This window comes from Aedes aegypti, chromosome 3 (genome assembly GCF_002204515.2).
Source record: "Aedes aegypti strain LVP_AGWG chromosome 3, AaegL5.0 Primary Assembly, whole genome shotgun sequence".
Classification (NCBI taxonomy): Eukaryota; Metazoa; Arthropoda; class Insecta; order Diptera; family Culicidae; genus Aedes; species Aedes aegypti.
Genome location: NC_035109.1, coordinates 29,276,323 through 29,394,893, shown reverse-complemented (window position 1 = coordinate 29,394,893; position 118,571 = coordinate 29,276,323). Strand labels below are relative to the sequence as shown.

Sequence of the window (118,571 nt, the reverse complement as noted above, 5' to 3'; positions counted from 1 at the left end):
AACGCGTGCATTGGTCCATATAGGTTTTGATCAAACAATAAACAATTCAGCTACGATTCACTCAATCAAAATAATTTTTTTCTGGAATGGAGAAACACGAAATATGTTTGAAAAGGGCCTATTTTACTTTTTTTATTTGACAATTTTATATAAAAATGAGTATATCTCGAAATTGATGCAATTTTTCTGTACTTTCAAATAATCACATAAAAAATATTGTTTTCCTCTATTTCGATTTTTTTTTTCAAAATGTGTAATTTTTAAAAAAATCATAACTTTTTTGTCCATAATTCTTCCATTTTGAAACATTGTGCAATAAATCACAGTCCCCTAAAACATATCCAAAAATAAAAAAAAATCAAAACTGCGTTTCTGGAGAAAATCGATTTTAAAATTTTGTTTTTGAAATAAAAAATAATCTGTAACTTTTTATTTACCGTGCATGTTTTTCTCCATATAGTCCTAAGCAATACCTACAACTTTGTAGAAGATCTCAAATCGATCGGACAAACCGTTTTCGAGTTACAGTTTTCTAAAGATTTGCTATGCATTTTCCGAAACGCCCTTCTCAAAAATAAGGCGAGGTTCAAAATGGCGGTCTGAAGGTGCAAAATGGCATTTTTGGTCATAAAGAATCTGTATGCAAATTTTCAGGCGATTCAAAAAATACAAAAAATAAATTAAAAAAAAATTCGTCGTGTTCGGTGGAATTGCTCTGGTAGAGTATCGAACAATGCTCATTTTTCAGTTAACGATCGCTTGATTAGAAATCATACCCATCAGGAAGATTATAAGCATGCTCATTCACAAACTAATTTTAATCCGTCGGGTAGCCGTTCGAATCTTTCAATTTCGAATGTATCAACCTACGGTAAATCCTTTGCCGATATCGTAGCAGGAAATTTGAACTCCTCCCCTATTCGTACTATGAGTACCCACTCTACTTGTTTCAAATCAAATGGAAAAAACCCTACCGCCACAGGTAACTCTTACTCAGCTTCTTCGTCTACCGAAAATTCTAATGGGAAATCATCAAATGGACCCACTTCAAGTGATATGTCTGCCTCTGATTTTAATTTTCTAACTGAACAATTGAATCTAATGATTGATGCAATGTTGAAAGCCACCACTATGACTGAAGCAGTCCAAGTTGGTGTAAAATTTACTAATCAAATTATTATTGGATTACGTTTTTCTTATGAATCCAAATAATAATTTAAATATTTTAAAATGCTCGTTCTTTGAATGGTAAAGAGGACGATCTGCTTAATTTTCTCACAGCTAATAACGTGCATATAGCAGTTATTACTGAAACTTATTTAAAACCTGGATCCAAACCAAAACAAGATCCTAACTTTTTTGTTTATCGTAATGATCGACTTGATGGGGCATGTGGGGGAGTTGCAATCATCATTCATGCAAAAAAGTTTGGATGTTTTTTCTTCATACTTGCAATAATAGAAGATTTCTCCTAATGCTTCCAAAACTCAACTAATATATTCCCACATAAACCAAAAGCTCTTTATTTGAAACCTTCAAGTAGACATATGTTGTCGCGATTATCTGTTTTTATCATGTACTGAAATAAAATTATAATTCAGTGCACTGACTGATAGTACTAATTTATATGAAGATATTTGATATTATTAGTTCATTTGTTTGTGTGATTCAGCAGTTAATAATGAAGAATTGTAACTTGCTCTTGATGATAATACTTTCCTGACCAGAATTATCATATATTTAAGCAGTGGCGATTCCCTAACCTCAAATCTACCTGTTCTACGTATAGAAATGTTTGAATTTTCACAACGAATGCGTATCTACTTAGTAGAGAATGGTTTAAATAGTCGATTTCAATCATTTATTTTTTGAATAAAATAGTAAATTTGTTAAAATATCAATTTTTAGTAACGTAGAACAGGTAGAAAGTGAGGTTACTAGTCGCCCCTGTATTTAAGCACCCTTTTCGTAGCTATTCTGTCCAATTATCCATATACTGCTTACAATCCTGAAATAATTCTTATGGTGCATGCTCATGCATAATCATAATCATGCAACAGATAAGAATACGAGAAAGAGAGAAAATAGGGACAGTGATTAGTAATGAGTTGATTATAGAGCGCTGCATATGACGAGCCTAACCTCACTTATTTGACAGCTGCTGGTCCTGTTGTTTACGTTTCGGACTTAGTATTTTTTCATCTTCGCATTTCTATCACCAGCATGCTGATGGTGACGATTTTCCACGGTAGGAAGATAGAATAATACGATCCGTGGGTATCTGCAGTGGATTTGACCGCTCCTCGCAGCAAACTTTCACGAAATTAAGAATGATTCGAAAAAAGTACTAAGTCCAAACTGTAAACAACAGGACCAGTACCTGTCAAAATTGATGCGTGACGTCACAGTGCAATGGAGTATGGACCACCTACACTGAACGAAATCTCCCGCCATAAATTGAATGATTTGTCATTCACGTGGCTTAAAATCTCTCTGTTCTTCATTTTGAATGATAATGGGACAATATGATTCACCCGGTGATTACTGAACGAAAATCATCTTATTTTGTGACGGTCTTCATCATATATCCATATGACAGCAAGTACTTACTTTACTTTTGCTGGCTCTACGTCCTTCAAGACATGACTTGCGCCACAATTTTACGCCAACTAACTCGGTCCATGGCTGCTAACCTCCAATTCCTCGACCGCCCCACACTTCCAAGATCCTGCTCCACTTGGTCAAACCACCTAGCTCGTTGCGCTCCCCTTCGTCTTGTACCGGCCGGATTTGAGGTGAACACCATTTTTGCGGGATTGTTGTCTGGCATTCTCACAACGTGTCCCGCCCATCGTACCCTTCCAGCTTTGGCGTCCTTCTGGATACTGGGTTCACCGTAGAGTTGCGCAAGCTCGTGGTTCATTCTTCTCCTCCATACGCCGTTCACACATACTCCGCCGAAGATCGTCCTAAGCACACGTCGTTCAAAAACTCCTAGCGCTTGCAGGTCCTCTTTGAGCATTGTCCACGTCTCATGCCCGTAGAGGACTACCGGTCTTATTAGCGTCTTGTACATGGTTCACTTAGTACGGAAGTGAAGTTTACCAGACCGCAAGGTCTTGTGGAGTCCATAGTAAGCACGACTTCCGGCAATGATACGTCTTCGAATTTCTCTGCTGCAGTTGTTATCCGACGTTATCAATGATCCGAGGTAGACAAATTCGTCCACCACCTCGAACTCATCCCCGTCGATCGTCACGCGTCTGCCTATGCGAGCTCTATTGCGCTCGGTTCCTCCAGCCAGCAGATATTTCGTCTTCGACGTATTTACCTTCAATCCAACCCGATCTGCTTCACGTTTCAGCCTGGTATACTGTTCAGCAACCACCTGGAACGTTCTTCCGACAATGTCCACGTCGTCAGCGAAACAAATGAACTGGCTGGATTTATTGAAGATCGTGCCCCGCATGTTGAAGCCCGCCCGTTTCATAACACCTTCTAGCGCAATATTGAACAGGAGGCAGGAAAGACCATCGCCTTGTCGAAGTCCTTTGCGTGTTTCAAACGGGTCCGATAAAGCACCCGATATCTTCACACAGCACTATACACTATCCATCGTTGCTTTGATCAGTCTAGTCAGTTTCCCGGGAAAACCGTTCTCGTCCATAATCTTCCATAGCTCTTCGCGGTCGATGGTATCATAGGCCGCTTTGAAATCGATGAATAGGTGGTGCGTAGGGTCTTGATATTCGCGACACTTTTGGAGGATCTGCCGCAACATAAAGATTTGGTCTGTCGTCCGTCCACAAATCCGGCTTGATAACTTCCAACAAATCTGCTTGCCAGTGGCGATAGACGGCGGAAGATGATCTGGGAAAGCACTTTATAGGCTGCATTAAGAATGGTGATCGCTCGATAGTTCTCACATTCTAACTTGTCACCCTTTTTGTATATTGGGTTTATTATTCCCTCCTTCCTCTCCTCTGGTAGCTGTTCTGTATCCCAGATCCTGGGATATCAATCGGTGCAGACAAGTGGCCAACCTGTACGGGCCCATTTTAATAAGTTCCGATCCAATACCATCCTTTCCAGCTGCTTTGTTGTTCTTGAGCTGTTTGATAGCATCCTTAACTTCACCTATTGTGGGAGTTGGCACGTCTTCCTCATCCGCCGTACTGATGAAGCCATTCCATTGCTGTCTTGATCTTCCTCCTCTGCGCCGTTTAGGTGTTCATCGTAGTGCTACTTCCACCTTTCAATCACCTCACGTTCGTCCGTCAAGATACCTCCATCCTTATCCCGGCACAAAGCCTTTGCGGGATGCATTTAGTTTTTTGTAGAACTTACGTGTTTCTTGAGAACGATACAGATGCTCCATCTCTTCGCACTCCAACTCTTCCAGGCGGCGCTTTTTATCCCGGAATAGATGGGTTTGCTGTCTTCGCTTCTGTTTGTATCGTTCCACGTTTTGACGGGTGCCTTGCTGCAGCATCATCGCCCGCGCTGCATTCTTCTCGTCCAAAACCGTCTGACACTCCTCGTCGAACCAACCGTTCCGTCGATTTGCTTCCACGAACCCAATGGCACCTTTTGCTGCGTTGTTTATGGCTGCTTTGAGACTACTCCAGCAGTCCTCAAGAGGGGCTTCGATGAGCTCTCCCTCTTCCGGCAACGCTGCTTCAAGGCTTTGCGCGTAATCAGTTGCGACTTCGGGTAGCTTGAGTCGTTCCAGATTGTACCGTGGCGGGCGTCGGTACCGAATGTTGTTCACAACGGAGAGTCGTTGGCGCACTTTAACCGTCACTAGGTAGTGGTCCTAATCGATGTTTGCGCCGCGATAAGTTCTGACGTCTATAATGTCCGAGAAGTGTCTTCCATCAACCAAAACGTGGTCGATTTGCGATTCAGTTTGTTGGGGTGTTCTCCAGGTGTACCGATACGGGAGGCTGTGCTGGAAGTAGGTACTACGTATGGCCATGTTTTTGGAGGCGGCGAAATCAATCAGCCTAAGGCCGTTTTCGTTCGTAAGCTGGTGAGCACTGAACTTCCCTATAATCGGTCTAAATTCCTCCTCCTGGCCAACCTGAGCGTTGAGATCTCCGATAACGATTTTGACATCATGGCTTGGGCAGCCGTCGTATTCACGTTCCAGCTACGCGTAGAAAGCGTCCTTATCGTCATCGTCACTTGCTAGGTGAGGGCTGTGCACGTTGATTATGCTGATATTGAAGAAACGGCCTTTGATCCTCAACTTGCACATTCTGTTGTCGATTGGCCACCACCCAATCACGCGCCTTTGCATTTCGCCCATCACGATAAAAGCTGTGCCCAGCTCATGTCTGTTGCCGCAGCTCTGGTAGATGGTATAGCTATCCCTATACGTATGCGATGGTACATGGTACACCCTTTCCAGCAAACCTCCTGCAGTGCTACGATGTCGAACTTGCGGACCCTCAATAATTCGGAAAGAATGCGGGTACTTCCCAAGAAATTGAGAGACTTACAGTTCCATGGTCCGAGTTTCCAATCGTTAGTCCGTTTTCGATGCCTGGGTCTATGCCGATTGTTCCGGTCCGAATTTACATTGTATGCTTCCTGTACTGATGATTTTTACGGCTGGCTTGTAAGGCCTGCACCAACCCCCTGTCTCGCCGGAGGATCATCGTGCACAGCACTGTTTAGAGTCCCACGTTGGCACTAGGACGATGATCAGCCGCTCCTGACATGGAGAACAGACGTTGTTTTGAGCCGCCCCTAACATGGAGAACAGACGCTCTGATAAGCTACACCCTCAGAAGAGAGGAGCCCCCCTTCCCTGTCAGCATACGACCAAGGTCCCACCAGGGTTGGTTACCCGATCTTCCCTACGGTTACTCGTACCCCAGGCGGCACCACGGGGAGGCAGGGATAGGAGTTACTGGACAAGAGGCTAAGGACCACGAATGGGATCTATTTTATACCTGCAGGTACGCGAAGTACCAATGGTACGCATTGTCCAGTCATTTACCACCCAAGATGATTCAGCCTATATTAAATAAAAATTAATTAATTTTTATTTATATGCCCCAGTTTTATATACACAAGGTCTAAAAATTTGCCACCAAAACAACTCAACGTTAATTTATTTTGACCCACGGTACCCGACGGTTGTATTCTATAAGGATTTCATACAGTTCCTTTTAGAAATCGCTAAGATAGATCCCACCAGCAATTCATCCAGGAATTTGTTGATTCTGGTTGAAAATTATTTCTTATTCTTATTACGACTAGATTTTACCAAATCTTTCAACATAAGGATAGTGTTCAATAATTGACGATTTATTCTTTAAAACTTTAAGGAAATAAAAACCGCGAGCATTTCTAGAGGGAAAAAGTAATTTTTGATGACACTTCAGTAAAAATGCCTGATGAACTCCTGCAAGGATCTCAGAAAAAAATCCTAAGCTCTTGAGGAAATCTTGGAGGACTCCTTAGTGCAGGAATTGTTCCAGGAAGTCCATTAAGAATTCTTCCAAGATTTCTTCAATGAATAAATCTAAAGATTCTTGAATAAGATCCTTCTTATTTTTTTAGAGGAGTTACTTCGAAAGTTCATTCAAGGTTTCACACTAGCAATTTATCAAAGATAACAACATGCTGGATTTTTTTAATGAATTCCTTGAAAAACCCTGAAGAAATTTACAAATGAAAGATTGCAGGAATTATTGAAACATTACTGTATTATTGCTAGTGTGAAACCTTGAATGAACTTTCGAAGTAACTCCTCTAAAAATAAGAAGGAACTTCTTCAAGAATCTCTAGTTTAATTCATTGAAGAATTCTTGGAAGATTTCTTAATGGACTTCCTGGAAAAATTCCTGGACGATTTTAAGAAGCAGTTCGAAAAAAAAATGATAATTTCTTATAGAGATTCCTATGAAAATGGATAGAAAGATATCTGACAATTTTTTCCTAGGTTTCCTGGAAAAAATACCTCATCGAATTTATTCTAAAAGTCTGGAATAATCTTTTGTGGATTTTCTCGGAAGAACTTCTATAGGAATTTTCGGAAAATCACCTACATTATAAATTGGAGAAATCTGTGAAATAATAACTGGAAGAAATTTTGGGAATCCCTGTGAAAAATTTTAAAGTAATCCCTAAAAACAGATATTTCTGAAGGGAGCCCCAGAAGATTTGCTAAAAGTATTTAAGATGAAAGAGCTATAGAAACAGCTACAAGAATTCCTGAAGAGCCTGTGGAATAGTCGCATTAGAATCTCTGAAGGTTTCTTTGGAACCATTTTTCACCAGCATTCATTTACAATTAAAAGAAAAAAATAAGTGACTTTAGATACAACCTCAGTGAAAAAAATTCAAATAGCAACCAAATCTCTAAAAAGAGACCTGTTATCAGCCCAATATGCGAACTTAAAAAAATGTAACTGAAAGGGAATAAACACCATAGTTTTCAAAGGGATTTTCTTTCACAAAATCGCACAACGCCAACACCGGGTTTGGCATGAAGTTAATGATTTTTATTTATTTGTAAAATAAAATATATACGAAATATATATTAGAATTACTTTTTTTTCTTGCTCCGCTTTCGCGATCCCGCAAAATCTCCGCACTCCGTCGTAATACACTGCGTCGACATTTTTTGTGTCTTTCCCGCGCGCTATTGTTTTGTGTTTTGCCATTGTTGGTTTCTTCGACACTTTTTTTATGCATTATTTTTCGCTTTTCTTTTTCATCTGGAGGGGAGTGCCTTACAAAAACTAAGAAAACCTAAACTGTTTCGCTTTAGTTGTGTTATTACTTCTTTTTTCCAAAATCTCTCGCTTCTATTCCGTCTTTCTGTTTTGTGTGTGTCAGTTGTGGGGAATCATTAGACTTCAAAGAAGGATGCACTTCGATTTAATTGTTGTAGGCTTTACTCCTAAGGAAAAAAGGAAACATTTAAGCCACTCGTGCAAAAATGTTAGCTCTCTTACTCAGAGTCACTAATTGTATTTTTTTTTTATTAAATATAAATCTCTTCCTATTAACTCGTCCTCCCGCAGTTCTCTTACTAGTTTTAATGCTTAGCGCCCTTCGGACTCCTCTCTCAAATTGGGGAGGGGAAAATTGCCGAAGGAAGCCATTGTGGAAAGAATTTAACTCCATATTATAATTGTGAGGCAGACAACTTCTTTTCTTCCAGTTGAAATCGTGTATAATCATCAATAGAACTAGAACAAAGTGTAAATGAACAAACGTAAAAGGGGTGGTGGAAAATGCGAATGGACTCTTACGAAACGATAGAGCGTTGGAAAATGCAAATGGAAAACGTTCTGTCGAATCACATGGAACAAAACTAACAAAAATAAGAATGTGGAAAAAAAACAAGAATTTTGAGTTTTATAATCCTACGATGCACCGGGATTTTTTTCTTTACCTACCACTCCTTGAATACTTCAGACCTAACCTCCTAACCCATAGCTGCTGGAGAAAGGATTATTTCCAAATGCATATCAGAAAATTTGTCCATCTGACCCATATTTAACCTTTTTCCAACCTCAATAACGCCTATTCCACTTCAGATCACATTTTAGTTCGCCTTGATCGAATATGGGTTGTTCTGGTAACTCTGGCGATGGCATTTACCTTGTTCCAGAGTTGCCAGAATTTCTTAATATTTGTCCGAGGAAACTAAAATGCAACACAAATGTGAAATACATTCAGGGAAAACTTTTAAGTTTAGAAGGTCTATTCTGACGAAAAAGATCCTCTACTAAGCCGAGCAAACAGACGCAATTGCATGAGGGGGTTTTCTACAACTGCAGTGGTGGTGTGAGTGAAATGATTATCCATCACAAAAAAGAGGATTGTATGATTGTGTGGGGGATTGAATCGAAACGCACTTACCAGGTGATTGAAAATGCAAGATGCATGTTAAACTCCACGGGGAAAATTCGTGGAACAACAATAGGTTCTCATTGGTTTACCAAAAAAAAAAACCTTCACTGTTAATTGTTTTGTGTTTTCTATCGTTTTCTTTTTGTGAATGGGGTATATATTTGTTTTGTTCATTATTCTTGTTTGTAGTTTTGTAAAAAAGCTGTATAAATTTTTAATGTTCATAATTGTTTGTTTTTTTTTGTTGTATAATAGTATTTTAGCGTTTCCTGCCATTCTTACTAACGATCCATCAGTGTTTTTTACTTCTTTTATCATTTTGTCTTTCTGAGGATAATCAATTCTTCTTACGTCAAGAAAGGTCTGCTTTCTCTTCTGTTTTTTCTTCTTCTCAAACAAACTATCTTCTTTTGTTAGTTGCTATTATAAGATATATGCAAATGTAGGAAATATTTTTTTTTTTCAATACAATTGTTTTCCCACCTAATCTAACCGGTACTGTTTCTCTACTCCCATCCCATCGCTACTTGTATGTTGTTTGTTGCTTTTTTCCTTCCTTACCTTTTAATAATAGGTTCCAACCAACGTATATTAATGTGTGTGTGTGTCATTATAATGTGTTTCCTCAAGTCTCATACAAAAAAACGAAAACGAAAAAAAAAGGAAGCTTGTATGGATGAATACGTTACGTGTGTTTGCATGTATGTGTGTATGTGTGAATGTGTGTCGTCTAAAGGAAGGTTATACGTGTGGTTGTGGTGGCGGTGGCAAACAAAAATACACGATTGTACGCAGGGGGTTTACAGAAACTTGCACTTTCGCTTTTTGGTTGGCTCTGGGGGTTCCAGCGCGGCCAGGATCGCCTCGTCGAACACGTTCTTGAGCCCTTTCTGTGAATGGATGAAGAGAAAAAAAGAAATTGAGTAAGTGACCAAGATCACGAGTAACGTCATGAATTATTATATGATTTGTTTCGTCACACATGCTTCTTGTTGGCATTTAGAGCATTCAGAGAAAATAGGTTTTTGACCACTGAACTTTATGAGGCTAACGAAAGCATATACCAAAAAGTTTGGGGGGACGCCATTTGGCATAAAGCCGTTTGGCATTACAGTCGTTTGGCATAATCATTGAAAACTGAGTTGCTATGTTTTTGGCATTACCATTGCTAACATTCTTTCACACGGGAAAAAATTCTGTGGTAAAAATTACTACAGTGGGATTCCGTTTTTGGCATGCTCCATTTTTGGCACCCCCCGATTTTGGCAACAAAAAGGATCCGTTTTTGGCAACATTTTTGAATGCCATAAAAAATTATAATTTTTTGTAAATATTATCGTGTCTGTTGCTTTATTTATCTGAATGGCTGGTAAAATACGCTCTGATTACATTCTAGAGCTCTATTTTCGTCGATATCATTAACCACTAAGAGCTCCCGTACGTGCTAATTTACTTCAGAATGGTCATTGGTAATGCATTCGCAGCGTTTCATGAGGCCATTAATCTCCACCAGCATCTCAACTAGAGATTAATATCTTAGGCATTCATACTGAGTGACCAGCCCACTTAAGTCTGCCAGTTGGTGATACACTAAAAAACACTTCTCTTCCGATTTGGAACAGCTTGTTTGAACAAAACACAAGCACATAAGGGCAACAAAAAGTCTATGACTCACACTTTAAATTTTGTCTCACCTTTTTAGCTCACTGTTCTTATTATTATGGAGTTACAAACATTACGTATGAAGAACAAACCGCAGAAATAGTTGAAAATACAGGAAAATGTCGTGCTCATAATTTTTGAGGAATTTCATTAAATAAATTGCGTTATTCTAGTGAATTGCTGAAGTGTCAACATAAAATCCATAAAAAAGTATATATTTTACTATATTGTATATTATTTTTTAAGAATTCCAATGTTCCATTCAATACCGACACCAAAACGAATGCAAACACAGTCCAAACTAAACTTTATTCTCAAAAATATCATTGAAGCGTGCGATAAAAACGATTGAGAGTATTTTGATTGTGGTTTTAATGTGTATATTAATCTTTCTGCGAGCTTCTTTCCCTACTTGTTGGAGATTCTTTAAGACGTTACCCAAGTAACCACTAGCCCGCTAATTCGCCTTTTTAGTCTTAATGGGCTATTATACGCAAAGCTGGTAGCGAGTCACTTTTTAGTGACTTGGTCACTTTTTTTAAGCCGTTCACTTCAAAGTCTCTTTTTTTGAAGCCATTTCAACTAAAGTCACTTTTTTCGTCAAAAAGTCACTTTTTTCAACTATTTTGAGCTAAATTTTCGAGAGAAAATTATGAATCGACCTTTTTTCAATTTAGGTTAAGTTTTAAGTTAGGTCATCATCAGAACAACTTCATGTCAGTATCAAAATATTTTTACATGATTTTCTTGTGAAAAAAGTTAATATTTAATAGAGTTCCACGTAATTTGTAACAGTATAATAGTAAGTTATTATTAGTATGATGTAAGTTCATTGTTGTGAAACTAAAGGTTTCAATGTTTAGTATTTCTTTTGAATATCTCCTCTGCATTCTCATTTAGTAGGAATGATTATATCTGGTGGTGGATAATTAGATGTTTATCTTCGAACTATTATCGGCAACCAAATTCCAAACGCCAAATACACAGTATTTTTCTATCAAAACACACCAATGAAAACATTCAGATGATTCTTCGTTCTGTTAGCTACCCGCTGACGAGATTTCCGAGACGGATCAAACAATTTCGCCAGAGATGTCATCAATTCAAATGAACACACCTCAAAATGCGACTGATTTGGAGCTGCCGAACAGATTCGCCTGCAGCTCTTATGGAAAAGTTGCCGAAGTGAATGAGGCTGCCGACAATATAAACACTGACAAGAGTTGTTCGCAGCGTTGTGAAAACGTTTCCAGAAAGATTTTATCAAGTCTGTCGGTGTTAGAGGATTGAGCAGCAGGCCGAATAGACCTGGGCTAGAGTATACTTCCTTTTTTCTTATGCATGTAGTTAAGCATTTATTCAGTAATGTATATTATCAATTGTTTATAGGAATAAATTTTGAAAAAATCTCATTCGAAGCTTTTCGAGAATGTTTTCAAAACATATTTATGAGTTAAGAAGAATTGTAATACAGAAATGCTTCAGAGAATTTTTCGTATTCATAGAATCGCTTATGAAATCATAAAACCATGCAAGATTCAAAGAAATGTGGGGAGTCAGATCCTCTGCTCATTTTTGATTCACTTTCTCAGGAATAAAATAAACCACTTACACACTCAGTGACAAGAATATTCGCAGTCTTCAAGTATTTTTGTTGCATAGTTTATGACAATTCGACCCAATGCCAAGTGAATAATGAAATTATCCAAGTAATTATGATTGAAATATTAGAAGCTAAATGCTAATAACTAATTTAACAGCATAACCCAGAAGAACATCCTATTAAGCCTCTCGTCTATATGCTAAATGTACCTTCGGCCAAATGTATCTCCCAACAAACTTACTGATGGAAAATTTCAATTTCACTTAGGCTTCAGTCAACCATTTGTTCTTTCTTGGTTTCAAGTAGTATTTCAATCATATTCATGGTCAATGGTCACATATTACATTTTCCGTATTCTTGAAGTGGTTACATAATGACATTATTTGGTAGAAGCGTTAACCCTTTCTTTCCCACATGTTTGTTCGACAATTTAGCAGTCAAAATGGCGTTTCTAAAAGAAGTGCTCAAACAGAAGCTGTTGCAAATAGGCTAAATTATTCAAAATCATTATAGAATGTTTTGAATGGAAATCAAAAGTTAGTTGATTGTTTTTCAATAGTTGGACCATTGTGTCACTTATTTCGATGTTAGATAAGAAAAATGAGCGTATAAGTTCATTCCAATCATTATTGATCTAATCGTACTAATTCGATATATTCAATTTTCTTCAAAAATATTTGGATCACCTGTGCTACCATGGGAAAGAGAGGGTTAAAGTAGAACCTAATAAAGCTAATTAGAAAGAATCCTTCTGTGAATAATACATTACATCGAACTTCATCTATACGTTTATATTTTTTCTCGTATCCGTGAACAGCAGACGTGAACTCGTCAACAAGCAATGATACATCGTGAACTAGATCATGTTTATGTGAACGCGTTGCCTAGTTCATGGTGTATTTTTGACAGTTCACGTTTTCCTGAACTTTTTTTTTGAGCGTGTTGACAAAATCTTAAATTCTTATCGACTTGAAGTTATGGAAAAGCCTTGAGACCTATACAATTTGCAATGAATTCAATTTTAGGATTTTTAGCATAATTTTTAGGATGTCATTCCAAGTAAAATCCAAGTAAAAGTAAAATTCCAAATTTGGTACTAAACTAGACCTACTACCTGCAGTAGATCATATTGGATATTCCCTTCGTCATTGTAAAACAGTGTAATAATAGTAATGTAATAATAGTCACTTTTTCGAGTATTGAAAGTCACTATTTGGTCACTTATTTCTCAAATCTGGTCACTAAAATAACTTTTTTGGGCATCACTTTTTGCTACTAGCCCTGATTATACGGCTAATATAGAGCATGTTAACTTTGTAATAGCACTATATTAGCACGGAGGGCGAATTAAAGTGCTATCTGGTTACTTGGGTAGATTAGTTAAGAGATGTGTTTTATACAAGATTTTTAATCAAGGATACGGGTCTCAATATAATTAAATTGTTCCTTGCGAGCTGGGACTATGAATTTCCTAACTGAACCCTGGAGAAACCTTAGGGAGGACTTCTCAGAAATTTTAACGGATTCTTGAGAATGTCTGCAGATTCCTAGCGAACACTGAGGGTTTCTTGCGGGATCCTGAGAATATATAATTGGTTATTGAGGATTAAGTCCGAAATTTTGTGATTCCTCATAAGCTCTTAAGTTTTCTATGGCATCCTGGTAATTCCTAGCTGGATAATGTGGATTTGTAGTGGTATTTTGAATATTTCTGGCAAAATCTTGTAGATTTTGGAAAGGTTTCCAGAGAAATTTGAGGAGTGCTAGTGGTAGCCTAAGAATAATGAATTTTTGAAAATTGTCATTGAAGACTTGAGAATTTTCGGAAATATCGCAGCAATATTCCTAACAAAATGCTTCAGAGCCCTAGCGTTTTCTTGTAGATTACTTTTTTTGATTAGTTGTTTATGTTTACCCATTTGATTGCAGTCAATCATTAATTATGGAATGCTTTACATTATCAGAAACATAAATTAAAGGAGGGTATTCTAAACTTACCGAATATTGTAAAATTTTACGCTAAAGCCTTAAAGTTAAACTGATTTTCAATATTCATTAAATGAAAAAAAAACTCATGCCGTTTTGCAATACCCAGCGCATTTGTTTTGTAAATACGTCTTTGAATGAAAACAGTATTAATTTTTTTTCATATTTTTACACAGTTTTAGGAAAATGCTCAGTTCTTATATAAAGGTCACTTTTGCGATTATTGATTTTACATGGTCAACTCATACAAATAGTATACATAAAGCTTCTGAAAATCCTTAAAGACATTGAGGCGTAAAAAGTAAGTATGTAGAACGTTTGTCACAATTAACATCACGGCGCTATAGATTCATAGCTTCGAAGTGAACCGTTCTGAAGTCTTGATGCCATATGGTTCCACAAGGATGATGTAATAACATTCTAATGATGTTTTCAAAAGCAATAGTTGAAAAATAAAATTTAAAATAAGGGTTCCAATTTTGGCACGGTTCCGTTTTTGGCAACTGAAAATTTCGACTTTGTTGCCAAAAACGGAATCCCACTGTATTTTAGCTGACAATGCCCATTCTTGAAACTACCATGGAATTTCAGACCAATTTACTACGTTTACGGTACATCCCACCACACTACTGGTACATTTGACATAAATAATTTACAACAATCTGATTCATTTTACAGACATGGTAAAATCAAGCGCATTTCTGGTAATTGTAATTGTAATTGCTCAATCCACACCCTGGCAGACAATTGTCCGCCAATCTAGACACGGGCTGGGTGAGGACCTACCAAGCCTCCCCCGTTAACATGTCCTATACCGTTTAGCACACCGGGTTCTTCCACAAGCAGGCGCCGGAATTAAAGCGGTCCCACGAGTTTCAGATACATTAAATAGATATAGTCTCTCTGGCACTAAACCGAATAGCGCCCTCCACCTCATCACCAGCACTGCCCATCCCGCACGCCAAACAAAATGCCGGAAGTGGCGTGCCGTGTAGCACATCAGATGTTCTACAGAGCACACCACCTCCGACACCATGCTCAACGTACAGCAAAGACAGCGCTAATAAAAGCGGAAGGCGCACCACTCGGTTCAGTGCCAGAGGGACTATAAGTATAACGAAGAAGAAATGAAAAGATAGTAGAGTTGGTTCGGTTGTTTGATTGCTGAAACGAAAAAAACAGAAACAAAGTGTTAACATTAAAACGGGGTTTTATAATTGATAAATGTATCGATAGTTTCTCATCTGTTACGTTTCCTTATCGTAGCGCTGTCGATTTTTTCCATCTCCAGGGTGTTCATCTCCGCTCGAGCAATGAGGACCATGATGAAATGAGAATATAAAAATGTGAGCATTAGTGTTGATCTACTAATAGATTAATTTAAACTGCTTTTCATGTGCTTTCAAGTCCCTAAGTAACTTGTGAACTCCTACTCAATTATGTTTTGTTGGCCTACACGTTTTATTTAGACACAATTTTTATTTAGAAAACTATTTGGATCCGAGATTTTAGGTGCAGATTGAGTATGTTTAATAAAACAAGCATCCTGTTTTCCTGTTGATGATTCTGTTATTTATACCAGCTGTATACAAGAATTTATTAATGTAATATATGGATATTGAATAAGTTTCAACGCGCGATTATAATACTTCAGTTTTCGTGCTGTTGTATTGGTGTATGTAGTGGGAAACCAATCAGTTTGGTGATTCTAACGGTAACAAATAGCACGACGAAAGGAAAGTTGATAATCTATCATCATTATGATTTCAGTCCTAATTTCATAATCCGTTTAATAAATTCCGCGTATGCTTCGGCAATTTTAACAATTTATACATATGTATTCGAAGAAAACAGACTACGAGCATTTATTACCTTGCAACACATTCCTAAGTGATCAGATATTTATCATTTTCTACAGCCTAATTTAATAATACCTACATTGGGTTGTAACAAAAAATTGATCTTGGGATGTTGATTTGCCTCCTAATCATAGTTTCGACAATAGTCACATGCTTACTATCCCTTATGGCAGTGTTGTTGATTCTATTGTCTATCGCTCATCAGTTTCGCGCTACCCGGCAGGGACTTGGTCCTGTGTACCCAATACTCTGCTGTGTCTTAACTTCACGCAATACATTCTGTAGATGTGTGATACAGTTTGCGGAATATTATGATTTATTACTTCATTCAGATGGAAAATTCTGTTATGGTACCATATTCACATATCAGATAACTCCCACCTGGAACGATGTAATACATCGGAGACATGTAGATTCAGATGTATGTATACGATCTATGCCTAGTTCGGCTCTGATCGACAGGCAATCAGTGTATTCAGTTTTTCAACTAGCTTGAAGCGATGAACGTATCAAGACAAGCTCTCCACTATATCTGCTAGCAATCACCGGTCGTCGATAGACATTTCGGTTCTTTTCTGCTAAAGAAAGATCCAATTGTATGCCAAAGACTATGGCTCATGCTTTTCGATACAGCTGGAAAAACAAGAACTACACCCAGCACCAAATAGTACGTAACTATGAGGCGGACCGGAAGGTTTGATGAGCAATCCCCACCATGGTAAAATCAAGCGCATTTCTGGTCTGCTGAAAATTGCCGGTGCGAGCTCTTAGGTTAACCCCCTAAAATGGTAGTTTTTACCGCACAATTTTTTTTTCGTGTATGTGATTTTCCCTGCTTTTGGTCATAGGCTGTTCTTTCTCATTACGTTTTTAACCTAGTGGTTTGCATTGTAACTACCAACATTTTCATCAACGATTTTCCCTTCTTTTGATCACCAGATCTTCTTTTAAGTAGCACTATCTAATCTTTCGGTCGTCGCGCGAATTTTCATGCTCACTTGCGCCGCCTGGTGGCAAAATATCCTATTTCTTGGCTCAAATAATGATAGCCCTTGAGCTACTGAACTACTTTGCCGAAGACGCTATCTTTCTAAGTGGTCAGGCTCCTGAGATATCTGCAAACAAAAGTTTTTCGCTCACTAGCACCGCCTAGTGGCAAAATTTTGAATCAACTAGCTCGATTAATGATAGTCCTTAACTTACTAAACAACTTTGCCAAAGACGCCATCCTTCTAAATGGTCGCGATCCTGAAATATCTGCAAAACAAAAGTAAAATTTCCATTCCCACAAGTGCCGCCTAGCGGTCAAATTCCGTATTGAATAAGGTACCTTCAGATAGCGCTTCACCTACAGAACAACTTAACTAAAGACTCCAAGTTTCTAAATTATCTGGATTTTGAGATATACCGATTTTAAACTGTGGTTTACTCAAACCGTATTGTTATCGTACTATTATGCGACTTTCATGTACATTTGTTGTTTTACCGCATTATTAAGGGCTGTACTGTAAACAAAAACTGTCGAGTGTTGTTCTTAAGAAGATTCTTGAGGAATACATTTTGGTTTGGCGTCGATAGATATCTTTGTTGCAAAATGATAGCATATAAATCACAACTGTTGTACAAAGTACAACAGCGCGACAGCCCGAAGGTTAAATTTCTTTTCTTTTGTGCTAAATGACTTTATGCCAAACGGGGTAGCCCCAAAAAGTTCAGTTGTGCAAATTACGGTGGTAGCCATAAGTCCAACTTTTGGAGTTGCCCTTCACTCAAACAAATTGTTGAGGCTCATACTAAGAAAATAAATCCGTCATCGCTTGATTAACAATCATACAAAACAACTGGTAAATTTGAATCATGCTATTCAACAAGGCAATCTACTCCCTACGACAATGTAATGTATATTCATTCAATGGTAAAAAGAACAAACAGTTGTTACTGAAACCCCACTTCAAGAGATATCCTAACTTTTTTGTATATTTTGATGGTCGCCTGGATGGAGCATGTGGTGGAGTTGCTATCATCATTCATTGGCGTATTATTCAAGTAGTATTCAGTATAAGTAGTATAGTACCTATTCAAGAACCTTGAAAGGCGTGTAAAAATATCTATGATTTGCTCCAGACTCCACATTGAAATTTTCAAACCTTTCTATACCAAGATTTTGATCGACTATTTCTTTACGAAAAAAGCGATTTTATAAAATGTGTTCAAAAAACAATGTTGTAAATGGGCTATTCGGCTATATGATTTTTCGAAATCAGTTTAATTTTTTATTTAGTTGTTTAAGTAAATTAACTGTTTATCAATAGTTTTACTATTGAAATAATTAGTTGACTGTTAGATTGATCTAATGGGTATGAAATCATATTCCAGTAGGGGAAAGTGGGGCAGTTTGACCACCTTAAGGAAAAGTCAATAAACCCCTAACTGTTGTTGCATAGTATTCTTCTGATTCGGTTTGTCTCGAGTTCGTCGAAGATCAATGGAGCCATGGAGCTACCATGGTAAAGAAAAAGTTAAGAAAGTCCTCAGTCTCTAGGAACTTGTCAAATGATTTTCCATGATTTTTTGTTCAAAACTTCAACAAGTATCCAGTAATTACTCCACAGATAGCTCTTGCGGCTTTTAAAAATATCTCAGAAAGAAATATTCCGAAAGAATCGGGAATTTGTTAAAATATTATATTTTCAGGGCTGGTAGAGGTCAGACAGAAAAATAATAATGACTTGGGCTTCGTAGCCGTGCGGTTAGTGTTACCAAGGCATTTAGTCGCATCGTGCTAAGGAGTGTGGGTTCGATTCCCGCCTTAGACCGAAAAACTTTTCAAAAGAAATGTTTTCCGACTCGTCACTGGGCATTGCATAGGACAAATAGAGCCCACTGAAAGCATTAACGTGTCGGTTGCATATATCAAAAGTGTGACCAAAAAGTGACTTCAAAACTTCAAGTTACGAGATGAACATTAGCGTGATATATGTTACTATTTTATATTTCAAAAGCGAAATATATCAAATAGGTGCATGAACTCAGGAAAACAAACTTATGATAGATTTTTTAACGAAATTCCTGATCATGAGGAACTTATTGGCAAAAATTCATTAAAGACTTTAAAGAAGAAATACAAACTAAACGAATTACTTGAAACATTCTGAACAAATCTGTGGAATAAATCGAAAAAAAAGTTAGTTGTAGACAAAGTCAAGGTTCCTTGAAGGTAGGTTCACCATTCTAAGCATTCAGTGGATGCGAGGTGAAGGGCAGCTGCAGGGAAGGTGGGAGTGACAGTTGGCGAGTATGTTTGCATGTATCGTTTCTTTGGGATTGTTTAACACAGAAAACAAATCCTAGGTACCGGTGAAGTGAAAATTTTCTTCTACATTCCTGAGTGGAATTTGTGTTTCCCTTTGTGTTTGAAATGATGTAATCAGCGATTTTGAACTTGGAATCTTGAATACAAGCCTGTTTGAAGAACTTAATCCAATAATTAGTGATTTAAATCAACCCAATCATTCGGGCAAAATATGTGAGAAGCTATGTTTCACTATGGACACCCTCCATTCAAAATCAGTTTTCCAATTCCCGGATTTTTCCCGGGTGTCCAAGAAATTAAAAAACAGATAGCAAAAAAATCCTGCGTATTGATATTTTTGTTTTTCTTTTTTTTTATACGATGTGGACAACTATGGAGGACATGATCTAATTTATTTATGAATTGATTTTAATGCAATTCAAAAAAAAACGGTTTACATTTCAAAAGTGTTATGGACAAAAAGATTTAAAATATTTCTGCACATCTTCGTCGATCCTCTCTTCCGCTAATAACTTTGCTTAAATAAATCTGCAATATTTCTTATTAATGAAGAGGATAGGGAGCCGGATCCTATTCTTGGCACTTTTGATTCACTTCGGCAGTGGGCAGGGCTGGTAGCAAAAAGTGGTACAGAAAAAAGTTATTTTAGTGACCATATTGGAGAAATAAGTGACTGAAAAGTGACTTTCGATTCTCGAAAAAGTGACTAAAAGTTACTTGAAAATTAAACCACAATTAGTTTCATTTCATTTCTATTATACTGTTTTACGGTCAATCTACAATATGATAGGGAATGTTAAATATGATTTATTGCTGGTAGTAGGTATAATTGAGTATCATATTTGGCAACTTTTATTGTACATTCAAAATTTCAATATATTGCCTACAATTTTTTCCGAATATAAAAATTAACATTTTCGTAAACAATCCTTTTTTAGCAGATTTTCAACCTTTTTAAAATGTTATGTCTTTTATATCACCCAGGTGTTTTATTTTGTAAACTTTTAAAAGAATTTTATGCAGTTATGATATCAAAATTTTTGCCATTTCACATTACAATCCAAACTCCCAAAATAAATGACATCTCAAAAACCACTAAAATTGAATTCTTTGTAAACTGTGCAGATCCCTTTTTTTTCGCATGACTTCAAGATGATATAAATTCTTATCATTCACTTCTTCTTTCCGGCGTTACGTCCCCACTGGGACAGAGCCTGCATCTCAGATTAGTGTTCTAATGAGCACTTCCACAGTTATTAACTGAGAGCTTACTATGCCAATGACCATTTTTGCATGTGTATATCGTGTGGCAGGTACGAAGATACTCTATGCCCTGGGAAGTCGAGAAAATTTCCAACCCGAAAAGATCCTCGACCGGTGGGATTCGAACCCACGACCCTCAGCTTGGTCTTGCTGAATAGCTGCGCGTTTACTGATACGGCTATCTGGGCCCCTTATCATTCAGATTCATTCTAAATTATACGCGTATAGATGAAGTTTCGTCAAATGTAATATTCACAGAAGAATACTTTTTTTTATTAGATTCTACTTTAACGCTTCTACCTAATAAGGTCAATATTTTGTGTTTGTCAATATTTTGTGACCTATACTAGATCAAGATTACGGAAAATGTAATACTTGGGCATTAATCAATATTTAAAATTAAAATTGATGGTAGAAGATCGAATATGATTGAGATACTGCTTAAAACCAATGTATCAAAGACGCGCCCTCCGAACACCGACTAAGAGAGAACACATGGTTGACATAAGCCTGAGTGACATTGAAATTTTACATCATTAAGTTTAATGGGAGGTACGTTTGGCCGAATGGACATTTAGCATTAACACGATAAGCTTAATAGGCTGTTCTTCTGAGTTATGCTGTTGAAGTAGTTATAAGGACTAAGCTTCTAATATTTCAATCAAAATTACTTGGACACTTTTCATGATTCTCTTGACATTGAGGGTCATAGTCGGTCGAATTGTAATAAACTACGCAATAAAAAATACTTTGATACCGCGTATATTATTGTCAAATATAAGATCTGTGGCTTTCGAAAAATCTTCTGCCGAAGTGAATCAAAACAGCCAAGAAGAGAATCTGACACCCCTTATTTCTTTGAAGAAAGCAAGCATTTCATGAACGATACAATGAAAACGATAAATTCTTTGAATCATTTCAGTATTAACATTCTTATTAATTAACCCATGAAAATAAGTTTTGGTATCATTCTCAAACTTTGAAAAAAGTTCTTTAAAAATGTATGTTTAGAAACAATTGGTAAAATACATTCTTAAATAGATGCTTAAATACATGCAAAGTAAGTACACTATTTTTTTTACGCGGTGCCGCATAAATAATCCGCGTTATTTCTACAACCGACGAAAAAAAAACTTAAAACATATTATTTTTTCTTGTAAAACAATGTTCTGTTATGATTCGTATGGTCATGAAACATCGAAAAACACGAGGTCTTTTTCAAGTCTTCTTTTAAACAACGTGTTTTTTACGCGGTACGTAAACGACGTCGAACGACGTAAAAAAAAAACTCGATGCATACTCTAGCTAAGATCTATCCGCCCATTTTAAAAGTTTTGATTTGCAAATAAAGTCTGTCCTAAGAAGCATAAGTTTTTAGCTTAGCTTAGCTTAGCTTAGACTGACTACACATATCAATGGTTGCTATTCCGTGATTGACCGACGTCAGTGAAAATGCACAAAGAATCAACTAGAAGTTCAGCTGGGATTGGCCATAATCTTCTTCAGTGTGCATAATTCAGTGCCTCTATTTATACAAGGTCAATAACGGCGCCGGCCACGTCCTTGCAGTCAGGTGGGATTGAGGGAAGGAATGTTAGTGTGTAACCTTTGCTATTTGGAGACCGTGTTTGCCTCTGCATCTCCACAAAGGTTACTGGGAGGGATGTTTGTTAATGGGGAGGATCGTTGGGTCAAAGGATTCACTTTGATAAGCGATTAGACCATGATAAACAATGATTTGTGAGATATATACATGCTTATACGTAAATATAAATGTTCATATAATTTCTATGTAGAGGAAAATTATGCCGACACTTGAGGTGACGAACCATTCAAAGTTTGTTGAACAAATACCTAAATGTAACATTCCTACAGCTGTCAGTACGAAAGCATGCGTTATTATATTTTACTCATTTGAAAAGAAACAAAAGACTCAATTGGTTGGGACATCATAGAACACTCTTATTCTTATGCCGACACTTACAGTGGCGAACCATCCAAAGTTTGTTGAATAAAGTGAACCTTTCGCAAGTCTACACTTGTAGTGTCGAACCATTCAAAGTTTTTTTAATTACAAAAATAAAGGTATATGTTAAACATAAATAAATCATGAATCAGAGTTTGTGTCGACACTCACAGTGACGAACCATCCATAGTTTGTTGAAACATCATATTTACATCCCACCATTGTAACGATTAAATGTGCAGTCATACATATTTTATAGATTAGAAATAGTAGCATGAAACGAGCTCACCAATTGATCCGTTATCCTTGACTGAGCAGCCACAATTCACTTTCAGCTTCACTCGTTTGCGCGGCTAGCACTCAGAAAAAAAAAAATAGGCGCGCGACCCGAAAAAAAAACACGGACGACAGCTCGGACTTTCTTGACGCACTGCCCAGGAGCAAGCGTCAAGGTCGTCGAAAGATCAAAAAGAACGAACCGATCGCGGCACTTTTTAACTTACTCCAACTGAACTCCCCGATCACGCCACTTTTTAACTTACTCCAACCGAACTCCCCGATCACGCCACTTTTTCACTTACTAGACCGACGCGCGACATGTTTGATCCTGCCCTCGTCGCTAGCTCCGGCAAAAGCAAGCGTCAAGGTCGAAAGATCAAACAGAACTAACCGATCGCGGCACTTTTTCACTTACTCCAACCGAACTCCCCGATCACGCCACTTTTTCACTTACGAGACCGACGCGCGACATGTTTGATCCTGCCCTCATCGCTAGCTCCGGCAAAAGCAAGCGTCAAGGTCGAAAGATCAAACAGAACTCCTGTCCTAAGAAGCATAAGTTTTTACTCTCAAACAGAACTTTTAATTATTATTATTTATTCTGCGTTTTAGTGTTAAATACCTATATTGAAGAGTTTGTAAAATTTTAAAGACTCAATGTGCTTTATACCAGGATGGTCTGGTCAATAAAACGAATTCCGAAGACAAAGAGAATAATTACGATGCATATTTTGAAACGTAGTGTTCGACAATAGAAGATAAACATCTAATTATCCACTATAAGGTATAAACAATTCTATTAAAAGAGAATGCACGAGATATTCGAAAAGAATGCTTAACATGTAAACCTATAGTTTTATAACAATGAACTTACACTATGCTAATAATAACTTAAATACTATTACAAACTACGTGGAACTCTATGAAAAATAAACTTTTTTACAAGCTTTTTCTTACAAGAAACCCATGAACCAATATTTTAATACTGACATGAAGTTGTTTTAGTGATGACCTAACTTAAAACCATTCTTATTTTTTCCGAAAATTTAGCAATTCAAAATAATTGAAAAAAGTGACTTTTTGACGAAAAAAGTGACTTTAGTTGAAAAGGCTTCAAAAAAGAGACTTTAAAAAAAGTGACCAAGTCACTAAAAAGTGACTCGCTACCAGCCTTGCAGTGGAGTTTTTTGAAAGCTACTGAGCTCATATTTGGCCACAATAAGTGTCGTATTGAAGTGCTTCTTATTGCAAAGTTTCAGACATTTCGGCCGAGAAAAACCCCCAATGCCAAAGTGAATCATGGAAGTGCCCAAGTAGCTCTGCACCCTATAGTGATTCTTCATCCTACGACAACAGAATCAGTTTTCTGCAATAACGCAAAAGAAACAACGATGAAGCGAAATCGATGAATGCAGATAGGCCCTTATGAAAAAACAATGCTGATTTTCTGAAATATCTAAAACACCGTTACCCCCTTGAATTCATAGGAAGCTCAGAGAAATTATGGAATAATATAAATGCCTGCTTTGTGCATCTAAACTTCCACAAAAGGGCAAAGTTCAATAGCCAATCTATTACCTTCTAAGAATGCCTTAAGAATTATGCGTTAGACATGGCTTATGCCTGATTTATGGAGAAATGATTGATCTGTGATGAATCTCATGTTGGATCCAAGAAAAGATCTTTTAACAGAAACAATATTTCCAAATACATGTTATTGTTCTCCTATGAAGCTGACTAAAACTTATCACATGAATCCAAGATTGCATCTTCCAAGTAATCTTTGAAAGATTTAATCAACATATTAATAATCTAGTCAAATACCGTCAGAGCACCAATACCCGCTCATGTACCAGTAGCCCGCTCACGAGTTAAATAAGTAATGTTGCTTGAGTAAATACAAAACAAAATGCTCACAGTATGCTTCAACTAGTCGATTTGAAATAGCTAGTGGCTAAAGTTTACAAATTTACGTTGTTTAAACCCATCTTTTTTCAGTGTGATCGGGGTACTGGAACATGAGCGGATACTGGTGCACTGATGGTACTTTACAAAAATCTTACCAAGAATACCTAAACTGTCCATAAACGCATAATTGTTCCATCTAAATAGGAAATCCAGCCAACGTGGGACTGATATGCATTTATGAGCAGTAAAGGACCTCTTTATTTAAGTATTCATCAAAGAACTAGCCATGACATTTGTTTTGGATTATTGAAAGAATTCGCTGTCAATCTGCAGAAATCTATACAAAATCTCGTCAGAGGCCTTATAAGAACCGTCTAGACCAGTGGTTCCCAACCTTTTTGGAGCTGTGGCCCTTTCAAGTTCTACAAATATCCCATGGACCCCTGCAAACAAAAATTGTAGAAATCTTTTTTTGTTTAATAAATAAAAAAGATTTGATTGGTTTTTAGTACCTATAAGGTGACTTAAATGCAGATCAGAAAAAGGATCAGATTCAATTAACTACAATTACAAAAACATATTCTTTCTCGTTTTTCCCAGCATATCTAAATAGATCTCACAAAGGATTTATCTATGATCAATGACATTGAAAAAAAACTGTCAATGAACCAGTGATAAAGGTGGTGAACATGTCTGCTGAACCAGAAAAAATACTCGCGAGTATAAAAGTGCTGTAATCTCTCGATGACAAATCTTTTCATGTACGTATTCGGAGCTATTCGAAGTCAATTGGGCTTTTGGTAGAAAAGGCCTCTGAGTTTTCTAGACTTCAAGGGACTTTTATTACAAACTTGTAGTTTACCGTCGATTTGATGGATGTACACTTGATTTGTCTGTCAAAACCATAATAAATCTCACCTTGTGAAGTTGCACGCGAGTAAATGTTCACGAACATTTTAATATTTGTTCTGGTATGCTCTCCCGTGCAGGCGGGTGCAAACCTACTCTCATCAAGTTTGTTCGCGTCGTGTTTGTTTTGCGTTGGTTTACACGCGTAAGATGCTTCGTGATTTCCACCTTGGCAAGGAACCTAATTAGCGGTTTAGGGAAATCCTTCGAAAAATTTTATATTTATCAATAGATATCCTTGACAGGGTCTCACACAGATCACGTCTGCGTTCCATATAATATCTTCTATGGTCTTCTGTATGGATCTACCCGTGAAGATATTTTTGACAGGCAATTTTTGGAAGATATTGTAAGGAATAAAGCAAGCATCAACTTTGGCGGCTTCTGTGAGTATTTCAAGACACTTTCTAATGGGTTTTATAGCCCATTGTATACCGTGGAATGAATTTCACCTGTAACTATCAGAAAAGCTAGTCAGATAACCTTCAAGAATCGTCCCAAGAAGTACTGCTGCAGGAATATGTTAAAATCTCACAAGGTATCTGAAATCCAGTTAACTGTATGCGAGTTGCGCCAAGGATTTGGGTACAATAAGTAAAAATCCACCGAGGAAAATCAAAGATATGTCAGTAATTTTCTGCGCATTCCTCAAGAAAATATCTTAGTGTAAATTTTCAATAAAACAATTTTAAATCATATAAATTCGTTTGTTCTTTTCCTAAATTTACAATGAATTAATATGATTTTTCTCAGGAAACTGCTTTTTAAAAAATATGTATCAGCATTTATGCTGTTTGAATGAACATTTGCTGTGTGGTTTGTGATTGAAATTTTGAGTAAAAAGAGCTCCTGTGAGAAAAACATTGAACGGATAATATTAAAAAAATATATTTTTATCCAAATGTCAGAGGGACATTAACTTCTAAGAATTTAAAACAAAATTAGCCAAGGACCTTTTCTAGAATCTACTGAAAATCTTATTAGCAATCTACTAATAACCATTTCAGTGATCTCTCAGAAAGAATTTTTAAAAACTGGTCGAATATCGGATCGATTTTCGTTAGGATTCTCGCAAAGATTTCATATGCCATGATTTCAAATGGAAATCGAACAAGCATCTCGCCAAGAACATTGTCAGAAATCCTTAAGTACCCCTTTAAAAAATTTTCAAAGATCCTAATCGTTAAGTATCTCTCTATCACCTCACCAAAAAATAATCATAATGCGAAGTACGAAATACAGACGGTGGTGCACCCCTTGTTAAAAATTCTAGTTTTACCCCATAGTACTTAAAATTTAAATAAACCGGTAGTCTAATGTTTTGTTTTCCCAGGGTGTTCACCAAATTCCCGGGTATTTCCCGTATTTTTCCCGGTCATTTGTAATTCCCGGGTTTTTCCCGGTTTTCCCGGATGGATGGACACCCTGCTAATTACACAGCGTAACAAATATGACCTTTTTTCGTGTCTCAAGGATCAAATTATGTGTCTCTAGTAGATTTGGGGCTGTTGAATCTGATGCCTTTCTCAGAAATGTTCCAGCACGTCACAATTTTTAGCTACAGGCCGCCAAAGTTGCATAAAACATTGGTTTTATTGATGTTGATGTTACATAAAAATTAAACAATGATTTATCATTTTTTTTGGGATCTAATCCACCAAGCATGCAAAATAGGACTTAAACTTTCATTTCAGAAATAATTTGGTTGAAATTGCACGATTAAATTTAAATTAAATCGATTTTTTCAACATGCTTACAGTCTCCATACAAAATTCTTCGTTTCTCTTATATGGCAAAATACACATCTTTTGTAAACTATCAAAAAATAACTTTTGAGCATCGGAAGTATTTTGAACTTTGTTTATAAGTATTGTTATACACATGAAGTTTGAGTTCTGAGGCAAATTAAGCAAATAAATTGCTATACAAGTTGGTAAACTTGCATGCAAGTTGGCTGAAATAGTCGAATTTAGCATTTTCAACAGCTAATATCTCAAAAACTAGACGTGCTATGATATTTCTGAAAATGGCAATGGATTCAGCATTCTTTAATTGAGTTTATAGCGGTATTTTGGTGCTTGAGACAAAACCGTGTTCCGCAGTGTTATTGGATTAAGTTCTTCGAATAGCATCCTCTAACCAAAACAAACCCGCCAAATGTCACATGGTATTTCAATGTGGCGGATGCAACATTCTGACAGATTGAACTACCCTCCTTTTAGAATCCTTGGACATAACTGTGGCGAAAATCCTGAACGATTATTCTGAAAAAAAAAAATCCCGACAGAATTCAAAATTTTAAAACTAACAAAAATATAGAAACTCAAGCTAAATTTGTGGCAGAATTTTTGAAAAATTACACCTTTTCTTCCAAATAAACAACTCCAGAACACAATTGGGTCCTAAAATTTGTAATGAAATCTTGTTTTTATTTAATAACACGAAAAAGCATGTTACTGTTATTACTTTAGCAATTTTTCCCGCTCAAATAATGGCTATATCATGTTTAAACTTTAATTTAAAAATTTGGTCCATAAATGAACCTTGACACTTTTGATCATGTTTGACGTTCGCTTAGTCGACAAAAACACCACAGGGGTTTTAGTTCGACCACTGGGGTTGTTCCTATTTGACATTTCGTAAGGGACACGGAAAACAAAATACACCCAAAATTTGAGTTTAAGCCAAAGGATGTGACAAAATCTAATAAAAATGTTTTTGGGCTTAAATAAACGGAAAACATTAGAAAATTGAGTAAACATGTGTTTTTGGCCTAAACTTAAGCGTTTGGCACTAAAATTGGGACAGGGCTTTAGGACCCAATTGATTATTGACAAACTCGAGACAAACGAAAATGATGTGCATAAGGAATTAAAAAAATAGTCCATGAGTTCTTAAAATATCTGTATTTCAACTGACCGTTCAATAAATTAAAATTTGATAGAATCATATCACTCAGTGTCGGCATGAACCTTAAAGTTTTATCTGTTATACAATCCTGAACATGACTAATTTTGCATACATAGATTATGAAGCAAACAGTTAATGATTCAAATCGCATATTTGTTGCTTAAATGCATGACAGGTGGATTTGACGTTAGGGAATAGCCACTGATATAACTATTGATGAATAATTATAATAATAGTTGACCAACGTCGTGTAAGAAAACAGTGTCAAGGAGTAATCAATGTAAACATTGTTTGTTGTTTGTATTTCTAATACAGGTCGGACTCGATTATCCGGGATTCGATTATCCAGAACTTTAGACTCGATTATCCGGAATTTATTTTTTAATGTTCTTGTTTTTCGATTTTTATGCATAAATCTGAGATAATTTGGTATTGCAATATACTATATGAATTGTTATGCAGTTTTGAACGTATTTAACAGAAGGGGGGTTTGAAGAAGTGTTTTTTTTGTGTATGCTGGTCAATTTTATTTTTCTTGTAGAGACCCCTACTGTTCCTAGAAATAATTTTTGGCTACGCCACCGCATCATATAAGTAGAACAATAATAAAAGGGAATATTTAAGTTCTTTTATCGAAGATTTAAATTTTTGTCTTAGTGATTCGATTATCCGGAGGATTTGTTTATCCGGAGTGTAAAAAAACGATACTCCGGATAATCGAGTCCGACCTTTACTATGTTTGTTTGTTGGAATTTCTAATACAATTTCTGAAATGATTTATAGCAAATTAGTACTCGTTCCTGGACGAGTTTCTGACAAACTTTTTTGGTTATTTTTCCTTAACTTCTGGAGGAGATTTGATGATGTTATTTCAGAAGGCAGGGATAACTGCAGAAAGTTCACTTCTAATTTATTCAGCAAGTATTTCGTTCAAAAAATCATCCAAAATCCCTAGGACGGAATCCCTAGAAAAATTAGCATACACTAAAAACATTCTAAAAGATTGAACAACGTGTTTCACATGCCCTTTCGGCAATCCGAATTCATATGTAAAACCCGTTAATTTACAAATTTTTCCATATTTGTCTTATGAAATTATTAGTGATTTAGAGGTTATCTGATACCAGGCACCTATTCCGGGCGCATGCTTTCCCAAAACGAACATGTCCATAAACATGTCGGCAGTCAACTGAAATTCGATATTTTATGCGATATCGGTAAGGATATTCGAGTCCAAGCTAAAATTTTCTTTGGGATTTCAACCAGAAATTTCTCTAAGGAACCCTTCGGAAATTACACGGGAAACTCATCCGAGAATTTGTTCAAGAGTTCCTCCAGAAATTCATTGAGAAAACTCCCAATGAAATCCTTAAACAATGTATCCAGGAATTCTTTCAGGGATGTCTTCAGGGAATTGTCAGGGCAAATTCTCAGAAATTATTGAAGGAAATTCTGCAAAAAAAAAAAACGAGAAGTATTTCTAACCGAAATGGTTAAGTAATCTGTAGGAATTTCTTATGAACTCCTGTGCGATTCTTGAGGAAGACGGGAGATTTTTTAGATAAACCGCTAACATAAGTATTGGAAAAATAATAAATTGATTTCCTGGGTACTGTTTTGCAGGATCTTGGAATGAATCTGAAGCAATTCCTTGAAAAACATAATTTCTGAAGGTGTGATACCCTCAATGAACTTTTCAATAACTTATGGAGATTTCACTTGAGAAATTACTACAGAAATGTTGCACTGCAGGCGTTATCCTTGGATTAAATATCTATAGAAATTGGTGAATACACTTTATGAGAAATCCTGGTTCAACTCTGAAGTAGGTAAATATTTGTGGACTTCCTTGTTAGACCTTCTATAGGAATCTTCAGAAGATTTTCTAGAGTAACAACTGAAGTTAGGAAATCTCAGGAGGAAATCTTGGGATCGGCTTTGGAAAAATTTTAGGAGTAATCCCCGTGATAACTACTGGAGGTATTAGCGTTGGAGTGCTCAGGGATTTCCAGGAGTGACCAAGTCTCTAAAAAGAGACCTGCTACCAGCCCTGACACGGTGAAAATAAAGTTGTTTCGTTTCTAAAAGTGAAACTTTTTGATTTTGTTGTTGTCGTCAACAAAAGTACTGTAGAAATTTATTATGAACTGCTACAAGAATCTCTGAAAGAACTTCTGGACTCTTGGGAAAGTCTTGGAGGGTTTTTCTATGCATATTTCTTAGACAATTATTAAAAACATTATCAATCGAACTCCTGGATAAGATCTAGCAGGATTTACTGGATTCATTCCATGAAAAACATCAGACGGAATCCCAGAAGGATGATTGCATGAACTACTACATTTTTTGCTGGAAAACCTAAAATGAAATTTTGAAGAATCCTTGGAGATTTTACTTGAGAAAACACTCAAGAGATTCTGGATGAATTTCATGAGAAATCCCAGGTCGATTATCTTCAAGTAATCCTAGAAGATCGTATGATAGATTCCTTGGAGCAACCGTGGATCTAACCGTGGAAGAATTCTTGAAGGAATCCATATGAAAACAGTCTAGAAAATAATTGGGAAAATCAACGTATGGTTAACTGAAAAAAAAAACCTAAAATGCATTTTTGAAAAAAAAAAAAACTTTGCATTTCGTTATATAAGATTGAAAGCTTTGGAAGATCTGCTGGTGTTACTACCCAACAAACATTTTAGTGGAATAAAAATTTATCTACAGACTTTCAAACGTATTTCAGCTGAATAAACTGTGATTCAGCTAAAGGTGTACCTTAAAATAAAACTTCAGTCATTGGTGACTAAAGCAATCGGAGAAAAAAATAGTAGAAAAATCTCACAGGGACATTTTTTTAGAGTAACCCATGTGGAATTACTGGAGGAAGTAGCGTTGGATTTTCTAGAACAAATTCTGAAGAAAGGAATTCCTTCATCTCTTGAAAAACCTTTGATGGAATTTCTGGAAGAATTGGGGGAATCGTTGGGGTCATGCACAAATTACGTCACGCTTCATGGGGGAGAGGGGACCCGACCAACCAGTCTTCATAATTCTTTATAGATCTTTGACCAACGATGGCGATCGCTAACGGTTCAAAACGAATCTATATCGATTGCTATCGAAAATCACTGACTGGTTGACCGGGGATCAGGCATAGCGTGACTTGTCTTACAACATTTTTGAAGGTTTCATACAAAAGCGTGACATAATTTTTGAAACATCTTGAGAAAAGTCCTTAAACATATTATAGAAGAAATTACTAAACGAAATTTCAGAATAATAGCCTAAGTGTCTCTGAAGAAGAAGGGGCCTTCCTTAGCCCAGTGGACCGCGGCTACAAAGCAAAGCCATGCTGGAGGTGGGCTTTGCCCTGGGCATAGAGTATCATCGTACCTGATATCTCCTAAAGTATTTCAAATACCATTACTAATGTTCTTACGTAAAAGAATATGAAAAAATCACAATGACGCCAAACACCACAAAAATTTGATGACAGAACATCCCACACCTTCGCCAGTATAATACACACTAACCTGCGTCAGCGCCGAGCACTCGACGTACTTGACCGCCTTCAGTTCCTTGGCCAGCTTCTCGCCCTGCTCCAGCGTGATCGGTTTCTGTTTGTTCTTGGCCAGCTTCTCCAGCGTGCTCTGCTCGTCGCGCAGATCGATCTGCGTCCCGACGAGCAGGAACGGCGTCTTCTGACAGTGGTGCGTTATCTCCGGTACCCACTGAAACATGATGGAATTGGAATTATAAGTTATATAAGTTTTGTTGGGAGAAACGATTCAACAGAGGACATACCTTTTCTTTGACGTTCTCAAACGAACTGGGACTGACGACGGAGAAGCACACCAGGAACACGTCTGTCTGCGGATAGGACAGTGGCCTCAACCGATCGTAATCCTCCTGACCTGGAAGAGAATTTAGAACAGGGTTCTGTTAGAAAGGATGCATACTCAGAGCTTAACTCATTTCTTCAAGATTAACATCATCGAGCATAGGAGGTATCGAGTTATAGATTCTTCTATGTGTCTATTCAGTTTTCCAAATACCGGATTTTATCAGGATGCTTTAAAAAAACCGTATGACTTCAAGGGATAACTAGACTTAGTCCTTACCAGCCCTGCATTTGACATACTTAAGCAATTTGACATAGGGTAGGTGTACCAGCTATGGACATAGTGGTTCCCTATTTCACCATACGTGTTTACTTAAGTGTCTTCACATTTTGAAAGGTTTTGTGCGTTGTAGTAGTGAGATATGTCTTAAATCTTGATGTCAAACCATTCAAAAAGATTTAAAATGTAAGAGTTATCAAAATTTGACATATGTCCAAATAGGGAACCACTATGGCCTTAACTGGTACAGTTTCCCTAATGATCATTTAGTACAACATGAAGAACAGAATATTTGAAAATAAGGAGCATAACTATGATCGACTTAATTTGACTCTATGTCAAATGGGCTCATCAAGGTTAGGATTAGTAATACGACACATGTTTGTACTTAATTAACATAGGTTCAAAAATTATCCAAAACTATTTCCCTCTTTCGATTTTGATTATTCGACAACGGTAGGTATTGATTGTTTGCATTGCAGTCCACTTCTTCGCAGTCGTCCGCATATTGAATATTGGCGGCGGGGCGAAGTGACGGATTGTGTTTGGGCGTGGGCGCGCGTGATGTGAATCCATTCATGAATGAAGTGGGGTTCGCCTTATTGACGACGACGACTCGCCGCCGCTGTCCAGTCCAAAGCAAGCACGCAGCTCGTATTTACAGTGGTGGACAATACATTGGTAACTTTTTCGATTTTTCATACAAAATGGTCAACTTTAAAGAGTAAGATCAGATTTATTTATAGAAAGATTTAAATTAAATTTGCACAGGTTAAAAAAAAGGATAGAGGAATAACATCATGGTAGTTCAGCAAAGTTGTAGATTTAGACGATACGAACATTTTTGCTAAAGACGGTTTTTGTGTAGGGCTTCTATGTTTGCAGATAAATCTTTTATATTTTTTTCAAAAAAATCATAAAACACTCAAATCGTTTGTGATTGGAAACACAGTCAACTCTCCATAACTCGATATTGAAGGGACCATCGAGTTATAGAACACAAAGCAGTGCAATTGCGACCCAAAGGGTCATCGAATCGAGGTAGCCATGAAAACCAACTTTAAGTATGGTTCTCTAACTCGATATTGAGATACGAAGTATCACTCAAAAATATATGTTGAAATTCATGTTATGTCTGATGTGTTGCGAAAATTTCATTCAAATCGGCGTATAAATAACTGAGACCTAGCTTACCAAAACCGATCACTGTATATGAAAAAGTTACAAAAATATTGTCCAACACTGTAGCAGTTATCTCCCATTTAGGTGAAACGTCAATCCGGTTTCTGTTGTTTTCTCCGCGGCACACGCGCGCGTGCACAAACACAGAAACGCACACAGATGTGCGTGAATGTGCGCGGCGCGTGAGTCCGGATAAGGCGCAGCAGCAGGCCAGTGCACATCGCAGTAGACAATCTAAGCAGGCGTGCGACCAGCAAAAAACAAAAAAGATGAAGTTCTGCTCTGTTTGAGCAGAGATGATATTATCAATCACGATCACATGCTCGTCAATAATCGTTCTTCAGGATGAGGATGAGGACCAGATGATCGTTTTCGATTGATGACGATGATTTTTAAAGGTCTGAACTCGAATCGAATCGAATTTGTACTTCATGAACAATGATTCTCCAAATCGTTCGTTATTGAATACATAATTGAATTGACTTTTTGTTATCTTGTACAACTCGATTGGTTGGTTTCATTTCAGAAATTTCACGCGAAAACGATTGCAAGCAACTTCCCGTATCTCGACATTGAATGGATTATCGAGATAAGGAGATATCGAAATATAGAACACGAAATCAGGTACCATCGAGCTAGCCACGAAAATAGTTGTTTTTTCAGGTTCTGATCGTAATAGGCTGCTCTTTATCACGCCATATGACAGAGCCATTTGGCATAACCATAATGGACATAATGTCGTATGGCATAATGACCTTTTGAAATAACTGGGGTTCCGTCATAGCAATGATTCTTTTTTTCAAATAGGCTTTTATTCATGTTATGCCAAATGGCCACTATAGAAATGAACATTATGCCAAATATGACCTCATTTTTGAAACGCTCAGTACTCTCGTTGAATGATTATCTAAATTTTTGATCGAAACGTAACATAATTTTTAAAAATGAAAAAGGAATTCCTTCAATGATACCTGCAAAATTAATTTCTTGAAAGATTTCTTAAGAAATTTCTTTGAAATAATAGTCACCTCTCCACATTTCGATATCGAAGGGACCATCAAGATAGGGAGAGATCGAGACAAAGAACACATTTTTGATGAATACTAGATTAAAAAACACTCCATTTTCTAAGAAAATAATAAACAATTAGACGTCATTATGCGTGATTAATTTGCTTTGAACCTCAAAAATTTAGCGTTAGCGTTAGTGTTAGCGTAGTTACGGTATACTTCGTAGATTGGATACTAGCAACATTCTTGTTTCTTTTTAATAATCTCATCCTGACTACTTTCAAGAACAAGGCAGGGGAGTATACCTTGTTCAAATCATAAACAAGAATACTAAAAGCATGAATATCGTTATTCCCGGCCACGCCCATCTTTACCGTAACTTGGGATAGGGGAAGGAAATGTTGATGCAGCACTTACTTAATGAGAGGCCACCGACTCAGCGACACCCTCATAAGTGCTACGGAGTTGGAGGTTGGGGAAGGTATATTGTCAGGATTCGCCTAGAAAGCTGGCGATAGACCATAAATATTTGTTGTTTAAGCGTTTTCAAATTAATCTTGCCGGCAATCAAAAGAGAAAACAATAGCTTATTTATAGTATAAATAGTATTTCGCGAAATGCTTGTCGATTGTACAGTAATATTTTTGCTCAATAACCAGTAAAAAGCAAAACCGATCCCTCCAGGGTCATCGGATTGTATAAAATAACGATACGCGTGCTTGGGCCCTCCGAAACACTGCCCAGCAAAACTCGCGGAACAAAAAACAACTCCCGGCGTCCCGAAAACAAAGCGTGTTGCTTCTTGCTTTGAACCTCAAAAATTTGAGTGCAGTAACCATTGATATTGATATGGGGCTCATATAGCCGTAGCGGTAAACACGCAGCTATTCAGCAAGACCAAGCTGAGGGTCGTGGGTTCGAATCCCACCGGTCGAGGATCTTTTCGGGTTGGAAATTTTCTCGACTTCCCAGGGCATAGAGTATCTTCGATACACGATATACGCATGCAAAAATGGTCATTGGCATAGTAAGCTCTCAGTTAATAACTGTGGAAGTGCTCATAACGACACTAAGCTAAGAAGCAGGCTCTGTTCCAGTGGGGACGTTAATGCCAGAAAGAAGAAGAACCTTTGATATTGATCATACCGACATAAAGAGAGAAAATTGGGAACGAAAAATCAAGAGTTAAGAGGATAAGGAGGATATGTTTTGTTCCACAATGTTTCCTTCAAATTAAAACGTGCTCGGTACTTCATCCTGGAATTCAATTGATGATACACCAGATGCTTATCCAGCTTATCATTTGGAATTTATCCATGGATTTCAGTACAAAGTTTTTCCCGATATTGCTTTCACTCATTATATTCAGAAAATATGATCCAAGAAATTCTGTTAAGAACTTTGGTTCAGCAGTTATTCTAAGAATGTCTTCCATAAATTTCGTACTTGTTTCTACATGAGTGTTGGAGTTCTGGGTTTCTGCAATACAGATATCGTGATATTCTTAGCACCCAGTAAACCTTCTTCTTCTTTCTGGCGTTACGTCCCCACTGGGACAGAGCCTGCTTCTCAGCTTAGTGTTCTTATGAGCACTTCCACAGTTATTAACTGAGAGCTTACGATGCCAATGACCATTTTTGCATGTGTATATCGTGTGGCAGGTACGAAGATACTCTATGCCCTGGGAAGTCGAGAAAATTTCCTTTACGAAAAAATCCTCGACCAGTGGGATTCGAACCCACGACCCTCAGCATGGTCACACTGAATAGCTGCGTGTTTACCGCTACGGCTATCTGGGCCCCTACACCCAGTAAACCTTGTAGCGGTGAATCACACACCGCATACCGATACCGATAAGTATTAATCTCAACCCGGGAGCATCATGACAGCTGCAGTACAACGTCAATGTACCGAAAAATTTTGGTCCGTGGTACTGTCAAACTCAATGAAATCATGGAGTGTGCTCAAAATAGGGCGTAAACTAGAATTATGCTTGATGGTGTAGTGTAATGAAACGGTCTACTAATGATTGACGACAAATAAACAAATAAATAAATAAATAAATAAACAAAGTTTTACAATTTTTGTTTGGCATTTGTAACGTCATTATAAACGAGTGATCACCAAATAGCGATTCTATTAAGGGGCTGTCCATTAATTATGTAAGGGTTTATGGGGGGAGGGGGTTTGGGATTTCTTACGCGCCATACAATTTATTTTTAATTTTCATACAAAAAATCTTACCATGGGGGGAGGGGGGGTTGAAAAACCCTGAAAATTGTCTTACGTAATTAATGGATCGCCCCTAAAGGATTTGTACGGTCATCGGGAAGGTTTTGTATGGCCCACGAGCGAGTTTTGGATAGTGGTGTGATGTGGTCCGCATGCTGTAACATGATTATAGTAACCGTTCCTTTGTTTACGAAATTATTTTTATGACCACTTGGCAATTCAAAGTAAGACAAATTTGTTAGAGATCGTTCAAATATTACGTAACACAACAAGGGGAAGTATGGGATATTTTGTAGTGTTTTGGTCCATACAATAAATTGAAATTTTCCATACTAAACCTGTTACTTCAGGGAGGAGGGGGTTTAAATTGGCAAATTTCTTCGTTACGTCATATATGAATCATCCCTTGGATATTTACGATAATCATTAATTTATGGGAAATTGACTGTAGTTATTAGCTTGAAATTAATCTAAGATCATATCAACTCGCAGAACATTTTCTTTTGCGGATTTGAACACTTTTTTCCGGTGGTAGGTGATTTGGCATAAAGTCGTTTGGCATAAAGCCGTTTGGCATAAGGTCGTTTGGCATAATGGTCATTTGGCATAAATTCGTTTGGCATAATGGTCGTTGGGCATAATAGTCGTTTGGCATAATGAGTTTGAAACCAAGAATTTCTTAAGATGATATTCGTTTTTACATTTATTTTGAATCTTTGTGATGATATCAGACTTGTTTTGGAGTCAATTGATACAAAATGACACTTTATTCAACAATCCTTTGTTCTTGCATAAACTAAAGCATATTAGGAAAGTTATTGCCAATAGTATTTTATTATTTATTTTGAAATTACCTTTCTTTCAGAAATTATTTTTTTCTTTTGAGCTTCGCTATTTGAATATTTTTTTTGCGCTGTAGATTTTGCTATATTTATCACAAATTTACCCTTCTTTCAAACATACTATTTTTTTTCTAAATATGTAATCATAATTATAGGTATAAAGACTGTTAATTTAAAATTTAAATAAATTTCAACTTCTTTTATACATAGGCTGTTCTTTAGAGCTATATTTTTGAGATTTTTTTTGTTTTTGGGCTGTGGTACTTTTTCCTGAATGTCGTTTCCCCGAACGCCAGTTCTCTGAATGCCAGTTCCCTGCATATCCCGTTTCCCGATTATCTCACTTCTCCGAAAAGGTTTTGGCACTCATAATTGTCGTAACTTTACACATTTCAGGGTAGTGAACGAAATGGCCATCTAATATGCACCCTTCTTTATTTAATTGGCGGTTCTTTCGAGTTTTACGGCCCTCAGCATTTTTGAAAACATGTTGAATGACAGAATAACTCCTTCTTTTGATTGCTTTCGTTCTTTCTCGTTCATTATACAGCCACTGAGGTCGGGGAACCGACAATCGGAGAAACAAAATTCAGGGAAAAGTATTATATAATTAAATTTCACTAGAGTTTGTGTCCTTTGACAGATTCGCGTATTTCGACCTCAACTCAAGGCCTACGTATATCTGTCAAAGGATACAAAATCTAGTGGAAATAAATGGTATAGTACAAAATTTGGTATTCCATTAAACAACTCGAAGATTTATTATAATAGCACAATCACTTCGATGATTCTGAACGCAATTTTTTATGTCTTTTCGTTTTATTAAGCCGCAATAAATTTTGCCGTCCAAACTTCTAATGGTTTTATCATAAATTTTGCCTTCTTTTAAAAATAGGCTGTTCTTTAAATTTAAACTGCTTTAAATTTTATTATTTAGTAAAACAAAATGTTAACCATTTTTCTGTTTTATCAATTTTTGCAATTTGCACTGCTAATTACTATAGAACCTGCCAATGTTCAACATATTTTTCCTATCGAGGTATGCTGGAAAAAAGTATTTCTATTACAAATTTTTCCCTCTTTCGACAATAGAGGTGTTTTTGACGTACAATTCCAAAACTAAAATTTATAGTGAATCGTCCTAAAGTTTTGCCACACATATTTTCTTTTAAAATGTGTTGATCATTTAAGTTATGTTGTGGGAAGATTTTTTTTGCGTAAGAGCTTTAAACATTTCAAATGAAAAATAATCTGCTCCTGTATAAAGGCTATTTTGGCATTATGTTGCAATATAAGATCTTTGGATTAGAGCTTTTAATATTTTGCAAACATTTTTTTCCATCTATTATCGAGTAATTTTCATCAAGTGTTACGTGCAATCTGGGACAGAGCTCGATCTGCAGCGAAATATTCTATGAGCGTTCCCTTTATTAATAATTGCGAACTTTCTTTGCCAATTTACTGTTTTCAAATATGTATATCGCAACAAGCTCCAAGATGCTCTATGTTCTGGGATGTGAAGAAAATTATTATTCCGAAAAAAAATCTTCCACCAGACCGGTCACGAGTTTATTTAGTTATGCTCTTCAGTCACAACAATTTTTGGCTTTGGAAATCTATGAACGAACACCACACTTGTTAAGAACCTACCAAAAATGTTTGCTATGGGCTCGGTGGGATTGATCTCAGTAAAGGCTTCAAAAATGCCGATATTCATTTTAAGTAAATCATTATGCCAAACGGCCATTATGCCAAATAACCATTATGCCAAACGGCCACTATGCCAAACGACTATTATGCCAAATGACTTTATGCCAAACGGCTTTATGCCAAACGACCTTATGCCAAACGACTTTATGCCAAACGGGGTACAATCTTTTTTTCCTCATACTCACCACCAGATGTCTAAGTTTGAATCAGATAAGCTTATTGGATGAAGTTTCCCGCTTTTAAGAACGCTAATATCACCAAAAATTAGACCACTTTTACAAAAAGGGATCTAGTTATCTGAAGCTTGACTTGGGTCGCTTGATATGGACTTATCCTCCGGTGCACTAAATTTACTCAGTCCAAGAATTTTGACACTTGACCGAAACACGTGGGAAGCATCTAGAAGCGTGACCCGCTAAAGTGTCAAAATTCTTTAACCGACCGGACCAAAGCCAAACGTCAATATGTTGGATCCCTACCAGAAAGTAAGCTAACTTTTGGCGGCCATTAGCGCTTTTTAAAAGCTGGATAATTCATCCAATGGTATTCTTTTCTTGTCCATTTTTTTTCGATCTAAATATGTTTACATAAAATGACATCCACGCCAACACGAATGTTCACCGGGTGAACAATGCGTGGATGAATGTGCAATGAAATCGTTTATTTTTCTGTATACATAGCCCGCAGTAAAGGTTTTCTTCACGCTGAAAGTTGCAGCGTGACGTCATCGTATATTAGTTCATAGGCTTGTTTGATTGAAACTTAGACCTCTGGTGGTGAGTATGAGAAAAAGTGTTCTAATCCGCATAGAAAAAAACTGCTAATAAACAAATTATCACTTTCCGAATTGATTCGATCTCAAATAAAAAGATAAGGACACCGTTTTCAGCCATTTAGCTGCACGGAATGTAACTTAACACTAGACAATGGATAAGGATGCTCCAATGGCACAGCCGAGAAACATTCCTGACGAGAAGTTTCAATGGCTGAAGCGGGAATCGAATCCACACCCCATGACACGATGCGCTTAAATGCCTAACGACACTAACCGCACGGCCACGAGGCCCACAATATTTCATTTTATTTTATGTTACGGCCAGCGCTTTCTTTGGAGGGCATAAAAGCGATCCACAAATCAGTCAGGCTGTATTGTAAATAATTTCTTATGGATTACTTTTCTGCTAAACAAAGCACTAACAGGTCATTTAATCTTTTCACCGAACGAATTGGTACGCTCACAAGTTCATTTGGTGCTCCATTGGCAGACGAAAATATCAGACTCGCCCTTATTTCATTTCATTCCATTCGTTGTTTTGCACCCGTCAACAACGAAACAAAATTCCGATCTGCCATAGTGAAAAATTGTACCGGCAGCAGTGGATGGCCCCATTGTTTACGTTGAAAGTAGGTACGTGAAAATTGCGTTATCTGTCACTTCGCGGGGGGGTTGATTAATCTAAACAACTGACCGCGGTGAGCGCACCGCGTGGTCAATCCTGTTGACAACCCGTGTGATTAGCGTACCTACACTCCCGTGCGAAAGTTTGGGTCACCCCCTAAAAACACACACATAAGTGTTTTTCTTCCATATCTCTGTGATTTCAAGTCTAATTAAAATTTTTACATAGAGTTGTGACTTTTTTCAAAAAATACACTGAAAAAACATGGATAATTTTCTCAGCATTGGATAGCCAAAATGCTTTTCAAATTTAATAACCATAATCCCAAAATATTCAGAGTACTTGTAAAATTTTGGCGGAAAAATCTGAAAACAACGCAAGATCAATCAAACAGTTATTCGGGCCAGCATTAAGATGTGTCTCTTGGTAGATTTTATAGGGTTCAAAGATAGATTAAAACTCTCTCAAGAGTTCCTTTAGAGATAATTCCTGGTTCCTTATATGGATCTGACCGGCTGTTATAGATCAACAAAAAAATATTTTAATCACTGTTTTAAGGATTCAACACCAAGTATTCATTATAAAATCCCTTTGGTCGGAAATTTTGTCAGCATTTTTTAGATTTTGTCTGGTACTGTTTCAAGGAGCTTTTTTTAAGATTCAAGAAAGATCCTAGGAAAGATCTTCAGAGAATTTGACTAGAAATTCCTCCAATGAAATGTCTCTCTGGGGACCATTCATGAAATTCCGCATTCCATTCAAAAAATTCTAGCATTCCGCCAAATATTCTATCATTATTAGAACAAAAAACGATTTTTTATTAAAAATACTTGACCCTCAAATACACTGGCATTTTGTGTATTTTTTCGTAGCTCGGAAATGAAAACCATTTTATTTTTGGCTTGACCCTGGCTCATAACACGCAAATAAAGAATGTTTTTTATGACTTTTGAAACTATTCTGTTTTTTTTTTTAATGTTTGAAAAATTGTATTTTCCATAACAGTATTTTTCATAAATACCTGGGGTTCATTTGACGTGTTATGCAAAAAAGTCGTTGTATATTTTTCTACAATCAGCCTATCACAGAAGAAGAGTCTGGTGGTGTTAAAATTATATGAAATCTGTTTTTCTGTTAGTTACACGGAATTTTGTTTTCCAGTAAAAAACTTAGAAAAAAAAATAATTTCAAAAGTACTGTATAATTTTGAGTTTTTATTGCTAAAAATAAGTATCCAGAAGAGGCTTCAAAAACCAAAATTCATAAATTTGCGAATAAAAATAAATCATTGCCCAAAACGTGTTTAGAACGATTTTAGACAACAAAAAATTGTATTTAGATCAAAAATAAAAATTTGGGTATTAGAAGGTTAATTATCATGTCACTTAAGCAAAACCGAGAAAAAGTTTGTTCGGAAAAGTTTTTTCTACAATCATTTGCTACAGCTTCGTTGAACATACCAACTTACGAATAGTTAAAATAAAGAAATTGTCGTATATCACTCTTGTGATCACCGTAACATTTTTTTGATCCATACACTTTGTAGTACTGAAAGTTCTGAACATATTCTCAGTAGCAACTATGGCTTTAAAATCAATAAATCGAGACGAAAACCTCATGTCCGCCTAAATTAGCTTCCTAGACCAGTGTGCATTGTCTCCTGGCATTACAACACAATTTACTCCAGGAGTTCTAATGAAATCCTTGGAAAAAATATAGAACCTCTTGTGACGTTCATCAGAAGTGTTGGAAGTATTCTTTAAAAAAATCTCAGAATAACACTAGTATAAAATCGTTTCATCGAATATTGCAGGATAAAAATTAAAAATCACTACAATAATAACTTCGTAGATGCTAAAACGTTTGGAGTGTTGAATAAAATAGGAGCAATACTCGGGGAAGCGATTCCATATTTAAAGCGGGTAATGTGTAAGTGCTAAAGAAATTTTTGAAGAAAAAAAAACTCCATAAATCACTGGTGAAAAAAATCTTTTAGTGCTAAGTTAAGTTAAGTAGCACCTGGATAGTAGGACACTTTCAAATAATAATTTGCAATTGCAAATTTGATTATTATTTTAGGATTTTTTACAAACTTCTGGAGAAATCCCATGAACGTTTCTAAAACATTTATTGGGTATTAACACTTATAGAAAACTATAGCATACCAAGACTTATTGACTAGTTGAAAGAAATTCAAAAGTTTTCGTTAAACTTTTTCATTACAATATTTTTGCATATAATATCTTGAAGCATAAAGATCACGTCGATGTGTTCAAACCGCTGTTGCAAGTTGTTTGACGTTGCAAAGATTGTATTTGCGTTAAACATTATAAAATGTATATACTGGATGAAGCTGATAGCGGTTAGACAGCAAAATAATAGTGACTAAAACTATCTAAAAAGTTACCAAATAGTGACTTCATATCTACAAACATTAGTGCAAAATAAAAATTTAGAAAAAAAAAACATGGTGCTTATAATAAGGAATATGAACAAGCCTACACATTATGTAACATTAAGATTGAAATTACCTTTGAATTATTAACATTGAAATATGTCAGATATTTGCTTTAAACAATTTCAGCAAATTATAATAGATTTGAAAAATTATCAAATCTCGCATTCTAGTCAGTAGAGAAAAGCTCCTGGAAATTAAAAAAAAATCAACTCTGAAGAAAATAAATAACACAAAATTCTTTGTCATTAAATGCGAAATTAATTGCTACAATTTAATTAAGTTTTTTTAAATGTCAGACTTGCGAAACGAATTTGTAGAAAAAATACTTTATGCATTTCTGGGGAAATTTCAGGAAGAGTTCGAGAGAAACTTTACAATGATAAAGGAAGATTGTTTAGCGAAATCCTAACAAAAATTGTAGATAACCTCCTGGGCGTTCTTGTGGAATTTTTTGCGGAATCGAGAATTGAAAATGTAGAAGAGGAATAGATCTCTGTTAGATTTTTGTAAAATTTAGCCCAATAATATTACTACAATAATCTAGATATTAAATAATACTTGGAGTACTCAAAACAATAGTATCACTAGAGATTAACAATTACAACTAATTTAAACTGATTTCGAAACAATTAGCCCATTCGTCCATGTGTATTCAAGCAAACTCTTGAAATAGAACTAGTCGTTCGAAATAGCAGATATAAAAGGTTTTAGGCTTAATCCGCCAATGAATGTCTGTTAATAAATGTCTGAACTAGTTTCTGACAAATATGATAACTATTTTTTTATTGTAATTTCAGAGAAGTTTTATGCTTCACTCTTGAAAGACTTTTGCTGAGATCCCTTCATGCTATTCTCTTCTATATTCTATATAAATAAAAATGGAATGGTGTTTGTATGCTCGAGAACGGGTCAACGAATTTGCACAATTCTTTCAGTGCTTCATTCATCTAGGGTTACGACGTGAACGTGCGAAGAAAAACTTTAGAAATGTCTCCCGAATAGTCGGAAAAACGGAATAAAACTTATCTGTCATTTTGAATGGGAGAGTGCATTCCACTCTCTAACAGCCTACTTGATGGCAAGGGAAGTTTGCCGGGAACACTAGTATTTATATAAATTCTTGAAAAAGTTAGCAAGGAATCTCTTCCTACCTAGACATTTTGATATGACGATAAAAAAAAGTTTGTATTAAAATAAAATATTACTTTACTGCTATTGAAGTATATGAAGCTGATCCTGATTGGCGTTGATTTATCATCAGGACACGAAAATAGTGACTTTAGTGATTATTTATATGAAAAAAGTGACTTTAGTGACTTTTTGTTGCGAATAGTGACTTTTTAGTGACCAGGTCGAAAAAAGTGACCAAGTCGCTAAAAAGTGACTCGCTAACAGGCCTGTCAGAAGAGCTATACGAATAGTATCGGTATAGTTCTCGCGTAACAATTATAAAGGGCCAATGATCAAATTGTAAACAAATCGAGTTTTGATACCATTCGATAGCATCTCCCAACACTCACAGACTATGCAAACATTGTCAACATAATCATAAAACTTACCGTTATAAACTCGGTTTTCAAAATGGCCAATAACCGCTTTTTTTTCCAAATTATTCATTGGCCCCCGCTCGAAAAGGCCAATGATTGGTTCTCGCTCCATCTAGAGGGCCTACAATCGGAAAATTTAGCAAACTGTCATTCGCCTTAGCATGGTGAGAGACCAATGAATGGGCCAAGCATTTAAACTTATCATTTTTTTTCCACATTTTTGTCAGTTTTCTGAATAAAATCGATTATTAGCGTGTAGTAATAGTAAATCGTCACTCAACTAGTAAGAAATCACATTGATTGATTTGAATACTGAAAAATAGGAATTGAAAATGTGATGAATAATATTCAAATCGAATTTTCTCAAAGTCAACGATCTGAGGATTGGCCCTTTTGAATTGTTACGCGAGAGTTCTTCGAGAATAGCTAGGAATACAAATTTCCCTAGGATAACTAAAGGAGCTCTTGCTTCCCTTTCTTCTATAGGAACAAAAGAGATAATTTTCTTGGTTTTCTGGGTAAGACATTGGATAAGTTGCTTGAAGTATTTTGATCCATAGCTGTTCCATTGCGCGTCTAGTTTTAGATATACTAGTTGCAAGATTACCAGCTAGTATGGTGATTTATTAACTTAATTTATCACAGAATTCAAAATGTATGTGATTGTTAAAGAATACTTACCAACAAAGTTCATAATACTTTCGTTGCACAAAAGTTATTTTTTAGTGCTTTAGAAATTTATTGTATCTTGCTTACGATTAAGTGTCTTAAAAATAGGAACTTTAGAGACCTATTGCCTAAAAAACAGACCAAAAAGGGACCTCTAAGAATAAGTCCAATTTTGTTTTTGAACTTCTCATGACATTACGATGTATTACTGGATGTATTTTTTCACTATTTTCTCCCGGAATTTGTTCAATTATTTGGCTAAAGTTTGCTTCAGGAGTTCATATAGGGATTTTTAAGAATTTCCTAAGGAATCCCTCCAGGAGTTTCGTTTTATAATTGAATAATTCAACCTGGAATTTTTCTAAAGATAAACACAGATTTTGTATTTGCATCTAGATTGTAGGTATGACAGAAAGGAGGGAAGGAGGTTTTTGGCCTAACAGTCTACAATGGTAGCCAAAACGGGGTTTGGCATCTGATCTGACGGTTTCGGTTATAACCTTGAAAAAGGTTAAATATATAACCGAAACCGTCGGATCAGAAGGCAAAACGTCCCCAAGATCCTGTTCAGAACATCTTCAATAATGTAACCTGTATTTTCTCCAGGGATTTTCTTGGATTTGCTACCAAATTATTGTTTAGGGTTTCTTCAACATTTTACTCAGAAATTCATCTCAGGAACTACCTTTTTGATGCTAGTTGCTTCAAACACTTCAAATTCCGAACACTCTTCTTTATATGAACAACGTTTCACTTGAAAGCTTAAAAAAAAAATAGAATCCGCAACTAGCTTGGACGTCTCTCTAATGGCTGGGTAAACCTAATCAATGGTTTGAATGTTCCTTGATTTTCATGAGCTGTCCAAAATTCGAATCCAAGTGCCTGGAATACTGAACAGAAGAGAGTTGACGTCCAAACTAAGTCCAAGTTGCGAGAGCGATTAAAAAATTGGATAAAAAACTGTAAGCTTTGATTTAATTTGATTTGATGGATTAGTTATACTTCACTGCACACTTAAATTATTTTACGGATTCCTGTGAAATCTCAACAGCTGAACAGTTCAGTGAAATAAATTAACGGAGTACGGTAAATTTTTACAGTATTCGGTATAAAATCACCGTAATCCGTTGAATTCCAACGAAATACAGTGTTTTATTTCACCGAACTGTTCAGCTGTTGAGATTACAGTGAAATTCTACGTAGTGTGTTTAGTGTGTGGGGTGTCCCGTAATATGAATTTAAACGGTACTTCAGAGATTCCTCGTGAGATTCCTTCAGAAATTGTTCCAGAAAATCTTTGAGAAATTCCCCAAGGAAGTCTTCAAAGATTTTTTTCAGGAAGGTTTTCAGAAATATGTCAAGGATTTTTTTCTATAGCTATTTTAGAATTGTTTAATAAATCCGGGACCAATTTCAGAATGAACTCATAAAGTAACATCTGATAAAACTCCATTAAGTTTCAAAGTAACTTGTACAAGATTTCTTGAAAGAACTTCTGAACTCTTGATGAAATCTTGGAGGGTTTCGATGATAAACTGAATGAATATGGAAAATATCCAGCATGAATTTTATTCCTTGAAAATAATCGTTATAATGTTCCTGAAGCGATTTGCGTAAGAATGATTAGAGGAATTACTGGATAATTACTGTAGTATTAGCGGTGTTGAACCTTGAATGAACTTATGAAGCCATTGGGAAAAAGAAATTATTTTGAAGAACTGCAGAAGTAGTTCTTGGATGAAAAGTTGGATGAACAACTTGCGAAATGTGTGGAGGAATTTCATGAGGAATCCCACGTCGCATTGATTGAGAAATTCCAGACAGAGTACGAATCACATTTCCTTGAAAAACCCCTGAAGAATTTGTTGGAGCAATTCTTGGGTGTAAAAATGAATGAATTCTTGAATGAATCTATATAAGTATGCCTGGAAGCATAATTGGAGAATTTAATGTAAGAATTCATGTAGATCTTCCTGGAAAAATCCCGAAATGAATTAAAAAAACTGTGGAATTATTTTATGTGAACATTCTCAAAAGAACTCTTGTAGGAGTCTTCAGAAGATTTCCTATAATAACAACTGGAGCAAATTCTGAAGAAATTCCTCTAAGCAACTTTTGATACGACACTGGAAGAATTTCTGGAAAGTTTGGTGGTAGAATCACCAGAAGAATTTCTGCACGGATCTCTGAAAGTATTCCAGAAGAAATCTCTGTAGAAATGACTAGAATAATTCAGAAAGCTTTTCCCTCCAGGAATCAAAGGAGAAATTCCAGAAGAACCTGTAAAGTAATCGCGTGATAGTCTCTGAAGGTTTCTCTGAAGCAAATCGAAATTGCAGCAATAATAATAGAATGTATCATCTGGAAGAAAGATATATTAAAGAAAAATCAAATATCATTAATTAACAAGATTAACAGTATTTGGAAAAATCCAAGTTAGGTCCTGGAGGTATTTTAGAGAAACTTTCACAGAAACTCCTTGTGAAACTTCATACATGGAGAAAATTGTGGAACTAGTTTCCTACGTATATCATTAACGTGTTATTCTTAGCATCCACTAAACTTTGTTGGATGCACCACGTGGCCTATCCTGTTGACCAACAGCAGTGGCACCATGAATCGGAGGAAATCCCGTGTGATAAACATATCAAATCGAAAGCAAGCTCAGAGAATAAAGAAAAGTCCACTTACCGGCAGTATCGAACAGTCCCAGCGTGTATGGCTCTCCGCCGATCATGACCGTGACGGCATAGTTGTCGAAGACGGTCGGCACGTACTCCGAGGGAAATTTGTTGGTCGTGTAGGAGATGAGCAGGCAGGTCTTACCGACGGCACCGTCGCCCACCACGACGCACTTTATCGTTTGCATTTTTTCTTCTGGTCACACTGCTGCTGCTGATGATGATGAGGATGATTGAGGATGGCTTCCGCTTCCAGGCTGGCGGCGACACTCCCGACGTTCCTCAGGGGTCTTCTGTTCTGTGCCCTAGGATAGGAAGATTGCTTGTGACAAATTGCCGATAGTTTCTCTTCGATTGGACGGCGGAAGGATGACGAGAAGCGTCTGGAGTCCAGAACGAGAACAACAACTTGTGGATGACGGTGATGAGTCATCGGTTTGGCGGGCGGTCGCCCCGTGTTGCACTTTCTGCGAATGCTTAGAGAGAATTCGATATGGCGAGGAGGTGTGGAGTGAGGAGTGATAGGAAGATGGGAGAGGGGCGCGATTTGCATTTTATTATGCTGCACCCAGACACAGTCGGTGTGTGCGCTGATAAAACGTTTCAGGGTTCACTCCGAGCCGTAGGAGAAAGATTTGGAAGTAGGCATACCGTTTTGATTCATATTACGGACAGCTTCAAATTCCGGACACTCTCGTTTGTATGGGAAACATTTCACACGAAATGTTTCAATTTTCGCCGTCCAAAAGTTCTCATTTTTGAGGCTCGTTTTATTAGGTTTTTTCCATAAATATCATTGCAAATTTATAATGCTCAACTACCTTAGACGTCTCTTAAGTGGTTGAATGCTTTCAATTGATGATTTGACTGTTCCATTAATGATTGTCATGAGCTGTCCGTAATTTGAATCAAAGCGTCCGGAATATGAAGCAAAAGTGAGGGAACGTCCGGAATAAGAATCATGAAAAGGCCACACGTTTTGATTAATTTAAAATTATTCAAGTTGTGGACGCGTATTCTTTACCCACCATCCGAAAGTTAAGGGCTTCCGACGCTCGATAACGCTAAGAAATCATACAGAATGATTTATTTTGTATGGTCCAAGCTGGGTTATACTTCACTGAGGCCTTAAGTGTCCGTAATATGAATCAAAACGGTATACACCCCTAAGATGATGTGTCTTACAGTTCATTAAGTAGGCATGATTCTAAAATGAAGTGGACAATGTCCTCTCCCGAGAAGAAAATTTCTTCTGAATACCAAGCTGAGGTATTTCATAGGGCTGTGCAAAAATCGATATTATCGATAATATCGATATTATCGGCTTGATTTTATCGATACGATATCCGATATCTCTCGACACGATATTTTCCGATATCGATAAAACTATTCTCTGTCCGATAATCAGGACAACATTCATTGATTATGTTTAAACTAGTCAAATGGAATTTCAGATATCCGCTGAACATAACATACCATAACTTCAAAACTCAAATAATTGATTCCACAATGCAACAGTTGGTGTCAAATGAGCTCGAAATAGTCGATATTGTTTAAAAATTCCATCATTTAAAAATATCGGATATCGGTTCGATACCGATAATGTCAAATCCGATATATCGCCGATACCGATATTGAAACATTGAAATATCGCCGATACCGATAAATCGTCATTGTGCACAGCCCACCAGATAATTTTCAATACTTACTTTACTATCTAAATTATGTATGAATAAGAGCCCTGCATAAGAAATAAAATACCTGAAATAAAATCTCATGCATATTTTAGAAACACCAAACTGATAATAAATCTTCGAGCTGTTTAGTAGAATACCTATAAGTAGATGAAAAAACCGAATTTAGTACTATACCATTTAATTCCACTAGAGTTTGTATCCTTTGACAGATACGCGTATTTCGACCTCAACTGTAAGGCCGTCTTCAGTGTCGTGTACTAGAGTCGAGTCTAGTACACGACACTGAAGACGGCCTTACAGTTGAGGTCGAAATACGCGTAGGGGTACCGGGGGCACCCGGGGCAGAATGGACACCCACTGTATCTTCACATATGTGAATAATTTTACACTTTAGATGCAAACAATATTTCAGTTGCCTGTCGAAAGAGTAAGTTGTCCACTAAAATTTCAGAAAAAATGTTTTATACATTGATTTTGAACCAAAAAATGGAGCATGATTTTATTGGGTTTACAAATTATAACATTCACACCTCACCAAATAAGGTTTCAGAGGCAAATGACAGCAAGTTGACCGAAAATGTAGCTCTTGACTGAATCTTCAATTATTTATGTTAAATTCAAATATATAGTAGATTTTTTTCTGCTGCTTTGAGACACATAAAAACTTATATGAAAATTTCCTGTACTGTTGGGGCAATATGGACACCGAGTGACAAAGTAGAGCTGACACTTTAAAGAAAAAGAAATGTTACTTCATACACAAAACTATCCAAAAACAATTAAGCTACAATGCAATGATAATGATTCGGAACCACAAATCGGTTGAAAATCGTCAGTTCTGTATTAAAACTAATCTGGAGGCAATATTTAAAGCATCACTACGAAAAATGTCGTAAATTGGTTTTAATCATGTTTTCAGTGGCACATCGCTATGGTTTCCTGAATGTGTACTTCATTTTTCGAGGTTTGGGAATGATCGTGGGACAATTTTCCTATGAACGTTAAGGTGTCCATACTGCCCCATGGGGGTGTCCACTTTGCCCCGCTAGCTTGATGGTGACTACCAAATATGAGCTTTTTTTAAACCCATTTTTGCAAACAAAATATTTTTTTCAAAATTTTGCAACAATGTTTAACAAATGCTTGAGAAAGCTAAAAAGCATACTGCACATTGAAAACTGTATAATATTCGTGTATTTACAGTCAAAATAGGAAAATTCCTTAGGGTGTCCATACTGCCCCGTGTTCCCCTATCTGTCAAAGGATACAAACTCTAGTGGAATTAAATGGTATAGTACTAAATTCGGTTTTTTCATCTACCAAACTGATGATTGAATCAGGTATTGCATAAGGTATTCTTAATTGTTCCAACAAATATTTTCCCATAATAATACCTGTACTACTGAACAATATCTAATTATCGGTTGGGTGACGAAACGTCGAAAAATATTGCAGATATTGAAAAAAACGTAATATTTTGAAAGAATGATTCTTTTCCGAAAGATCTACTTGAACTAAATTGAATTGGAACTCTCATTTAAACAAGGTCATAACTATGATCCTATGAGACTGCAACCTTTTTTTATGCCAAACGTCCATTATGCCAAATGACTATTATGCCAAACGACCGTTATGCCAAATTATGTTATGCCAAACGACTTTATGCCAAATGGCGTCCCCCCAGCACATATTGAGCTCTCGCCGAGCGGTGTCACCAACACGTGCGCAAATTTGCTGGTTGAAAATACTGCCGTTTGATTTTGCTGGGAACAGCTGATCTTTGTTTATATTTTCAACCAGCAATCTTCAAGTAGTGTTGGTGACATGTAACGTGTATGTACACGAACGCAGAAACCACTATAATCAAGGTTGATGGGGTAAACTACTTTTTCTTCGCCGACAATACTGGATTTTTGAGTTCGCATCGGGAACCGTAAAAAGTAGTCGAAAAATTACAACAAGCTCACAATGCTATTCTTGAATACCAAAGAAAATGGAAGATCAAAATTCTGGACAAACTTTTCAAAAGGGCACAACGACATTGGTAAACATTGGCTTTGCAAGACGCTGTTGAGCCCAATTTAAATCGATCACGCTCACCAATACCACTATCAGGAAGAGCTAACACCAATCTTCATGATAGTGGTGTTAGTTTGCGTGGGCGGGCTAAAAAGGGCTCAACAGCAACGTTTCTAAAAAAAGGCTCAAGACCTCTTGGGCCCTTTTCAAATGTTTGTCCAGAATTAATCCCACCAAGTGCCAAGCGATTTATTTTACACGTCGGCGTAGCCAAAGGTTCCTCCCTCAAAGCCACGTTTCATGTCGAGCGCTAGATATTCCATGGTCTTAGAGTGTGACATACCTACACACTTAGAATAGAACACAGAATTCGGTAAAATAAACCACAGATTCTGAACTGTGAAATATGCTTTTACGGATTTATCTGTGAAACACAAATGTTTTCAATCGAACTGTCAAAAATTCACCGAACATGCTGTAAATGCGGAAAAATTACAGAATTCTGTGGAACTTGAACATAATTTTCGGTGAAGATAGAAATTGTTTCTGCTTTCACCAAAAATCTGTGAAACCGTTTGTCTGTAAGATTAACAACCGCTGCTTGAGTCAAAATTGATGCTTTTTTAAGCGAAGAAAGCTAAATAAAGTTAAAATCAGAGTGTATTTTCAAAATTGAATAGGGGAAAAGCACCAATTTTCGACCCAGCACTAATTTTCGACCCATTCATACGATTTTGGCCTACTTTGTATGAAAATCCGAAAATTGGCACAGAATTCTTGTAGGTCGAAAATTAGTGCTTTTCCCCTAGTATGGACTTCCAAAGAAAGTAAATGTGATTGATGTTTTTGTGAGGGTCTTAGGGTTCTCTGTCTGAATAAAAATGAGGAGTGTAAAAATTCAATCTTATTGTTTTAATTTGCAACACCATTAAATTTGCGGTGTTTGGCACCGGGGTGTCTAGCTTCGGTTGCGTTATTCATTATAGTTAGAGTGATGTAGGCGCTGCTTCGTGATGATTGGGATAATATCATATTACGAAAAATTCAAAAATCCGAATAGAAACATTTTAACATTTCACAAAACTTCTGTAAGAATACACCGAATCAATCGGTGAAATGCCAATTGAATAACAAAGAAATAACCGTAAATCTGTGGAATTTCACCGAAAAGCCCAGTGAAACCTCCTGAAACAACTAACAATTCCACAGAATATCTGTACAAAATCACCGGACTATTCGGTGCTTTTGACAGATGAACTTTTTCAAGATTTACAGATCGTTCGGTGAAGTAAAAAATCACCGAACGGTTCACCGAAAAATCTGCTGTTGAGAATTCGGTGAAATTTCACAGAAATCTGTGATAAATTCTAAGTTTGTAGGATTGACTCTAGACAAGAAGCTTAATTTGGCCTACATGTCAAAAATTGCATAAAAAAGACTGACAAACTCACAAATCAGAGCTAGTACATCGTCACTCTCGTCTACAGACTGCCGCCAAGCTTCTTCCATACATACGGGGTGGCAGGAGTCGAAATACTGGATGATTGGCTCTCAAGGCTGCTATCCAAATTCAACCTGAGTTGTGAGCTTTCTATTGACCCGTTTCTTCAAGAACTGGCTCCATAATTTGCTGTGATATTACTGTTAAGTTCTCTTGTTTGCTTTTTTCCATGTCGCGTTCCTTGAGTTACAGTAATTTCGAAGGTTTTTGCGTGAGAAAATTTTTCCTTCAATGTTAAGCTCCAATAAGAAAATCTACCTAAACAAATTGTAATATGCGTAATAAACAGTTGAAAGGGAATTCCATATCTCAGTCATGAATGTTAGGTTACCATTTGTGTAATATACTAATTGCTAGCTTTCAAAATCCCCCACTGCCGAAGTGAATTAAAAGTGCCAAGAATGGGATCCAGGGACCTTCCTTAGCCGAGTGGTTAGAGTCCGCGGCTACATAGCAAAGCCATGCTGAAGTTGTCTGGGTTCGATTCCCGGACGGTCCAGGATCTTTTCGTAAAGGAAATTTCCTTGACTTCCCTGGGCATAGAGTATCATCGTATCGGCTACACGAAATACGAATGCGAAAATGGCAACTTTGGCAAAGGAAGCTCCCAGTTAATAACAGTGGAAGTGCTCATAGGAACACTAAGCTGAGAAGCAGGCTCTGTACCAGTGAGGACGTTAATGCCAAGAAGAAGATCTTACAATATGTCTACCAAGATCTCAAAATAATATCCGCATGAGATGTTTGCATCAACTGTCCAATCGATTCAAATGAAACGAAATAGGTATCAGCTCCCATTAAAAAAGTGGAGAAATCGCGTTGGGAAGAATGTGGAGGGCAGCGTCTTCTAGGAGACCTTTAGACAGAATTTAAGGGAGAAAAAAAGGGTTGGCAAATGTTGGGTTTGGCGTACAATTGGAGCTTCGCGTATCTGATTAAATATAATAGACCCAAACGAGCAACTTCAAAGAGCATCGGGTAACCATACCCGATGGAATCTTTGGTCGTATGTTTCTCCAACTCAAGAACGTCTATACTCTGTATTACGAAATGCTCACAACAGCGTCTGTCTGGGGTCGCTTATCATCGTCCGAGTGCCAGTAAAGGACACTAAGCTTAACTATGCACTTTGGTCCTCCAAATAAAAAGGTACAAATTTTACCTGAAAAAAGCAAGATATCATCGCAGTTAACTACAAACTTCCGAATCAACCGTGAAATTTCCAGAAGAAGCTAAGGATGGTCGAATAATTTATTCAACAATTGCTAAGACGTCTTCAGAAATTTCGCTAAAATTACTCAAACAACTGTTTGTGATTTAAAAAAAAATTCTACATTTTAGTACCATAAATTCTCAACGAATCATGCTTAAAAATATCGGCAAGAATGAGATCAAAACATTTCGAAGGAATCAATCAAACAATATCAATTTCCAGCCATTTCATGGAATTTTAACCAAAACCGGAATTTGCTGAAGGAGAGCCGTAAGGTTCGCACAACATATTGCCCTGAGATTCCTCCAGAAATGCAATGAGCGATTATTCCATTGATAATTTCAAAGATACTTCAGGAGTCTCTTGATATACACTAATGAATTTGCCAAGAATTTATCAATGGATACTTCCAGACATTCAAACGACAATTCAGCCATGAACTTCTACAGCTCTTGGGAACAGACAATACCAATTTTTGTAGATATATCAACAATATTTCGATAAGGTACCGCGGGGCAAGTGGGTAAATGGGGTAAGTGAAAACAATTGATATATTTTACTGAATATGTGAATCAACGCTTTAAACTCATGCGTAAACATTCGAGGCAATTGAGAACATTACGATAGGTAAGAGATATCTGAGATTTTTCAGCCATTATTGCATAATAGAGCGAAAAATTGTTAACCTGTCAACTGTTACTCCGTAACAAATTGGCGGCGTACAATCTTATTTTAATATTTTCAGTGGAAAAAAGTTGCGGAAAATAATTTCCTGTACCACTTTTTAGTTGTCCTCTGTGACAGTTTCAAACTGCAATAAAAAAAAGTCTTAGAATTAATTCGACGTAGGCCTAAAAATAACTAAATTAAACACCGTCAATTTTCTTATCAGGTGGGGCAAGTGAAAAATTTATCATTAGAGATAGAATTTGTGTTTTCTCTTTAAGTAGCCATAAGTAAACATGGTTCGCAATTATCATAGAAAAAACATAACGTGCTGATAATTCAAGAAACACTATATTCAAGCGTTAAAAGCTATTAGAAATCATGGAACTTCTCTAAAATATGTTGCCAAACATTACAATATTAATATGTCTACTTCGGGCAGCCAATTAAAAGGAAGATTTTGGTTGAAAAGTTGCAATATTAGAGAACACACGGAAATCTCGTGGAATGTCTATGTAAAGCTAGTTCAAAACATAAAAATGCGGTATAGGTCTATCCACATAAAAAAGATTCTAAATACGTTATTGAAGGATTCCGTTTGATTCCTCCCGAAGAGTTATCCGACGTCATATCCGACTTTCTCAAAAAAAAAGGAGCGGTGGAAATTCTACAGAGCAGAAATGCAATTGCTCTCCTATAATGTAAGAACTAACATTGGAAATGTTTCAGTTATAATGTTGTCGAATCATTTCAACTAACATAACTGAACAGAAGAAAATTCAAGTGAAAAGAATGACATTTTCTTTGTTTACATGTTACTTATGTTATTGTTCATTGGGAAGCCTTAAAAAAAGTTGAAGCTAATAGAAATCGTGAATAAAACTGTTTGTTTTTGAATTTATTGTTCAAAACGGTAAACTTTTCAAAAACTTTTTCTGTATTTTTTCCTTTAATTTTTCATAAACATCAATTTCAGCAAGCTGCTTATATTTGGTTGGAGTCAAACTAAAATATATACACGACCTCATTTGTTTCAATTTAAAGTCTCTAGAATTTGAAGAATCTCAACTATGCGAATTCCACTACCCACTTGCCCCACGGTACCTTATCTTGATAGGGTAAATGTCGTCGTTCGTTTGATTTTTACGATAAACATTGGTTACACTACTATGGGCTATACTTTATTATACTGCCTCTCTTTGCACAACAATCCCATGTTGGAAAACAACAAACTGAGAAAAAGACGATTGAAATGTGGAAACAATTTCGCTAATTTTGGGTCTCTATCTGGTCTGAAATGTGTTATATTTCTACATTTCATTTTCATTTTGCAGCGTTTGGTGGGGCAATGAGAGCGCAAGTCAGTCCAAAGCCGGGGTAAGGGATAGGTAATGGCCGTAATAGTCTATGCGGACCACTTGAACACCATCGGAAAGGATAAGAAGGGTTGGGGTAGGGTATAGGGAATGGAGAAGACTTGACACAGTAATGCGATTAATGCTGCAAAATGTAAATGTGCTGAAAGCAATTTAATTTGAGTTTTGAAGTTTGATTTGACTTATTAAAATTCCAAATAGATCGGCCATTGTACAAGTAAGAAAGAATATCCTGATCGCTTTCTAGAAATTTTATAAACAACAAAATAATAACAATATGAGAGTGATGCTAAGGGCTGCTGATGGCACAATGCGACGCTTTAGGAGATTTTGATACTGAATGAACATTACTATACAGAGCGCAATTTAATCGATGGTGATAACTTTACAAACTTTATCTGTTTTTACACTGATTGACGATGCTGATTTATATAAAAATATTTAAAAAATATTTAAAAAATATTTGATATTAGTTCATTTGTTTGTGTGATCTAGGTGTTAATAATGGCAAAATTTTACATACCCTTGATGAAATACTTCCCTGACCAGAAATATTATATTTTGAGCGCCCTTTTCGAAGCTATTCTATCCAGGTATCCATGTACTGCTTTCAATCCTGAAATTATTCTTATTGTGCATGCTCATGCATTATATTAGTGATGCTCATAATCATGCAACAGATAAGAAGGAGAGAAAAAGAGAATATAGGAACAGTGATTAGTAATGAGTTAATTATGTAGTTTTGTTAGAATTATAAACAATTAAACAGCAGTAATGAAAATAAAAAATAACTTTTTTTTTTTTTTTTTGTCGGTAGCGATAGGGGTAGTACTGGCACTCTTAATCTGCCCTAAGCTCCTTCCCAGCATTTGCTTTTATAAGCCTCTATTGCGTTCATCACACAGACGTTCCTAAGCAATGTTGCTCAAATGGTCACTGTGTACGCTAGCAGCAATCAGCCCTTCCCGTAGTTTTGCAGTCTAGTAGTTCAGACTACTATCAAACTATGATAAGGCCTGAAATGCTACTAGAGTGGTTAAAGTGAAGAACGAAATAGTTTTATTAAAAGGTCCTCATTCCCCATTTCATTTCATCACTCACTATCGTCACTTTTATTTTCGACACTATCACGTATATCACCGATTATCACTCATCAACTTTCGTAATACACTTCAGATATACTTTCTATTATATCACTTTTCACATCACACCATTTTCATATAAATCTGTTAGCATTACCATCTGTTAGCATTACTTAGTAATTTAAAGATATTCAATTTAAATGTATCATTATTTTTGTTGCTGTAGAGTCATTACTATTCAAACTACGATTTAGCACTATGATCAAGAAAGTTACATTAAAAAAAATCACTTCGATCCATTCTTCTGCACTCGCTGTCATTACATTAAACTTTTATCATGCACGTTTGAAGAACTAGGCAATTAAGTTTATATTCAGAAAAATGATTGCACAATGTATTATGGCCATTATTAAATTAGTAGAGTTCACATCATTATTATTATATTTTTAACAAAACTATCAGAATCACTTCCACCTTAATTTTCAAATTTTCGTCACTATAGATTTAATTATAAAATCACTATTAGCACCTTCACAATCACTAAATTTAATAACGACGAGTGTAACGCACAGTTTCACCAAACACCCATTCTTATGTTGCATTATAAAACGATTGATCACACGTTGGCTTCGAAACTTAACCACCATTGCTGATTAGTACAAAGGATGCTACAGCTCGTGTAAACGAATTGAAACATCAAACAACCAGCACTGGTTTATAAGTAACTAATGAGCCCTGGCGGTCCCTCCGTTCGAAGAGGACCTGATAATATGCCGAAACATATTAACAGATCCTCCGCCTGAATGCAGCCGTTTCATGATAAATCATGAACCGTTGGAGGTGTGCCAAAGTATTGGGAAGGTGATATGTTTCACAGACGGGTATTATTATGGTGCACCTTCTACTTTGGCACCGTCAAACCCTGTGATCGTGGCCAGGGTAATGAAAATAAAAAATAACTTATAACATTACTTTGCAGCATAGCTGAGCCTTTCGGAACGTAAGACCGATGTATAAAAATAATTTGTTTCGAAATTGTCCGCGTGGTCTTCTAGTGCCCCTATTAGATCAGAATCAGTCATAGACATACATATCGAATGCTCGCCATGACCCTATGACCAACATTTGTATATGTATAGACTTAGCTGATGTGGCTTTTCTAATAGGTAGTTCTTTCACTCATTGATTGTCTTCAAAACCTTGTCAAGTATAGAAAATTGATTTTATTTCATTTATTACTACATTAAAGCTACATTGTACTTATTAAGTATTAGGTATTATTTTATGTTTTTATCACTATTGATATTATCAAGGCCAGAATTCCCAGTGAGTGAAGAATTTTATAGTACTAGAACACCATAGAAGATCGCTTAACATTACCTAATCATGGAACGGCTTTTTGCTCTATTATTTTAGGTAGATGCTGTTGATCTCCCTTTGCTCCTATCCGCAACCCGGTGCACGCGCCTTGTTGGTTTTCGAAAACCTCGTAGAAGATTACAAACCGTCAATGGCATTCCCAATTACTACCCCACATTGCACATTCAAAGGTCTGATTGTGCTCCTAACCCACCCTCAGTCTGTAATCTTCTCGCCAGTTTGAAATTATATTTTCCCGAAGTGAAAGTAATTTTGATGAGTGATAGCGTAGCAGCCCAACTGCATAGTACAGTAGTTTAACCAGAATCTTTAGGTCAGAAGATAAAATCTAAATTTTGTAATAAAAAGGTTGCCATTGCTTTGAAATTTACCCAACATCTAATCAAAACTACTAACAACAGCGATCAATTATCAAAATTCATCGCTCCCTGGAAAATATAATCCCAAGCCCAGGGTGAAATGTGTTATATTTCTACATATCACTATTTGTTGAGTACACGAACAAACCTAATAAATTTCTTTTGAATTCAAGTTGAAAATTTGCCTAAAAATGTACAAAAGTCGTAGCGAGACTGTTATGCGAATATATACAACATAATATACCAATATATTTGCATACTAGTCCCATTATGTTCGTCGGCTCATTCGACAGCCACTAAAATACGCATTGTTATTAAAGCACTGGTTGTTTCATTTGCTATTTATGTTCTTTGGCCGTAAAAATTCATTTGTTATAGTACAGTCAACTCTTCGTAACTCGATGTTAAGGCGAATAAAAAATCAGGGCAACTTTGGTTCGAGCGACCATTGAGGTATCCATGAAAACCCACATTTACTACATATTCTATAATTCGATATCGAGATACAGAATATCGGGTTACGGATAGTTCACTGTATGACCATGGATGAATCACCAGATAAAAACAATCATCGGATTGAATGATTTCTCAAAACACATGTCATGATGTAGAATGCGTTTATAGTCATGAGTCCCAGTCATGAGAGACCCAGAAGATATTGCGGAACTGGAATCCGATGGAAATGATTCGAGATGTCCCAGAACAACTGATTCAGGACGAAACTTGCTAATCTGTAAAATTATGAATAGAACATCGACTCATGGAAGTTTCACTGTACAATTAATTTCCCTTTACTTCGCTACACATCAGTGAATATCTAGTAGTACCGGGAGACCGAATGTAGTTCTAGAACCCATTCTGAGTCGACCACTATGTCGTTTTACGGATTTTGATGGGACTATTATGCGAATATTTTCTAGATGGGACAACACAAGTGGGGTTTGTTTTTGTACAAGTTAGGAACAAAGACTTTTTTAGCAGTTTTTATCGAGCTTCTGACGATGTTGAGTTGATTTATGCAAAAAGCGCAAATCGGTCATAAGTCGACATGGGACTGTTATGCGAATATGGGCAGTATAGGTCAATTACATTTGAATTACTGAAAGAACAGAGTGACTACTAATTGTGACTAGGAGACCCATAATAATGTGATTTTCCATAAGAATCGCGATATATCTCAAATTTTTGAATTACCACTTTAGAGATGAAGCTCGTTCGCGGTTCAACACAAGTTGCAAGGTTCGCAAAGCTTACACCGAACATCGGTGTTGCTCATGGGAAGACTGCTTGGAAGACATCTTTGGGAAATTTCGCTTAAAACTGGAGCAATTCTTGAAGGATTTTTTTGGTTGAAACCTGAACGGTTATTTTGAAGGATGTTTTATAAAATACCTGCAGAAATGCTAGTTGAAACCATGAAGATGTTGTAAACGAGAATCTTAGTGTAAGTTTTAAGCAAACGATGGTATCCTTGGATACATTCCTGGAGTACTTATGATTAGCTTGAAAAAAAAAAAAAAAAATATTTGAAGCAAAATTTGGGTAAATTCATGATTTTTAAAGGTTTTCTTTAATCAAGAATTTCAAAATCAATTCCGACTCAAAACACGGAGTTTAGGCAATTTTTCTAGAACACCCAATCAACGCTGTATATGAATCATTGCTTTCCAGGCCTATTTTGCCAGCTAATATATCCACTTCCGTGGCAAATCACTGGAAGTCCTCTCGGTAATTTTCAGTAAACTAATATATTTCTGATAAAGAATTAAGAACAGAAGAGCTGTAAGCTCATTTATTGACATTTTTGCTATCCAACTTCAAGGTTCCATCGCTTTAGTCATAATGCTGCGAAAGCTGCTCATCGTTTATTTCAACAGCTGATTTCACATTAGCACATTACATTTAGATCGATGTTCACCTTAATTTTGAGGGCCCCTAAATCGTCCTAAAAACCTTAGTCACGCCACTGCATTCTCAAATCGGTTGCAGAGACCTCTACATCCTCTCATAGGTATCACAAAAAGGTTGGGTGTTTTAGTGGGCAGTGTAAAGGCCATAGGATACGATTGGTAGATGTTCAGGCAAGGATAAAGATGTTTTTGCCAATTGAGTGCAGTATTTGCTTAGTTTCATTTTATATTCAAGAGGTATTTCAGAAATAAACTTCTAAACTAACATATGATGCACGTTTACTAAATTCTAAAGTAGGTAATTCTCGATGAACTATTGTGAAAATTGAGAATTTCGTAGACAAATAGCTGAGATTCTTAAAAAAACAGCTGAAGATATTAAAATGTCCGGACAATATTATGCAGGAATTTTTTTGAAAGTTATTGGATTCCTGGATAAATCGAAGCAATTATTGGAATGATTACTGTAGTATTAGCTAGTGTGGAGCATTATTTGAATTTTTGAAAACGTACAGAAATTTTACTTGAGAATTCCCTTGAAAATTTTTTTGGAAGAACTGCAGCAATGTTTCGCAATTTGTAACAAACTTGATAAATAGCAGCAGCTCATTTCCCATTGGGGGTATATGTTTTACTTTACTGGCAAAATAAACATCCTATAGCAATAGTGTCCCCCAGGTTTGGAGCTTGTTTAGATGGGTTTTATCATGCACTGTTATCCCGCCGATACAAAGCTGTAGCAGTAGACGATAAACAGACTCTCATGTTGTCTAGTGGATCATGATTGTTACAGAGAGCGATAAGTAAGAGATACTCTCAATTTTCTCAGAATTCAACCCCTGGTTTGGAAAAAACCCTGAGATAGTTTCTGGGAAAATCTCCATGGTAATCCTAGTGGAAATAACAGAAACTAAAAACTTTAAATTGCTCAAGAATTTCATGCAAAAAATTATGAAGAAATTCATCGCTTCCCTTCAAACGCCGGTGGAAGATTTTGTGGTAAAATCGGTGAAGGAATCACTAGAGTAATTTTTGGAGAAGTCCCTGAAAGTATGTATAAGTAACTATAGAAATCTAGAAGAATTTCTGAAGCTTTTCTCGAGTAATCTGAGAAGTAATTCCTGAAGAACCCATGAAATGTCAGCAATGAGGAGAAAGTGACTTTTGAAACCATTTCGATTAAAAAAAAAAATGTAGAAACCTTTTGTTGAAAATAGTGACTTTGTGTGTGAATTGCATTAAAATTAACATACATTGATTGATCGAGTGTCTCCTTAAATCTTCAAGCTCGATAAGTCCCTCTTTAGATTTGATATATTCCATTCGATCTATCAATTTTGTTCATAAAGGACTGTAAATCATGTAAATCCTGCAGGATTTAAATGGATCCATTCCATTTAACGCATCACCCCGCTCTCCTCTACCGCAGGTTCTGTCGCTGACGCTGTTATCTTCCCGCTCCTTAACTACATACAAACGAACGAATCGCACTCAGCCTGCTGCTTAGGTAAACTGGTTATCAGCACTGCGTCATCTTTAAAAGAGCCAGGCCAGGAGACATCCACCATCATATCGGTCTCGGTGGCCAGATAACGGTGAATCTTGCACCGCGTTATTTTCTTAGCTTTCGCCATTACTTTTGGCATAACGTGATCGAATTATCGATGAAAAAAGTAAGCCATGAAGAGTTTTAATCGAATCAATAAAAGTCGTCCGCCGCAGTCCCACTCAGTAGGCAATGACCTTTTCTGCGGGTGATTTTAGATTGCCGCTCTCCGTCCTGGCCTACTGTTGTTTTTGTTGTTGCATGAATGCATCAAAAAATTGCATACTCTCGGGGGCAGCCAGAGCCGAAGGGAAGGGAAGGGAACCGAAATTCTATCCCTTCCTCGGCCAGGCAACGGGAACTTCTTCCAACGATTGATGGCTTACATAACAACAATGACGGTGATGTTTAAAGTTCCGATTCCGATTAATATTCTCGGGATGAACACGGCGAAAAAGCGAAGAAACGGAAAAACATCGTCTGTCCCGCAAAGAGAAATTTGGGTCCTGCCACGGAAGCAGCTGCTCGGATTCTTCCCTAATGGACAATCCAAATTCCGGTTCCCAACCGGAAAACCGGTCCCAACTTTACCCCATCTCCCGGAGTAACCCCCAGAATCAACCCCTCCCTCCCGGTTCCCGAGTTCCGTCCCGGGGCAGAAAATAAACCATTCATAGAAATTCATCAAATTCCACAAACGCCATTTTGCTTGGCGCCATCTCGCTCACTCCTGCACGATTCGCGGCACACTTGTCACGACACGGGCCGCCAATCTTTCGAGTGCCAGCTCGCTCACTCCCTCACGACTGATGCACTTAATCCACAATCGTCGTCGTTTTCGTCGCCGACTGCGATTTGGTCATCGCCTACTTCTCGCCGTCGTCGTCGTCGCAAGGAATTCGATTCCCGTTCCAGAACCGGATCTGATTCCCAAGGAATAAGCACTTCACTTACGGCACTCGATGGGACACTAATTCCCGTTTCCGTCACTCACTTTTGAAGGTGTTAAATTTGCGGATTTTCCTCACGTACGAATTTCCACAGACACAAAATGTAACACACAAATTTCTTTGGGCAGGGCAAAAGCACATACAAAAAAAACGGCGAGTCGCGCGACGAAACAACGATCCGAACGAAACTCGCTTTCCTCGACTACTGAATGACTGAAGATGACGGATGACTGGCTGCAGAAAATCAAACGAATGGGACAGAGAATCAGACAGAGAGAGAGAGAGCGACAAAACTGATGATGATGATGGGACGGTTTACCTGATTCTGTTTTTGATTTTGATCTTAAACAGAAGACAGATTGTTTTTGATTTCGAGATAGAAATTGGGTCCTATAATCAAACTAATTTCTCAAATTTGAACATTGTGTCATATTTGTCACGTTGTTAACATATTCGCATGCAGTTCGCATTTTCACAGAACGAACTTATTTGAAATTGATGTCGTTAAGCTCTTATGAATATGAACTCCAGACAAGAGAGTCCGCTACATCGATGATGAATCATCGATGGCCTTTCCAAACGTGAGCGAGAACGAGAAAGAGCGATAAACAGAGTGAGATGCCGACAGTTGAAACCGAACGTGAAATGACAGCGAATGTGACACATTCTCATCAATTGACAGATGTTGAGCGCCTGAACGTTCGAGGGGCTTTCTTGTTTTTCGCGGAAGCTGGCACACGGAAAACGAGGCTTGAATTGAAAGTTGTTTCCAAGCGATTAACGCGAAGTACACAGCAAAAAAAGTTGTTGAATATTACATCGAAACCGCTGCAACCAAGTCATTCCCTCGGTTGTGTAAAATTACACAGTCCGACGTACACACGGGCTATTGGTGTAATAAATGCGACCGATGTAATTGTTCCGATGTAATAGATTCAACGTACACAATACGATGTAATCGATGCGACGTAATATGAAAACTATGTAATCTAAGCGATTCAAGCGAAAAAAGCGATCACTAATTCTGCTCAATGGTTGATTAAATTGCTTTTTTTTTATCATTTTTTTTTTGCTTTTAGATAATGTTTATGATGTTAAATGGGCGTTTACCCACAAATTGAGCTATTTTTGAAGCTTTTAATTTTGGAAATGGTAAAAGCAATTTAATCAACCATTGAACAGATTTGATGATAAAATGTTAAAATATTTTCACATAGGGTAAATGATGGCTTCGGCACCCTGAGGGTATTTTCGGCAACACTAACTTATCGTCCTTGTTAGAATTTATCTACGGAACAAGGGTTACCTTCAATGTACTCAACATGTTCCTTGAACTATAATCTTCCATATAAATCACATTCTTGACGAAAATATTATATAACATGGGTTTTATTATTAAATGAAATAAATGCTTACGAAATCATCGTCATTCGTGAGCTGCCGAACAGAACAACACAAGAACAGCTTAGGAAAAACTCACCACTTCGAAAGGTCCAATTCTCCGCTCCAATGCCAATTTTTTCACAAAATCTACGCACCGATCACTTATGCACAATTAAACTTTTGATTGGTCTATAAAGCACTCGAAAATACTTAATTTTTATGCTTCAAATCACAAGTAAAATTTAATGAACTTTGTTTTCCTCGGCAATCAATTTTTATTACTGCACCAGGTTGCCAGAAAACCATATTCAATTGCGATGTAATTATTGTTCACGATTTAAATTCACAGAAAACACAACTAACACAACTAATTAATTTATTGGAATTATGCAACAAAGCATGCATGGGTAATAATTGAGTCTTTCAATGCCTTCCTTATTTGAAGATTGTAGCGCATAAACTTCAAAATACTGAGAAACATATAAAATATACGTCTTTTAATAGGTTAACTATTTTGGCAACACTCCTGTTGTTCTACAGGCAATCAGTGGATGATGTAATTGTGTCAAATCAAAAGTGAGTAGATTTGAAAAGGGTCTATTCTGATTTTCTCATACACTGAGAAGAATATGAACCTTAAAAATTACTGGCAAGGTTTGGATTTTGATCCGAATTAGCTGATCGAACCATATTCGGAGAGTGATATTCAAAAACAAAAAAAAATAAATCCTGGGACATCGCAATCGGATTTTTTTTAATACACCCCAACCTCTTTTTACGACCGTTATCGGGGGGTCGTAAAAAAAATCTGGGTAATAATTATGTTTTTGAAAAATGCAACGTCTATTAGGGAAATACTGATTCGGGATATTCGGCAAAGTTGAAGCCTGGGTTGAGAACTTTCCAAAATGGCCGTTCAAGTTTTCATATTTTGGTAATAGATGGCAACACTGCTCGATTGTTATCAAAAGAGCCAATTTTATGGGGGTGTGATATGCAAATACCAAAAAATTTCAAAGATGACGGTACCGAATGTTGACGAAAGTTGAAGGAAGTGTTGCGTACTATACAGTCGGCCGAATCACAAATGTTCATGTGGCTGGCAGCACTGTTCAAGAAGAATGAAGAAAAGATCAAAACCATAAAACTTGAGCGGAACAGAAAAATAGAATGCTTAGCAACATAGCAATACTCTTCAACTGTAATCCAGTTTTTCATGAAGGGTTCAACATTTTGTCGTAGCTGGCAACACTGCTTAAGTGAAATTGCATCACCGGCAGTACAAGTGTGCTTGCAGCTTTTGTTTTGCGGATATCTCAGGATCCTGACCACTTAGAACGATGGCGTCTTTGGCAAAGTTGTTCATTAGCTCAAGCGCTATCATTATTAAAGCTATGAGATTCAAAATTTTGCCACCAGGTGGCGCTAGTGAGCGTAGAATTTTTGTTTTGCGGATATCTCAGGATCCTGACCACTTAGAAAGACGGCGTCTTCGGCAAAGTTATTCAGTAGCTCAAGGACTATCATTATTCTGTCTAAGAAATTCGAGATTTGGCCACCAGGCGGCGCTAGTGAGCGTAGAATTTTTGTTTTGCGGATATCTAAGGATCCTGACCACTTAGAAAGATGGCGTCTTCGGCAAAGTTATTCAGTAGCTCAAGGACTATCATTATTCTGGCCAAGAGATTCGAGATTTGGCCACCAGGCGGCGCTAGTGAGCGTAGAATTTTTGTTTTGCGGATATCTCAGGATCCTGACCACTTAGAAAAATAACGCCTTCGGCGAAGTTGTTCAGAAGCTCAAGCGCTATCGTTATAAAAGCTATGCGATTCAAAATTTTGCCTCCTGGCGGCGCTAGTGAGAATGAAACTTTTGTTTTGCGGGATCCTGACTACATAGACATGGCGTCTTGGGCAAAGTTGAGCTTCTCAGCAAGTTTATCGAAGACGCCATCTTTCTAGGTAGTCAGGATCCTGATATATCCGCATAACAAAAGTTTCATGCTAACTTGTGCCACCTGGTGGCAAAATTTTGAATCTCATAGCTTTTATAATGATAGTCCTTGAGCTAATGAACAACTTTGCCGAAGGCGCCATCTTTCTGAGTGGCCAGGATCCTGATATATCCGCAAAACAAAAGTTTGATGCTTACTAGCGCCGCCTGGTGGCAAAATTTTGAATCTCATAGCTTTTATAATGATAGTCCTTGAGCTAATGAACAACTTTGCAGAAGGCGCCATATCCTAAGATAAACGCAAAAGAAATGTTTCATGCTCACTAGCATCACCTGGTGGTAGAATTCCGCAATTCAGTGATGGTGGTGCTAGCCCTTGAACTACTGAACAATTTTGCTGAACATCATGATCCTCTATTTTGAATACTTTGTAAGATATTGGTCATTTATAAAAACGGTCGTTAATCTGAATTTCGGTCGTTAAAAAGTGGTCGTAAAACGAACCGTCGGTAAAAAAAAACGGTCGTAAAATGAGGTTGGACTGTAAAAATATTCATTCTCTCGGTAATAACTTGGTGATGGAGCGTTCAAGAGCAGCAACCTTTACAGACCAAAACCATATCGAGCCATTCAGCTTGTCAGTGAATAGTTCAATTCACGGTGAAATTCTTGACATTAAAAAAATGAAAACAACTATGCAAGTACCATCGTTGGGGGTGAGATTTCGCCTAAAATGCGTAAATTCTCATTTATTTTTAAATAACTTTCGCAATTTGACTTGATATGTTCGGTTGAATATGAGAATACGTCGCAAATGCTGAACAAATAATTGAAATCTGATTATTTTCCTTTAAATAGGAATCATTTGAAAATTGGCCCAAACTCACCCCTTCGAGAAGGAGAGAGGCGAATGACCGCTTTGGCGGTTAAAGCCTCGTTAAACCAACCAACTAACTAACTTCGAGAAGGTGACATTGAGCCAAACAAACTACACTCAGGAAAACGAACTATCGATAAACATAGGAACCCCATATAAAAATTCGCCACAAGAAATTGGATTGAAATTCATAAATTTACGTCATGGAACCGAAATTTGAAAATAAAAATAGTTTTCGCGGCAACCTGGAATCGAACCAAGGACCTTGCTTAGTTTTGTAACAAAAACTACCCAAAAACATGATTTTTTTAAAGAAAAAATCGAATTTCTTTGGATTATTTAAGTTTTTTTTGCCGAATATTACATGTTTCATACAAAACTTATGTTTCTAAAGCATTTTGTTTGAATTACAAGTTGAATAGTGTATTTTTTTAACATGTGCAAATATATCATTGTTTCAAATTTATTTAAAAAATGTTGCCAAGTCCTTTTCAAAGGTTTAACAAATAGGGAAAACCAGTTTCAGTTTTAAGAATATTGTTTAACTGATAAAAATTGAAATGTTGAATAACTTGGTCAAAACAGTAAAATGCGGTGTGTGCAAAGTTTGAACACAATTAACTTACTTATTTGGCTTTACATCAATTATCTTGATAAAGCCTCGCCAACAATATTTCGCCAATTCCCTCGGTTCATGGCCGCTTCTCTCCATCCTCGGCTGTGACCCACGCTCTCCAGGTCCTGGTGTACCTGATCAATCCACCTAGCTCGCTGCGCCCCACGCCTTCTTGTTCCGACCGGATTCGTGGCGAACACCATCTTTACAGGGTTGTTGTCCGGCATTCTTGCAACATGCCCTGCCCAGCGTATCCTTCCAGCTTTAGCTACCTTCACGATACTGGGTTCGCCGTAGAGTTGAGCGAGCTCGTGGTTCATCCTTCGCCGCCACACGCCGTTCTCCTGCACGCCGCCGAAGATCGTCCTTAGCACTCGGCGTTCGAAAACCCCAAGAGCTTGCAAGTCCTCCTCGAGCATAGTCCACGCCTCATGCCCATAGAGGACTACCGGTCTTATGAGCGTTTTGTACATCGTGCATTTGGTGCGGGGGTGAATCTTTCTTGACCGCAGTTTCTTCTGGAGCCCATAGTAGGCACGACTTCCGCTGATGATGCGCCTTCGTATTTCCCGACTAACATTGTTGTCAGCCGTCAACAAGGATCCGAGGTAGACGAACTCGTCCACCACCTCGAAGGTATCCCCGTCTATCGTAACACTGCTTCCTAGGCGGGTCCTGTCGCGCTCAGTTCCGCCAACCAGCATGTACTTTGTTTTCGACGCATTCACCATTAGCCCGACTCTTGTTGCTTCGCGTTTCAGGCGGGTGAACAAATCTGCCACCGTTTCAAATTTTCTCCCAATAATATCCATGTCGTCCGCGAAGCAAACAAACTGTCCGGATCTCGTGAAAATCGTGCCTCGACTGTTAAGTCCGGCTCTCCGCATGACACCTTCAAGCGCAATATTGAACAACAGGCACGAAAGTCCATCGCCCTGTCGTAGTCCCCGCCGAGACTCGAACGAACTGGAGTGTTCGCCCGAGATCTTCACGCAGTTTGAACACAATTAAATAAGCTTCAAAACCATGCAAAAAGATTTGGAATCGGTTGAGTATGCATGAAGTTATGGTCAAACAAAGTTATTTTTTCAGTAAAATAAAAAAAAATGGCAGTAAACTACTTTTTATTGAAACAAGTTTTGATTTTACACAAATTTGATGTTCTACAAAGTTTTCAAAAACTTTATTTTTAAGATAATGGTGCTGAAATTACCGAAGTTATGGTGACTTCACTGAAGGCCATTTTTTATAACTTGAAAATTCACCTCCAAGACGCTTGCACCTCTAAATTTTAATATTTTTGGCTCAAACTTCGAGGTTTCTCTACTAATATGATTCGAATTCAGAAGAGTACACGAATTTTTGGTTTTGAGAACTTTTGAAAAATAAGCCGCACCCTTAATAGACTGTAGCGTATGTGCGAGTAGCAAATAGGAGCATGCATGTAACTCATTCAAACGCAACTCTGAAATTCAAGTAATCCGATAATCGCGTTCCGTGGATTTTTCTTGCACAATATTATGAATCAATTAACCATGACGTCACGCTGCAACTTTAAGGTTGGATTCGCACCTGCTGCAAGTTTATTACCATGACATGGCAATTTTTAAAGCCGAAATGCTGCCATAGTGAGATTGAATACAAAAATTATTCGATAAAATAAATGAAAATGAAATTAGGCAGTGTCCATTTATGACATAACGTTAAAATGTACAATTTTCGACCATTCCCCCTCCGCAACGGTCTTTGGATGAAAAAAAAATGTGTTTGAGCCGCAACGTTTGAGCCTACTCCCCCTCCCCCTAGAGCGTTACGTAATATGTGGCCGGCGCCTTAGTCTGCATTAATTTAGTGGCGTTGTGTATTGAATTTGAATCTCCGCTATTTTATTTCTAAATGCAATTCTTTTCTCAGTGTAGTCTGTATTTTTCTGCATTGGCCCTTTCAACGAGTAGAACATAATAAGTGACGTTTAATTTCAGGAATTGTCAACAAATACGAAATGTTACCAATACATAAACTAGTTTTTGCGCAGTTTTGGATTGCCGAAGTGAACATTTTTGTTGCCGACAATAGTAATTGCATTGCCGATAAAAGAACAAGTGCCTCGGGACTTTGGTGAGGAAAAATAGAAGATTAAGAGAACAAAATAGTGTTTTATGTATAACAATCAATAAACGAAGAGTGCTCAAGTGTAGTTCAGGTGTCTCCTGCCAATTGTTGTGCTCCATTGTTGCGTAAAATTGCCTTCTTAAAAGTTCAGCTGCTTAGGCTGCCGACAATACGTAAGTTCCCCTAAATAATGATAATAATAATAAGGTTCATTCACAAATTTTAAAACGCCAATAATGCACATTTTTGACTCCCATCGTAACGCTTTTTCCATGAATATTCTTCAAATGTTTTAAGCGCTGTATTATTTTGAGGACAACCACCCACCACTTTCAGCGTTGTAAAATTTGTGAATAAACACAATATAGAGTCATTTAAAACATTAATTACATTTTTATTCATAATCATATATTACATTTTTTTGCATTAAAGTAAAGATGAATCGAAGCCAAATCTGAAATTTTAAAGAGCACAAATATAAGAACCGAACTTTCATTGGAGCTGCAGCTGGAAACTTGATCGATTAGTCACTCCCTGGTGGTGACCAATCGATCAAGTTTTCAGCTTAGTAGGAAGTTTGGTTTTCCTGATTTGTGAAAATCTGAGGTTTGGCGTCGATTCATCTTCACCTTAGCATTTATCTAACTGATGAACCATAACCATCGTTGGGATGCTTCAGGTGATAAATCCGACGAACTGCAATGGAATTATTCACATATGCTCTGCAAAGCCCGTTCAAGTTTTCGTTGTTGATCTAGAAAAAAGAAAGAAAATGTTATTGAATAAGATTTGAGTTTTCCACATTAACGGAAGTATCATTCAAATATTATACTAATATCAGTTTTCAAGATCTTAATTCATTCTTTATTTTTGGGGAATTCTTAGATGCAAAGATTTCAAACAAACCCGATTTAGGAAATCTTTCTGCCATAGATTCACCTGAAATTTTCGAAATTCTACAAGCAGTCCCTCGTCTAGAAATGCAGGTATATGGCAAGTTATTTCTCTTCTAGTCATACCGTTGAAAGCCCAAGCCTCTCGAGGAGGGCTTCGGGAGTTCCACTACAGATGAATTGACTTGTTTTTCGGTTCCATACAGTTTGTATGCAATGAACAATTGATGAAAAAACTACATTTCTATTCTATTTATTTTATCAAAACTAGGTCTATTTTATCAAAACTAAGATTTTGTCATGCCCCTTTGCTTCTAAACCCGCTCATCGATAAGTGCTAGGAATAGTCTTTGACAAATTGCATCACCTCCTGAAAAATTGGATTTTTTTTTATACTTTTCATTAGATGCGAAGGTTTTTGAAATAAATAGTTTTATTGATAATCCAACATAAAAAAAAATAAAAAAAAGTCAAACATTCTCATAAATATTCAGCTTTCATCAGCAATTCAATGTTTTGGAATGATGCAAATGTTTGTCCAGAAAAACTCAGTCTTCTCAAATGGTTCATTAGAACTATGAAATATATAAAAATAATCTATAACGGAAATCTTCAGTCTTAATTAACGGTTTTCAAATTATATTCTACTCTATTCTAAGTGCTTGCACAGCCAATATTGAAAAGCATCCTGGAAATACCTAAATTTATCAGCAATATGATAAAAATATTAAAATGGCCAGGCCTACTGTGCAGACTTTGGGGTTGAAGAGAATTCTCGATTACTTTTTCAAATCGACGTAAGTAACTTTTATACGGTTTTGAGAAAATTAATTAGGAAAAATCACAATCTATCTTCTAAAACTGTTTTAAAATGAATCACCTTTTTAACATTTTTTTGCCGTGTACTTCGCTCAAATTTTGCATACACTCAGCTCACGTTCAAAAACTAGGTAGTTTCTATTATTTCCCACAAAAATAATTATAAGAAAATGATAAGCCGTTTCATTCAGTTACTTTCGACGTTTTTCTACCAGTGTAAAATCGGCTCAAGTAGTGTTTTGTTTTGATTCGTGGTTTTTGTCTCTCCATACAGCGGGGCGGCGAAAGTAGTGGTTAGGTTGCGAAAGTTGAAAATGTTACTTTCGTCGTTTTGTAAATCCGGAAATTGAACGTTCTAAAAGTGAAAAGTTGAGTTGGTACAGAGCGGTACGTGTAGAATTCCGCCTGCTTAACACGTAGGATCGATAAAGTAAGTTTGTATACTTTTTTGACTTGAGTCTGTATGAATAAGTTTTCGAGAATTGAAAAAATCATGACGATCAGGTTATTCACGAATGAATAATATGATAGGCGAAAAATTTTAAATTTAAGGAAGGAAGAAACGGGGACAACCGTACCAATCGTTTCGATTTAGGGTTATAGGTTAAATCGTTGGGAGTGGCGTTGCTAAGAAAATTTTCAGAAGCGTTATTTGGAAATCTATAGATTTACCAACATTTTTTTTAATATTTAAACAATAATCAGAAACTATATTAACATATGTATCATATATTACCACTATGAATCAACGGAATATTAACCCTCCATCTTCGATTTCACTTTGAATCACTTAAAGAGCTCCTTACTAAATATGTTCTAAAAACCCCCTTGAATTTCTACAAAAAGTACCATATGATAAGTTTTTCTTGTAAATCTTCGGTAAAAAGATTTTTTTTTATTTCTAGTAGAATTCTCTTTAATATTTCTACAATTTTCCATATTTGGCCTTCCTGGAATTCTTTCAAATGTTTTTTTTTTCTTCAAGTGTTGTCTTCGAGTTCTGTAATTCTTTCAAAACCCCTTCTAGAAGTTTTGCCAGGATCTTCTTTTTAATTCCTCCTTTAGGAAATCTCTGGAATTATTCGAGAATTCATTGCTTCATAAACTCCTTCATATATATTTGGCATACTTTTCAATTCAATTCTTGTAGTGATGTCTTCTGAAATCCCGTTTTGAAAGTTTTGTTATTGCTCTAGATTCTTTCTGGATAACTGTATGTGTTCCTTCTAGGAACTTTTGAGACAAGCTTTCTGGAATTATTCCATAAGATCTTTCAAGATTTCCTCTTAGATTTTTTCAAGGAGTAGGAGTGGAAGCGTTCTGAGACTGTTTTATAATTTTTCCAGGAGGAACTTCTGGATTTTTTCCGTTTCTATTTCGAATTTTTTTATAAAATTTCTCAAAGACTAATTTAAGAACGTTCCTCAAGATTTTAATCTATGTTTTTTTATAATCAATACAAACTTTATTTTTGAGGAACAAAGCTATACTTTTGTATCTAGTCTTTATATTATCATAAATAAATAAATACATTAATAAATCTGTAAACATTTAAAAAAATATAAGCTTGTTTAAGTAACTATTGACAACGTTTAAAGAATTTAGATGATACCAATATTTTTTTTTGTCTTCGTGATACAGTAAGAAACATCCAGACTTTTTTCATTATGTGTTAATCATTCTACGTTAATTTAATTTTTTTAAGAGTTTCCAAAATTTCCAAAATGAGACCAACTAGGAACATATGAAAATACACATAGAAACCAAACAGGAACCAAGAGATAAAAAAATCTCGGATAATCGGATCGAGCACAAATATTTTCAAGGGTTTTTTTTTTTAATTTCTCATGACATTGCGTTAAGTATTACAGCTTTTTTATCATGATGTTCTCAAGGAATTTATGGAAATTAACTCAGGTATTAGCCCACAGTTTCATTCATGTATTATTTCGCTGTTTTTCGCAGGAGTTCATTTAGTATTTATTTTACAGAGAAATTCCACCAAGTTTGAGTTACCTTTGAGAATTTTCATGGAAGAACTCTTGTAGGAATAATCTCAACTGGAGAGATCAGAGGACGAATAACTGGAAAAAAATTAGAGGAAATCCTGGAATAATCTTTAGGATAATGTTAGACACAATACTAGTGTGTGTGAATTTCTAAAGGAATATTGTAGAAATTCCCCTGAGCAACCTTTGAGAAAACGTAAATGGAATGGAATGGAACGACGAAATATGAATTAATGTGCAAAATATTTCTAGAGAGATCCTTGGAGGAGTTAATGAAAATATTCTAGAAGAAATCTCTAAAACAAACACTAGAAGAATTCCAGAAACTTTTCTTCGAGGAATCTGAGAAGAAATTCTTAAAGCACCTGTTGAAAAAGCTTGGCAAATAATTTTTTCATGTAGAGAGATGGATAGATATCCTTACTTGAGATTTTCATTTTTCTTTTTTGAGGGGTTTTCATAGGAAATAATCACTAGATGAACTCTCCAAAACAATTTCTAATCAGTTCTTCCGAAAATTTTGTCTACAAAACTGTATTTAAAAAAAAAATGTCACAAAAATACTTCAGGGCTTCCATCAGAAATTCCTTCATATATTATTTCAGAAATGTTTCAAGAAATCCCTTAGTCCTCCAGAATTTTATTCAGTGATTCTCATATCGGTTTTTCTAGGACATCCTCCAAGACTCCCGTTTAAAATATGTTGCTATATTCATCCAGAATCTTCTCCAGATGCCTTCAAGGATTTATCAGGATTTTCTTTCATAATTTCTTTAAGATTTGAATTAAAAATGTTTCTAAAGATACCTCCTAGAATTACTTCAGAGATTGCTTCTAAGATTTCTTAGGGAATTCTTCCTATAATTCTAAGAGATTTCTTAAGGAAGTTTTAATTTTCTTTTCAAGCTTTCTTCCAGAAGTTTCCCATGCATTTCTCCAAAAAAATGTGAATGAAATTTTTCAAAAAGCTGAGAAATTGTTGAACAAAAATCTTGACGTATTTTAAAAGCAAATTTTAGGGTAACTTCTGTTAAATATAGGGTATCTCTTAAGTCATTCTTGATTAATAAGGATTTCTAGAAGGACTCACTCTTGAAGAACTTTTAGAAGATTTTCAAGATTGTTGCTAATAATCAAAAACAATATCAGTTCAATATCTGAATAATATCTTGCAGGATTATGTGAAGGAACTCCTGGAAAAACATAGAACGAAATCCCTATTAAATTGTGTAGGAATAATTTCTTGAAAAAAAAAACTTTTGTTTTAACTTGTGTGAAACCTTAAATGAATTTTTAAATATTCCATGGATATTTTTTGAGAAATTAATTAAATTTTTTTTTGGAAGAACTCCAGTAAGGGGTCGTCCATAAATGATGTAGCATTTTAGGGGGGAGGGAGGGGGCTTCTCGAATTTGTGACGAGGGGGAGGGAGGGGTCCCAACTTGTGGACGTAGCATTTTGAATAATTTCGTTAAACAGAGTAGACAAATTTGACAAACAGTTTTTTATCAAACTTCATTGTCTGAATTTTTTAAATTAATTTAAAAAATAAAACATTGAAAACATCAATATTATAATATTAAAAAATTTCTAAGAACTTCATAATTTTCCTGACAATCAAATAAATTTCATGAAGCTTTAAGTAATTATGTGAATTATATATTGTATTTGTGTCCAAACTATTTTATTTATAAATTAACAAACTAAATGTTTAATAAGTTAAGTAAAAATCAATGCTAGAGAACCAAACATCCGTTTAAACTGACAACCTAATCGATTGGTCACCACCAGCTAGTGACCAAACGATTAAGTTTTCAGCTTAAACGACTGTTCAGTTCTCTAGATTTTTGCTCTTGAAAATTTGAGGTTTGGCTTCGATCAGTGAAAAAATGCTACTTCATTTGTGTTAGGGGCCGTCCACAAATGAAGTAGCATTTTTTCACTGATGTTTTACACCCCCCCTAGAGCCTTGAATGAAATGCTGGAAGGAAAATTCTAGAGAAACTGAATAATGAGACACTGGTTGAATTTAAGGAATCATTTGAAATGTTCTTAATAGTTTCACTCGAATAATTCTCGAATTTTAGGAGCTATTCTTTGGAATAACCGTAGATCACATGGCGTAGAAATTCTTGTCGGGTTTCTTGAAAAAAATCCTTGATTGAATTTTAACAAAAACTCTGGAATTAGGCCTTGAAAGAAATTTTGTGGAAATGGATGATCTCTTAGTGTAACAGCCGGAGAATTCAGTTGAAAAGTAAGTGAAAATTTATCTGGGGGAAATCATAGGATAGTGTTTGTATTTTTTTTTTCAAGTGCATAATCTCAGAGAACATTACTTGATCTTTTGAAAAATTGCTGAAAGAATTGGTAGATGAATTTCTTGAAAAACTTCTGGAGAGAAGCCTCTTTAAGTTCCTAATAAGATGAAACCGTTACAATCTTCTATTGCCACGATTAATGCGTTATATATTTAGGTTAAGTTAGGTTAAGTAAATTGAAAACGTGCTTTTTTTTCTCTTATAAGCAGGTGAAATCAACACACCTATAAAAAATCTGAACTGCTACGTCAAATGATATGTAATAGGTTGTTAACAAAATGTTAATACAATCTTAAATTTGTTTTACCAAATTAGGATGATAGTGTTGTCTAATAACACAGAACACCTAGATATAATAAATGAATGTAATATTTGTAATGGTACTAATAAAGAAATTAAAAAAAAATCCAGATGAAACCTCTGGAGAACCCACAAGGATAATTCCTGAAGCTGTTCTCAAAAATGTAAGAATACATTTTGCAACATAATTATCTGCAAGCAAAATAAAGAAGAAAGAGACTTTTAGGACCATTTTGGTTAAAATACAGAATTCAGAGAGCTTTTATCAAAAATATAGACTTTTTGAAGAACTGCATAAAAATGAGCTCTAAAAAGAAACCTACTACCAACCCTAGGTATGTTAATCCCTCACTGATTAAGAGATATCTTTTTTTTTTTTTTTTGTATGGTATTCAGTTGGAGCTGCCTGACAGCTTAACTTGTCAAGGCTGAACCCTCGGTCTGGCTTTTGCCAAGTTTCCCCTCTACCAGGACCAATACTCAGACGGACTAGGCAATGGCGCCCACATAAACACTGTTTTTTATTAGTATTGTGACGTGGTAGTTTTTGAAAAGTACCCATATTCCCTTGCATCTGAGAAAAGGAAGCATTATGAAAATCAGCAGCTCCATTAGAATTTGTTTGAAATAGTAGTGCATTACTAATACTGTCTAGTCGAAATGGTTTTGAATAATTTGTCAATCAAGTGCTATTCTGATTACTATTGTCTTTTACGTAAGATTAGAGTCTTAAATGTCAAGTGTCGTCAAGTCTTAACAAAATTAGGCTGTTTAGTAGTAGTTCTAGTTAATTTCATTTTTGTTGTTAAAAGTATTTATTGGTCATTACGTTCATATATCCTTAAAGAAAAAAGTCGCTTTCCTTGTCTGTTCAACAATTTTTTGAAACTAGCAAGTGTACCCTAATGATCGATCTCAGCGTCTTACTTTCCATAGTCATTTTTATAGTGAATATTGAAGAGTAAAGTTACCTTAGGCTTCTATTACAGTCTCCTACAAGATTCACTTTTCGGTGGCAAATGCAATGCTTCACAACGCCTACTAAGTATTCCCTACGTCGTATATTATAACGATGTATCTAGCTAGCTAATAGTAAGAGTGGCTACGGATCATTCTGGTTAGCAATAGGCAAACTGAACGTCACCAATAGTATTAATGTCCACTTCGAATAGATTAATTATTTGAAATGGGCATAAATTCTATCAATGACGCAGAATGTCCGTTGGATCACATCCGAGATATTATTGTGCCATATGAATTATGACGCGGCTTCTAAAATGTTTGTAAGGCTTGTCACGATATGCCTGTCCGCTCCCCCTTGGAGCGTGACATAATTTGTGTACGACCCCTAATGGTTGCTCTATCTGGGTTTTGACGTGCATGCACATATTCTATCTTAGGGCCATTCACAAATTTCATAACGCTAGAGGGGGTGGATGGGGGTCGAAAGGCTGCTACGGCTCATACAAAATTTGAAAAATATTCATACTAAATGCGTTACGAGGGGGTGGGTGGGAATCGAAAATGGCCATTTTCAGCGTTATGAAATTTGTGAATAAACCCTTAGCCGTGTGGTTAGAGTCCGCGGCTACAAAGCAAAGTCATGCTGAAGGTGTCTGGGTTTGATTCCCTGTCAGTTCATGATCTTTTAGTAATGGAAATTTCCTTGACTTCCCTGGGCATAATGTATACCTGCCACACGATATACGAATGCGAAAATGGCAACTTTGGCAAAGAAAGCTCTCACTTAATAACTGTGGAAGTTCTCATAAGAACACTAAGCTGAGACGCAGGCTCTGTCCCAGTGATGACGTAATGCCAAGAAGAAGAAGATATTCTATTATGAATTACTGCCTCAAAATAATTTCCCTGATTGTGATCGAAATTCCCCGAGAATTCGGGTTTTTTTCCAGATTGAAAAAAAATCCTGATACTTCCAGGGTTTTCCATGTAGTAAGGGTGTCTACTAAGGAGACCATCATAGTAACTATTTTAGTATGGAAAAGTCGATATCGAGTCATGGAACATCAAATCATGGAGGTTTCACTGTATAAGGTAATAAGCTTAGGAGTGGTTCAATGTTAACGACAGGCGGCCTACGCCAACACCTGTCTTGGCGGAGGAACTTAGTACCAGTACTGCTCAATGCTCCACAATGGTACAAGGACTCAGATTCACACCTTCCAAGGGGAACCAGACCCTCCCTTTCCTGTCAGCATACGAATAAAGTTCCAACCAGGGTGGGTTACCCGATCTTCCCTGAGATTGCTTGTATTCCGGCCAGTACCGATATAGTGACAATCCCGGCTGTGACGATATAGTGATGGGAGTAACCGTGTAAAAGGCTAAGGACCACACTGTGGGGTCTATTTTTTCCTTCAGATACACGAAGTACTCCTAGTATGCCAGCCTTTAGGATAAAGTAAAAGCTTTTCTTCCACAGCAGACATTCAGGCGCTACCAACACTGATTAGTTTTCTAAGAAATGGTGCTCTCTGGGAAGTGGAATTCGGGGGAATGTTATAGAATCGTAACTTACTTACCCAATACACCGAACTAGCTGGCGTATCGCGAAATCCCATGTAGAATCACGATCACTCGTATGCCTTCGGTGGTTCGGTGCTCCTCTTTTGCCATGCCCTGTCATCCTGAGCGCTAACCAGCTCTAGTTGCAGCGGATGTTGTTCGTCGAAATCATACGACAAGATGTTCTCATGGGCCACCGGAATCTCTCGGCAAGATGGTCTCGAAGTTCCGGAATGGCACACAAATTTCTTTAAAATTGGATTCCTGATTCCCCGGGAAGGTGACGGCATACGTTGGGGCGCGTACGTATGGGGTTAACACCCGATGGAAAGATTGGCTTCTTCTGCATTTCCTTGTCCGGATCCGGAGGAATAAAAGCAACTGCAGCGCCCGTCTTGTAGACAAATCGCGATCACTAAACTATTCAAAAATCACTTTTATTAATGTTTTCGCGACGGGATGCCACCGGAGGTACGAGAGTTAAAATGGCGGACTTCACAACAACTTCGTCGACAGAAACAACATGGACAGTGTTGCGAGACTTATTATCGTACCAGTCATTGATACAAAATAGCATTTGAATCTGTGTAATATGACAACGTTCGTCGGAATGGTTTGGTTGCAGCGGTTTCTGTGTAATATTTCTATATTTTAGATGTGCATATTACACAAGTACCATGTAATAGGATATGGTGATCTTGTTTTCGTGTAATTTTAGGGTGATGTAATATAACATCAAAAAGATGCTAATATGCATCTGATTTTCGCTGTTACATCGGATTTCTATTACATCGGCTGAATAAGCCATTTTATGAGACGTTTCGAATCATATGGTTTCCGTTTGTTTACCAGCTTTGAAAGTTTCTGGCGGGCCGATTTATTTACGATTCTTCTAGCGCTACATTTGGAAGGAGCTTATTCAACAATGGCGCTGGTGGCAGTGTAACAAAGTTTTTAATTTTCGCATGTAAAATTGAAATCAGCAGGCAGAGAAGATATTTTTCATTTACAGGTAACATAATACATGTAAACCGAGTAGAAACATGCGCTGAAAGAGACGGGGACATCATCGCCAACAAAAATGTGACAAACGCCATTCAGATATCAGGCTAGTTTTTTGAACAACAACAATGAGCGGCCCGCCAGAAAACGTCATTCGAACGTCTCGTAAAATGGCTTATTACGTCGATGCAAATTACATTATTTTTTGCTGTGTAGGCCGTCATTGAAATTTGTATATACGCGTCGTTGATGATTGTTGCTAATTCATCTCACGATTTCGAATCAAAGAAAATCAGTTGGTTTTGCACTGACACAGCTGAAAAAGTATCAGCATACTTTATGCATGTTAGCGCATACAGTGATAATTTTTCAAATCAATACAAACTATCAAGCTTGAGTTTTATCCAGGCCCATGGCACGGGACGACTTTTAACGTAGCCAACATCTCCATGTGATTACTCATTTTCGGGTAATTTGAATCGAGAGTGCAATTAGAATGCGAAGTTTTGTTTAATGTTCATGATCCATAAGCGAGCAAGAGTCGCAATCAAATCACTGATTGCTTGCTTGGAGGCTTGCAGGATGCCTTTTAATGTTTGCTCTCCTTCCAAAGTCATCGAAATGTTGAATGTGCTTCAACTTTTTGGCACATTATTAGCTGATTTAACAATATCAAAAATTGATAATCAAACCATAACAAACAATTAAACAAAACAATGGTCTTTATTTTCACAGTTCTTACAACTGACAGTGGGCGATATTCACTTATCGCCCGGGACATCCTGGCTACGAAGAACACTGTGTATCGATATATGGTTGTCATGGGCCTGGTTTTATCACTTTGAAATGCAAGCTGAAAAGTCATCATTGTTGCCAAAACGAATGACGGGCTACTTAGCCTTAAGGGTGTGTTCATATATTTTAAAACGTTTAAAATGGCCATTTTCGACACCCAACCACCCCCTCGTTACGCTTTTTGTATGAATATTCTACAAATTTTGTAAGAGCCGTAGCATCACAAAGATTCCCACTCTCCCCCTTCAGTTTTACGAAATTTGTGAACAGGCCCTAACCCATTATCGCCCGACTTATTTCACATTTGTAATAATCACCTGATTCTTTCTGGAGTATCGCAATGGAATAAGAGAATGCTAAAAGTGCTAAAACCATCATTTAAATGGAAATCCACGGTTTCATTTTGTTACAGTACACATGTAAATGGTAATAACATATTACCATATATATAAAGAACAAAACAAGGTTAATTTGAAAACTACACCACAAAATGATGCTGAATGTGACATGTGTACGAAGCACACACAAGAACATACACGTACATGTACAACACATATTCGTTTGCACATTCAAACATACATACATTCATACACATATAGCCGCAGTAGTCGCATTCTCATCATCTATTTTACGCCAGCCTCGTTAGTATCAGATGGTTACGGGGTACATACTTATAATAAATTCCACGAATATTTTTTTTGTCATAATAAAAACCACTAAGGTTTTAGCAGGATTCCCAAGGTATTTACATATTGTTTCTACAAGACTCTTGAAGGTTTCCTACAGGATTCCCTCAGAGTTATCGAAGAATATCACAGAATCCCAATTGGAATTTTTCCAGGATGCTCATGAAAAAAAAACACTGAATTCCCATAAGGTTCACAATAGGGTCCTAAAGCCCTGTCCTAATTTTAGTACCAAACGACTAAGTTTAGGCCAGAATCACATGTTTACTCAATTTTTGTATGATTTTCGTTGGTTTACGGCCAAAAAACATTTTTTTCGGATTTCTGGGATTTTGTCACACCCTTTGGTTTAAACTCAAATTTTGGGTGTATTTTGTTTTCCGTGTCCCTTCCAAAATGTGTAATAGGAACAACCCCAATGTTAAACAGATGAGCCCCTGTGGCGTTTTTGCCGACTCAGTGAATGTCAAACATGATCTAAAGTGTCAAGGTTCAAATTTGAACCTATTTTTGTAATTTAATTTTAAATGTGATATAACCGTTATTTGAACAGGAAAAATTGCTAAAGTGGTTGCAAGAACATACTCTTTCGTCTTATTAAATAAAAAATAAGATTCCTTTAAAAATTTTAGGACCCTATTCCCGCAGTATTTCTTCACAATTCTCTGAGAATTCTCACACGACTCTTACCAATAAGACCAATCTAAATTCCCGAAATATTTCTACGAGATTCTCTCAGCAATACTAACTGTTTGCCATATACTCCCCATACTCGCATAACAGTCCCATTTATATAGGAAATCCCATATAATATGAGACTGTTATGCGAGTATGGGCAGTATAGCTATAAAATAAGATTTCCACAGGACCTTCACAAGAATCCCAACATTCTCGTAAGATTCCCAATGTATTTTTAAACATTTTGCTCACTATTTCCGCAGAATTTTTACAACATTTGCACTGTCTTTCAACATAACTCCAACAGGATTCCCACAGTACATCCATGGGTTATCATCTAACAATTCCCACTGGAATGCCAGAATCCTCACTGGAATACAAGCATCTACACTAGAATCTCTAAATCTGCACTGGAAATCCATAATCTATGCTGAATTCCAAGGATCCACACTGGAATTGAAGAGTCCATACCAGAAATTAAAACTCTACGCTGGTATCCCCATATCACACTGAAATCCTAGAACCCACATCTGAAATCCATACTCGAATGCCAGGATCCGCAGTGAATTCCAAGGATCTACACTAAAAATGCAAAATACTCACTGGTGTTCAAATATCTACACTGAAATCCTAAAATGGACACTGAAATCCCAGCATTCACATTAGAAACTGAGAACCCATGTTCCAATCCTGCGATTCACACTCAAATCGCAAGATCCATTCTGGAGTATCAAGAAACTGAAACCCCACTGAAATCTCAGATTTCACATTAGAATTACATGACCCATGATACAGTCCCAGGATCTAAACTGGAATAACAGGAGTCACACTGGAATTTCAATATCCACAATAGAATGCCAAGATCCACGCTGACACACTATGATCTGAACGACAGTCCCAGGATGTACACAAAATACAAAAAACCTAGTGGAATCCCAATATCCACGTTAAAACCAGAGATCCACAATGCAACAACACAATTTACACTAGAATGCTATGATCCACACTGGACTACTTGGAACCAGACTGGAACACCAGGATCCACATTGTAATTCCAGGATCCACACTGAATTCCCAGCATTAACACTGATCCATATTTCAATCCCATAATCCACACTGGATTCCCAGAATCCACACTGGATTCCCAGAATCCACACTGGATTCCCAGAATCCACACTGGATTCCCAGAATCCACACTGGATTCCCAGGATTCTGCACTGGAAACCCTCGATCCACATTGGCATCGCAGGATATATTCTGAAATCTCAGAATTCACTCTGGAATCCCGGAATCCTCACTAACTTCCGGCACAGGATCCATTCTATAATTGTACAGGAATCTCCGATTTGCAAACCACGCTTATTGTAGTATAAGACGAGCGTGGTGATGCCGATAAGAGCTGGTGACAAAACAGATATATTTTATGCTGACAGCGCAACCTAGTGGGAGAAATCTGAATAAAAAAAACCTGTCATCACTCAGAAATAAATAAAGTCATTAATGACTATTTTTCATGCATAATCGTGGTTTGCCAGGGTCCATGCATAAAATATCTAAACTGCGAAAAGACAAAGTCAACTTTATGCAGTTTAGTTTACCAATGACTATTTTTTAGTTATTTTCAATCTAAACCATATGGCAGCCATTCAGAAATGCATAGTTTTTATGCATTTTAAGATTGTTTTTTAGCTGTTTTAGAATGATGAATAATTTAATTATGAACTCCATGTTTAAATTAGCAGCTCATTACGTTGAGCAGCTCATGTGTAAAACTTTATTTTTATTGATTTCATACATATAAACTCAAAAATTTCACAAAAAAATCGTTTTAGTTCGAAACGTAGGTACTCCTGTAAATTTTCCAGCAACATGGTTGACACGACTCCGGCATTGTTGAAAGACGTGTTTATTTCAGAAGGTAGCTTTATTCACTGAATGTTACAACGATGTCTTTTGACGTTTTGACAATGCACAGGGGTGTAGTTGGAATATTGAAGAGGGACATTATAATAAGCACCGCAACATCTTCTCTTTCGCAAAATTAAAGATAAGACAGTTTAATCAAAATTTAGAAGATAATCTTTAAATTTAGCTGGCGCTTTGATCTCTCTTCTTGGACGCCGAGGTGTGATCAGTTGAGAACCACTGGCGACAGCTGAAGAATCCGATTCTGGAGGAATCGGGGTAGTGTTTCTCGTTGTTTGCTCTAACATATTCGGGACCTCGCTGACAGGAGTGTTGACCATCGGTGTCCGTTGATGCTGTGTGGTGTTGGTTATCGCTGGCGTTGCAATGGTAGTTGAAGATGCAACAGGTAGCTTTTTTGATGTTGGTGGCTCGGGTGGTTCAGTAATTGAGGGAGATTTCGATGGCGTTTGTGGTACATTACGTAGCTTCAGGTGACTACGGTCACGTCGATAGTTAGCGCCCTCTACGTCAATGACGTAGGATCTGTCGCTTTGGCGCTGGATAACTACCGCTGGTGTCCATTCCTTACAGGTATCCGGGTTGAGCTGAGCATAAACCGGGACGCCCACTTCTAGATCCGGCAGAGCTTTGGCTTTTTTGTCGTATTGGAGCTTTGTCTTCTTCCTGTTCAATTCGATGGATACCGGCACCTCATCTACTACACAAGGCTTCAGATTCTTCACGGATGTTGGCAATCCACTTCTAGTTTGGCGCGAGAAAAGACGTTGTACTGGGCTTGAGCCGATCTTGTTTGGTACATTACGCCAATGTAGCAGTGCGTACCAGAAATCCGTCCCTGATTCTGCGCATTTCTTCAGAAGCTGCTTGGCGATCTTAACTGCTGCTTCCGCTTTTCCGTTTGCTTGCTGGTGGTTGGGTGCGGAAGTGGAGTGTTGAAAATCCCAGTCGCTTGCAAACTGCTTCCATTCTTTACTTGCGAAGTTCGTTCCATTGTCACTAACAACAACCTGGGGGCGACCGTGACGGGAAAAGTTCATCTTACATACTGCGATCGTTGCCTTCGGAGTGAGATCTTTCAGCAAATCCACTTCGAAAAAGTCCGAGTAGTGGTCTACTGTGACAAGAAACTTCCTTTTCTGTCCGCGATACTCGGCGAAGAACACATCCATAGAGATGATCTGAAAGGGGTGAACAGGGATCGGATGTGTCTGCATCGGTGCTGGTGATTGTGATGAAGCATATTTGGCGCAAACAGAGCATTCCTTAACGGTTTCTCGAATTTGCGCGCTCATGCCCGGCCAAAATACGTTTGCTCGAGCTAGTTTTAGCGTTGACTCCACTCCGTTGTGACTCACGTGTGCCTTGTCCGTTATCTTCTTGCGGAGAGAATACGGAATAACAATCCGGTCGTCACGGAACAACATTCCATCCTGGACCGACAGTTCATTCCGGTACTTAAAATAGACTTTTACACCTTCCTGTACTTTCGATACTGATCGAGGCCAGCCGGAACGAACGTAGGACACGATAGTTTGGAGCGTTGAATCCTTGGTCGTTTCCTGGACAATCTGCTGGATGATGTCCTCCGAGATACTCAGAAACGACGAAAGCTGAACCTCTTCGACCTTCCGGAACACCTCGCAAATAGTCGCTTTACGGAAACAATCCTCTTCTGGACATTCCACCAGCGGGGCACGTGAAATTGCGTCCGCGACCACATTGTCCTTGCCTGTGACAAACTCGATTTGCAAATTGTATCGCTGCAGATTCAACAACATGTGTTGCAATCTACGAGGAGCCGACAACAGGGGCTTTCGGAAAACATTCACTAGCGGCTTGTGGTCCGTTTTTACGGTGACCATCGGATTACCGACAATGATCTGATCAAACTTCACACACGCAAAAAGAATCGCGAGTAGTTCTTTTTCAATTTGCGCGTAGTTTCTTTCAGTAGCAGTTAGTGTTCGCGACGCGTAACCAATCACACCGTTACGTTGAAACACCGCGACGCCCAATCCGAAACAACTTGCGTCACACTCCACTACCAACGGTTCGTTGGGATCGTAATACCGCAATGTTTTCGCATCTGACACTAGACTTTTCACTCGGTCGAATTCTTCTTGTTGGTCCGATGACCAAATCCACGGTTCTTTCTCGGAAATCAACTTTCGGAGCACACTGAAATTTTCACTCAAATTCGGCAGGAATCGGCACAAATAATTCACCATACCGATAAACCTATGAAGTTCCTTGCGGTTTTTTGGCACTGGATAGTTTTTGATTGTTTCCACCTTTGACTTGTCAGGTTTTAGTCCCTGGTCGGTCATCACATGTCCATAGAATTTCACCGCACTTTGGCACAACTTCAGTTTGCTCCGATTCAACTTCACTTCATTTTCCTCCAGCCGAACAAGAAGGTTTTCCAAACACTGGTTGTGATCGACGAGAGCTTCTTGCAAGGTGTCTCCGCAGCCGAACACTAGTATATCGTCCGCAATACACTCCACTCCATTCAATCCCTGTAATACCTCCTGCAGCTTCATTTGGAAGATCTCCGGTGCGGGACTAATCCCGAATGGAAGTCTGGTCCAACGGAATCTTCCGTACGGTGTCCAGAATGTAGTGAGACGACTGCTTTCCTCACTAAGAACCACATGCCAGAATCCTTTTCTGGCATCAACTGTTGTAAACACTTTAGCATTACCGAGCGCCGGTAAGATTTCGTCGACAGTCACAAACTGTAAGTTGGGTCGCTTCAGTGCTTGATTTAGTTGGATTGGATCCAAGCAGATTCTCAATGAAGCAGATTTGTCATGTCCTCGCTTGACTAGGACTATGTTACTCACCCACTCGGTGTGCCTGGGTTCTTTTGCTATTATTCCATCTCGCTCTAGGTTTTCTAACTCCTCCTTTAGTGCTGCACGTAATGCAACGGGGACCCGCCGCGGTGGTTGTATGCGTGGGGGTACGGAATCGTCAACCTCTAGAGATACTACGCCCGGAAACCGACCATAGCCTTCAAAAACGGATTTATGTTTGTTGATTATTTCCAAAGCACTTACCCGATACACGGTGAGCAAATCGGACCGAGATGGTTCAGCCGGTGAAAATGTGACTGCATTACAGAACTTTACAAATCCAAGTGTCTTGCTTGCGTTTGCCGACAGCAGAGGGATATGGTCCACTTTGACTACCTGGAACACCAACTTGTATCGTTTTCCGTTGCGTTTACAGCTGATCCGCGTCTCACCCAGAACTTGGATAGGATTCCCCCCGAAGCTCTGCAAGCGATATTTAGAAGGAGTGATCTCGTGTTGGTTTCCTTCAGCCATTTCTTCTAGAAACTTGAGACCGATGATGTTGGTATCCGCTCCTGTGTCTACTTCACACTGCACAGACTTCCATTTCCCGTTGAGTTTCAGATCCAATTCTGCTAACACTCTTCCTCCTGATCCGGAGTGGTCATAGATCTTCCGGATTTCTACTTCTTCCTCACTACTGTTGTCCTCACATTCACTTTCTTCTGCTGACGAACAGCTGGACAGCTCTGATTCACAGTTCTTCACCACTTTCACTGATTTCTTCTTTTTCTTCTTCTCATACTCTTCCTTGCAGACACGCTCAAAGTGATTCTTTCCTCCACATTTCTTGCACCGCTTGCCCCACGCTGGACATGTGCCTTTCGTGAACTGATGACGGTCACCACAGAATTTACAGCGGGGAAGTTTTGACGACGACGACTTCAATTTGTGCACTTCTCCTTTCGATTGTTCAGCTCGAGCTTCTCCGATCTCTTGATTCCGACAGAATGTAACCGCTTCCACTTCCGTGATATTAGTCTTGGTCAACATTTTCTGACGAAGATGCGGCCAACGATTTGCGGTAATAATTTTGAACGTTACCAATTCTGCTGAAAGATTACCCAACTTTGCTAGTCGCGCCAGGTGCTTTAGTCGGAGCACGAAATCCTCGATGGACTCCGCCGAGTGCTGCTGTGCCTCGAAAAAGTCAAGCCGGTCGATATTTACGTTTCTTTCGATGACGACTTTTGCTTTGATTGCTGCGACTGCCAACGTTAAATCTGCCTTTTCCTCAGCGGACAGCTCGAAATTGCTGTATTTCTTCAAAGCGGCTTGGCCAATTACCGACATGAGTAAACTTACTTTTCTCTCGTTATCCTCGGCCGGCCACTTATCTATTCCAACACTTTTGCCGTAATGCTCCCAGTTGGCGATAAAAAAATCGAAATTTTGTTCCATGTCACCTTCCACTGATAACGGTGGCGGAAGGGGAACAAACGCTGGCGCTCTGGCTGCGGCCGCCGGGGCAGCGTTCATTTGCTGCATTTGTTGCAGCATCGCATCGAACATTGCCTTCTGGCTTTGCATGTAGGCGTTAATCTCCTCTGGAGTCATTTTTGGTAACGGGAAAATCTTGGGATCGAAGCCGGAAAAAAACGAGCACTTTCTGATTTCGCGATGTAAACAAACCGCTCGGAAACGGACACTAATTCCGCGAATATGATGCCGTACCGCTTCGAAACCGACGTTTCCTCGACAAACTTTTCCGCGATTTATCAATGACGCCGGAAAATAGCTACGACACTTCTGACACCATGTTGAAAGACGTGTTTATTTCAGAAGGTAGCTTTATTCACTGAATGTTACAACGATGTCTTTTGACGTTTTGACAATGCACAGGGGTGTAGTTGGAATATTGAAGAGGGACATTATAATAAGCATTATAATAAGCACCGCAGCACCGTTGAATTGGTAACAGCACTAGTCTCTATGACGTCCATGATTTCTCGTCGGTGAGATCCCGGTTCATGTAATAAATCGGCGTATCGGAAGAGAAATGCTTCAAAGATGTCGGCTTATTCTGGATTACTGGAAAAAAATTGGATTCCTGGAAATTCCTGCAATTTGTGATAAGAGATTTTCTAATGTATTGTGATGAACTGGATTATAAGTATTCCTTACCATTTTTCTTGCCATTTCATGGTGATTATCAAACATTTATAAATGTTTCACAATCATTGAACACATTTTGAATACTGCGAAATAAATAATGCAATGGCGGTCCGACTTTCTGGTTTGTTTACCAATCTAAAATTTAAACATTTTGTCACTTTAATCAATATAGTAAAATTGTATCTGAAAAATATCTCCAAAATGTATTTATTGTATGATTTACAATGAATAAATATTGTTAAGTTCTAAAATGAATAAAATAAAGTCACTGGGTGAATTGAGTAAATTCTGAGTGTGGACTGCCCTTAAGGTGTTTCACAACTTTGCCAAAGATAACAACCATCCATTTTGTCTAAAAAATTAACTGTATTCTGACAAGTTACTATTAAAAGAGTGATTCCATTACCAGCTCTTGTACAGAACAGTCGCAATTGACTCTAATAAAATATTATTTTAGAATATAATATTCTGGCGACGAGTTGTTAAAGAATCCACTCTGGAATCTCGGAAAAGAAGAAGAGTGTCTTTATCGGGAGGAGAAGCATCAGCAAACCTCGGAGGTCAGATGTTTTCCGGCTCATTTTCCAGCAAAACCAGCAGTGGCGGAACAGAATGCTCGTCTAATGGCCATGATGGAACGTTTCAACAACCTAGAAGCTCCAGCCAGGATAGCAAGCGGCCCTGAATTCATCATTGAATCCCTAGCGTCAAACATTCGTGAGTTTTGCTACAATCCCGAGAACGGCTCAGTATTCGACCGATGGTACCAGAAAATGAAGACCTGAAGGATGGCGTTAATCTGGATGATTCAGCGAAGGCCCGTCTCCTAAGAAGCCTCAGCGTGAACGTGCATGACAAGTACGTGAACTTCCTGTTACCGAAGCATGATCAATATCTTCATAAAATTCCCCACAATCACATAAATTTGAATCCTTCATATCTATGCGATATAAATAGCTGTTGCATATGCAATGGTTCGATATTATTCGTGAAAAAGTGCAAACAAAATTTCTATTTGCAGATATATTTCTAAACCATGGGAATTTATCAACAAACGGACAAATAGAATTACACCAACGTCCTTTAACACTTGAATTACAAAACTGTTGCCAATTATCCATGCAATATTTATTAAGTTTTGAATGATGTTCTGAAGCAAAAATTTCTCTATTATAAGTAATCCCACTTGCAACACCTAATTTAGCCAAAGAATCAGCTTGTTCATTGCCATAAATATTACAATGAGCAGGAACCCACAAAAATTTAATAAAAAATCCTTTAGTATATAAATCGTATAAAAGATTTTTAAGCTCCAAAAGAATGTGATGAGTTTTTGAATTGAATTTTATAGAGTTAAACGCATGAAGAGAACTCAAACTATTAGAACATATTATTGTCATGTCTACCTATCTCAAGTGATATTAATTATTCTGCCTTTTGGCTTGGTACCTTTTATCTGTTCGTACCTACGGTATTTCTGAGCTATAAGTACTGGCTGCAGTTGGCGCAGAAGAGAGACTTCCCGAACTGTGGACTGATTAACATATTATTTTATTCTTTATTTTCAGGATATAAAAGTGGCGACGAGGATCATGGAAACGTGTGTTGAAGATAATCGATTTTCTTTGGGGTGGCGAATTGCCAATTGTATCTATTTTTGAAAGTGTGGTGAAATTGCCAATTGTATCTGTTTTTGAAAGTGTGGTGAAATTGCCAATTTGTGTTGAACCAAATTGTTCTTCAGAGCTGACGAAATTGTCGTTTATTGTGAACATAGTTGTTCTTTTGTGAAGCGGTTGCTGTATGGAGATGAACGAAATTGTTCTTTAGTGTTGACGAATTTGTCAAATGTAATGTTGAGCAGTAAAATCCAATGATTTGAATGTTTTGTTGTAGTCTTGGAATTAGCAAATTTGCGTATTTGAGTATAATGAGTTGTTGCAACTTGTAGCTGGCTTTTAAAGAGTTATTAGAAAGTTTCTAAAGGGGAAAGGACTGTCATGTCTACCTATCTCAAGTGATATTAATTATTCTGCCTTTTGGCTTGGTACCTTTTATCTGTTCGTACCTACGGTATTTCTGAGCTATAAGTACTGGCTGCAGTTGGCGCAGAAGAGAGACTTCCCGAACTGTGGACTGATTAACATATTATTTTATTCTTTATTTTCAGGATATAAAAATTATAAATATGTTCGGAGTAAAGGGTCTTATCAAGTTACATGCAAAATATAATGCGGTTAGCTCAGCTATGAATATAGAACAAGGATTTTGTAATTTAAAAAAATGAGCAAAATGATTATTGAAAGCTCCAAAGCCAGCAACATTTTGAATTAAAGACCAATCAGTGAAATAGAATTGATCATGACTAATTTGAAAATTTGAAGTTTCGTTTAAATAATAAATTCGCATGACGAGGATGTTCATTTTTTGGAATTTGTTTCAATTCTTCATATACAGTCGACTCTCCACAACTCGATATTCTATAACTCGATATACTCTATAACTCGATGGATTTTTCGGTCCCTTCAAATTTCCATACATCGTGCTCTCCATAAGTCGATATTTCTATAACTCGATATCTCCACTAGTCGATGTCACGTGGGAGGTAATTTTCTCTCCATAACTCGATATATATTTAAAAACCATTCTTATTTGAGGAAACAAGGTCAATCCATGTTTGGAGGTGAATAAATACTTGCAGGTTGTAATAAAAGTTGAAAAAGATGAAAAAAATGTTAGTAACAGTAAGGTGATTTTTCGAGCATTTCGAAAAACGTCTTCAAATAACAAATTGTAAAATACTATCAACAAAATAATATTGCTTTCTTACAGAAGTGATCATATATGTATTGGAAATACAGAAATTTGTTCCTTCGATTTTGTGATTTTTTGTGTTGATATATTCTATAACTCGATAATTCTATAAGTCGATGGTCCCTTGAATATCGAGTTATGGAGAGTCGACTGTAAAATGAAATCAATAAGGGGACGAAGAGTATGAATATCAATACTATAATTTTGGAATCCAGGGGAAGAAATTGGCGTTAAATTTTCATTTAAACAATAGATAAAGGAACTTAATATTTTACTTGTAGGATTAATTTCATTTAAAGATTTTAAAACATCAATGATCGGATGCTTATATGAAAATCATTGCAAGATAAATTTGCAATTTAATTTTTGAAAACGAATCTTAAGAGATTCAATACCAGCTAATACTTCAATAAATTGAGTATGAGTTGAATTCAAGAGCTTTAAACAAATTCTTAAACATCGAAATTGTATTTTTTCAAGTTTTGAGAAATGAGTTTGAACAGCATTTCCAAATGTAAAACAACCATATTCCATAACAGAACGAATAGTTGTTTTGTAAAGAGTAATTAAATCAGAAGGATGAGCACCCCACCAAGTACCAGTAACCGTTCGAAGGAAGTTTATTCTTTTCGAACAAACTTTTTGAATGTATGAAATGTGACTTGCCTAATTTAATTTTGAATCAAACCATAGACCAAGATATTGATAATCAAAAACCTGTTCAATGTGATGTCCATTTAGATTATACCTAATATTAATTGTTGAATGCTTTCTTGAAAAAATAATGTATTTCGTTTTTGGAACTGAAAATATAAAACCATTGTCAAATGCCCAGGTATCAATATTGTCCAATGCAGTTTGCATAAAATGTCTGATAATTTCTCTATTTTTACCACTAATAGATAAAACATTATCATCACCAAACTGTTCGGATGTTCGGACCTCTTCAGAGAGACGCACTTGATGATTTGTGCTTTAAATCTTGAAGCTGAAAAAGGTTTATTTAAATTATGTTTGATCAACTAAGATTATAGCAAACTCACAATTTAGTCTCGTTAACTTGATGAATATCCAACAAACATACGATTTCAATGAGCTGACTCCGAATTCACAGATCTACCAAAACATTTAAATTTAAGTATAGTGATGTACAGAGTTATAATAATTCATCTAACTTACAAATCGATCTTTTACAATCCAATTCAACAACTAGATTTGTTTTAAGTGAATATCTGAATGAAGAGAATACTACCTATTTCACTGACATCTCGCTAGTAATCACTGTCATACACTGTAAACTCGGCAGTACCCATTAAAGTATAAAAAATGTCCACTTTTTGCTGATATATGGAGCTGTCAAAATGATGGGTAATTTTCAATTTTGAATAGAGGGTATTATTTGCCCATTTTATAGTTCCGAGGGTTTACTCTTTAATGGGTGAAAATTTACTTCAACTTGTAGGTACATACAACCAACAGTTGGAGCAAAATTTTTAGACAGATAGAACAAGAAGTTTAAAATGTAGGTAAGAAAAATAAAATGTGTTTACTATCCTATAAATAGACTAATAAAATATACATTATGTTTTAAATGCAGGATATACACCACAAGATCAAATCGGAACTTGCAATGTTCTCCATCGGCGGGTCGAACATATTAGGCATATGAATATCACGATGTTCCAGGCGACGTATCCATCATGAGCTGGATAACATCTTATTACGATTCTGCATTACCTAACATATGAAAAAATGATTAAATAAAGTTTATTAGTTCATCACTGAAGTCATTGATTAGTTTCAGCATCTTAAACTGTGCATGATTTAAAATCCGACAATAAAATGATTTTTGAAAACAAATTAAAGGGTGTATTTTACCCATTATCCATATCAATCCAATCCAAATAGTGGGTAAAATTTACTCCTTAAACTGACGTACAAGCCGTTTACTCTTTAATGAGTAAAGGCCCTTTACTCTTTTTATGAGTTAAACTAGTTTCTCTCAAAGAGGGTACTTTTTTACCCTTTAAAGGGTACTTTGGTCTTATATATCTATATTGAAGTTTGCTATTAACACTTTAAGTCTATCAATTTTATTAATGATACTGCGACATTTTCACTGCAATATTTTCAAAATATTTGAATTATTTGGAGCCATTAAGATGAAAAAAGAGGTGCAATGAGGGGTCCAAATGCGTTCAATTTATTCAAAATAGAAGCCAAGAAAGGTAGAATCATTTTAATTATTTTTTTTCCCAAAAATCACTGAGATTCAAAGAAATAACTAATTCTTCTAATATTTTTAAAATTGAACTACAGTGGGATTCCGTTTTTGGCAACAAAGATGAAATTTTCAGTTGCTAAAAACGGAGCCGTGCCAAAATCGGAACCTATTTTTTTAATTTTATTTTTCAATTATTGGTGTTCAAAACATCATTAGACTATTGATACATCATCCTTATGGAGTCATATGATATCGAGACTACGGAACGGTCCACTTTAATGCCGATTTCCGAAGGGTTGAACTATGCTATAAATCTATAGACCCTTAAGGTTAATTTTGACATACGTTCTACATACTTTTCATCGCTTAACTATCTTCAATGATTTTTATAAGCTTTATGCGCACTATTTGTATGTGTGGGCCATGTGAAATCAATAATCGCATAAGTGAAGTTTATTCAAGAACTGGAAATTTCCTTGAAACTATGTTGCAATACAATAAAAACAATGTAATCTATTATTGCAGTCTGTAATATTAAGAAAATCGTATTTACAATAAAATGATCTGGGTTTCACAAGATTGCATGAGTTTTTAATGTATTGAATATTAAACATCTGTTTAATTTTAAGACTCTCGCAAAAAAAATAACAAAATTCGATATGTTAGAATGGCTGCTTTAATTTATGTTTCTGACAAAGTAAAGCATCTCATAGTGAATGATTGACTGCAGTCAATAGGGCAAACATAAACAACTACATTCCATTATGCATAAATGCAGCCCGTAATTTCGTAGAATACACATGTAAGCTTCTTATATTTTTTTTAAAAATGAGTTTTAATGGTTGCATTTTTAGAAGTTTAGCTTGATATATGTTATGAAGTTACCTTAAGAAATCATCGAAAATTTACAGGATCATGCTATAAAACTTCAAGAACCCAACAGAAATCTTCAGGTGCTCGTAAGGTAACTACAGGAACACGCTTGACTCTTAAGCATCTTGCTAGAAATCTACATGGTCCTTCCTTGAAATCTCAGGATCTCGCTTAAAGGTTGGCCGAAAAAAAATCTAAAGATTCCACTGCGATATTGGTGAAAATTTTCAAGTCTCCAACCAAAATTTTCAAAAGTTTATGTTTCCCAAGTTACCACTAGTACTCCCAAGATTTTACCAGAAATACTAAAATTCCGCAGAATCTAGCTATGAATTCACAGGACGCCATAGAAATATTTAGAGTTTATTAGGAATTATCATGTATCGCTCAGCACAATTAACATCCCAGTGTCCGCTAGGAATCTCCAGACATCTTCAAGAATCCTTTGAGAGTTCTGAGAAGCTCCCTAAAACCTAGAATCTCTTAAGCATTATCCAGAGTACTCATAGACGTAAGGAACATTTTGATTATTTTATGGGACCCGCATCTTTGATTGAACATCTCGTATAGAATGTTGGATTGTCTCTTAAAAAATCTTTTTACAAAGAGGGAACGTACTAAATAGAGGTAAAATTACAATAAAGATTGTAAAATTGAAGAATAATAATTAAAACACTCTCAATAGTATGTATCGCATGTTTCAATGATATTTATGAGAATAAAGTGTAATTTGAACTGTGTTCGCATTAGTCATGGAATAACGCAGTTTATTTTATGAAACTCCTAAAAAGTTAAGATGCTTGACTTTTGTTTTATTTTTTTTATTATTTATTTTATTATTTTTGCATAAACAATGTGTGTAATTCCAAATTTATGATTGAAACTCTGTGTGAGTAATAAACTGTTGCTCCTAGGCTAGTGTCCAATCTACCAAGTATACCGTAACTACGCCATCGCTCTTTTGTCACTGCTTGTGCTATGTTCGAACGAGCTGTTCCAAATATGAAGAAACATATTTTTTATGCGTATCACCTACTGGCAGACTCAAATGGGCTGGCCACACAGTATGGATTCCTGAAAAAAGTGGTTGGTCTATAGTTGAGATACTGGTGGAGATTATTGACCTTATGGAACGTTGCGAATGCATGACCAATGACCATCCCTAAGTAAAAAAGCACGTACGATAGTCCTTAGTAGTTGATGGAATTTGAGGAAGTATCGACGAAGATGGAGCTTTGGAATGTAATTAGTTTGTCTCTGACCTGTTGTTCAAATGACTAAAGTAACAACAACGATAATACTTACAAAAACTTACAATTTTTAATGGTATTCAAAAATTTTGCCAAAAACGGATGCATTTTGTTGCCTAAATCGGGGGTGCCAAAAATGGAGCATACCAAAAACGGAATCCCACTGTATCAGAATTTTCATTCTCATTAATCTTATCAGTTTGCTTAAATTTTTCATCAGAAGAAGTATTGTGACGTCATCGTAGATTAGTTCATAAATTCTTTTGTTCTTTTGACTTTTACTGTGCGCCGTGTGTAGGTGCTGTCTCGCTCTCTCTCACGGGCAACTTGAAAACAGGGCGCACAGTAAAAGTCAAACGTTTTATAGTATGCATAGGCTCATGTCAGATAGGAAAAACCCCAATGTTGAAAAGATGACAAGATTTCATTAGGCGCCATCCACAAATTACGTAACGCTCTAGGGGGAGGGGGGAGTAGGCTCAAGCGTTACGGACCATACATAAATTTAAAATTTTTCATACAAAAAGCGTTACGGAGGGGGGGGAGGGGGTCAAAAATTTTAAATTTTAGCGTTACGTAATAAATGGATGCCGCCTTAAACATTTAAGGACCCTATTCTGTTTTTTTAAACACAAAGTTGAGTTCTTTCAACCCAAACATAAGAAAAACTGCATTTATCCAAATTTGGCTTATTGGGCCAATTTTCCCTCAATGGGTAGATGCAGCTATCTCTATTTTTAACAATTTTCGTAAGGATGAAAGGGAACATCGAGATATTTTGGGTTGAAAGTATAATCGATATACCCAATTTTGGGTAGAGTAAATTCAAATGTTAGGTAAAAATCTCAAAACGATTTTTCCATTAGTTACACGGAAAATAAATTGTAAAGAATGTTTTTTCAAAAGTACTACAAAATCTAATTTATTTTTATTGTCAAAAATCGGTAACCTGAAGAAGTTTCAAGAAAAATAGGGATAGGGATGTTGAAAAATAAAAATAAAATATAGAAAATCTAATATCAAAATTCATAAATTTGCAAATAAAAATAAATGATAGTCCAAAACGTGTTTAGATAAATTTTAGATAATGAAAAATGATACTTAGATCGAAAAAAAAAATGGGTATTAGAGGGTTAAGATGCTGGAAATGCCCGCAATAGTTATTTGGTCCTGGATCCATTGCATTGCTGCAAAACCAAAATCCTTCAAAAGTTTCCTAAATATATGGCATTACGTACCCATTTTTAGTTATAGAATCCAGTCTGGTATGCTAACCTGACTGTCAGTCATCCGCATTGTCAAACATACTTCGTTTTACGGTACAGGTCGGACTCGATTATCCGAAGTTTCAATTTTTTTTCACTCCGGATAATCAAATCCTCCGAATAATCGAATCACTAAGAAAAAAAAATGAAATCTTCGATAGAAGAACTTAAATATTATCTTTTTTTTCAGTGTTTTATTTATATGATGCGGTTACGTAGCTAGAAATTATTTATTTCTAGGAACAGTAGGGGTCATTACAAGAACGGGTCGGATTCGCTAGATGGAAGGCAGTCGTGTTCCAACCAGCGAACCCCTGACAAAAACAACATTCAATGATCCATTCCGGATAATCGAATCCCGGATAATCGAGTCCCCGGATAATCGAGTCCGACCTGTAGTACATATCAAGCGTGTGCTAGAAAAAGGGCGTAGGTCGCAAGATCGATTTCTCTTCACCGATCCTCTCTTCTGTGAATAAAGGTGACAAGATGCGGGTTTGTCAGCATTTTTCACCTCAGGACGCAAGATTGCATCGCAGCCTAGCGTCCTGAAGTGAAAAAATGCCAACAAATCCGCTTCTTGCCACCTTTATTCACAGAAGAGAGGATCGATGAAGAGAAATCGATCATGCGACTAACGCCCTTATTCTAGCACACGCTTGATATTTGAATCAATTCTTAAAGAGTTGATAATGGAAATTTCATTGAAAAAATAAAATTACAGATTAAAATTGTATTTGTATGATTTTGAAACAACATTTTTCCCGGTAGCTTCACCAAACTCGACACTTCTGTTCCGGGTTCATCTTGCTGTTGAGCGGGCACTTGAAAGCCTCACCAAACTCCGCCATGCTACTCAGCGCTCCTATGACGCGATACTTCGATGGGCTATGTTCGTCTTCTAGCTGGAATTTGACCTGCGATGGCCTTATCGTTTCACAGTATTGCTGAAAAGTATGGAGTTGGGTGAAAGTTTGCATTTCTGAAGGTTTCTTCATCTACTTCTTACATTACCATACGAAATGAAGAACAGCTGTTCGTGGGTGAAGTCATTGAACCCTGGCAGGACGGGTTCAGGACCGTTTCGCTTAACGTACGCTCGATAAGCCCGCAACGCTTCCCGAAGTCCGCCGTGATCGGCGATGTTCTCTCCCAGGGTAAGCGTTCCATTCAACTGAGAAATAGAAGTTCCGTTTGAAAACTCATTTTCAAGAAGATCTGTATAATAGATTGTTCATACGAAAGCATTTGCCTCTGGAACGAAGAACGAACTGTATAGCTCTTCCAGACATTTGGCACGTTTATCATACTCGTGAATCGTATCGTTCGACCACCAGCGCTCCTCGTTTCCGTCTTTGTCGTAGTCGCGGCCTTCGTTATCGAAACCGTGGGTAATCTCATGTCCTAGGGTCTCTCCGAGAGCACCGTAGTTAAGAGCCCTGTAATTCCAAAGAATAAGCCTGTTTGATGGAAAAGCGAAGAACGCACTGCTAGACTTACTCCAATCCAAGGTGGTAGAACGGGTACTGAATTATGGCTATGGGAATAACTGCAAGGGGCTAGATGTTCAAAATGTAGTTCAGGAATATATCAAGTAGACTCACCGATAACATTACGATTTATGAAATTGTATGCATTGACTTCCGTAGGGTCCGCATCCCACATCCGACTGTTATCTACACGCCACGTACGGAGCCATTCCGCATTCAGAGCCTCCAGGGCATTGATCCAGTTCTGCAAATGATGAGTTGGACTGATCTGAAACTGTATCATTCGATTGAGTTAACGTGAGTTGTGCAACCTTAGCATTAATGAACCCCCCATACCCCTCGATAATGCTTTTCCAGTTTTCCGACGTCCAGAACCCACTCGGGGAATCCGATCAACGACTTCATGACTTTAGACTTTTCCAGCGAAGCGTACTTGGTGTAGGCATCCATCCAGTCCGTTTCCAGGATCATTTGGTCGAACTCCGTCCGTATGTTGGTCACCATCTGCTCTACACGGGGTTTAGTTCGCTCAAGGAAGTCCCTGTCCGCGATGGTGTAGCTAACGGCCAATCCCATCAGTTTGTGGACGACCTGGGCGCAATCCTCTTCCGATACGGCTTTGTTGAACTTGTGGTCCACCAGGAATGAAGCCACCGTTTTCCAGATATAGAGTTCGATCAAAGGTAGTGGTTGATTGGAGATTACGTCGATGAGCTTCCCGAAGGTTTTGACATTTTCGGAGGTGAGTTGAAGTTGCTCATCATTGGATGGTTGAACATCGGGATGGTCGGCGAAAAGAACGTCCACGTAGCGTTGCCATATAGGATAGGGTTTCTTGGGTTTGATGTGCGCATCCGTCGCATTTTGAAGCTGTTCAACAGTGTAGTACACGATGTCATCGCTGTCATCTTCCAAATTTTGTTTCTGAAATATATGTTGTGGATTAAGTCGTAGTGGACGTCAATTCATTGGAAAGCGAACCTTGGGAAGAGAATTTTGGAATTTCTTAAACTCTTCAGCAAGAAATGACATTTTATCTCTTATTTCGTCAGTTTTTATGTCCGTGTTGATCAAACCGACAAGTCTAGCAAAAGCTCTAGCTAACACCCTCAACTCCTTGTCGTCTTCGCTTTCGTGCTCTCCCGTTCCCTCAGTCTTTCCAGAATTCAGTGTAGATGGTGGTCTCCGATTTTGGTTCGCCTTCCGCCGTCCTTTATCCCATTCGTAGGTTCTGTTGAAGACATAAATTGGTTAACCACGTGGCAATCAAACGTTCAACAAAAACCAACGGAAACTCAAACTCCTCCGGACTGTAGTCGTACTCTAGGGTTAACCGATTCCGATTCTGGTCTCGATGATCTGGTTCAAAGGTGAACCCCAAAAGGACGTTGAGTCCCAACTTCCGCTGTATCTTCGCCACCGAGCTGATCCAGTCGAACTCGTACTCCTGATTCGTGATCTCCGAGTTGTTCAGAAGAGTTGGAATCACTGGGAGGTCAAGTTCTTTCAGGAATCGTCGAACGGCCGTGTAACCGTAGTGTTTGCGGTAGGCTTTCCCGAGGCACGCTCTGTACATGAACTTGGCCTGGGCGACCGGCTTCGGGTCCGCCTGGGTGACGTTGGTATCCAGGTGACCTCGGATGATACGGTAGACCTTGGTTTGCCGCTCGTTGTACCAGCTGTGGGTGCCGTGTCGCTCCGGACGTGGATGATCGTCCGCCCAGTTTCCGCAGACGTACGAGTAGAAGTCCTCACAAGGATCTACGTTGAGGTCCATGTTCTGTTTGAAGGCGGCTGCCGAGCGGAGACATTCCTTGCTGTGGCAGACGTTCGGTAGTTTGGATACATAGTAGTAGATGGCGTAGATGATTAGGGACAGGAAGACTACAGCAACGATGAGAATGCAGATGAAGAATCGTCGACAGATGACGTGGCAGGAGCTAGAAGGAGGACAGGTTGAAGAATGAAATGGGTCGTGACTTGGCTCCAATACTTTTCTTGAGAAACGGACGTTGCCTTCGGTAGGAATATCTTGAATTTGGCGCCTGTCTCTACGTTATCGGCTGAAAGCGAAAAAGATATTTGCAAAGAAATATTCTTATTGTTAATGCATCCCAACATACCAACGAACTTATCTTCAGCATGTGATTCCATTTGGCTTTAAAATTTGCGAGTTAGACGAGCTAATGTACATATCAGTTGAATATATCAGGCAATACTGCCTTTGACTAAGATTTTTTTTTTTCGAGATCCGGAGTGGATTTCGTTCAAAACTTTGAGAGGATTTCCTTCGAAATCCTGTGAAGTTTTCTTTCGAAATCCTGAGAGGATTTTCTTCGAAATCCTGAGATTTCCTTTGAAATCCTGAGCGGATTCCCTTTGAAATCATGAGAGGATTTCCTTCAAAATCTTGAAAGGATTTCCTTCGATATCCTGAGAGTATTTCCTTCGAAATTCTGAGAGAATTTCTTTCAAAATACTGAGAGGATTTCCTTCGAAATCCTAAGAAGATTTCCTTCGAAATCCTGAGAGGAATTCTTTCGAAATCCTGAGAGGATTTCTTTTGACATCCTGAGAGGATTCCTTTTGAAATCTTGTGAGGTTTTTCTTCGAAATCCTGAGAGGATTTTCTTCTAAATCCTGAGATTTTCTTCTAAATCATGAGCGGATTTCCTTCGAAATCCTTCGAAATTCTGAGATATTCCTTCAAAATCCTGAGAGGATTTCCTTCGAAATCCTGAGAGGATTTCCTTCGAAATACCGAGAGGATTTCTTTTGAAATTATGAGAGGATTTCGTTCGAAATTATGAGAGGATTTCCTTCGAAATCCCGAGAGGATTTCTTTCGAAATTATGAGAGGATTTCCTTCGAAATCCTGAGAGGATTTCCTTAGAAATCCTGAGAAGATTTCCTTCGAAATCCTTGAAAGGATTTTCTTTGAAATCCTTGAAAGGATTTTCTTTGAAATCCTTGGATGGATTCCCTTCGAAATCCTTGGAAGAATTTCCTTCGAAATTCTGAGAGGATTTCCTTCGAAATCCCGAGAGGATTTCTTTTGAAATTATGAGAGGATTTCGTTCGAAATTATGAGAGGATTTCCTTCGAAATCCTTGGAAGGATTTCCTTCGAAATCCTTGGAAGGATTTCCTTCGAAATCCTTGGAAGGATTTCCTTCGAAATCCTTGGAAGGATTTCCTTCGAAATCCTTGGAAGGATTTCCTTCGAAATCCTTGGAAGGATTTCCTTCGAAATCCTTGGAAGGATTTCCTTCGAAATCCTTGGAAGGATTTCCTTCGAAATCCTTGGAAGGATTTCCTTCGAAATCCTTGGAAGGATTTCCTTCGAAATCCTTGGAAGGATTTCCTTCGAAATCCTTGGAAGGATTTCCTTCGAAATCCTTGGAAGGATTTCCTTCGAAATCCTTGGAAGGATTTTCTTCGAAATCCTTGAAAGGATTTCCTTCGAAATCCTTGGAAGGATTTCCTTCGAAATCCTTGGAAGGATTTCCTTAAAATCCTCGGAAGGATTTCCTTCCAATTCCTTAGAAGGATTTCCTTCGAAATCCTGAGACGATTTCCTTCAAAATCCTGAGAGGATTTCCTTCGTAATCCTTGAAAGATATCTTTCAAAAATCATGAGAGGATTTCCTTCGAAATCCTGAGAGGATTTCCTTCGAATTACCGAGAGGATTTCTTTTGAAATTATGAGAGGATTTCGTTCGAAATTATGAGAGGATTTCCTTCGAAATCCCGAGAGGATTTCTTTCGAAATTATGAGAGGATTTCTTTCGAAATCCTGAGAGGATTTCCTTAGAAATCCTGAGAAGATTTCCTTCGAAATCCTTGAAAGGATTTTCTTTGAAATCCTTGAAAGGATTTTCTTTGAAATCCTTGGATGGATTCCCTTCGAAATCCTTGGAAGAATTTCCTTCGAAATTCTGAGAGGATTTCCTTCGAAATCCCGAGAGGATTTCTTTTGAAATTATGAGAGGATTTCGTTCGAAATTATGAGAGGATTTCCTTCGAAATCCTTGGAAGGATTTCCTTCGAAATCCTTGGAAGGATTTCCTTCGAAATCCTTGGAAGGATTTCCTTCGAAATCCTTGGAAAGATTTCCTTCGAAATCCTTGGAAGGATTTCCTTCGAAATCCTTGGAAGGATTTCCTTCGAAATCCTTGGAAGGATTTCCTTCGAAATCCTTGGAAGGATTTCCTTCGAAATCCTTGGAAGGATTTCCTTCGAAATCCTTGGAAGGATTTCCTTCGAAATCCTTGGAAGGATTTCCTTCGAAATCCTTGGAAGGATTTCCTTCGAAATCCTTGGAAGGATTTCCTTCGAAATCCTTGGAAGGATTTCCTTCGAAATCCTTGGAAGGATTTCCTTCGAAATCCTTGGAAGGATTTCCTTCGAAATCCTTGGAAGGATTTCCTTCGAAATCCTTGGAAGGATTTCCTTCGAAATCCTTGGAAGGATTTCCTTCGAAATCCTTGGAAGGATTTCCTTCGAAATCCTTGGAAGGATTTCCTTCGAAATCCTTGGAAGGATTTCCTTCGAAATCCTTGGAAGGATTTCCTTCGAAATCCTTGGAAGGATTTCCTTCGAAATCCTTGGAAGGATTTCCTTCGAAATCCTTGGAAGGATTTCCTTCGAAATCCTTGGAAGGATTTCCTTCGAAATCCTTGGAAGGATTTCCTTCGAAATCCTTGGAAGGATTTCCTTCGAAATCCTTGGAAGGATTTCCTTCGAAATCCTTGGAAGGATTTCCTTCGAAATCCTTGGAAGGATTTCCTTCGAAATCCTTGGAAGGATTTCCTTCGAAATCCTTGGAAGGATTTCCTTCGAAATCCTTGGAAGGATTTCCTTCGAAATCCTTGGAAGGATTTCCTTCGAAATCCTTGGAAGGATTTCCTTCGAAATCCTTGGAAGGATTTTCTTCGAAATCCTTGGAAGGATTTCCTTCGAAATCCTTGGAAGGATTTCCTTCGAAATCCTTGGAAGGATTTCCTTAAAATCCTCGGAAGGATTTCCTTCCAATTCCTTAGAAGGATTTCCTTCGAAATCCTGAGACGATTTCCTTCAAAATCCTGAGAGGATTTCCTTCGTAATCCTTGAAAGATATCTTTCAAAAATCATGAGAGGATTTCCTTAGAAATCCTGAGAGAATTTTCTTCGAAATCTTGAGACGATTTTCTTCGAAATCCTTAGAAGATTTCGTTCAAAATCCTTGAAGGATTTCCTTCGAAATCCTGAGAGGATTTTTTTTCGAAATTCTGAGAGTATTTCCTTTGAAGTCGTCCCGAGAGGATTTTCTGCGAAATCCTGAGAGGATTTTGTTCGAAATCCTGAAAGAATTCCCTTCGAAATCTTGAGTGGACTTCTTTAAAAATCCTGAGAGCATTTCCTTTCATTTTCTCGAAATCCTTAGAGGAATTCCCTCGAAATTCTAAGAGGATTCCCTTCAAAATCCTGAGAACATTTACTTCGAAAAACTGAGAGGATTTTCTTCGAAAACCTGAGAGGTTTCCTTCGAAATCCTGAAAATATTTCCTTTGAAATCTTGAGTAGACTTCCTTCGAAATCCTGAGAAGAATTAGCCCGAAATTCTAAAAGGATCTCCTTTGAGTTTTCTTTGAAATCTTGAGTCGATTTTCTTCGAAAACCTGAGAGGATTTCCTTCGAAAATCTTAGCGGATTTTCATCGAAATCCTGAGAGGATTTTCTTCGAAATCCTAAAAAGAATTGCTTTGTAAACCTGTGGGGATTTCCTTCAAAATCCTGAGGAGATTGCCTTCGAAATCCTAAGTGGATTTCCTTCAAAATCCTGAGAAGATTTCCTTCAAAATTCAGATAGGGTTTTCTCTACAACTCTGAGAGGATTTCCACCGAAATCCTGAGAGGATTTCCTTCAAAATCCTAATTGGGTTTTCTTCGTAATCCTGAGAAGATTCTCTTCGAAATTCTTGAAGGATTTTTTTTTCAAAACTGAGAAAATATCATCCTTAGCCTTGCGAGGATTTCCTAAGAAATCCTGAGAAGATTTCATTCGAAATCTTAAGAAGATTTCCTTTGAAATCTTAGGAGGATTGCCTTCGAAATCTGGAGATGTTTTCCTTCGAAATATTTAAAAGAATACTTTTAAAATTGGATTGAAATAATGAAAGGATTTTCATCAATATCTTCAGAGTTGCAGGACGAGTCCCTTTGAATTCCTAAGAGGTTTTCCCTCGAAATCCTGAGAGGATTTCCTTTGAAATCCTGGAAGGATCTCGATTTCCTTCGTAATCCTTGTAAGGATTTCCTCTGAAATCCAAAAACGATTGCCTTCATAATCCTTGGAAGGTTTTCCTTCGATTCTTTGAGAATTTTGCTTGCTATCTCTATTAAGATTTCACGATTCAAATAATTACTGCACGCACAATGAAAAACTACACTTTGAAACCACTTCTAATAGTTGTCAGATCTGTATAACTTGAAAGTTTAAACTAAGTCATCGAGAGCTGTCGCCTTCGTGCAAAGCAGCTCAACAGCAATTTTCTACTGTGACGAATTGATAACTTGCTTGGTTGCCGTTAGTTTAAACATAATTGCAGTTAAGTGCTATTTTCCTATCACCGTAGCGAAATTATAGCGTAGATATGGTCAAACAGTGACTCAGCAGTCTGTACGGTGGCAGCTTGCCTCCGCATAAGAATTATGTATCTAAGAAGTTTTCTTGAAACAAACAAGTATCTGTTTCGATGACTCGTTTTACGATATAATTTTCAAACTTGGCTGTTTGGCATTGAAACTGGGACAGGGATTTAGAACCCTATTTCATTGGTTCATGGAAATAGGGTCCTAGAGCCCTGTCCCAATGTCAGTACCGAACGCCTAAGTTTAGGCCATTAAGACATGTTTGCTTAATTTTTAACCGCTTTAAGCTGCGGCCACAATGGTCCGTTAGCGTCGACTTCACCGTCAGCTTTAACTGACAGCTAAGTTTAAAGTAATGATATTCAATGCAGCACCCCACAATGATGCGTTGCGTCTAACGCACGCATGTACTAAAAACGCTGACGCTGTGCTAAACTTTGAAAATCTTCAAAGTTGACGCAGCAGCCAACGCGTGACGGAAGATTCAAAACAAAAAAAATGGCAAAACTTCGGATTCCGCTAGAAAAGCAGTCAACATCACACAAAAGTTCAACTCCGAGGAAAAATTGATCACAACTTGATGTAGGTAAACAAGACTACGATGAGAATGACGCAATTCAACAATAATAACAACGCACGACGCAACGCAGTATTGTGCGCATGTGCTGCATTAACGCATCCGTCAACGTTTTTAGTACATTGACGGATGCGTTAACGCTGAAGTCGAAGTCGAAGTTGACGGACCATTGTGGCCCCCGCTTAAGTTTAGGCCATTGTAGTAGGCGTTGGTAGGCCTTGACTTAGTACTAAGAAAAAGAGTGACATTCGACTGGCTCATTATGTATTAAACGCTTAAACCTGAAAGACGTCCCTCTATTATTTGCTAAAATTCAGAAGTGGGATACATCATGTTACTTCGAAGCCATAAAACTTCGGCCGAGCTGGAGAATATTTCCATAACGGGATCCGGAACATTGGAGAATGAAGAGACACGGAATGATAACTTTTCTCAAAATTCAATCATTTCCGGTGCAACCATTCCTACTGATGTTTTGTCGGATGAGATGAGAAATGTAAGGAGTTCACTTCAAGAAGGCGGATCGTGTGCTGCAGGTATTGACATATCAAACGCAATGAACGCTGCTGCTACCGCTGTCCAATCAACTTCCAGATCGGTGTTAAAACGCATTGGAAATGGAGGTGGAGACTACGTCAGTAACAATTTCAATCAAGGTATGTCAATACAAGGAGAAGGATCGTCGCTCAACAGAAGTTCAGTAAATGAAGCTCAGCGAGAAAATTATCAAACAGTTTTTGGTCGATTCAAGCCAGAAGAAATTTCACTGATGTTCACTGATGTTTCCATTATTTTCTGGAGGTGCTGAAGAAAACGTTAATCATTTTGTTGCTGTTTTGGTAAATACGAAACAAGCTTTGAATTGTTTTACTATGAAGCTGGTTGTGATTCGAAACATAAAGGGGAAGGCGCAAGCCTGATGACATTCTCAAGTCGACTTCATGTTGAAAAATTACCCAGAAATAATACGAAGCTTGAAAGAGTTTTTTGATCGTCCCATCAACACATTTGAAGTTAGAAAGCGTTTGGAGAGGAGGACTTGGTCAGGAAAATTTGAGTCATTTGCTGAGTATTGCCAAGCCAAGAAAATTCTCTCCCAAAATTTGAAGATGTCTGAAGCAGAGTTAGTAGATTATATTGTAGAAGAAATTCTCGATCCCGTTTTGAAAAATCAAGCTAGACTTTCAAACTTAAAAACCGTTAACGATTTAGTTCAAGCTTTTCGCATGATTGGGAATGATTCAAGATATCAAGAGCCAATAAGGAAATCAATCCCGGTCAACCAGTCAGTGATTTTCGATAGCGATCGATATAGATTCGTTTTGAACCGTTAGCGATCGCCATCGTTGGTCAAAGATCTATAAAGAATTATGAAGACTGGTTGGTCGGGATAAGATGTTATACTTGTAATCAACTTGGTCATGTTGCTGCTGTTTGCTGGAAGACACGTGAGAACATTGAACGGCCAAATCGCTATAGGAGAAACCCACAAAACGAAGTTCCAACACCGAAACACATCAATGTAGTTGTAGATAATGACGTAGCGCTAGGAGATGGACATCACGGATTGGTAGATTTTGAGTTATTTGGTCACAATAGATGATATAAAGCATTATATGACACAGGGAGTCCAATTTCATTAATACGCCGTGGTTTGGTCGAAAAATTTAAAATTTCTAAATTTGATAAAAACAATCATTGTCGGAGTATTAGTGGAAATAGACTCAAAATTTAAGGTATTTTTATAAGTGAGGTAACTATTCAAAATATTTCTTTCAGAATTGAATTTCATGTAATTGCTGACAAGTGTATGGGACTCCTCGATGCCATTATCGGAAGAAATGTGATCATGCGTCCGGAAATTCGAACGGTCATTCAAAACGGTATCAAAATTGATGAAATCGATAAAAGATATTTGCAAATTGAAAATCCATCTATTAAAAAGGTAAATAATAAAAAATATGCAATATCAGTTCAGATACATACCAATCGTTATTATCTAATATTGGCAAAATATGTGATAGTCAAAAGGTAAAATTTTTAGAATGTTATAAAACCAAATATTTCTTTAACAAAAAACCAATGAAACCAGTTACGGACTATGAAATGACCATAACTCTAAAGAAAGAAGAATTTTTACACTTTAACCCTAGAAGATTGTCTTTCACTCAGAAAAATAAAGTTGATGTAAAAATTCAAGAGCTACTAAAAGAAGGTATAATTAAGGAAAGTAATTCTCCTTATGCAAGTCCTATAGTATTAATTCCTAAAAAAAAATGATTTCAGATTATGCGTAGATTATAGAAAATTGAACAAAAATACAGTTAGAGATAATTTTCCTTTGCCTATTATAGATGATTTAATTGACTCATTGAAAGGAAAAACTATTTATTCAATAATAGATTCAAAATCCGGTTTCCATCAAATAAGATTAGCAAAGGTATCTACTAAATATACATACATACCTAAAGGTCAGTATGAATATCTTCGCGTTCCATTTGGATTATGTAATGCACCTGCGGTTTTTCAAAGATATATTTACAAAATTTTTAAACATTTGATTGATGAAGGTAAAATTTTAGCCCTATACACTAAAATTTTACCTTCATCAGTCGGGGCGGTTTGGCCAATGGGGTGAAATGAGCACCCCCTTAAAACTGCATAAATTCTTTAAATTTAATCTGAAATAACATTCAACCCCAAAGCTGATGAGAAAATGTAGCAATATGCATGTTAGAAGTCAATGTTCAAAACTCAAATAAAAATAAATAAAAGATGTTCGAAAAAACTGCCCATATCGCCCCGAATGACTTATTTAAATTTCATCATTTCCGAATGATGATGCTTGACTGTTAGAATGTTTTTAAAAAATTATATCTTCTTGCACGGAGTACTTATAAATACTAATAACTTTCAAGTGTAGTAACAAAATAATTGAATTTTTAGGTTATATGAGATTATTTTGAAATCAAAAATGGGGTGCTCACCCCATCAGTAAAAAATCGACTCGAAAAATGAGAAATTTTGAAAAATCAATCATTCATTCGTGAACTTTATAAGACAAAGGAAATCATGCGGATCTAGTGTATTCATCTAAAAATTGTTGGAAATCGTGCAAACATTCGAAAAATTCATAATATTTGCAGCACTTTTATCGACTTTTCCTTAAGGTGGCCAAACTGCCCCACTTTCCCCTATTGATGACATTTTGATAGCTAGTAAAACTTTTGATGAACACTTAGAAACTTTAGCACAAGTTTTTCAAATATTGAACGATAATTTGTTAGAAATTAATCTGAGTAAATGTAAATTTTTGTTTGATGAAATAGAATATTTAGGATTTACAATCAACAAATTCTGAAAAAAAACTTAATAAAAATCACATTGAAAGTATTTCGAATTTCCCTGTTCCTAAGAATAGTAAGGACGTGCAGCGATTTTCAGGACTTACAAGTTACTTTAGAAAATTTGTACAAAATTTTGCTACAATAGCGAGACCTTTGTATTGTCTTTTAAAAAAGGATGCTAAATTTTTATTTAATGATGAAGCGTTAGATGCTTTCAACAAATTAAAAAATAAGTTGATTTCGTCACCAATTCTTGCCACATATGATCCTCATGCTGAAACACAATTACATTGTGACGCAAGTTCTTTTGGTATTGGAACTATTTTGCTTCAAAAGCAAGATGACAAAAATTTTCATCCTGTCAGTTACTTTAGCAGAAAGACTGACGACTTTGAATCAAAGTTACACAGTTTTGAGCTTGAGACCCTTGCAGTAGTTTATGCAATCAAAAGATTTCACATTTATTTGTCTGGAATTCATTTCAAATTTTTTACAGATTGCAGTGCTTTAGTTCAAACATTGTCCAAAAAAGATGTTAATCCAAAAATATGTAGATGGGCTATGTTCTTAGAGAATTATAACTTTGATCTACTATATAGAGATAGTACAAAAATGCAACATGTAGATGCTTTAAGCCGCCAAGACACGAAAACTAAGAAACATCCAACTGATGGCAAAATTGAACAGATTGGGCTAATTTAAAAGAATATTGTAGATGATACTATACATGTGTTGAATGATAGCGATAAAAATAATATAATAATTGCTCAAAAGCAAGATAGTAAAATAATAAAAATCAAAGAGTTATTAGAGAGATCTTCATTCCCAGAATTTGAATTGTTAAATGGAGTACCGTCGTTGGGGGTGACAATGGGTCAAAAACGGATATGTGCGATTTATTTTTTGAATAACTATCGCAATTTAACTCCAATAAACTTCAAATTCGGTGTGTATGTACCTTGATGGCACATTAACAACTGTTCAAAAAATTAAAGAGAAATATTTATTCACAGCGGCACCACAAGTGAATGAAAAATGACCCAATCTCACCCCATAGAGGGGGTGACATTGGGACACTGTAATTGAAATAACTTGTTTTTGAGAATATGATTTCAAAACCATTCACAACTGAAAAATATTGACAAAAAACGATGCAAACAAGACAAAAAGATATCTAAGATGTTTCACAAGTATGATAAACCCACTTAAAAGAAAGATTATGCTGAAAATTGAAGAGCTATGAGAAAAAATATGTAAACCCAACATTCATCGTCAAGTTTACATAAATTTTCTTGGTTTTTCCCTCAAATTGTCTTCAAAGTCTCATCCCCATTGCTATAAAGCCCATTCAGTTTCCCCAAAGGTGTACTGAAACAGTGATTATTTTAAACCTTCGCAAATAGTTAAATTTCGGTGCGACATTCCACGATCAATAAATTTCAGGCAGAAGTTGACGTCATAATCCCAGTATTTCAGCGATGAAACTCATTTGTACTTCCGTGAGATGTTTCTATAATATGAAAACACTGATAAATAATCAAATTTAGAAAAAAAACACCCTTTTGATAAAAATTTACGATGTTGCTGAGCACGAAACACAGTTGCTGGTTTGAGAAGTTGTCAAAATGCGTTGTATTGTTATTCAATGCACGAAATACTCAAGTAGACTTGTTTGATGTTTCAGAGATGCAGTATTTAGAAAGAATAAACACATCTTAATGAAAAAAGAGAACACCCGGCACCGTAAAATGTCAAAAAAGTGGACTTGGAATTTCAATTACTATCGTTCTTGCTTAACCCAATCTCACCCCCATTTTCAATGTTTTAGACATCGTACCGAAAAAAATGATTTTTTTGTGGGAAAATCAAATAGATTCCGGAAAATACCTGTGATGTGTAATGAAAAGGCTTTCAACATTCTACTAATACAACAATAGAGGCTAGAGTACATGCGTGATACTTTGTACAGGAGAAATTTTATGTTGTAAAATTTATCTAGGTTCAACATGCAAGTTCATTGATGTAGTACACAAAAACTACTATTTCTAAAAATGTTTATTGTTATGAATTAAGTGTAATAATATGTTCCCTAACATATAAATTATTAATTTTAGTAATATCAGCGTTATTAGCTGAAATATTTCACAAAACATATTTTTCCGTTTTGACCCAATCTCACCCCCTAGACCCATTGTCACCCCCATCGACGGTACTATTCAAAAAATATGGTAGTAAACGTTTACTAGTTGTTCCCAAATTAATGATCGATAAAGTTATCAAGTTAAATCACGATAATGTTACATATTGGAATAGAAAAAACTATATATGAGATAAAGAAACAATTTTGGTTTAGTAGAATGAAAAAATTTGTTAAACTCTATATAAATAATTGTTTAACTTGTATTTTTTACAGCCCAGCTGAACAGAAAGAAGGTTTTGTTAAAATAATTGATAAAGGGAATAAACCATTCTATACTATTCATCTAGATTACTATGGTCCAATTCAGTTATCATCTTTGAATAGAGCAAAGTATGTTTATATATTTAAAGTATGTTTTAGTTATAATAGACGCATTTTCAAAATTTGCTAAGCTATATCCTACAAAAACAATAAGTTCAGATGAGACAATTGTTCATTTGAGTTGTTATATGAATAATTATAGCACACATAAAAGAATTATAACTGATAAACTGATAAATGTTTCACATCACAAAAATTTAAAGATTTTATCAACATCAATCAAAATGAGCATGTAAAAACAGCAGCTTACACTCCTGAAGCAAATGGTCAAGTTGAGCGGATGAATAAAACACTAACTCCTATGCTTGCAAAGTTGTGTCATGAAACATCTAAAAATTGGAATGAATTATTGCCAAAAGTTGAGTTTGTATTTAACAATTCTTTTAATAGGTCGATTGGTAATTTACCTAGCGTTTTGTTGTTTGGAGTTCCACAAAATAATTTAAATATTGAAAGTTATAATATATCTAATTCTGTTGCAAACAGACAAGAATCATCTGAACCAATTAATATTTTGGATTCTCGTGAAAATGCTCGTAGACAAAATCTACTTTATAATAAAAAGAATATTGATCGTAAGAGAAATAAGTGCACGGTTTATAAAGAAGGTGATTTCATAGTTCTGAAAACTGATGAAAAACATTAATTAGCTCCAACATATAAACTGCCCATAAAAGCATAACTGTCCCATATGGAATTGCTATCGAACGAGAAATCTATAGATGAAGTTAAATATCTTGTCGTCAAAAAAACACCAATTTAGTGTCGACAATGCCAAAATAAATGCCCAGCAGAACATCATCGTGTTCAATAATTAACGCTCAGATGTATTTTGAGTAGTTTCTCACGGAAATATAATTATAAGAGCATAAAAATGAAGAAAGTTCTTTTTTGCCTTGATTTTATTGCATGGCAAGAGAAATAAAGCCATATCAGGCTCACCGCCAGCTCAGAACGATGAGCAAAATTTTGGCTAATTCCAAATGCTCATAACTTTATGACCAATGGATGAAATTCAATGCATCTGGAAGTAGTCGGCGGCAAAATTGGTCTTGTTTCAGGAACTTTCTTGGCCCTGTATATTGGCCACCTGACACCAAAGATGTTCCGGATTCTCCGAGGTCATGTCCAAATGGCATTTGGCATTCTGTCGCTTGCAATTTGCGCGGGGTGAAGTTGTATGAGTGTTTACAATTTTCCTAGAGACTAGAAATAATAGGAAGTTGAATGACGGCAAACGCATTTAAATTTGTTGAAAATCTTCAGAAATGTAACTATTTACGTAAAACTGGTTCCGGAAAATATGATCAGTCATGTTTCTATTTCCTATCATGTATTGTATATACTATCCGGAGCTATATCCTAGTGACCTTTAATGCTCAAGAATACATCATTCAGTCATTCAGCAATCATCCAAAATGAAAACCCAGTTTTTTCGTTCAATTTTAAAAAATCTTCATAAAAATCTATCATTGCATTTCAGATTGCAAGTGCAATGCAATGATAGATTTTCATGAACATTGCTTCAAATTTGAGCACAAAAAACGGGTTTTGAATGTTTTTAAAACGATGATGGTTATTTTCCTCTTATACTTCAAGATGATGCTTCCGGCAGCATATTCAGAACCTTTAGACGAATTGACCATTCTATAGTAGGTTCCAGGTGCCCTGGGAGAAGTGCCCAATTAGGAACATGTTCTGAACCATATCAATATGGGCATCAAACTTCAAGATTTCTAAAGGTGATAATTCCGGAAGAATTTGCAGAACCACCGACTGCCATGACCACTCTCTAGTAGTATCCAGGTGCCCCAGGGGATGTGGCCAATTAAAAACATGTCCGGAATCACATCAAAATGGGTATCAAATATCAAGATTTTAAAAGGTGATGCTTCAGAAAGTACTTCATAAACCTCCGGCTGTCATGACTACTGTATAGTAGGTTCGAGGTACCCTGATGAAAGTGGATAATTTTACACGGATTTTTTTGTACGGAATAAAACTAATATGGGTAACAAACTTCAATATATTTAAAATTCATGCTTCTGGAAGTAGTTTTAGAATCACCGTCTACCATGTAGGTTTTATATGCCTTGGAAGATGTGAAGCGCTTTCAAAATCACAAATGTAGTAATCACTCTATAGTAGATTCCAGGGGCTCCTAGATAAGTGGCCATGATCACATCCCCCGGGGAACTGGGAACCTGCTATACAGTGATCTGGCAGCCGATGCCCATGGGTATTCGTATGCTCAAAATCTTTACAATAAACCAAAATATCCTGAATAATGAGGTAAGACTAGGATGAGCAAGTTTCTATCTACAAACTGCTGTTCACAATTGAATTTTGATTAAATAAATACTAAAACAACGCATGATTTAGAATACAAAGTCTCATTTGTTAATTCTTCTTCATATTCTTTAGTACAATTCAATCTCCGGAAATAAAAGGAATTGCTTTTGTACTTATTCTATGGGTTCTTCGTGTATGATATGGTTCGGGTTCCATACTAGGTGGCAGTATCTCACAATTGGTCTTACATATGTAATATGCAATATTTTAATAGTATAAGGGTTATGCAAATTGTTGCTGAACCTCTTAATGGAGCCAAGCGTACTGTTTGCTTGTTTAATTATGAAATTCCAATGTTCTACAAAAGTGAGTTTTGAGTCTATCATCTATGATCCCTTACAACTTTACATATCTACACTACACGATAGCCTAAAAATACTTCAATTGGAGCTGTTACATGATGGCAGATATTGGCAATTCCGCGATAGTTCCGTATGTCAGATTTTGTGCCTGATTAAAAAACAGGCACCAAATATGAGTATTTTCAAGCTTCTGGGAATTTTCCATTATTTAGAAACATGTCGAAAAGGTGTTTTAAGGGAACGGTAAGCTCTTCTGAACGATTCTTGAAGAACACAGGTGCAAAGCCATCCGGTCTAACTCATTTAAATGCGTCCAGGTTTTTTAGTGCTATGAGTTTCTTGTTGTGATAGTTTTTCAATCTGAGAGTTTTCTTTACCAATCAACTGTTTTCACATTTTTTAACGAGTGGTACGAAGATATACTATGCCCTGTGATAGCAAGAAAATGTTCAACCCCAGTAGATCCTCGTCCGGACTTATATGCATTCTTACCACCTTCACCATGGTCTGGATCAGTGTTGATAGACTCACACTCAAAATCTAAATCAGTATGCTCTCCCGTGAGAGCAAACTCATTAGAGATCTGCTTCACAAATCTCACGCTTGAGATTTTGATGCAATATCAACTCAATCAACTCAAACCGTAAAAAATGATTCAGTCGCAAAACCCATCAAATTCTCGTGAAACCCGAATGATGTTGTTTACGTTAGAAAAGATTACTATAATTTTACCAGACTAACAAAAAATTATTGCCGTGTGTGAGTAAACTGTGGATATACGAGACAATGAGTCAAAAAGGTGAGCCAACTCATCCATGATTTTTTGACTGCTGAGTTGCCTGATTGACAACTCACGCATGAAAAATCTCTAGCGTGAGTTGTGAGAAATTGAGTTTTTCACAACACTGGTCTGGATGAAGAGATGTGCTTCTCTCGCAACAGCTATTTCAGCTCCATTGTTTATGCAACTTCAATTATTTGATTGAAAACGAATTAATCTATCTATATAAATAAAAATGGAATGGTGTTTGTATGTCACGAAATGGCTTACGAACGGGTCAGCGGATTTGGATAATTCTTTCTCCATTTTGTTCGTCAAGGGTTCCGACGTGTTTGTGTGTATACAAGTTGCAGGATATTCACCGGGAAAGTCAGAATAACGAGAGTGAACGGAACTGTCATTTTGTATGGGACGATTCGTACTGGTTTTCAACAGCCTACTTGATGGCAAGACGAAGTTTGCCGGGACCACTAGTCATTAATATTGCAAATGAAATACGGTAAATTAGCTTTCGTAAAGATTTAACGTATTCAACCCAAGACTAGCTGACCACATCGACATTGCCGCCAGAAGCGGTTCTGCTTTGTGAACAGTAAAGGGCACGGTTTTTGGTCATGTTACAATATTCAGTAAGACACTGCTGTTCTTATGTTAAATATATAGGATATTCTACATTACAAAAATGAATGAATTGAATGTATAAATGATGCTAAATTTCAATCAAAACGTGCTCGCGATAATTTTGTATCGCAGATAATTTTTACTAAAGAATAATTATACTTTTTTCAGGCTGATCTATATAAAGACTGTTATGCCTTTTTTTTCAATATGGAACAGCACTAGTTTGAAATTTTATCGCAATGTTTTCGAACAAACTGATCAATTTTATGTGTGTATATGAAAATATACATACAAATATGCGTAGCCCGCCAAAAAAATTTTTTTGGAGGAAATCCATATGGGACAGTTATGCTTTTATGGGCAGTAAAGGTCCATATAAAATTCAAAAAGTTTTGCCAAATGATAGGTACGTTGTGACTGACATAGATGAGTTCCAAATTGCAAATATCCCATTTAACTCGGTGTGCTCACCTCAAAATATGAGGAAATGGATGAGTGATCATATATCTGACGATAGTGATATCGATGAGGACATCGATAGTGTCAGGATGCCCGAGATGTAGTAGGCGTTAGTAGGCCTTGACTTAGTACTAAGAAAAAGAGTGACATTGGACTAGCTCATTATGTATTAAACGCTTAACCCCTCTACCGGCAGCTTCATTTTTTACCGCAAGAAAAAAATTCAAATCGCGATAACTTTTTTGTTTTTCGGCATTTTTGCACCATTTTTCCACAAGTTCTCAAAAAACTCTTCTAGTTTTAGGATCTGTGTCGATATTGATCATTGTTCATCTGGATCCAGAGATATTCCGAAATTCCTTGGGGGACCGACGCTTAATCATAACCCACGTATATATCTTAGGCTACAGATTTTTTAACGTATTCAGATGTTCACTTTTCGGAACAATCCATTAATGAGAGTATGTTGTGAAAATATGAAGCAATTTGGAGCAGCCGTCTTTGAGTAATGAGCATTTATGTTGCTGGTACCAAGCTGACCAAATAAAGATCTTGAAAACTTCAAAAAACCTCATATCGTAATTTTCTGATATCTCTAAGAATTCTTAACCAATTTGTATGATTTTTTCAGAGTAGCTCCTTATTACATAGCATTGTATAGCCCACATTTTACTTTTTCGATAAGTTGACGTAAAACAAAATGGCCGCCTAAGACATTTTGTATGGAAAATGTCGGTCTCCCAAGGAACATTGGAATGTCTTTAAAACCAGATCACCAATCATCAATTTAATCGACACGGATCCTAAAACTAGAAGAGTTTTTTGAGAACTTGTGAAAAAATGGTGCAAAAATACTGAGAAACAAAAAAGTTATCGCGATTTGAATTTTTTTCTTGCGGTAAAAAAAGAAGCTGCCGGTAGAGGGGTTAAACCTGAAAGACGTCCCTCTATTATTTGCTACAGCCATAAAGACATGTTTGCTTAATTTTTAATTGTTTTTCGTTAGATAAGTCCAAATTATTTTTCAGGTTTTTGAGATTTTGTCACATCCCTTGGATTAAATTAAGTTTTGGGTGTATTTGGTTTTCTGCGTCCTTTCCGAAATGT

General features: G+C 36.9%; 2 protein-coding genes and 1 long non-coding RNA gene across 8 annotated transcripts; all 3 read right to left on the bottom strand.

Moving 5' to 3' along the window:
* Positions 1–7,693: 7,693 nt before the first annotated feature.
* On the bottom strand, positions 7,694–64,310 carry LOC5570780 (cdc42 homolog). 2 transcript variants are annotated; one of them, XM_001659321.2, is made up of 5 exons: positions 64,088–64,310; positions 48,395–48,689; positions 32,337–32,446; positions 32,066–32,263; positions 7,694–9,767 (listed from the first exon to the last, which is right to left on the bottom strand). In XM_001659321.2, the coding sequence occupies exons 2-5, from the start codon at positions 48,570–48,572 to the stop codon at positions 9,678–9,680; spliced, it is 576 nt and encodes a 191-aa protein (XP_001659371.1). In that variant the 5' UTR covers positions 48,573–48,689; positions 64,088–64,310; the 3' UTR covers positions 7,694–9,677. The 2 variants fall into 2 exon arrangements, with proteins under 2 accessions (XP_001659371.1, XP_021708848.1); XM_021853156.1 differs by having other exon boundaries at positions 64,128–64,310.
* Positions 64,311–71,622: 7,312 nt separating this feature from the next.
* Positions 71,623–80,027, bottom strand: LOC110679376. The gene is made up of 2 exons (XR_002502438.1): positions 79,911–80,027; positions 71,623–71,778 (listed from the first exon to the last, which is right to left on the bottom strand). It is a non-coding gene; the product is annotated as an uncharacterized LOC110679376 (long non-coding RNA).
* A 19,073-nt stretch (positions 80,028–99,100) lies between these two features.
* On the bottom strand, positions 99,101–106,374 carry LOC23687987 (neprilysin-11). 5 transcript variants are annotated; one of them, XM_021850148.1, is made up of 11 exons: positions 106,288–106,374; positions 101,996–102,055; positions 101,866–101,935; positions 101,162–101,812; positions 100,854–101,103; positions 100,209–100,796; positions 99,987–100,146; positions 99,883–99,931; positions 99,623–99,821; positions 99,392–99,556; positions 99,101–99,329 (listed from the first exon to the last, which is right to left on the bottom strand). In XM_021850148.1, exons 2-11 carry the CDS (start codon positions 102,024–102,026, stop codon positions 99,156–99,158), a joined length of 2,337 nt encoding a protein of 778 aa, XP_021705840.1. In that variant the 5' UTR covers positions 102,027–102,055; positions 106,288–106,374; the 3' UTR covers positions 99,101–99,155. The 5 variants fall into 5 exon arrangements, with proteins under 5 accessions (XP_021705840.1, XP_021705841.1, XP_011493449.1 ...); XM_021850149.1 differs by having other exon boundaries at positions 101,996–102,100; positions 106,288–106,364; XM_011495147.2 differs by having other exon boundaries at positions 101,996–102,030; positions 106,288–106,347.
* Positions 106,375–118,571: the final 12,197 nt, after the last annotated feature.

Bases quoted from the DNA above. Each gene is read 5' to 3' on its own strand.
- LOC5570780 (XM_001659321.2), bottom strand. From the start codon at position 48,572: ATGCAAACGATAAAGTGCGTCGTGGTGGGCGACGGTGCCGTCGGTAAG. The intron at 32,447-48,394 runs GTAAGTGGACTT...ATTCTCTTCCAG, and splicing joins GGGACTGTTCGATACTGCCG to GTCAGGAGGATTACGATCGG. The intron at 32,264-32,336 runs GTATGTCCTCTG...ATCATGTTTCAG, and splicing joins TTGAGAACGTCAAAGAAAAG to TGGGTACCGGAGATAACGCA.
- LOC23687987 (XM_021850148.1), bottom strand. From the start codon at position 102,026: ATGGAATCACATGCTGAAGATAAGTTCGTTG. The intron at 101,936-101,995 runs GTATGTTGGGAT...TTTCGCTTTCAG, and splicing joins TGCTGAAGATAAGTTCGTTG to CCGATAACGTAGAGACAGGC. The intron at 100,147-100,208 runs GTATGGGGGGTT...CGAATGATACAG, and splicing joins TGGAAAAGCATTATCGAGGG to TTTCAGATCAGTCCAACTCA.